Source organism: Rattus rattus, chromosome 6, assembly GCF_011064425.1.
Source record: "Rattus rattus isolate New Zealand chromosome 6, Rrattus_CSIRO_v1, whole genome shotgun sequence".
Taxonomy (NCBI): domain Eukaryota; kingdom Metazoa; phylum Chordata; class Mammalia; order Rodentia; family Muridae; genus Rattus; species Rattus rattus.
The window spans coordinates 120,864,498-121,008,676 of NC_046159.1; the positions used below are offsets into that span (position 1 = coordinate 120,864,498).

Below are 144,179 nucleotides of genomic sequence, written 5' to 3' on the forward strand. Positions count from 1 at the left end.
TTTATCTTAAGCTGAAGTTGCAACCATTTGTGATTGTTCTTACTCAGCTTAGAGAATTCAAGACACAGAGTCAAGGCTGAGGACTCCAAACAGGTCCTCCTGTTCTGCTATTTTTTTCTTTCCTGTTTCCTTGCCACTGAAACTAAAGTGTTTTTCTTTTATGACCCATTTCGTGGGATAGCTGTTCTCCATGAATTACCAGTCTACTGAGAAACACTAGTAGCTGCTGTGTGGATATTGTTGGTCGTCTTTCTTCCATAACAAAAAGGATTTCTTTTCAAAATTGTAAATAATCGGTGGAATTACAATTCATAAACTATGGCATCTTAGAGACAACTGTCAAGAAACAGAAAGATTCCTGGAGCTCACTGGCCTGCCAGCCTAGTCTAATTGCTGACTTTCTGGTTCAAAATGGACAGCAGACAGTATGAGAAACATCTGACATCTGCCTTCATCTTCACACACACACACACACACACACACACACACACACACGGGGGGAGTATTATCCAAAGAAAAAATGTCTATCCTACTTGATATCTAGTAAAAATAAGAATGGTCTGATACCATGTAAACCTAGGTTTAAGGTCCAGTATCCTTTGATACAGTCTCAAAAGAAAAAGTTCCTTTTCTCTTTTTTGCTATGTGTCTACTACCTGCATGTAGTACCTGCAGAAGCCAGTGATGATATTGGATCCTTTGGAACTAGATGGAGTTACAAAGAGCTGCTGGCCACTATGAGGGTTCAGGTAAATGATTTTAAATGCCTCCTTGCCTCCTTTGCCTTTTATCATTGTTGATTTTTTTATTAAAGAACTTATCACTCCTGATGTTTAATTATGGACTTATTTGTTTCTCTTGCTACACTGAAAACATTCTGAGATCAAGACTCTTACCTGATTTTCTCTTCTCCTGACTATATTGTGAAGATGAATTCTTTTTTTTTTTTTTTTATTAACTTGAGTATTTCTTATATACATTTCGAAAGTGTTATTCCTTTCCCAGTTTCCGGCAAACATCCCCCCCCCTCCCCTTCCTTATGGGTGTTCCCCTCCCCACCTCCCCCATTGCCGCCTCCCCCAACAGTCTAGTTCACTGGGGTTCAGTCTTAGCAGGACCCAGGGCTTCCCCTTCCCCCTGGTGCTCTTACTAGGATATTCATTGCTACCTATGAGGTCAGAGTCCAAGGTCAGTCCATGTATAGTCTTTAGGTAGTGGCTTAGTCCCTGGAAGCTCTGGTTGCTTGGTATTGTTGTACATATGGGGTCTCGAGCCCCTTGAAGATGAATTCTAATAATTAGAAATATGTTAAACAATTTTATGTCTCCAACACTAATAAATTTCAGAGAGGATTATGATTTTTTAAAATCACAGTGTTTTTTTTTTTAATTTCTGAAAAGTGAACCTAATGTACTCCTAAAGGACAGAACAGAACTACAAAATTGTCATAGCATTCATTTCAAAGGCAAATCTGCCACAAATTACAACAGCACTATTTGTCATGGTTAGAATGAGTGGCATTAGCTAATCACCACTAATGGCTGAGCCAAAGCCTAAAAGTTCACCGCAGGAATCAGGAAAAACCTGAACTGGGGTAGGATGTGTGCCTGGCATGCAACTGCTTATGTCCGCCGTCTTTCTCCAGTCTCCTGTCATCACTGAACCAAGCAGAACACTGTGGTCTTCAATGTTAAGTAGTTCTCTGATCTAGTCCACAGTAAGTAGTTTTCTGATGCATTCCAGGAAGTCCCCTTGGGCAATTCCCAAATATTTTCAGACAAAAACCTACTTACTAATTTCTTATCTGGCCAGAAATAAAACTTGTGATTTACCTGTAAATGAATCATAGTTGGTTCTCTGTTAAAGTTTCCATTAAAAAGATGAAATCTTTGGAAAGGGATGTATCCCTCTAATGTGGGTAAATCACACAGTAGAAATAAGGACCTCCCAGAGGTGAGAGGTCTTGGGCGGGGTGTTAAAACTTTTCCCAGTTAGATCTTACCCCTATATTTAGAGACAGAAAGCCATGGTTATCATACTTAGATAATTGTGGGACGTTTATATAAAATCTTTCTATATCTGAGTTTTCTCATTTAAAAAGCGAAGAACTAATATCACCTGGAGAGAAACTACTGCAGCATGAACTATATGAGCTAAAATGCTCAGAGAAGTATCCTAATGCAGGAGAGTGCTGCAGCTGTGATGCTATAGATGCTGTAGTAGTGCCTGAAAGTTTACTCCAGCCAGGTAGGTGGCCTTTGAAGAATACTTTAACTGCCTGTGCCTTACATTTCTTCTGTAAAACTTGTGTAGCAACTTCCAGGGACCAAGCCACTACCTAAAGACTATACATGGACTGACCCTGGACTCTGACCTCATAGGTAGCAATGAATATCCTAGTAAGAGCACCAGGGAAGGGGAAGCCCTGGTCCCTAAGACTGAACCCCAGTGAACTAGACTGTTGGGGGAGGCGGCAATGGGGGGAGGGGGAGGGAACACCCATAAGGAAGGGGAGGGGGGAGGGGATGTTTGCCCGAAACCGGAAAGGAATAACACTCGAAATGTATATAAGAAATACTCAAATTAATAAAGTATTTCTTCTGTAAAACTTGTGTAGGACTCTATGGGGCTAGCTAACTTAACATATATAAAACTCTTGGGCACTGACTAGAGAAAGCACTATAAAATGAAGATGATTGTTAATGTTGCTCAATTATTATTATCATTGTGAGTTTTGATTTAATAGAACATTTTGAAGCATTGCTTATTTGATAACTATTTCTTATGCCCCATTAGCACTCCATTTTCTCTGTTGTTTCTAAAAGGAATCATAGGTCAGCCCTCTGGCTCCCTAATTTCAACATCTTTTTTGCATTTTGTCTATTCTTATATCTAAGGAAGGTGAATTCTAAAATTCTAAAATTATATATATATCTCCATGACCAATTTTATTTAATTTCTTAAAATGATTAGCTTGAGGTCCAGTTTTAACCTGAAGGCATTGAAAAACTCCATTACAGCTTTTCACTATTTCTATTTTGGCTCCATAAAAAATGTACTCAAAACTTTTTTTCTCAAAATGAGAACTGTGGAATTAGTAATGCAAATCTCATGGTAGAATATTAAAGACAAAAATTTACTTCATTTACCATATGCATGGAGTTTCTATAACACAAAAAAGGCACCCTTCTAGAATTAGAGGTTGGTTTAAAAGTATAGAGAAGCTGATATCTGACATCAGGGAAGAAATAAACATAGCTGGACATGGTGGCCCAGGGCTGTAATCCCTGCAAATGGACGGAGAAGCAGAGAGATGGTGAGTTCCAAGGCAGCCTGAGAAACACAGTGAGTTCCAGGTCAGTTTGAACTACAGAGCAATAGCTTCAAAACACTAAATTTAAAAATGTAAACAAATTCAAGTCACTACAAAAGATTAAACAAATGACTGAGAAACTTTTGAAGACATTTGCTATCCTGAGCCACCAGAGAAATACAAAATAAAACTGCTTTGAAATTTCATCTTCCCTCAGTTAGAATGGCTATGATCAAAATCCTCCCAAAAATACTGGTATAACTATGAAGAAAGGACAACACATATTGAATGCTGGTAGAGAGAGCAAGCTGGTTCAGCCACTATGAAAATCTGTGTGGAGCTTTCTCAAAAAGCTATAAATAGATCTACCACATGATCCTGTTAGACCACTCTTGGTCATATACCCAAATGACTTCTATCCTACTACAGAGAAACCTGCTCATCCATATTTGTTGTTGCTCTAGTCATAATAGCCAAGAAATGAAAACAGCCTTGATATAGTCAATTGATTAATGAATAATGAAAACAGGATATATTTACATAATAGCTATTAAGAAAAATGAAATTCACAGGTAAGTAGATGGACCTGGAAACAAGTATTCTGTGAGGTAGACTAGACTCAGAAAGACAAACATCTTGTGTTTCCTCTCATTTGTGGATGTTAGCTGTGAATCTTTGGATATATATGTTCCATTTGGAATACTCACTGAGAGCAGAAACTTAGTAAAAACCTATGGGGGGAGGGGTTCAATAGAACCGAAGGGAGGAAGATGCAGTGGGATAAAGGCTTGAATGAAATTAAAGAAAGGATTAAATTGGAGTGTAGGGTGGGAGGGCAGGATAAAAAATTGAATGTAGGTAGCTAGAAATAAATAACACCAAAGACCATTGGAAAAATCCATATGGAAATGCACCTAATACTAGAGTGAGGCAGACAGGCAGGCAGACACACAGTGGGGGTGGGGGTATGTGCATGTGTCTGTGTCTGTGTGTTAAAACAGTTATCCTATAATGGGATTTTCAAAAACCTACTGGATACCACAGGCTAAATTAAAAAAAAAAAAAACATTGCAAAGGTGTTGACCAGTGAGGTCTCAAATGTAACAGATTTTGGCCAATCCTATTGGTTACCCTCTGAAACATAACAGCAAGACCGTATTGCTGAAGACAAAGACATGCTGTACTTCAGTCACAATTCATGGAGGTAACAGGCTGGTATGGTCCTGACCTAGAAGCTTCACTCCTACTAGCTGTCATTCTGGAAGATGTTCTACGTGCTACCAAAAAAGAAAAGACATTGTTAATATTTCACTGATGTGACCCATGCCAGTTACAATTATATTGGCTTGGCAATGCCCACTGCTGCAATAGTGGCATGAATATCATAGGCATAAACAACCACTGTCTGTTTAGATTTAAGTCCTATTCCATAAGATAAAACCCAATGGCATCAATGTCAGTTTAAGAATCTATGGTTAGGTAGGTTATAGGCCACAGGGGAGAACCCACTGTCGTTATTCTGCTAAATGGACATAATATTAACCAACTCTAAATTTTATACATAAATTAATATTTTCAACCCTCATCAGAGAAGCTTCTATTTGCAGTAGACAGTAATTAACACAATAGCCACAACTGACCAAGATGCAATTAAGAGACTATAGGATGCTTACCCCTACATGGGACATCCATAGCACATCCTCTTCTCCCAAAGCTAATGGATAATTACATAAGAGAAGGTGGAAAGACTGTAAGAGCCAGAGGTAGTAGAGGAATATAAGGAAACAGTGTCTCCATACACACAAAGCAGCTCATCATATAAACTCAGTGATTGTAACAGCATTCACAATCCCCATGTAAACTCAGACCAGATCAAAGCCCATCATAGAGATGGAAGTTTGGCATAAAGTCCAACCCCTAGCTGAAGAGCTATTGGTAGCTGATAGCTGCTGGGAGAGGGGAAGTCAGTTTCCTCTAACAGAATCATCAGCTCCTGGCCATTCGGCCAAGTTCCAAGAAGGACATACATTCTTGAGCATCATATTTTGGAACTGATATATCTGAGATCATAAACTGGAATTGATGGTTGAAAAAAGAAGAAACAAAAATGGTACAGGTTTGGGTGGGTAGGGAAATGGGGGGGAATCTGAAATGACTGGTAGGATGAATATGAACAAAACACACTATGAATGCTCCAAAGAATGAAATTTTTTAAGAAAAAGAAAAGACATAAGTTACAGTACATGACAGAAATAAATGTAAATAGATCCTAAGACATTGAAGAAGATAAAGATTAGTCTACAATGGCGGCTAAACTGGAGTATACATGCTAGGCTCAATTTATAGATGTTAACAAATCACAGAACATGTTACAAGTTGAGGAGCGAGAGTTACTTGAAGCAGATGAAGCAGAAGTGTAGAGCCTACTGAGGTCCTGAGCAACTAGTCGATAAGGACCAACACCATCTGAATACAGCATTGGCAAGGATAACATGAAAGTAGTACTTATCGAATAAATGGAAGGACCACAGCAGATGTGGAGACAGTCTGGAGAAAACAGCATAAAAAGTAATAATAATGCTAGTTAAAGTTGAAAGCATTGAAATTTGGTAACAAACTGAATGTGTCAGACAGTGGAAAAGAATACAGAGATATCTGCTAAAAGGCTAGACATTCTCCCTGGGAATCAGCTATTTCTCAAACTAACTCAATAGAAGATATTATTTATAATCAAATTAAAGGCTAACTTCAATAAATTATATATATATAACATATATAAGTTATGTACGAAACTTCTCTAAATAATCTAATAATAAAATATAAAGAACAAAATTACGTCAGTTACAGGAAAATGGAAGAACCTGGAGATGTTACTTAGCAAATTAAGCCAGTCTCAGAAAGATAATCATTTCATGTTTTATTTAGGAATTCTTGATTTTTATACAGACATAAAGTCATGTATAGATAGTAACAAGAAAATAGAAACAAAATTTTTTATCAGAATTAAGAGAATTATGGAGAAAGAATATGGTCAAAGGTTCATATCCCTATATGAACATGTCCTAATACAATGTATTATCAGTGTACAATGAAAAGCAGAGAACCTGAAAAGACGGAGGCATTTGATTGATTTTATAGTAAAATCTAGTATCACAGCAGACAAAAGTACACCCATCACATATTCCTCTCTTCACAAAACTGTAGCATCAGGCCTTTGTTTTGATCCAAATATGGCAAAGATTAGAATAAATTATGTTATCTCCTAAATAATATTATCCTAATTCCATTGACTTTATCTTGCAGCTTTGTCCAATCTCAGTTGGCCACAGTGTGCTTGCATGGTGATAACCCTAGGTCTATTTTCCTGTTCCATTAAGCTATACTATAAAGTCATGAATGCAAGGATAAATAGTCTTGAAATCGAGTAAAGTAATCCTCACTTTATTCTTCCTTTTCTCAGAATGTTCTCAAGTACTCTAGTTCATTTGCTTTTCCATATGTTTCAGAATAATATAATCTGTACTTACAAATTCTCTTGTTAAATAAATCCCAAAGCCTATATAAATTATTTATTTATATAAATAATTTTCAACTGATAAGCTTTCCTGAGTCCCTTCTTAAACATCCACCCACCTCTTTTAAAGCTTCTCTTGGCCATTTGGTTTTTAATTAATTTAGGGATATTCACCATATCTTCATATTTATCCTGCAATTTGCTACCGTCTTAGTAAATAACAACAGTAACTGTTTAAACAAAAAAAAAAAAACCTCAGTAAAAGGGATAGAGCATTTATAATACACACACATACACACAAGCTTTCAATACCTTAAAAATATTTTAGCATTCATGTAGTCATGAAGTTACATCCAGTATCATGGCCCACAAAAGTACACCCATCATAATCTCTTCACAAACATCCAGCTTCAGGCCTCTGTTTCTGTTCAGTTGATACAGTCTAGGTGTCTTAAGTTTGTTTTCTCTGCCATTTAAAGAATTAAAAGGCAGGGGGAAAAAAACCTGAAGCACAATAGGTAGCAGCAGAGAAATCTCAAGCACTGTAAACAGAACCAGCAGTTGAAGAAAAGTACTTATTGGGGGTTAGGAAACACACAGATGGCAGCAGACACAGAGAAAAAGTCCCTCTGCAAAGGGTGGTGGTGGTGGGCACTTCAAAGGGAGAAAGAGGCTAAATAAATTGTTAAAGGGCACACAGCTACAGCTAATAATTCTACCAGTAAAGAATCTAACTGATTTGATTCCAAGAATTAACCACGCTTATTTATTTGATTTGGGGGCACTAATAATCTTCAACAGTCTTATTTGGCCCTGTAGATACTCTCTCCCGGTTAAAATATGGCCTCCATTAGGTACCATGGTTTGTCTTTAATGCTGTGTCCTCTAAAGCCTAGTTCTGCACTGTAGGTGACTTTAGGTGAGTATGATTGTGGTGTGTGACTTTAAGCAGGTGACTCAGAGGTCAAGGCAAGAGAATCCAGAAAATATAGTATGCCTTTGCTGTATAGTAAACCTGAAACACACACACACACACTACAATTGTGGCAGGCTATACTTAATGATCCATATTTATTCAATTGATACATTTAGAAAGACTAGTCTTCCTGACTCCCCCAAACTATCTTTGAGAATCATTTTAGTGATTTCCTATAAAAACAAACAAATAAAAACATTCAAGTGAGTTCTCAGTGGTTCTCAACCTTCCTAATGCTGCAACACTTTAATAAAGTTCCTATATTATAACCCCCAACAAAAAATTATTTTGTTGCTACTTAACTGTAATTTTGCTACTGTTACGTGTCATAACATAAATATGTTTTCTGCTGATCTTAGGTGACCTGTGTGAAAAGGTTGCTTGACCTCACCAGAGGTTACAATCCACAGGTCGAGAACACTGTTGAAGCAAAAGTACATAAATAAATAATTAATTAAATAATTAAATAAATATCAAGAAAGAATGGTACCTGCCTAGTTTGCTTTTAAGACACTGAGATATTCTATTTTTTTTAACCAATCGACGTGTGTGTGTGTGTGTGTGTGTGTGTGTGTGTGTGTGTGTGTGTGTGTTTGTGTTCTGTCTAAGATAATAGGTGTGTCATCAACATTCTATCAATATGATATAGAAAAGTGGGACTGACCTTCAGCTGCCTTCACCTGAAGTTGTTGGTATTACTTGCTCTCTGGATATCTGAATCATCGTGTTCTTCCAAGGTTTCTGATTCTCTCTTCCCCCATATTCTCCTCTCATGAGTGACTTTTTGTACTAGGACATCTACGAGTTACAGCAGAAGAGTATTTTGAGAGTTGGGTTTCCAACTCTAAGCTGAGACCTCTGATGGCATGGAAGTCAAAGAATAGAAGCAAGAATGGGGTAATTACTCATCTCAGCCTTTTGGCAGCTTCTGGAAAGTCCCTGTGATATTCGTTCATGACATATTCTAGCAAAATTTCAAATAACAGTCCTTCTCACCCAGAAAACTGTTCATGGCGAGAAAAACTCAGCTGTACTTAGCTCCTTCGTGCATTCTTTGAAGTTCAAGAATGTAATTAAACTTTTTTTTTAAATGAAACAAAGTCCCTTAAAGCAATTGGAAGTATCATGGAGGAGCAGAGCGAAGCCATGGGCTTTCGTGAGGTGTGAGGCCATCAGGTTCCGGTGTGAAAGGCCAGCTCCTTCACATGCAGTAGGTAGGAGAAGGAAGGAAGTGGCAGTGAGCAGCTCTGCGCCTGCGCCAAAGGCCCCAGGCGCTTGCGCAAGGTCACCACTCTGGTAGTGCGCAGGCGCCCAAAGAACAGCTTTGGGACCATGGCGGCGGGCACGCTGAGGGGCTTGGCAGTGGCTGGTGGAGGCGAGAGCAGCGATAGTGAGGATGACGGCTGGGATATTGGGTATCTCGACCGGTCCTCTCAGGTAGTGGAAAAGGCAACTTCTGGACTGCACCCGTTTGGGGCCTCCCGTGGCTTTCGGAAGCTAGGCCCAGACGTGTGAACCCAGCTTTCCCCCTCGTGCCCAGCTCCCTAACTTTCTCCCAGAGTTTTGGATTCCGCGCGTTTCAGGTTATTAAGCAAACCAGCAAAATGCTCTGTTGTTTACGAACTGCGGTTTTCATCAGTTGCATCCTTTAGGCCGCAGATTTAGCTTCACCTGGATTTGGCTCATCGTTGCCCATTTTCTTTAAAGATAAATTTAGACACCTATTCGTCACGTACTTCATTTGCTGGCCAAAGCGGAACGACCCTATGTAGTTTTTTTTTTTTTTTTTTAATTAAAAAATGTTATTTCCTGATATAAATGAAAATATACATTAACGAGAAATTTAACTTCCTGTTCTTTTAGAAATTAAAAAGGTCTTTACCCGTTGAAGAGAAGAATGAAACATTCAAGAAAGCACTGACCACCGGAGATATTTCCTTAGTGAAGGAACTCCTGGATTCTGGTGAGAGTTAGAGAATCCAGTCAAGTGAATCGTTGATTAAGTTCATTAGAGCACCTTATTTTTTAAAGTTTGTGCCGTTTTTCCTAATGAATGTTAATATATCAGTGTGTTACTCATGTCTTAGTTGGCTTTTTGTGTTCCTGACCTCTTTTCTTCACCTACCTTCTCATTTGGAATGAGTCTAATAATTCCATTGGTTCTTGAACCTTTAAGAAGCCTGCCTCTGACTAATCTTACTCCCACCTTGATCATCTTTTTTAAATATTTACTTTTCTATAATATGCTTCTTAAGTCTTTCAGGTTCTATTTCCTTCTACATTGTGTTTTGGTGGACTAAGGCCTGAGTCGAATATTGGAATGGGTATCTGGATATTCTAGTTTCAGGGCCTGCTCGAGGAGGCCCATCCTGGAGGATGTTGTTTAAGCTTTCAGAATGTCAGTTCCTTTATGGAAAATACAGTTTTACCCTGAGTCCCATAATGCTTTCTAATAGATTAAGTAAAATTTATTTTTAAATTATATACACATATAAATTAAATTGTTGACTCTGATCATTGAAATTATCCAAGGGCTAACAAGTGTTACAGCTACAAGATACAAAATACACACACACACACACACACACACACACACACACACACACACACAAGGTTATGGAAAACAACTCTCTTCTATGCTAGAACAATATAGAGTTTAATGAAAATGCATCATTGCAAAACAGGATCAGGATTTGATTCCTAACCATGACATTTGATGGTTCTGTAATTTAAATAAGCTATTAAAGTTTAATAGCTTAAAGTTTTCAGTTTTCCCCTTTTTAAAAGGATAGCAGCACTATACTCAAGGTTGTTGAAACTAAAATAAGAAAAACATGTAAATGAAGGCTAAGAATAAAGTTTGTGTCAATATTAGCTTAAGATATATAAGCAATATGTAAGTCTTAGGTGTTATTTTTGTAACAAATGCAAAAGAAGAAGATCTGTCTCACTTCGTAAACAAATGCTGAACTTTGATATTCACCTGACAATGTTCAATAAGAGTTAAATAAGGAAATCTGAGGACTTGTAGTGAACATAATGATCATTAGGGAATAATAGGCAGACTTTTGATTCAGAAAAGAGAATTCATTCTCAGAGTAGTGGGACTAGGAATGTAATGGAGGAACGTGAAGTACTAGGGGTTAGTGCGAGGAGAGGTTTTCAGCCTCTTATAAAGAGTCAGCTGCTAAGTAAGTGGGTCAGCCATTTGAAATTTCTTTAATTATAATACATTTTAAAACTCATTTTAAAAAGCCAACTGTAAATGTATAGGTATAAGGAGAAAGGTCTTTTACTCTTTTGCTTCCACAAAGTAAGTATTAAATGTGATAATCAGTGAGAATTTTTGTACCAGAATTCAACATTTACTTCTCTTTTGTCATAAGTTTTACTTCTATCTTTGGTCACAGTTTTGCTAACAACTGCCAAAGAAAAGAAGACTAAGGAAATATGTTGTTCTAATCTCATCTTCTGATTATCACATCAGCTTACAGAGGAAAGATTGTTAGAAAAGACAAAACAGAAGCTCAAACATACAATTTAGTACTGCATTTCCCCAGTAATTACAATATACCTCATGACAGTTTAACTAAGACACATGGAAATTTGCCTGTATAGACTTCAGTGTGTTTAGTGCTTGAACAAGAAAAAAGTCAGCCCTTCAGAGCATTTCCTCAGTGACATGACTTATCATATCTACCACTTTGCTCTTGATATCATTAAAGGAAGCAGTTTATATGAATTTAATGGGTTTGGGTTCATTCTCTTATTGTATTTTTGTCCTTGTAACATAGCTTCTGTCCTTCTTAATCCTAGGTTAGCCCCCTTTTCTGTTTATTTTTCTGTTTGTGTTATATTGATAGGCCAGTATTTTTTGAGAAAATTCCTAATAATTCAAGGGATTTATAGCATCGATGAAAATTTGTATTGTCCTTTCTTGGCAGTTACTACCTGTCTCTGTCACATTCTAAACGTTATATCTATATAACTATCTGTATCTATATACAGATAATATATAATGTGTGTGGATGTTTTATCTGTCTGCATGTCTGTGTAGCACATGCATGCAGTCCCACAGAGGCTAGTAAAGGGTGTCACATTCCACAGAACTGGAGTTAAAGGCAGTTGTGAGCTGCTATATGGGTGCTAGGAATGGAACCAGGTAGGTTCTATGAAAGAGCAGAAGCCAGGGCTCATAACTCTTTAATCCCTCTCTCCAGCCCTGTCCCATCTAAAGAGCTAATTAAACTTTATTTTATATTCAAGGCCTGACATTTCATACCTCTCCTTATTCTAGCTCACTGCTTGTTACTCGTTCTTCTAAAGTAAAACTTGATGGTAATTTTCCGCTTGTTCTTTTTAATCACACCTCAAAGTAATTTTAAATTATGATAGTATCTTTGAATTTCCTTTTGTTTTCTTTCTGGTTCCTCTCTTATTAGTATTCTTGCTTTTATTTTTGTATTATATACTAATAGTTTCCTATTGGTTCCCTTGCCTTCTGTTTGGTTCTTAACAGTGGTATTTTGTGTTTATAATATAGATACAGGATCATATTGAACCTTGGATTACAAAGTGGAATCTGTATTTTTCAATAGAGCTTTATAGTCTAACCTAACTTCCAGTTTCATGATTTATTAGTTAGCCATGGGTTAAATTCCATGTTGGTAAGAAGTTAAGGATTCCTTGGAGGCACATGTAGCATTTGAAACCAGAGATGTGTGATATTTCCCAGGGATAATTTTGTCACTTAAAAGACATATGACCTCCACAAAATCTTCCCCAATACCACTATAGAAAATGATAGCATAGAAAATTCTTATATTACAGATGCTGTATTTATTATGTGGTAAATATTGATCATATTGGGTCTCATTGAACATAGTACCACCATGAAACTGAAAGTTGCAAATTGTATTAATTATCAATACATGTAGTTTTTGAAGCCTGTCTTAGGAAGAAACCTTGCTGAGACACCTATATGGTAGCTGAAAACCGTCTGTAACTCCACTGCAGTTCCTGAGTTCTGGTGCCCTCTTCCCACTCTGCACACCAGCGGTACATATACATTGATGCAGGCAAACAGACAAACATGTGTATTTAATTTATATATAATACACACACACAATTAAAAATAAGTATTTAAAACAAATGTTCTCTCCATCAACAGGCATTAATGTAGATTCCAGCTTCCGCTATGGATGGACCCCTCTTATGTATGCAGCTAGTGTGGCCAATGTAGAGCTGGTTCGGTTCCTTTTGGACAGGGGTGCTAATGCAAGCTTTGATAAGGGTAAGTAAGATGCTTGAGAAAATTTAACTGACAGTTTACTATGATTCTTTGATTTCCAAGCAACAATTATGCAAAGGAAAAAAATTTAAGCAAAAATATATGAGTTATATAGAGAGATGAAAACTCAAATTTAAATATACATGTTTTTAAAAACTACCTCTCCAAAAAATAGATTTGCAACCTCTATTTTTTGTTATCTTTATAGCAGGTTATATTAATATGTATTTTTTATTTTTGTTGGATATTTTATGTATTAACATTTCAAATGTTCTCCCCTTTGCCGATTTCCCTGTCTCTCTTCTCCCCTCCCCCTGCTTTCTATGAGGATGTCCCCCCCACCTCACTCCCAGTCATACCTCAACACCCTGGCATTCCCCTACACTGGGGAAACAAGCCTTCACAGGACCAAGGCTTCTCCTTCTATTGATGCCAGACAATGCCATCCTCTGCTACATATGCAGCTGGCGCCTGGGTCCCTCCATGTGTACTCATTGGTTCTTGGTTTGGTCCCTGGGAGCTCTGGGGAGGTCTGGTTGGTTGATATTGTTGTTCTTCCTATGGGGTTGCAAACCCCTTCAGCTCCTTCAGTTCTTTCTCTAGCTCCTCCTTTGGGGTCCCCATGCTCAGTCTGATGGTTAGCTACAAGCATCCTCATCTTGTAAGGAACTGGCAGAGCCTCTCAGGAGACACCCATATCAGGCTCCTGTCATCAGCAAGTACTTCTTGGCATCAGCAATAGTGACTGGGTTTTGTGGCTGCATATGGGATGGATCCCCAGGTGGGGCAATCTCTGGATGGCCTTTTCTTCAGTCTCTGTTCTATTCTTTGTCCCTGTATTTCTCCCATGAGTTATTTTGTTTCACCTTCTAAGATGGACTGAAGTATCCACATTTTGGTCTTTCTTCTTCTTAAGCTTCAATTCATATGGTCTGTGAGTTGTATCTTGGGTATTCTGAGCATTTGGGCTAATATCCGCTTATCAGTGAGTGCATACCATATGTGTTCTTTGGGGACTGGGTTAACTCACTCAGGATGATATTTTCTAGTTCCATCCATTTGCCTAAGAATTTCATCAAGTCATTGTTTTGAATAGCTGATTAGTTCTTCATTGTAGAAATGTACCACATTTTCTGTATCCATTCCTCTCTTGAAAGGTTCTTTCTAGCTTATGGCTGTTATAAATAAGGCTGCTATGAACATAGTGGAGCATGTGTCCTTGTTATGTGTTGAAGCATCTTTTGGGTATATGGCCAGGAGTGATATAGCTGGTAGCACACTATGTCCAATTTGCTGAGGTATCACCAGACTGATTTACAGAATGGTTGTACCAGCTTGCAATCCCACCAACAATGGAGAAGTGTTCCTCTTTCTTCACATCCTCTCCAGCATCTGCTGTCACCTGAGTTTTTGAACTTAGCCATTCTCACTGGTGTGAGGTGAAATCTCAGGGTTGTTTTGATTTGCATTTCCCTGATGACTAAAGATGTTAAACATTTCTTTAGGTGCTTGTCAGCCATTCGGTAGTCCTCAGTTGAGAATTCTTTGTTTAGCTTTGTACCCCATTTTTATTTGATTCTCTGAGTCTAACTTCCTGAGTTCTTTGTATATTTTGGATATAAGCCCTCTATAGGATGTAGGGTTGGTAAAGATCTTTTCCCAAACTATTGGTTCTCATTTTGTCCTATTGACAGTGTCCTTTGCCTTTCAAAAACTTTATGCTAGATGGTTTTTTTGTTTGTTTTTAAAGGAAAGGTCACTGGAAGCAATAGCAAAAAGCCAGTAACTTTGTGAAAAACTATTTGAAACTTGCTTTGTATACTTGAAAACAATGATATTGAATTTTTATAGATGGTTTATTAAGTTCTGTTTTTTCTTAATCAACAACTTCCACTTAGTTCTGTGAGTCCATTCTAAAAGGCAATGGTATGTATGTAAATTCATTTTCTTACATGGAAGCAGTGGTGACACTTCACTAAAATGTTTCTAATAGATTTGAATTCACTTCATTCATCATTTTGTTTAAGAATGAATTTTCACATTTGTAATCTGCATAAATGAAATACTTATAAAACTATTACTACAATGTTCTATATATTTTATAGACATTCATTCCTTAATTTCATGGTTAGATTTTGCTTTTTATTTTGTCACTTGAAAACATCACTTAATGAAAGCCATATTTATGAAGGAGAGTTTTGGAAGTATGTAAAATACTCTGTTCAAAAACAATCATGGTTTCCTTTTTTATTTAAAATCAACAGGGTTGGGCATTTAGCTCAGTGGTAGAGCGCTTGCCTAGCAAGCGCAAGGCCCTGGGTTCGGTCCCCAGCTCGGAAAAAAAAAAAAATCAGAGAAACACCTTTGTTGTATTTTCACAGGAGATACACAAATTTCTCTGAGTCTGTAAGATTCCCATTGGGTAGTGAGGCCTGGTATTAGTTTCATGTCTATAAATAACAAAATATTAAGGCATTATGGTAGTCACACTGTCTGTGATAAAACTATGTCTAGGATAATTTTGGTTTATTTGTATTGAGCCATTAGTGAAAATCATGGCTGTGATGTCCTATTTTATATTCCTGATACTTGAAAAGTTTGTATGCATGTGTGGTTTTATTTGTTTGTTTGTTTTGTCTTTAATTAGTCAATTAGTGATTTCCACCACTTTTAGAAAACAGGGTGAATGCACAGAGTAAAAATGACAAAAAATTCCACCCCCCTCCAAAAATAAATCCCATCCAAACAAAAAAAAAAAAGAACACACAGGGAGTGGAGGGACCAGAAAGGTGGCTCATAAGCAAAAGCCCTTGTTGCCAAGCCAAACCTGCTTGTGTGGGTTTAATCCCTGGAACACACATAATGGAAGAAGAGAACCAATTTCTAGGAGTTGTTTTCTGACCTCTGCATTATTACAATTTACAAGCAAAGTTCCTTGATTGTTAGAAGTGAAGTGAAACCAGAGATTATATCATTTTCTAAGCATAAATTCAGCAAGGCAAAATTTTATCTATAAAATCTTCACACGCATGCAATGTGGATGTCCAAATTTGTCATTGTGCCAAATCCCTTTCTATTCTCCTGAAGAAATGCCAGTGGATGAGAAAGTTACAATAGGAATTGAGCATTTAGAGGTACAAAAGCCCCTTTACCATGATGGTGAAATGTGCTGGGAGTGGTAGAGATGGGAGGAGACCGAGGATTTAAGAGTGCAGTACAGGCTTAGAATGGTGAAGAAGGCACTAGAGGAACTTCCTAATGTGTGGGGATTCTTTGCTTTTCCACTCATACAGACAAGTTAACCGTTTTGATAACTGCTTGCTCTGCTCGTGGCTCAGAGGAACAAGTCTTGAAGTGTGTAGAGTTACTACTTTCACGAAATGCGGATCCTAATGTTGCTTGTAGGTAAGAGCCTCTCCGTTTAAAATACTCTATCAACCTGTTAGACATTTGATAAAATGAATTTTTAAAGATCAGTAACATTGTTTGCTTTGTCAATCAGTGAATGAAATACGTCATAAAGTCGTAGTTTCATTGTATATGATTATCAAAAGGAGATAACATGAGGGTAAACTTCTGGTAAATTTGAAATTACAAAGAAACAGAACAGTAAACCTATTTCCTGTGAATCATAGTCTCACAAGAACATGGTATTGAGTGATAGTACAATAGTAATGTTTGTCAAGTGTTTTTCTCTATGTGAGTATTAAGAATTTGGGTCTGGCAAGATGGTTTGGAAATTAAGAGATGTATGTACCACAGCTCACAGAAACCTGGATCTTTAGTTCCAGGGAACTCTTTTCTGGACATTTTAGACACTTGCACTCACATCCACACCCACACACAATATGTATACGCATAACTAAAAACAATTTCTTAAGAAATTGTTATGTAAAAAAAAGAAATTGTTATGTATATACATAACTAAAAACAATAAAGTATTTCTTAAGAGAACTAAGTTTTATTTATACAAATACTAAGAAATACATAGAAGTATTTCTCTTTTCCTACACTCTGTCCATTGGTTAGGTGATTGTATGTATGAGATAGCACTATATACAAAGAGTAACTGGCTTCATTTTCTAGTCAGTTTTCCTACTAAATCTCTTTTTGTTTTAGCTAATCTTAAAAATGAAGAAAGTAGGAATTAGTATGCATAAAATAAATGACTAGTATCGATAGAACCATTCGTGGATTATTATTACAAATAGATACTATCCATTGCCTCAGATGGTGAGACAGTTATGCTAAACTCTGAAGTTCTCTTCCTAGTTTAGTTTGCTACCTCTGAGATAAAAGCAGCAGCCTCAGAAAGTACTGGCATGGCATTTCTAGATCTTTACTAAAACAGAAGGATTTTATCTCTTTGCAGTACTTCTCAAGCAAGATCTATTTTGCTTTCCATACCACCTTGGCAATCTCTAAAGATAGTTTTTATTGTTATATCTCAAAGATACTGTTAACATTTAATAGCTAGAAGTCAGGGATATCCAGTCAAATATCCTATAATTCATAGGTTATCACCACCAAGCAAAGGATTGCTAACCCCAAAATGTAAACAATAGTAATGTTAAAAACCTGATCTAGTGTTAAAAAGGTTAAGCCTTATCAACAGTAGTGGTGGGGGGGGGGGGTCGGTAGGGACATTCTCTTGGAGACAGGGGTGGGAGGGTGGGGATTTGGTTGGGGGAAGTTATGGGATGAGGAACTGGTAGGGCAGACCAGGAGGGTGGTAATGACTGAACTGTAAAAAAATAAAAGTAATAAAAAAAGTAAAGATTAAAAGAGTAGATATTAAACTATCTGCAAATATTTAGCACACCGCTTCATAGGAATATTTTTACTGTTTTAGAATATAACTCCTAAGTGTGCATTTTGGATCTGGTTGTACCTTGAAATTGAAACAAATGATTAAGACATGTAGTTGAATCAAATTCATGGGTGCTGTCATTTAGATTTGTACCTTTGGAAATGGCCTAAATGAGATTTACCTCTCTGGATTCACTGGAACACTGATTTTGCTATGTGTTCTTCAGTTTTTCTTTTTTGCTTTTTCATTTTTACTACTTTTTCACAAGAAATTATAGGTAGTAGCCAGGACATGGCAGTGCATCCCTGTCAGTCTTAGCTTGGTAGACTGTGAAGCAGGGGGACGATGAGTTCGTGGGTTACAGAAAGACTGTACCAACAGTAAGTGGGGAAGCTTTGTCCCCTACTGCCTAGCTTATAAGCATAACAAAGGAGGTGACAAGCCAGCAGGTGTGTGGACTCTTCTAGTCTACCTCTTTAAGAATTAGACGTCATCTTTCAAATATATAGGATAGACCTGAAATGACGTGTGTCATGTAAAAGGAAAACAGTCCCAGAACACAGGATAAATAGTGAGATATGGAGGGAACTGGACAGGAAAATCATTAACAATAAGGAAAAATTAAACCTATTTGAATATCAGAAGTTGTAGTTTCTTTGTAATATATACAAAATATACCAGAGACAAATGCATTAAGGAATTATTATTCAGATGTCCTAGAGAAAAACAAACATTTAGATGAATTTGCTTCAGTCTGATGACATATTCTCTTGATGAGCAGTTCTTCTGCTCATAAAAATTACTTCTTAGAACAATTAGAAGAGTTATACATAAAGCTGATAAATGACTAATTTTATTAAAGCTAAATAATCACCCAGATGCTTATTTTCTAGAAAGATTTCCCTTAAACAAAAATGAGATCTGTAGTCTTCTTTCATGAATAAAAGAAACCGCAAAGCCTTATGGGTCAGACTGTGAACAAAAGACTGAGCTGTCTGCTTTGATGTCTGAAGTGGCTTGGATGCCTGTACATTCTATGGAGACATCTCAAAATACAGTCTTAATTTGTTTATAAAATGGGGGGAGGGCCTGAAGAAAATAGGGAATTGAGTCATTTGTTAAAAGATTTTAGAGGTTTTGTAGACTTTTATAATAAAAAAGAATGACTTGAATCAATTCACTTGGTTAGTTTTGCTAAAGATAAGCAGAAAGCATAAAAATTAAGAGTAAAGGTTGAGTTTCCTACACTTTTATTTGCTAGAAGGAATTTCTGTAATATTTTTTAATTATGTAAAATTCACATGCAATAAATTATTTACATTTTAGTGTGTAATTGACTGACTGAAGCAGTAAGTGTTTTCGAAACTCTAAATCAGACATTTCTATTATTCCATAAAGTTTACTTGTACCTTTTCCTGTTAAAGTCCCTTCTTTTAGTAGCTAATGTGTCATCTGCTACTGTTTTCTACACCTATAATCATTTTATTCTATAAATGTTATATAAATAGAGTTGTATGATATTTTGTGTGACTTATTTCTTACCAAAGATAATGAATATTGCAGTTTCTGTGTTGTATATGTCAGTGATTTATTACTTGATATTCCATCCTATGAATATTTATATAATAATTTTTAAAAAGAATCATGATCTCTTTGTATTGTGGTTGTTTGTGGTGTGGTTGTTTGAATCATAAATGCCACCATAGTCTTGAGCATTTGAGTACTTGGCTTCCAGTTGGTGGCATTGCCTGTGGAGGCTTGGGAAGTGTAGCTTTGTTAGAGGAAGTAAGAGTGGACATAGAAAGGTTAAAGACTGGTGCCATTCCATTAGCTCTCTCTGCTTTGGGCAGTTCAAAGGTCTGAGACCTCAACTTCAGCTCTAGTCTCCATGCCAACTGCTCATTACCATTCTTCCTTGCCATGCCAAGCGTTCATCCCTTTGGAACCCTAAGCCAATTAAACCCTTCCTTCAATGAGTTAGTTGTTTTAGTCATTTGTTTTACTACTGCAATAGAAAAGAAACTTGCTGTAGAAAATATTTAATCTCAATTAAGGGATTTTGCCCTGCCTTTGTTCATTCAGTTCCCAGATAAAAGACACACAAGTTTTATTGTTATAATAAGCCTTAATCAACACTAGAGCTAGGCCGATATTGACACTCTGTGCTATTAGGATCTACTTCCCCATCAATAACTTGGAATTATAACTTGGTATGTTCTCTTTGAGCTGCTCTTAACTGCAGTTGGCCAGCCCTCATTGACATATATTCATAACTCACCCATGACTGCTACCTCTACTGTCCTCCTTTTCCTCCCCCTCTTATCTCCCCAGAGTCCAAGCCCAGGAACCTGAGAACCCTGTCTGTCTTTCTTCTGCCCAGCTATTGGCTATGGGTATCATTATTCACCAATCGGGTAACTTGGGCAGGGTTACATAGTGTCACTTGAGTATGTCATTTGGGTATTGTAGACTCTCCCTGGGAGCAACCAGGCCTTGGGGGCTAGTATTTAGCATAACCAATACAAGCAAAAGACCAAACTTCAACAGAAACTAATGCACTGGGAAAAATAGGTAATATAATAAAAATTTCTTGACTTAGAAATCGAAAGGGCAAAATATATATTAAATTACTATAAAGTTTTTTGCTGACTTTGAAAAGTGGGATTTAAAGCATTTTGAGACCAAGCTTGGGGGCATGGGCGATAAGAGCATTGCTGCCAGCATCGCATCTTTCTCCACCCCTACCTACGTGTAGACAAGAACCTTGGATGCTTCCTTTGGGTAGCACTGACTTATGCACACCTATATTTAACCTGCCTGCTTCTTAGGAGATCGTATGTGGTGCTCGTGGTTGCTGTGTGTACTACTGTAGAACGACTTGGTGTGCGTGCTAAGAGTTGTTACCACCAAGTGTTTGTGTTTGTTTTCATCTTCCTCTTCTGAAGCTAATATGGCTCATTGCTGCATTTCCTCTCCCTTCCTTTTCTCCCTCCTTCCTTCCTCTCTCACTCCCTCCTTTCTCCCCTCCTTTCTGTAGGATTCATTTTTTTAGACTATTTACAAAAAAAAAACCTTTGTATTATTTGATAAAGTTGAAATCAAGTTGATGATATGTAGTGAATAGAGCTCTTGTGGGTGACACGAAATTGAAGTGTTCTCCCTTCATTGTCTGCTGGAACTCTTTCTACTTTCAGGTATGTTCTGGGCACCAAGGGAGGGCTCTTAGGAACCTGGACTACCCCTCTCAGCGTCTCCTCTGTTTCATACATCCATGGACTCTAACCTGTTTCCAAAGTCGCATCCTCACTCGTTTGTTGCCCTGAGCTCTGATGCTTTCTTCACTCACCTGTTCAGTTGACATGGGAGAAAATTTTCCAACAGTTCTCTTACAAAGAAGCTAAAATTCAAAACAAGTATACCCTAGCCTTGTAGTGGGCCTTTTATTTTTTATCTAAAAACTGAAAATTTTATCACTTACAGGTAAACTTTTAATATCCAGGAATTTCTTGAGACAGGGTTTTACCATATAGCCCTGGCTGGCTAGAACTTGCTTTGTGAACCAGGCTAGCCTCAGCGTCACCGTGCCTCTGTAGTGCTAGTATGAAAGGCGTGTGTCGCCATGCCCGGCTGTAGTACAGTTCTTAATTGCTCCAATATTTTTGCCGCTGCTCCTTCTGCTGAATTTTTATGTAAGTAAATAACTAAGTGTTCAAATCTGGAGCTGGTAAGATGGCTGAACAGGTAGAAGTGCTTGCTCTGCAAACCTAATGACTGCTCCAGGAACCCACATAATGGTGGAAGGAGAGACTGTACCATTGCCACATGCCTGTTATTGGTACAGGCTTATCCACACTCAGGCACATATACACATTGCGTTAGTTCACCAAATCCCATTGACCTCAGTCCATTACTAAAATGGGAATTAATCAGATTTACTTTTCTGGTTTCCTTTTAAAATTGCAGTGCCACATTTTATAACTTATTATTCCCTGAAAATATTTCAAAGTCAAAATGTCTTTACTATGGTAAATATGGCACCTAGATGGATCACCACCATTGTATGTGCTTTGTGAGCTTTTCTCTGTTGGGGACATTTCTCGTGCCTCTTCTTAATGACCAGGTTACCAGTACAGATTTTAAAACTTACTGTGTGAATGATATGAGGTGTTCAATCATGTCAGTGAAAATGTGCTTATTCTAAAAGGTGCCTGGGACATTATCAGTTCTGGAATAATGGCATCTTAAATTTAGATTTTGGACTTCCTGGACCATTTTGGAGGTATGGATGTGAAGATTTGTTTTTCAACCTAGAAGAATCCATCCCTTGAATGCCAGCTTAATTTGTCTTAAGTATGATTTATCAATCCCTTTACCGCGTATATCCCAGGACAGTTAACTTAATTTTGATATTCAAAGCCATTTTCCCATTGACGTCTGTGAACTGGTAAAAGTCCTCAGCAAAAGCAAATACAAATGTCATCACTGGTGTTTGCTCTCTGGATCTCTGTTGAGTGATTCCTTGCTATCTTCGCTTTTAAGAAATTTAATTTTTTTAATACAGCCTTCATAGCTTTGGTACAAATTATTTAGCCTACCATGTCTACAAGGAGAAATTAACATCTTCTGATTTTAATTTGTTTTTATACTAATGACTATTTTAGTATTTATTCTCTTTTTCTCTATTTTCTTCATAAATTTCTTTTATACTTTTTCTCAAAAATATGAATTTAACATTTCATAAGGTTTCCATGTTGGTATAAAGAAATCTTCATTCTTTAATTACTTCCTCCATTTTTTTTTTTTTTTTTTGCCTTTCTTTTTTTGGGATTAATGGCGAAGAATTGACAACTTGAAAGTAATTTTTAAAATTAATGCTCTAAGACAGAAACCACAATTATGTTTTCCTTAAATGTTGTTGATTTAAATGCTTAGCAGGCAAAGATTTTCTCCCACTCTGTCGGCATTTTTCTCGCTGCTGATAGTTCCTGTGCTGTGCAAATACTTTGTCATTTCCTGGGTCCCACAGGCCTGCACAGCCTAGGCCTTTAACCACTTAGCCACCTTATCAGACATGTCACTTTTAAAGGAAATACCTTAACATTTGCTGCCTTTCAAGCACTGTGTTAACTGCTTTTAAATATATTGTCTAAATAATGCCTATAAGTCAGTGGTAAATAGAGCTGACGCTTTTATTGAAGTAAAAGCATGGTTTTTGTTTTTAGAATTTGTAAGATTCCCCCTAGTTTGCTGACCTATTTTCATATGTGTGTGTGTGTGTGTGTATGCGTCATATGTGTACATTTATATAAAATATATATATGTGTGTACATATTTCATGTATATATGTATGTGTATATATGATATATATGTATGTGCTTTTATTTATACACATATATTATTTGTAATATATACCATATATACATATGTTATACTATGTAATATATAATTCTGAATATAATTGATAATTGAAAATGTATATTTTATATATGAAATATGTATATATACATATATTTATATGTGTGGTATATATTTAGATGGTATTTTCTGACAAGATTTCTAAGCCAGGAGATAATAGTTTTATAAACTTATGTGGCATCAGTAGATGTTTTATTACCATTGGTAAATAAGGACACATTAACCAATGTTCAAGGTTTTGACGTAATCATTGTGTGTTTATTAACTTGTTGATTATAATTGCCTACTGAGAAAAAAAGAAGAAGAAACCCTGGGAAAATTTTTACCTTCTTTCTCAGAGTATAAAATGAGTTATAAATGTCATTGGAGAAGCTTGATAAACTATAATATGGGCTCTCAATGAGAGCATGCTTCTACTTTAAATAAACGTCCGGCCCAACTTACTATTGATAACACAGGCAGACGGAATGGCAGTATTCCTCCAGAAGCAGTTTTAAAATTGCTAGCTTAGAAAACATTACTGGAAATGACCATTTACTTTCTCATGTTTCCTTTTAAACCTGCGTATAAATATTTGACACATCTTGTTGTGAATATTTAAATAACAGATAGCTTCATGAGGTAAGCACAAGTGCTCCAGGACTGAAGAAATCTGTTCTGTTCTTTCAGAGATAGTAGCTAAATAGTTTAATGAAGATCTGCCATCCTTGCAAAATCAGAAATGTATTTACATGCACATGTCTATGTACACAATGTTCTGTTCACTCAAAAAAAGTACGGGATCTTTCTGTCAATACTTAATAACTTTATCTTCGTTCGAAAACTCTTTACATTGCAAGTACACTGCCTGTACTTAACATTACCATGCTGATGCAGCATTGGGTTGTGTGTAATGACATTCTTAGATCATATATCATACCTCAAGAGACAGACTTCTAAGGTTTAAGTGTCCACTTTATGTTTTTCTAACTTAATAATTTCACTTATATTTTCAGCTTTGTTTTTATAATAAAAGCATTACATCCTGAAGATGTGTTTCTGTTTTGAGCTATTCCTTGACAGAGAGTGAGGCCCAAATGTTTCCCAAACAAGTATATGCATATTAGTGCTGTGAAAGACTTCCAGAAGTAGATTACTTTAAAAGTTAATACATTTAAAATGGATAAAGAATCCTCAAAAAAAAAAAAAAACCCTGTTTGCCAATTCATACCATTAAGTCCTCTGAAAGAACATCCCCTTCACATCCTTGCCAGTGTATACATATGCTATGTCCATGTGCGCATTGCTAAACCTCACTCCTGTTTGCTTTCACTTAGGATAAGAAAGGTAGCTTTCCCTTTAAGTACACATTGAAATATTTATTTATTTTTTGATACTTAGTCCATTAACATTATCTGATGTATCTATCATTTATTGGCTGCATGTTTTTCTAATTTTGATTGAGAATTCATTTTTTTATTATTATCCCACTCCTGATCTTGTCAGTTATTTGTTCTGTCGTTGTTCTTTGGGTGGCTACCCTAGAAATTACAACACCAGTTCTTTACTTATTAAAGTCTACTATAAATTAGTGTTTTTATCAATTCATGGATAGGAATCTTAAAATGTTTTAATTGTTCTTTTGTGTATATTGTCATGTATTTAAATTTTTATTTATTGGACAATCACAATTCATTATTATTATTATTTGAGTGTGCTAGCAGTTATACTGTTAACTCTTAATTTCCCTACACACTTATCTTCTTTGGCATTCTTCATTCTGCCCTATATTTTGTGTCAGCCAGGGATCATTTCCCTTTTAGACATATGTGTGCCTATATATACACGGATATATGTAAGTAACAGTAACCACTGAAGAAGGGCCATGAATTTGAAAGTTAACTTTAATACTTGTGAAGACTTTCTGTGGTTGGACGTCTTTTCTTTTCTTTTTTTTTTTTTTTTTGAAAAGGCAGCTATTCTTATTTTAATTTTAATCCTTTGAGGATACTGTGTTTTTATTCTTTGTTGTTTTAGTTTTCTTTGTTTTTTTTCTTTTTTTAGGGGGTGCTGGGATTACAGCTGTGCACTGTATTCCATTTCTACTGGCCTTTGTAAAGTAGCTAGCTATTTTATCCATAGTTACAGTTTTCTTTGTTTTTTTTTTTAATTTTTTCCAATCTTACCATATTTAATCTGGTTTTTAAAAATAATAACTTACAAGTTCCATTTTGTTGTATTTCCTTGTTATGTATTAGTTTTGTATGAGACATTATATACATATACAATGCTCTGTGTGTACACACAGGCACACTAACACATTTTCTAGAAAACACAAACTCAGTTCTACAGCTGACCTCATTACCTCTGGTAATTATTATTATTATGTTTCTTTGCATGTCTAGATCTGTAATTACAGCAGCTGAAATTACACTTTTGCCTTCTAAAATTTGTGCATAAGTTTCCTTTTTTCGGTATAGGTAACATCTCAAATATAAAAGTTTCTGATTTGAGAAAATAAAGAGTACATATTTGGAATAAGAAAGATTCCATTTTCGGTACATACCCCTGTCATGTTTAGACCTGAAGTACAATATAATTAACCTTGCCTTTGCATCTTCATTACAAGGTCAAAGATTAAAAAATAACAACCTGAACTTGAGACCCTAAAGGCAATGGTTCTATGCTAATTTCCTGAGCATTCTTTTTAAAATGTATTATGTGTATGTATACGTTATCTCTACTTGAGTAGGTACATGTCACAGCATCCCTGTGGAGGTCAGAGGACAACGTTTTGTCTCCAGTTCTCTTCCTCCACCCTTACTTGTGTTCTTACATCACACAGCAGCAGGTGCCTTTATGCACAGACATGTCTTACCAGCACTATGCATACTTAATATATTTTATAAACCCGAGTCTCATTCCATACCTGTGTTAACTGCTGCTTTCTTAAAACTATTTCTTGCTTCCTGGCCTCTGCTGTTTTCTATTGAAAAGTCAGCTGTAGGGTTGTGGATTTAGCTCAGTGGTAGAGCGCTTGCCTAGCAAGTGCAAGGCCCTGGGTTCGGTCCTCAGCTCCGGGGGGCGGGGGGGGGGAGTCAGCTGTTCATCTTATCATTGATCTTTGAAGGTTTTCTTCCTAAAGCTAGGTCCTTGGTGCCTGAATCTGGGGGGGGGCTCGATTCTTGCCACAAGATACTATTTTCCCATCCTCCCCCCACTCCTCCTCCAGGAGAGAAAAAGTATCCTCTTAAAAGAGGTGGTTTTGAACAGTGCAGTGCAGCACTTTCATTTATGAATTGTAGACTTTTCTAAGTCTTCTATTAGTTTTAGAAATTTATTAGTTGGTAAGATATTGTCTTTATCTCATTCTCTTCTCTGTGATTGGAATTTAGACCATCACCTCATATCCCATTTGCTTACTAACACTCTTTACTTTTTGATACATCCTTTTTTCTCTTCCACATTTTACAGTGGATGTTCTCTCCTGCTGTATTTTCCTTGTCACTAAATCTGTGCTGTTAGTGATTCTACTATTAAGTTTATCTAATAACTTCTTATATTTTTAGTTTTATAATTTTAGTACATTTTGTTACTAAATATTCATGTTTCTAATTCATTTCTTCTTTTAGTTTCTTTTATTGAAGAATTTCAACATACACTGAATTTGATCATGTTTTCTCTTTCCCCAACTCCTCCCTAAGTCCTACCTACTTCCCTACCCACCCAACTTTGTTATTCACATTCTCTCTCTCTGTCTCTCCCTTTCTCACTCCTTCTCTTCTCTCTTTCCCTCCCCTCCTCCTTCATCCCTTCCTCCCCTTCTCCTTCTTTCTTTCAAAGCCAAACAAAACTAAGAACAACAACAGCAAACCCCCACAAAAATGAAAAACAAACAAGCAAAAGACAAATGTTGCTTTCTCTTCTTTATTGTTTGAGGGGACAGAAGATATCAAGACAGGGTTTTTCTCTGTAACCCTGACTTTCCTGGAATGCACTCTGTAGACCAGGCTGGCCTCAAACTCAGAGATCCACTTGCCTCTGGCTACTTTTTTCTTAAACATAATAATTAGTGCTCTGGGGAGGTAGCTCAGTTGGTAAGTGCTTAAGTGCTTTCCGTTTAAAGTACAGAGATCTGAATTCAATCTCCAGCACTCTTGTTCAGTGCTAGGTATGGTAGCCTGGGACTGACTCCCACCAGCACTGAGGAAGTGGACACGCAGTTGCCTGGGACTTACTGGCTACCTATTGTATCATACTTGGGGCCCCAAATTTCAGTCAGAGCATGCCTCCTAAAACAAGGGAGATGGTTCCTGAAAAACAATACCTCTGTACTTTGCACATGCATGTGTACACACACACACACACACACACACACACACACACACACACACACACCAATCAAAATTATTCTAAAGTTTATTTCTCATTTTTTTGAAAGACTATTTTGTTGTGTGGGGTTTTGCCTACTTGATTCTGTCTCTTAGAGGTTCTAGAAATTTTTGCTAGATATGTTTCCTATAAGTATTTGTACTAGTCTTCCAGAAAACAGTTTCTTCTAACTCACATAGTTAATAGTTTTCTTAGAAGAAGGAGAGATTGTTTTAATGAAATTGGGTGTCGAGGGGACTCAGAGCTGGGTTTCAGGATTACACCTACTACTTATCTTTACTAGTGTCACCTCAAGCCTGGGTAGCATACCTGAGTCATTCTCTCCTTAGGAATAACAGATGACAGATGTATGAGAATGCAAAAAATCCTCTTAACATCTGGTTCTATTTTACTCTGAAGTCCCCTCGAAATGCACATGTTGCTCAAATTTAGGAAACAGAAAAATAAAAGGCCAAATAGACAACTTTACATATTCTGGGTTGCATTTCTTTTATTGTACTATTTCCAGGTTTGGTTTTTAACCACTGCTTTTTATTTACTATTTCCACATTATTTTAGACCACTGTATTTTATTTATCAGTGAAGCTTTTGGATTAGCATACAAAATGATTGCTTTCATTATAGCATTTTTATACATATGTATAAAATTGCATGCTGTCCTTACCCATCACTATCCCCCCTACCCACAGCTCACTGCTCTTCCTTCCCTGAATAGTCTCTCGGCTGCTGTCCCGTGAGGGGACACCTTCGCTTTCTGGTCGTGGTGTTTCACCATTTTAACAGAAACCCTAAGTAAGATAGTGCTATTCTCATTTTCCTACTTGATTTATTTGATGACCAGTCTCATCAACCAGTAGTGTATTGTTCAATTTCCGTAAGTTTATGTGTATTTAATAGTTTCTTTACTGCTTTTTCTAGTTTTAGTCCATTGTCAGATATAACATAATAAATTATTTCAGTTTTCCCATACTTACTGAAACTTGATCAATATCCTACTACAGGATAATTTTTATTTCCAAAGGCTACTAAGAAAAATATGGTGTTTTGATGGAATGTTCTATAGATGCTTTTCTTTCTCTCTCTTTTTTAATTGAATATTTTTTATTTACATTTCAAATGTTATTTCCTTTCCCAGTTTCCCATCCATGCCCCTATCCTCTCCCCTCTCCTCCTTCTTATGTGATGGTGTCCCCCTCCCTAACCACCCCCCTTCCAGCCCTGACATTTTCCTACACTCACAATCCAGCCTTGGCAGGACCAAGGGCTTCTCCTCCCATTGGTGCCCAACAAGGCCAACCTCTGCTACATATGCAGATGGAGCCGTGGGTCTGTCCCTGTGTACTCTTTGGGTAGTGGTTTAGTCCTGGAAGCTCTGGTTGGTTGGCATTGTTGTTCTTAAGGAGTCACAAGCCCCTTCAGCTCTTTCAGTCCTTTCTCTAATTCCTCCAATGGTGTCCCATTCTCAGTTCAGTTGCTTGCTGCTAGCATTTGCCTCTGTATTTGTCATGCTCTGGCTGAGCCTCTCAGGAGACAGCTGTATCAGGCTCCTGTCAGCATGCACTTCTTGGCTTCATCAATATTGTCTAGTTTTGGTGGCTGTATGTATATGGGCTGGATCCCCAGGTGGGGAAGGCTCTGAATGGCCTTTCCTTCTGTCTGTGCTCCAAACTCTGCTACATATCTCCTCCTATGAATATTTTTATTCCTCCTCTTAAGAAGGACTGAAGCATCCCTGCTTTGGTCATCCTTCTTGAGCTTCATGTGGTCTGTGGATTGTATCTTGGGTAATTTGAGCTTTTGGGCTAATATCCACTTATCAGTGAGTGCATACCATGGTGTGTTTTTTTGTGATTGGTTTACCTCACTCGTGATGACATTTTCTAATTCCATCCATTTGCCTAAGAATTTCATGAAGTCATTGTTTTTAGCGGAGTAGTATTCCATTGTGTAGATGCACCACATTTTCTGTATCCATTCCTCTATTGAAGGGCATCTGGGTTTTTCCCAGCCTCTGGCTATGATAAATAAGGCTGCTATGAACATAGTAGAGCATGTGTCTTTGTTATATGTTGGGGCATCTTTTGGGTATATGCCCAGGACTGATATAGCTGAGTCCTCAGGAAGTACTATATCCACTTTTCTGAGGTTCCTCCAGACTGATTTCCAGAGTAGTTGTACCAACTTGCAATCCCACCAACAATGGAGGAGTGTTCCTCTTTCTTCACATCCTCAACTGTATCTGTTGTCACCTGAGTTTTTGATCTTAGCCATTCTGACTGGTGTGAGGTGGAATCCAAGGGTTGTTTTGATTTGCATTTCCCTAATGACTAAGGATGTTGAACATTTCTTTAGGTACTTCTCAGCCATTCAATATTCCTCAGCTGAGAATTCCTTGTTTAGCTCTGTACCCCATTTTTAATAGGGTTATTTGACTGTCTGGAGTCTAACTTCTTGAATTCCATTTCTTAAATCCTGGATGGTTTTTTCACCCATTTGGTTGTGTTTTCCTGTAATTCTTTAAGGGATTTTGTGTTTCCTCTTTAAGGGCTTCTACTTGTTTACCTGTACTGCCCTGTATTTCTTGAAGGGAGTTATTTATGTCCTTCTTAAAGTCCTCTATTATTATCATAAGATGTGACTTTAAATCCAGATCTTGCTTTTCCATTGTGTTTGGATATTCAGTATTTGCTTTGGTGGAGAACTGGGCTCTGATGATGCCAAGTAGTCTTGGTTTCTGTTGCTTAGCTTCCTGACCTTGACTCTCGCCATCAGGTGGTCTCTGGTGTTAGCTTGTCTTGCTGTCTCTGACAGTGGCTTGACCCTCTTGTAAGCCTGTGTGTTATCACTCCTGTAGATTTGTTTTCTTACAGCTGGATCTGGGTACAGAGAGCTGTGGGACTAGTTCAGCTCTGGGCTCAGAAGGAAACCAGAAGGATCTTGTTCCAGGTCACTCAGAGCAGAAGAGTTAGTCTTACCTCTGCTCTCAGATGTGTCAGTGTTCCTTGGCAACTGGCTTTCAGCTCTGGGCGCAGGCAGAAATCTCAAATACACTGGATCTATTGCATTATTTAATTCAGCTGTTTTATGCTTAATTTTTTCATTGTGATCTGTTTATTATTGAAAGGGAGATATTCAAACCACTACTACTATTGTCTTAGAGTTAATCTATGTTTTTATATCCTGTAATGTTTGTATTATGAAATTTGATGCTGTGTGTGTGTGTGTGTGTGTGTGTGTGTGTGTGTGTGTGTGTGTGTGTGTGTGTGTGTAAAATTATAACAACCTTTTCTGAATAATTTTTGGCTTGAAGTCTTATATTTTCCAATATTATAACAGTAATGTCTGCTTTCTTCATATTCCATTTGCTTTGAATAATTTCTTTCCAACTTCTGCCTAAGATTATTTCTCTTTGATGGTGAGGTGTTTCTTTAGAAAAGGTTAATGAGACATTAATACCTAAATTTGTTATTGAAAGGACTTTATTAATGTCTGCCATTTAGTTTATTTTGTAACTCTTGGTATTTTCCCATTCCTCATTGACCAAATTTCTGTTCTAAAGTCAGATTGTTTTCCTAAAATCTCAGGCATTTGTTTTTTTTTTTTTTTTAATTTTCATTGAAAAGGATTCCTTTGAATGGAGAGGTGTGTGTGTGTGTGTGTATTTTACTGCTGATTTAACAGCAGTGAATTCCTTTAGTTTGTGCTTATCATGGAAATTTTCTTCCTTCAGCTTTAACACATGGCAGAGTCTGGGCTGGCCCTTCAATGCTTGGGATGCATTCATATTTTCCTGGCTCTTAGGGTTCTTCTTTGGATCTACTGTAATTCTGCTGTGTTCACCTCTGTCTGTAACTGTCTGACCTGTTTGGCAGTGTGATGCCTCCTGAGTCCTGGATACTCAGCTCATTCTCTTGTTCTAACTTTTCTTTTGTGATGTTTATTAAATATATTATTTATGCCTCTAATCTGATGTTCTCTTTGTTCATCCCTATGATTCATAAGATTTTTCTTTTAATGGTGTCTCATTGAGTTCATATATTATTTTGTAGATTTTTATTTTATCTTGATAAACGTTTCAAAATTCTAATCCATCATGTCTTGTTCTCCGTGACTGATACTCTGTCTCCCAAGTGACTCCCTCACGGTAAGAGAAGCATTCAATTGTGGGTTTAGGGGATTTTTGTTTGCCTTTGGTTGTTGTTGTTTGTTTTTGTCTGTGGCTGTCTTAGTTACTTTTCTGTTTCTTTAAAGAGGCACCATGACAGAGACAATTTATACAAGGAAGAGCCAACAGTTGTCAGAGGAGTCTGGTACCAGCATGGTGGGAGCATGGCAGCAGGCAGGGTGGCCTGGAGCTTATATCTGATCCACAAGCACAATTCAGAGAGAGGAGATGGGAGCGAGAGAGAGATGGCTAACTGGAATGGCATCAGGCTTTTGAAACTTCCGTGCCCATCCCCCATGGCATACCATTCTTCCCAAACAGTTACACCAGCTGAGGACCAGCACTCTAGTATTTGAGACTGTGAGGGGCATTCTCATTGAAATCAACATACTGTCTTAAGGATGTTTGCTTTTCTAAAAGTTCAGTTTTATTTTTTCCAAAATTTTGTCTTGTCTCTTTTGAATTCCTCTTTCATATCCCATATTGGCTTCCTCCTTTCACTCAGCTCTTGAATTAATTTAAGAAGTTACTTGTATCATCTATGACTTTGCTACGCAGTCTTCTAACTATCCCTTCGACCTCTTGTACGGGACTTCATCTTATCTGCTTCATTGAATTTACAACTATGGATGGAATCAGTATTTTTAGAGGCATTATACTTTCTTGATTTTTTTCATGTTTTATGTTTTGGGGTTTTATGCATTTGGAGTTATTTAATTGGTCTGACTTTTGTATCCGTTTCATTCTCTCAGTTGAAGTATTTGTAATATTCAAGTGGGACTAGATGTAGTACAGTTAAGGAGCATAGTGCAGAAGCTAGACCGTTAGTCTGTGTGTTCAGGAACTGGATGTGATCCCCTACTCTACTCTTACACTAGTATATTACCTGCAGAGCCAACTGCAATATAAAACTAAAACAAGACCTTTAGGTGATATTTATGCACAGGTGAAGTTAAAATAATTAAAACTAACATACAAAGACAAAGTGAAATTAAAAGTACAGTAGATTTTAAAGTGTGATCACATCAGACAATGTTCGTCCTCCAGGATGGGTTTTGGATTCTTTCCCTCCATGTTGTTTCATGGAGTACACGATAGATACTGAGCAGGGGAGGTACAGTGTGCAATTGAGGTTCAAACATGAAAGCAGATTTGTGAGTATGCAGAGAATTTAAGCAGATTGTCTTTGAGTTCGGCTTCTGGCACAACTCAGATGAGCAGTGTACTTCTCAGTTCTTATGCTGTTCTCCATGTAAGCAATGAGGTGCCCTTCAGGGTGCCCTGCAAGCCACACTTCAGCTGCCAAAACCTGTGCTGATCAGCACCCAGCACCCACAATGTGCAGCCCTCTGTCCATGCCTCCACAGATCCTGGTTCCAGTTATACCCACCAGGTGTGTGGTGGGGGAGAGAGTGGAGTTCATGCTGATGACCCCTACTGACCTCAGAAGAGGTACATATGAGTATCATTCCTCAACTGCAGGCTCCATAGCCTACACTGGCCGCCTACCTTTCTGTCCACGGTATATTCAGACCTTGGAAGCACCTCTGTGATTGTCCTTTCTCTGGCTGTTCAAGCAAGGAGGTAAAGAGGGAGCAGGGTTTCTGGCAGTAACCCAAGCTAGAATATCTTGTTTAGGTTCTTTAGCCTTGAGCCACCCAGATGGCATTGACCTTGCATCTCATTGCCAATAGAGAAGGTGGGGTCCAACCCTTGGTCTGTTCCAGTGGGAAGAAGGCATGGGAAGGACGGACAAACTGCCCTCACAAAATCTCATCAGATCTGAGTGCAGCTCAGGCTCCTCCTCCCTCCTTCTGTAGCTCCTGCTTCCCTGTAGAGCTACCCTCTACCATAATAAATTTGTTTTCAGATGTTGTCTTGGGGGAATGGAAACTATTGTTTATTCTCTAGTTTTTCACCAAGTCTCACTGATGGGACTTAAATCCATCATCTTACTAGGGAAGTACTCAAGCCCAGATTCTTGCTTCTTGAAATTCCTAGTACTTTACCAACTCAAAACTTCAAGTTTTGTGGGTTACACCATAAGAATACTGACCAATACTGCTATCTACCAGTGCCTCCCAGGAATTAGGAATGGCCTCAGAGAAAACCTTTGGGAGGGAATAGTACTCAGTTCAACACGAGGGCCTTTGCCTTCCATGGTCTGGAAGCCTTAGTTTCCTTCTCTGCCTCCACATGGATCAGGCAGATTTCTTATGAATATGCAGGAAGTATGTTCGTGTACATGTTTCAGAAATCCTAGCTTCTGACAGCTTTCCCCTCCCTGGAGTTCAGCTCTCTAAGTTAATATTTGCTTTTTCCTAGAACATTATCTATCTGATGTATTGTTATGAGTCTCACACATATACAGGTTTGAAGATGTGACAACTCCATAATAGTTTAGTTCTGTAAGGCTCTATGTAGTTAATGACAAGCAGAGATGGAGGAATGTCACGTGCCAGCAAAAATCTCATCTCATACTGGAAGCCAGTGCATGAATATGGCCAGGCTCAGGGTTTATAACAGTCTCCATGAAACTTAACATGATTCTCATGAGAATACCCTGATCATCTTCAAGGACTTTCCCCAGTTAACCAGAGGACTTCTCACAATGTCTCCCTACTGAAGGTTCCACACCATCTTGCAACACTTGAATGTTTTAGTGAACATTCAAACTACATCCAGACTACAACAACCTTCCAACATATTTGTCACACACACACACACACACACACACACACACACACACACACACACACACACACACATATACACACACCCTTCAGTGCTGCTCTGAAACTACTCTCTTCCTGGAAGTACATGTCAAATTCCTGGCACTTTATCGTTGCCCAAATCATGCTCGTTTCATTAGTCTTCTGGCTATACTTGTAAATGCATATTTTAAAAGTAAATATACTTAAATGTTCATAAAATATGTACCTGAAGATGAACCAGTCATTTAATTTGTAGTACACAGTAGTAGGTACATCATCGGGAATGAATATTCCCATAAAGTTGAGTTTTGTTGCCCTCTAGTGGAAGTTTTATTGAAATGAAATAGCCAGAAAGGCAGACTATCAAGTTTCAGAAAAATGATTTATGATACAGTGCACACTGGCTGACTTTACTGCTTATACTCTAATTCTGAAGTTGTCTGACCTCCAGAGCTATATTAGAACTCTTAATTCTAATGTCCTTCCACAGAACAACTCTTTATGTATCATCTGTGGCAATGTTCAGCCTATAATCGCAATTGAAGGCTACAACATGGCACATGTATGTGTGCTCAAAAGATTAAGGGATTTTCTCTGTTGTCATCATAGAAAAGTAGTGATCTCTGACCTAAGCCATTAAACTTGGCTGCTTCTAGTAAAGCAATTAGCCATTTGTTTTCAGTTATGAAGGGGTTAACAAAATTATAATATTAAGATTATATTAGGTTTACACTTGATAAATCCAAAACAGTCAGCTCATAAATAATAGAATAAATAACAATCATTAGAAATAATAGAAATAAAATGATATTTTTAATGCTAATGTGCAAAATTCAGGTGATTTCCAGTTTACAAACTATCTTGAAAGTACAGTGGTGTCATAGATCCCACTCTTAAGAGCAGACACAAATGTCTAGAGATAAAGGTAAAAGAAACTGAAGGACCTAAGTAAAGGCAGCTCTAAGTTACATTGCTAAGACTGAGTAAATTGACCCATTTCTTTGCTGAGATGAGAGCACTTACAAGGGATATATAATTTTGTAAAATTAAATAGTCTATTCAAAGGATCAAGGGAATTGCATCAACCTTATAAAAAAATTCTACAATTTCTAGAAGAAAGATTAATGCCAGTAATTTGGGCAAAAATAGATTTATGACCTTAACATACTAAGGTGAGAATATACCTTGAGATTGCAGAGAAAATTTAAACATCAAATAACTAAAATATTTTGATAATCTATTTAAAACAATAAATAAAAAATGCAAAGTTCTATTTAAAACAAGGAGTGTTTGTGGCCTGTAAAAGGCATATCTCTGAAGAAGGATGGGAAGCAACACTAAAATCTGCCTTACTGACGTACAAGGGCGAGGCATCTGCCGTGAATGTCACATAGCCACTACACAAAACAAAACACAAAAAGAAGAGCAGTAGCCCAAGTGTAGACATGGACAGCAAATCTAAGAAGAGTGACTTAGACTAGAAAAGGGACAACTAGGAAACCATGAAAACGGCCTTATCGCTCTGGGGAGTGAAAGAAGGATGTGCTGCCACAGAATAGCAAATAAGCTTTGTGAGACAGCTCAACAAAGCACTGACATGGCTGTCTGTACAAATTATAGCTGCACAATGTTAAGTCAGCCACTGCTGAGAGTAGCTAAGTGGGTTTGAGGGTAGATGTGAAGAAGAAGTCCAGAGTATAACAAACAGCTAATAGAAAGGGAATCTGTAAAGAAAATATTCAGACCATGAAGAACATTGTCAAAAGTTCTACTGTCTAATGACCTTCCAGAAAGCTGAGGTTTGAACTCAGGAAAGACCAAGGTTGTATCTAGAGAAAAGATAGAAGGCAGATGTGCTGCCCTTGAAGCACTAATGACCAGGAAGAGTCACATGCATTACTAAATACTAAAGGGCTCTTTGCTTCCGTGAGAAAATGTTTATGCCATACATATTTCTAAAGGTGATGATGGTTAATATTGATTGTCAAGATGACAGGATTGTATAATGGGGTTCTATCTCAGGTGAGCTGAGATGTGAGGACATACCCTAACCAGATGACACAGTTCCATGACGGGAAATCCCAGAACCAAGTGAAAAGGAAAGAGGGAACTAAACATTAGCATTCTTTTTTGCTATTCTGAGGATGTGATGGGACTAGATACCTCAAGGGCCTATCACTATACCTTCACTCCACAAAGGATTCCCTTGAACTGTAAGCCAGAACAAACCCTTCCCACCTGCTTCTGTCACAGCAGCAAGAATAGTAAACTAAACAGGTAACATGTTCGTTTTAATTAAGAATTAAAATACATAGGTATATCACAGCTTCAAAATATCTTAAAGAAATTTAGAGCTTATTAAGGAAATTTCATATCAAAACACTTCCTATGCGAAAGTGAATATTATTATTTGACAATTTAACAACTGTATTTGGAAGAAGACAAATGGTCTGAGCATTGCATTTTGAATCTGAAGTTATGTATCTAGTCTTTCATCATCTAAGAATGAAGATAAAATACTTTGATGCATATATGAGAACTCAAAACTATTTTCCTCGTCAGGGACACTGCTGACATTTAAAGTGAGATCCTCACAGGACACCATGTCTGGTCCAGGTCCTCATCCATTTAGTTCAAACTGATTCCCTCCAGTGGTTATATTGACCACTAGAGGGAACCAGCAGACCTATTGCATAATGTGCTCAATGTTCATAATATGCATGATTTCTACATTAAAACTCTTTCAACAATGAGACGATGCCTAGAGACAAAATAGGGAATAATAATTAACCAAATCTGGGTAAAGAATTGACAGAGTTTTCATGGTATACAAACTAGCTAAAGGAGAATAGCAAAAACTGCTTTTAAAATCGTGATAACATAAGAACATCTGAGTATCACAAAGAAAATAATGCCTCCCAGAACTTAAAAATGTAACATTTGAATTCAAAATCTAGAGAAGAAAAAGAGACGAGGGTCAGTGGTTTTGCTAAAATCATTGGTATGGAAAAGTCACATTCAGGACATACCTCTGGCTAGTAAACCTTATATACAGAGATCCTGTTTGTTGATAAAATAAGTAATGTGAATAAAAACACTAACTTAAGGTCAAAATGTGGGATTCATAGATCATTGCATATGTTATTCATCTCTGACGTTTTCATACAGAAGTCAGATAATGTGGGTGACTCCAAAGCAGTGGGCCCAGAATGTCAGATCTCCCTTCAGACAGCTTATATGTATGCTCTACCCATATACAGCAAGTAGAAATATTCTATCTCCTTTGAACGGCCCCAGAAACTAAATTCCAGGAGTAGATGGATTGAATCTCTAACATGAGGAAGTGATAAGTTATAGAGAAACCACTAATATCTCCCAGAAAACACTCAAGAAGACTTGGCAAATGAATGGTTTGATCTCTTTGTGGATTAGAGTCCATTCTCACTCAAAATAAAATGCCATCCAAAACTGAAATAGAGTGATACTAGACTAGATTAAGGCCTGAGGAGAGCCAGTGAGTTGGGGATTGTCTTCCATCTCTAGATCTCCAGCATAAGCAAAATGGGTTCTCTGATTAAATTCTAGTAGGAGGTGTAAGTTTTTTACTCATATTAGAAAGTAGGGATTACTCAAATACATGTGTGCATTTCTTCACTATAACATATGGTGTAAGTATTCAGTGCTTATTTACTACGGGTTAAATTTTTTAATTTTAAAATATTTTACATATTCTTTTCTCCTCTAACTCCAAGATCCTCCCCATCCAACTTTATGCTTTATTTTCTCTTTCAATCTCAATCTCTCTCTTCCCCCTTCCCGTCTCTCTCTCCCCCCCTTCTTCCCCCCTCCCCTCTCTTTCTCTCCCTTCCTCCCCCACCTCTAGAACAAAACCAAAGGTCAAAATAAACATTGTCAATGAGACAAAATATCAAAACAGAAGGTACACACAAAAAATAGAATTGAATTTGTATTGGCTATCTGGTCTGGATTGTGTTTGATAGACCTGTGACATTCAATTATGTTTTTGAAAATTGCTTGCTACATTAAAAGCTCTTACTGCCTTCTCTTTTCTCTTAAAACATTGTCAATGATATTTTTTGTGTGCATGTGCCTATGAAATTGAATGGCTGCTAGTGGTAACATGAAGACATGTGTCTCTTTCCTCTTCCTCTGTAGGAGACTTATGACTCCAATCATGTATGCTGCCCGAGATGGTCATACTCAGGTCGTTGCTCTGCTTGTTGCTCATGGAGCAGAAGTCAACGCCCAGGATGAGAATGGTTATACTGTGAGAAATGCTTTTCAGTGCTGACTTCTATTTCTGAGACATTGACACTTTGCTAGACTATCGAGCATCTACACAAATGGCTAGTTTGGTTTGGTTGATGCTTACTGTCAAAGAGTTAAGAAAAGTTGTAGAAGGCTTGGGCTGGGTGAGAACACTGATGGGCAGAGCTTACAGAAGGAAAAGTCTCTTTGACCTTTGATAAAAGAGGCTGTAACACACAGCAAAACCAGGCCTCAGGAGAACGCACACATATTCTTTCGTAGAAAGCATCTGTAGTGGCAGATAAGTTCTTTATTCCACGACATACTTAGCTGTGCACAACAGCGTTTGGTTTAGTCACATCTAAGTACAGCTGGGCGTATGTTTACATTATATTGTGCAATGAGGAGATTGCGTCACTCTGCTAATTAGCTAAGCTCTCCTTTTTACTGTGCCATAAATACCGGTGAAAATATTTCTTATCTGTCTCACATGAAGCCCTTTTTAAACAGTCTTCTTTCCCACACTTACAGGCCTTAACATGGGCAGCACGGCAGGGTCATAAAAATGTAATTCTGAAGTTGCTTGAACTCGGAGCTAATAAAATGCTACAGACCAAAGATGGCAGGACACCAAGTGAGATTGCAAAAAGAAATAAACATCTTGAGGTATTCACCTGTGAACTTTCTGGGTCATCTTTTTTTCATGTAGGATTTTCATGTTGTCACAGTTCCTAATGTATTTGGGCAACTATCAATTAATTGAGTTTTTATTCTCCAAGCAGGTAATAAAACTTTGTTTTTCTAGAATAGTCATCTTTTAAGTCAAATCATTGATATTATAGTCATTTAAGTAATAAAAAAAGACAGTAAAGCTTTATTGTGTCCCTAGAAGTGACTCTGTAATAGGCATAGACTGGTTTGAGATGCACACTTAGGGTCTGTGCGTGTGATACACTCATGCTGACTACTTCCAGAGCACAGACTGCCTTCTGTTTATAAATAATTGTCTAAACGGCTTTATATCATCTTGAAATATTAATTACTATCCTTGATATTTGAATTTCTGAATTGGTGTATGTCATTATTATTTTAGGTTAAGGAAGCATTTACTTGATTTCACAAAAGGCTTTTTCAGGATAAAGAGTTATAAATCTCGGAACCACTCGCCTTGTTAGAATTTTCCTTATAGATAGAAAAACTAGTATCTTCACTCTCTTCTCAGTGTAAGGGTAGTAATAATGTTAACTGTATTTGAATGACTTGGAACTGTTTTCAGATCTTCAACTTTCTTTCTCTGACCCTAAATCCACTGGAAGGAAAACTCCAGCAGCTAACCAAAGAAGAGACTATTTGTAAACTGTTGGCCACAGACTCTGATAAAGAAAAAGATCACATATTTAGGTAATATACTTGAGCTTAGCAGAATGCATATAAAATACATGTTTTATTACTTATAGTACATTTGGCAAGTTATATAAGATATGTGGTATTTTAAACTTTAATAAGCATTTTAAAATGCCTTTTGGAAATGTCTGGATTTTAGATGCCTTGCTCTTCAGAGTTTAGAAGAGTTTTATTTAGTTATTTACTTAACTCTGACTCTAATATACATTTTTAGTAAAATAAAAAATTTTACTTTAAAGAGACTCAAGATTGTATTTGTATTCTAACTTGTTTGTGTTAGACCTTATTTTCTAGTTATTTTCAGTCATCTCTGGTTTTGAAAGAAGAAATCCCTGAACTCTGTTGCTCAACACGTGGCTACACACCGGTCTCTAGTTGCCACCTATCTTACGTTTACTGAGTCGAAAGACATTAATATGTGCAACATTGCATGATAAATACATACTGATGAATATTTCAATCCTAGGACAGATGAGCTGGATAGTACCATCCATCTTTTCCCTTTCTTTGCAAAAAACTTTGTTTTGGGTTGGGAATGTGGTTCACTCCTTAGATTATGTGAAGCCATGAGTTTAATTTTTCAGCTTTAGGAGGGAGGGGGAGAAAGAAAGAGGAAGTAGGAGGAGGGACAGAGAAGGGGACAGAGAACCTAGTTTGTTCCTCTGATGCAGGATTTAAATGTTCTGTGTAAACGTACAAATGATTGTGCCTGGATTGTTCTTGCTCCTTTCCATGACTGCTCTGAGTAGACATGCACATAAGTTACTGTGTACGCATAGTCTGTTCTGACACTGACCTTGCTGTGATGCCTTACAGTCCATATACAGCGTTTGGAGATCTGGAGATATTTTTACATGGCCTGGGACTGGAACATATGACAGACTTATTAAAGGTAAGGTTGCATGTGAAGCAGAGTGAGTTTTATATATGCACGTGTTTATATTTAGCATAACATGTTATATTTGAATAAAATTAAGCTTTATTCACAAGCATGCCATTTATTCCTCCTTCATTTTAGACTACCCTATTTTAAATTTATAATACACACGTCAAAATTTTATTGACCTAGAAATGTATATAAATTAGATCTGTCTGGATTTCACAATTTCTATCTTATAAATCAGTACCCATTTAAGCCCTGTTTACAGTTGTTGCTTTTTGTGTGTGAAACACTAGAAGCATGGTTTTGAACCAGACACTCCTGTGCCAGATATTTGATCGGCTAACTGAAATATGCTACTTAAATATCGGGGTTTTTTCCTATAAGAACAAGTATAGGTTGTCCTGAAGATTAGATTAGATTATATACTGAACTGTGTGTGTTTTCAGCATGCATGGTGGGGTTTGAGTAGATGACAGTTGTTACAATATAGATAAGGACACTGAAGCAAAGGACTTAAGACAAATTCTCCTAGGAATATGAACACTGGTGCGGATAGCTCAGAGTTGGGTTCATTATACAGCTCTGAAACTTCTACTGAGGAAATCTTTGGTCAAAACTCATGTTATTGATAGTTTAGTCTGATGCCATCTGAAATTTAAATATTCATAAAATATAATTTTTGTCAAGTTTCCAAAACATTCTCTTTTTATCTAAGCAGACATGGATGCTAGCCATGTTCTATGATTCTGGGAACCTAGGTACTGCATGCTTTTGTAAGCTTAAACTGCATACTCTTTGAACACCCGGAAGGTATTGAGAAAGCAGTTCAGTGACAGTTTCCTTTCCTGCTTTGCTGTGAGTTGTTCACGCTGCATGGTGGTGGGCTTTTTGTCTTTTATGCAGGAAAGGGATATAACTTTAAGACACCTTCTGACCATGAAGAAAGACGAGCTTACAAAGGTTAGTATCACTTATAAAATGCCAGGTAGATTACTTGATGTTTTTAAACTTGCACGTTCTTTTGTTTTCTATTTTTAAAATTCTATGGCTTTGTAGACTGATCTTTTGTAGGTTCTTGGTTAGAAACAACAATGAATTACTAGCTTTATATTGTACCTCAGTATTAAGTTGCTTAAAACACATTTACAGACTTAGAGCATGGGGCTTCCTAGTACTGTTCTTATATCTTAACTGCTGCTCATTTGCAGATGGGAAGTGGATTAATAAAACAGGTTAATACGAAGTAAAAGGTGACTTTTAATGCACTCAGAGACATCATATTCTAATTAGCACTGACTGTGTTATCACAGTCATCATTAATCATTCAGTTAGGTGTGGGACGTTTTAGAGGAACTGTGATGAGAGGATATCTTAAGGTAATGATTTTGTTGTGTGAATACATGAGATACCTGAATCCATACTATCACTGAAAACCAAAACAGCATACTTCTAACTAAATCCAGGAAAGACGTTCACTTTAACATTGAAGGGAAAATATAGGTTAAAAAAAGTAATTCTCACTTCTCATTAATAACACCCAAAACAATATTTTGGAGGCAAGACTATGTTTTAGAATGATATATTTTAAATTATAATTAAAAATAGCACTTTGAGTTAACCACAGTTATTTTATGTTGCCAAAAAATAACTATAGTTGATTATAAACCTATCTATCACTTAATGCCGTAATTTTGTTAAGGTACAAGCAAATAATATATTTAAGTACATTATTTTCCAGTATTTGTCTGTTTTACAAGATAGAGATTCATCTAGAAAATGGCATTAGTATTCTCAAATATGAAATTACCCAAGTATAACTATCTTACTGAACCTTAAAATTATTTCTCCTTAGAATGGAATTACAAGTAAAGATCAACAGAAAATTTTGGCTGCTCTTAAGGAACTAGAAGTAGAAGAGATAAATTTTGGAAAATTACCTGAAGTGGCAAAGTTGGAAATTAGGTAAAATTGTCAGTTTACATTAAAATTATTTACAACTAAGTATTCTTCTTTACTGAGTATTTGATTTAATGCTACTATTTTCCCAGGAAAATGAGATATACAATGGTCTGAACCAGATGCACTTTATAAAGTTAATGTTTATAAATTTATTTTACAAAGAAGCAAAACAGTGCATCTTGTTAACTTGCCTAGAGACAGTTTATACTTCTTTTATCCTTACATCTTGCTAAATAAGATCGTGGAAATGATCCATTTCCCTAGCTTAGTTCTCAGTCCCTTAAATCATGTTAGATGTCAATCTAAAAAGTATGGAACTGGAATCATGCTCCAACTGGTAAAGGGCTTTCCATGCAAACACGAGGCCCTGATTCAGTCCCTAAACAAGCCAGGCTTCCCAAGACAAGCCAGGCATGTGATCCCAGTGCTGGGGAGGCAGAGGTAGGCAGAGCCTTGGCACTCTCTGCCATAGCCTACACAGTGAGTCCCAGGCCAGCAAGATACCCTGTCTTAAAAGAACAAGATGAGCCTTCCCTAAAGAACAGTGTCTGAGGTTGGCCTCTGGGTTCCATGTGAAGTGCATGTACTCATGCATATGCAAACGGACATTCACACATATAAACCGGAGAAAAGAAAATGTGGTACGACTTTCACAACACCCACAAAGAAAATACTTCTCTTAGGTTCATCTTCATCTCAGCTGCATTATGTAAGACTTGCTTCTAAGTTCACAAGAGGGATGACTGAGTTTTTCTTGGTGCTTCACCTAGTTTTGGTGTTAGGGTGACAGCATTACAAAATGATTAAGGAATTGTTATTCTCATCTCTTTCCTGGACAAGGTTATAGAGACTAGTGAAGTTTTCCTTTAACCATTTATGTAGATTTCTCCACTGAAACAGTTTCGCCTGGGGTCACCTTAGGGTATGTTCTTCATCACAGTTGTATCCTCCTCAAGAGTTACAGAACTATTGAAGCTGTAGCGATTTTAGTTTGCATTCGTTTTTCTCATTTGTGGTTTTCAGAGACGTTTTCCATTACTGAGTGGTTGAATTCACAGGCATACAGGGTTGGTGCTGCCCCCTGCTATCCTTTAGATACCTGCATACTCTATTACACTGCCTCTTTTCATTACCAATACTGATACCCCCCCATTTTTATCTCTATTAGTCTTGCTAGATGTTTATTCGTTTTTAGACAGACACTCCTTTTAGTTTTCTCATAGGAGTAGGTTTGTGTGTGGCACATGTGGATGTGGGAGCAGAGGACATCTTATGGAAATCAGTCTTCTCTATCACTGTGTAGGTCCTCACATGTAGTTTGAACTCAAGTCGTCAGGCTTGGTGACCTGTGCTTTACCCACTGTGCCATCTCACCAGCCTCTAGGACCTTCTTTTTGTTTCATTACTGTTTTTTATTTCATTGGCTTCTGATGTTATTCTTACATTTCCTTCCTTCTGCCTGCTTTGAATTTATTTTTATGTATTAATGAGTTACAGGTCTAGCATTTCTCCTTTACTCCCTTCCTTTCTTTTAGGGACAGGATCTTCTGTACCCTAGTCTAGCCTCTGACCCTCAGTCTTCTGCTTAGCTTCCCAAGTGCAGGACTGCAGGTTAGGCCTCCTTTTGTTATCTAAGCACATGACCATTTGCATTGTCCTCTCAATATGGATGCAGTTGAATGTCACAAAACATTACACTGAGGGACCATTTTCATAGACTTTTATGTGTACTGTTTTTCCTTCAAGACTTCCTGTCACATATTGTCTAACAGTACATCCTTTGATTTATATGTGTTTAGAAACTTTCCTATTGATTTCTAGCTTGATTCAGCATAGTAACTGAGCAATAGTTAAATATATAAATATATAAATTTAAATATATGCTAGAAAACCTGACAGGCTTTTGCCTTTTAAAGTATATGATTAGTTCATTTTGTAAATAATTTGTATCCAATATTTCCTGCATTTAAGATTAAACACATAAATTTTTGAAATCCTAAATAATACATAATAATTGTTTTCCTCCCAAAGGCTTGGTAATTTTGAACTCTGTTTAGCCCTTCCATCAAATAACCATGCTGGGAGGCTTTATGGGTCATACAAGAACACTTGCCAACCCCGCTGCCATCGCTTATGGAGCTTTCTACATCTCACGGTGTAGCTGGGACTCAAACAATTTTCTGTATTATCTTAGAAATTCCTTCCAAGAAACTGTTTATGTGATCCTGACTTCTTAAACACTATTTATTAAATGGTCCACCTTATAAATACTCTTCCCATCCATTGCCTTGCTTCCATCTAAAAGGAAGGTCTTAAGTTTTGGCGTAGTCAGTTTTAGGCAAAACCATAGCACCTAAATATTTAAATGCATGGTGGAGGATCTTAGTAGTGGTGTTTTTAATTTGCAACTTTTCTTAAATATTTCTGTTGATTCGTCATTGATTCTACTTAACAATATTCCAGGTTCTAGGTAACTAACTTGCAAATTGGAATCATCATAGTTACCTATTTTTATGGTAATGGAATTGCCAATATGTATATATTTGTAGACCTTAATAATCCTAGAGAGTGTAGAATCATGAATGGCTCACTTATTAAAACTGTTGAATCTTTTTAAAAAATAAAAATGTCAGGCACCTATTCCAGGAATTTGACCTTGTTATTAAATCACAGTCTGTGTTTATATGATTGTAAAGACAAGGTTTTGCTTCCCATTTGTTCAAAGTCATCCTTTAGAGAAGAAATTAGTCATGAAGTCATAAGAAAACTAACAGCAGAAAAAGTTAAATTGATTGATTATAATCTCCTGATAATTTTATTTCAACAATTAATCCTCTGATTTATTTTAAGATGCTTCTTGGGTGTGTGTCAAATTTCTAAAATAATCTGTTACAAGAATCCACATATACTGTTCATTTACTTTTTATCCCTTAACATGTTTGTAGCATTTAAAATTTAAATTTAAACAATGGTTTTGAGCAAACTAATAAGCATTCATCAGTTTCTCCTCAGATGTTTTCTTTGAGCTCCGAGCTACCTAAAATTCACTTGGATGTGTTAAAGTGTCTCAGAATTAAGTTCATCAAGAAATTACTATATCTCAAAAATCTACATAGATCTGATGTTTTATGTAAAATACACTGTTCATGTCTGTTATTTCTAAACATTTTTAAGTTGAAATTTCTGAATAGCTAACAACAAAGAAATGGTTGGCTTAGATTGCATAAACATGATTTTTCCATTATTAACATTATTTTGAAACTTAATGTCATGGGAAATGTTTACAATACATTAAAGGCACAGTGTAAACTGTTATACTAAATATAATATTAGTTGTAGAAATACTGGAAGAAACTATTAAAAAAATATCCTGGCAGAAAATAGTGCCATTTATTGTAGTTAGTTTGTTTTCAAACTACAAGTATGTGGTGCTCTGTTTATAATCTATTGACCATAGATTAAATTTTATATTAATACTAGACTTCAAAAGTTTAAGATACAGCATATCCTCCTTATAAATGTTAAACATCAGCCACAGGGATATGGGCTTCCTGGTCATTCTTATCATTGAAAAGTTGCAATGGCTTTCTTCATTCTTGTTCTGAGAGCAGACTAGAGGAACTGCTCTGAACTAGGACATGCTCCTTCATGTCAAGAGAGGAAAAGTGCCATGCCAACCAGCAGAGACAGTCGGTGGCTCCCTGAGTTCAGAGGAATAGGAAGTTTGCTGTGAGAGCATGTCTCCTAGGAATGTCAGAAGCCATACCCATAAAGTCTCAAGACTGCCCATGAGCATGAGCTAAATAAGGATGACACCAATATGCACACAATGTAGACAGGGGAAGGTTCCTGAGGTCTCATCCGCCAAGAGAAGTAGAGGCAACTGTGAATGCTGAGAGGAAGAGAAACAACCTTCCTAATTTGTTATCCAGCACCAAATGGTCACCACTAAAAACATGTGCAATACTGAGCAGGTTGTATGTAATTAGTTTGAAATAAATATGTATAACAATGCTTAATGAACAAAAAGGACTAAATTTGAGAGAAAGCAAGAAAGGGTATATTAGAGGGGTTAGAAGAGGAAAAGGAAGGGGAAATTTTGCAATTACATTATAATCTTCAAAAAAGTTGCACAGTCTTAGGTACAAAGTAGGTCATTTTATCAATCCTGTGTCGCTGGGAAATAAAGTATTCTCTGAAAAGGAGAACATAGTTCTCTCTCTCACTCCCTCCATATCTCTCTCTCTCTCTCTCTCTCTCTCTCTCTCTCTCTCTCTCTCTCCTTTTCTCTCTCTCTCTTACACACACACACACACACACACACACACACCACATTTGATCAAATAATTCATTTTACCATTCCTTTGTCATATTGCTTCTTTAAATTCTTTAAATACAAACAAATTGCTAGGGGTGCATGCAAAATTCTATAGGTTATATATTGTCTGGCAGTGATAGGAGATCCACATATATACTATGATACTCACTAGACCTGTGATTTTATATAACTTACCTATTGCTGTTCAGTGACTTGAAAAATTATATGTTAAAATAAAGGCTTATGTTTTCTTCTCATTTACTATCTTATTTACTTTAATATCGCTATGATAAGAACACTGAGTTTAAATAGAAATGCCCCTATAGGATCATGTATTTGAATGCTTAGTCGCCATGGAATAGAACTGTTCGAAAGGATTGTAAGTGTGTCACTGGGGTGCACTTTGAGGTTTCTAAAGCCCACACCAGGCCCACTGCCTCTCCCTTTGCCTATGGATCAGGAAGTAGAACTTTCCAGCTCCTTCTCCAGAGCCATGTCTGCCTGTGGGCCACCATGCTCCTTTACCATGATAATGGACTAACCTCTGAGACATGTGCAAGTGCCCAAATGAAATGCTCTCTTCAATGAGAGTTGCCTTGGTCATGATATCTCTTTACAGTAATAGGATAGTGACTAAGATAGACACCATGACCAAGGCAACTTAAAAAGGAAAACGTTTAACTTGGGCTTATGGTTTCAGGCAGTCCTTGAGGGCAGGACAAAGACATGAAGGTAGCAACAGCTGAGAGCTTACATCTTCATCCTGAGTAGGAGTGGCACTAGTCTTCTGAAACCTCAAAGCCTTCTCCAGCAATACTCCTCTAACAAGGCCACATCTCTTTAGTCTTCCAAGATCTAACATTCCCATGCAAATTCCCACATTTAATAAGACTTTGCAAGTGATACTGTCTTATTTTAACTAAGTTCCTTACTGTCTTCAGAATAAGTGCTGATAAATTTATATTAGATAGCCTGTGTAGTTATACACCTGTTATCACTTGATATTTTGGATAATAATTCTCAATGAATATTAATGTTCTTGAGCTTGTTATGTTAAATATGTATGGCATTGATGAATCACCTGTTCAGTACTTACTGACAGTAAACAGAATCCAAGTATCAAAAGAGCACTGAACTCGAAATCAAATGTGTATTGTCTACAACTATCATATAGACAAAAATCAGCACAAGTAATTGCTCTTTTTTTTTTAATTAACTTGAGTATTTCTTATATACATTTCGAATGTTATTCCCTTTCCCAGTTTCCGAGCAAACATCCCCCTCCCCCCTCCCCTTCTTTATGGGTGTTCCCCTCCCTATCCTCCCCCTCTTGCCGCCCTCCACCCAACAATCTAGTTCACTGGGGGTTCAGTCTTAACAGGACCCAGGGCTTCCCCCTTCCACTGGTGCTCTTACTAGGATATTCATTGCTACCTATGAGGTCAGAGTCCAGGGTCAGTCCATGTATAGTCTTTAGGTAGTGGCTTAGTCCTGGAAGCTCTGGTTGCTTGGCATTGTTGTACATATGGGGTCTCAAGCCCTTCAAGCTCTTCCAGTTCTTTCTCTGATTCCTTCAACGGGGTCCTATTCTCAATTCAGTGGTTTGCTGCTGGCATACGCCTCTGTGTTTTCTGTATTCTGGCTGTGTCTCTCGGGAGAGATCTACATCCGGCTCCTGTAGGCCTGCACTTCTTTGCTTCATCCATCTTGTCTAATTGGATGGCTGTATATGCATGGGCCACATGTGGGGCAGGCTCTGAATGGGTGTTCCTTCTGTCTCTGTTTTAATCTTTGCCTCTATTCCTTGCCAAGGTATTCTTGTTCCCCTTTTAAAGAAGGAGGAAACATTCACATTTTGATCATCCGTCTTGAGTTTCATTTGTTCTAGGCATCTAGGGTAATTCAAGCATTTGGGCTAATAGCCACTTATCAATGAGTGCATACCATGTGTGTTTTTCTGTGATTGGGTTACCTCACTCAGGATGATATTTTCGAGTTCCGACCATTTGCCTACGAATTTCATAAAGTCATTGTTTTTGATAGCTGAGTAATATTCCATTGTGTAGATGTACCACATTTTCTGTATCCATTCCTCTGTTGAAGGGCATCTGGGTTCTTTCCAGCTTCTGGCTATTATAAATAAGGCTGCGATGAACATAGTGGAGCACGTGTCTTTTTTATATGGTGGGGCATCTTTTGGGTATATGCCAAAGAGGTATAGCTGGATCCTCAGGCAGTTCAATGTCCAATTTTCTGAGGAACCTCCAGACTGATTTCCAGAATGGTTGTGCAGTCTGCAATCCCACCAACAATGGAGGAGTGTTCCTCTTTCTCCGCATCCTCGCCAGCATCTGCTGTCACCTGAGTTTTTGATCTTAGCCATTCTCACTGGTGTGAGGTGAAATCTCAGGTTATTTTGATTTGCATTTCCCTTATGACTAAAGATGTTGAACATTTCTTTAGGTGTTTCTCAGCCATTCGGCATTCCTCAGCTGTGAATTCTTTGTTTAGCTCTGAACCCCATTTTTTAATAGGGTTATTTGTCTCCCTGCGGTCTAACTTCTTGAGTTCTTTGTATATTTTGGATATAAGGCCTCTATCTGTTGTAGGATTGGTAAAAATATTTTCCCAATCTGTTGGTTGCCGTTTTGTCCTAACCACAGTGTCCTTTGCCTTACAGAAGCTTTGCAGTTTTATGAGATCCCATTTGTCGATTCTCGATCTTAGAGCATAAGCCATTGGTGTTTTGTTCAGGAAATTTTTTCCAGTGCCCATGTGACAAGTAATCGCTCTTGTTGCTCTCCCTGTATTCTCTTTTTTTTCTAGAGTAAAAATCAGGTAAAACTCAAGACACATGATGAAGAAAAATGTATATTGTGATAACACTTTTATAAGTACTGTTTTTATTTGGTAAATAAAGCAGTAAGTCCTTAGAAATACGTATTTTCACTTTGGTTTTGAAAGGAACTAAAAAGATGGGGTGGACCAAGCCTATATAATCCCTGTGTACTTGGGAGGTAGGCACAGGAAGTCAGGAGTTTCCACATATCCTCAGCTACACAGTGAGTTCAGGCTATGCTAGTCTCCAGGAAACCAAACACAAATGAGAAAAGAAGGAACCATGAACTTGGGTGCCTGGATAGATAGAGTTAGTGCTCTGAGGTTTGTTTTTCAGCCTAATACCAACAAGCTTCCTTTAAATGAAAATGCTGTATTTTCACTTAACTAGTAAGGCGCTGTAGAGAAACTGTCCATTCTTAGTTTCATTGGAAGCCAACACTGTTTTCTTATGTGTGTGTTTTGGTTTGGTTTGGGTTTGGGTAGGTTTTTTGAGACAAGGTTTCTCTGCTGTCTTGTAGACTAGGCTGGTCTTGAACTCAGAGATCCACCTGCCTCTGCTTCCCAAGCACTGTGATTAAGGGCATGTGCCACCACTGCCTGGCAACAGCACTGATTTCTAATAGACTTTTATCCTAGTATGTAAAACTGTATAGAATTTGCCCAAAGATTATATATAAGAATGTTGTTTGGAATTAAATGTACTATTTTGTCCCATAGTTGAGGATATTTTCTTTTACATTTTTTATTTTAGTAGATACTGTTGACACACTATACAGATATTTATTTTTCCCATTTTTCTAGACTTGTAGCATTCTGTGGTAATGTGTTCCCATTCTATCCATTCAACTTTGCCATTTCTCTGAATGAGTTACGTAACATGCTGGTTATCTGTTCTGTCATTCCCAGAGTGTCTCTAATTCCCACTGTAAACTGGCATGTCCGTCCTGAGCCATCCTAGTACTCCTGTCACCTGTCTGCCTTAATAGTGGTCCTCTCCTTCCCTTCCCTGCTTCCTCTGCTTCCTTTCTTTCCCTGAACACTGAGTTTACTGCTCTCAGTCCTCTTCTCTTAATGTATCTTATTCTGTCTGGTCTTCAGGATCATAGTTTTGAAACTACAGTTACCCTCCTTGGTCTTTGCTCACATTCATGCTAGAAGGAAAACTAATCTAGTTAGACAATGGTAGATATAAAATAAAATTGTTCTTATTGATGTTCCCTCACTGTCTCTAAATTATATCAAGTCACTTGGGTGTACAGGTATCAGGATAAATATGATGATAAGGTTTACACTTTTTAAAATATCATTCAGTTTTCTTTTTTAAAGATTTATTTATTTTATTTATGAGTACACTATAGCTGTCTTCAGACACACAAGAAAAGGGTATAAGATCCTATTAACAGATGGTTGTGAGCCACCATGTGGTTGCTGGGAATTGAACTCAGGACCTCTGGAAGAATAGTCAGTGCTCTTAACCACTGAGCCATCTTGCAGCCCCCAAGACTTACACTTTCTACTGTTTACTTATTGTTACCACCTGTGTATCTCATATCATTGAAGTTACACCAGAATTTAGCTAACTTGAATGCCAGCCGTTTGCTAGACAAGATAGTGAATGTTTATATTGTCTCCTTTTGTCCTTCTGAAAATTGTGTCGAGAGTTAGAAATATTTGATATGAAATTACACTTGCCCCAGATCTGAAAGTTTCCTACATGTGGACTTCAAGTCCAAACTCAGGTCAGCACAACTCAAAAGTGTGCTCTTACTTTGACTGTAGTGGGTTTTGTTCATCTTCTAGTCTGCTCCCCATCCATCCCCAGAGTCAGTTGCTTGTTCAGTGATATGCTCTTCTAGTGAACCGAGAAAAAGAAAACCACCCTAGATTATTATTTTACATGCATTCTATTTCTTTTTCCCCAGTTCTCCTTCCATTTATGTTACTTTAATCCACAACAAATCACCAAGTAAAATTTGCACCTGGGTTTTACTTTCTCCCTTCCTAATTGGACTCCTTTAGTTACCTTTCATTATGAAAAATACAAAATCCTTTAGAAAGTGTTATATTCAGCCAATTGCTACTACTTCCTCATGAGTTTACTTTAGTTGTGCCTTAGCTGGTCCTTTCCTTTTATACTTTTATACTTTTAACCTACCAAGTCTTTCTGGTCAGAACGTCTTCCTTTCAATACCTAGATGAAAAGCTTATTTGGCTTCAAGTTTATCCAAGTATAATTTCTGTTAACTGCTTCTAAATCCTTATTCCCACCATAGTGTGTAGCACTAAATTAACTTTCTGTTTTAGATAGCTCACCTGTTAACAAGTGTTGGTCACCTCAGACACTGATGAGAAATAAAACAAATAACTCATGTAAAAATAATAAATTCTTTATCCTCCTTGATTGCTACTCTAATATTGGTTCTTTAATCTTCCTTTTTTGTGTATACCTCCAAATAATATCTAGGTGTCTATATCTCATCTTGAAATTTGAGATTCTTGGAGCAAGGACCTTAACTCAATGACAGATGTCATCCAGCAAGTGCCAAGTCCAGGGTTCAATTTTCATACCACAAAAACTATGTAATAAATAGGGAGTAGTAAAGGAATTCAACATTCTTGGGACTAAAGACTTGGTTTTCTCTTATACCTAATGCATATTTTAGTTCCAAATACATGTTAGATAGTAAATTTTTAAATATCTTTAAATTTATAGGCAAATTGGTAGAATGGCATAAATTACTATTAACTGGTTCCTGTTGTTTCCTTTCTGTAGTGGCGATGAGTTCCTCAACTTTCTTTTGAAATTAAATAAGCAGTGTGGCCATTTAATCACAGCTGTGCAGAATATCATTACCGAGTTACCCGTGAATTCTCACAAGGTATTTAAGTAAGAGTTGCTCTGTGGAAAATGGGAGTGTGGAAGACTAGATAAACTCATGATAAGCAGTTCTGATCTGATGAAGTTCTATTGGTGATGCAGCATGAAATCTAAAGTGGTACATTTAAATATTCTCTTCTACATGTAATTCACCATAGAACCTCCAACCCTCATCCTCAAGCAAAGGGGGAGTGAGACAAGCCAAAATCTCAACTGATCTCTATTAAACTTGTCATTTTTCTTAATGATGATTTAATTGATTAAAATAAAAACTGTTAGGAGATCCAAGTCAAAGATGAAACAAAATAGCATGTTGAATGTTGATTTAAAATTATATTGATATATAGTTTTTCTTAAGGAAATTTTAAATAGATACTGACTTACAAAAGCAGACTTTTTGAGTTTTGTCAGTTTGTCTATTCTAGAAACTCTATAATGAAAATTTTAAACAACTTTATTTTCCTATGATTAATGTACCACTATGATTATAGTACCACTCTGAGAATCATGTCATTTTTGGTTTTCACTTTTTTAAAATTTATTTATTTATTATATATAACTACACTGTAGCTGTCTTCAGTCACACCAGAAGAGGACATCAGATCTATTACAGATGGTTGTGAGCCACCATGTGGTTGCTGGGATTTGAACTCACAACCACTGGAAGAGCAGTCGGCGCTATTAGCCTCTGAGCCATCTCTCCAGCCCCCGGAATCATGTCATTTTTAAATTTTTTAAAAATTATTTATTGACCACAAATATTACTAATATTAATTTCTACACATAAACATGTATTTTGGAAATTTGTATAGCAAGCTAATTCAACTATTTGTATAAAATTACTGACCTACTTTTGTTACTAAGATTTATTCTGAAAAAAAAAGTCAATTATATAATTTAATCTTTTAGAGTGTCTGATAATCTTTTTGCATATAAATTGTGAAAGGCTAGTTCCACTTTTTTTATATAACTTTTGGAAATATCAACAGATAGTACTGGAGTGGGCTTCACCCAGAAATTTTACTTCAGTTTGTGAAGAACTGGTTAGTAATGTTGAAGATTTGAATGAAGAGGTCTGCAGACTGAAGGAGTTGATTCAGAAGGTATATGTATACAGTTAACATTAACAAGCTTGGAAACGGGGAGTTGGGGGGGGCAGCTTTCACAGTTAGATGATGGAAAGAGAAGCAATTTAACAAAGACAGCCAGTAGGACACATGGAGGATTGGTAAGAGGACAGTTTCCCAAGGGAGAAGGGTACATAAGGAATAGTTAGGCATTAGAGAAGGATATGCTGAAAGGGCATGTGCTTCTCATCCTTCTCCTTAGCAACCCCGACAGTCTTTTCTAGAGTTCACTAGCATAGCCTCATGGGAAAGCGCTTATATAGCCCCTTTCAAACAGTCTGGCCAGACGGCCATGGCCCATAGAATAGTGAGACCTGTGGTAAGAGTTTATTCCCAAACTGTGTGCCATAAGTATCCTATACTAGGCCAAGACTTTAATAATTGTGGTATGTTTATTTTCTATAATTCAGGCTATATTATATATTCTATAATTCAGGTTGGAGTATAAGTCAAAGGTAGAGTGTTTGCTTAGCATATGCCAGACCCTTAGTTCAATCCTCAGCACTGAAAAATAATGTGAACCCAGTGGAAAAATGATTGAAAACATTTATGCACTTAATAAAGGTAGAAATTATACTGTTGCTTATAACTTCATAAATGCAAAACAGGCAAACGAAATGCTGACTAGCTCTGCTAATGAGGTAATATTGGCAATGATGTATTATTCCTATTGGCCAGACTCTATATCATGTTTTTTAATTAACTGTTTGTAGAATGTGAACATTTTTACTGTCCTTATATTTATATAGGAGCAGCCTATGTCTGGATTGAAAGGCAGGTTGTTTTCCACTTTTAAAAATGTCTATACCGACATACAGACTAATCAGATAGCCTTATTGGAGCTAGAAAGTAAAGGGGAGATACTGAGTTTCCTTTAAACAATCACCCCTGAGTCTCTGTTGATTTACTAAATAAATTTGTTGTCTACAAAACTTTTGTGACACATCTGATTTTTATAGTTTCAGCCTAAGGTTCATTTAATATTTTCACCAATATTTTATCAAAAGAATTTAAGAGCAAACTTTATGTTCAAGGTAATTTGTCATCTCCCTTAAAATATATTTAATCAGCAGAAGTCATTTAATCCTTGGACACAGTTGTGAAGCAAACTCTGTATTAGTGGAAGGAGGCTGCTTGAAACTGGAAAAGAAGTGGCGCATTTCAGGGTCAGGAGCAAATCAGCTCTTTGAGTGGAAGAGCTGCTGTAGGAGTTGTGTCTGAGTGACGCTCATTCATTCACGAGATACTGAGGCTGCTCCACAAGCTAGGCATTGCCTGAACTTGCTGACTGCACAGATGTTAGAGAGCAGCATCCACCCCACTTCCTCCATCACAGCCAGAACTGAAGGGAAGTGGAAGTGATGCTACTCAGCATGGCATTCTTGAGAATTTAAGGAAAAGGAGAACATATGTGTATACAGACTTCTTTAAAAGTATCTCCTGAAGTGTAGGGAATTCCTAAAAGCATACTTGCGGCAGGAATGGGTACTTACTTCATTTTTCAAACTAAAACCTGGGTGTAGTATGGCAGTGAGATATAGAGAGAGAGACCCCAAAGTACACTGTGTCAGATAAAATTAACAAGCATTGTTTTAAAACTTCCTGAACCTAAAACATGATTTGATTAGCTATCATAATATTTCATAAGTATTGTATAACTGTGAAAAGAACCATCATCTTTTTTTTCTGTGGCCCTTCTCAACGAATAATTTAAACTTTCTATGTAAAAACTAGCCTGGAAATATGTTGATTGGCCTATAACAATAACAAGTATAAGGTCTTTTTTTTTTTTTTTTGAGCAAGTGAATAGACTGATTTTTCTAAATTAGTTGTACATGAACAGTTTTGTTGTAGTAAGATTTTACTCAGAAAATCTGGAAGGCTTCTATTTTGGGGACTATATTGTCATGCTTATTTGATAGTTTAAAATTTACTAATAGGAACTTTGCAAAGAAATATACAAGGTATCACAGATAAGCATTGAGGTAACAAAGCGAGGATAGGAGAGGTCAAGGCTGCCTTTAACACCACATCATTCTCTTTCAAACCAACACGCCGCCGACAACGCTTGTCAGGAGGGGTCATTGTTTAATAAGGCAATGGCTCTCAGGATTCCGTAAATGGAGCATCAGTGTCAAAACAGAATCTGTTGCTGAATGAAGCCATTTGGAAGTTAAACCAGGATTACAGTCTTAATGAGATTAGCATCAGAATCCATTTTTGTACTATAAATTTGAAATTAATTTTGCAGACTTCTAAAATTAAATATTTACACAGTAGAATTTCAAAGGCATTATTCCTACTATTGTTGAAAATATTTCTGTCGTCACTCCAGCTCAGGATGTTTCTAGTAAATATCACTCTATGAATGTGTCCAGTTCTTTTTATCTTTTAAGGATCTCTTTGCTTTCTGCTTATTCTCCCTCTCTTGACCCGCTACAGCAGCTATCTCTCACCTCTTCCTCCCCACCCCCGCTGACACTCACACTGGTGGGAGGCTTCTTCACATGCTTCTGGGAATTTAGAGGCCGTCTAGGAAGTCGCCTTTAGACATATTTGTTGCTGCAGTTACAACGCACTGTCTTCTGATTTTTTGCTAACCTTCCGTTGTAGACTTGCTATAAGAATGGCTCAGTCTTTTATGGTATACTAATTAAATCTAATTCAAAAGGAAATAAATGCCTATTGTTAAACCTTATAGATGAAATAGAAACTTTAAATTGAAATGAAAGGAACATTGTCTCATGACAATTAAAAACACCATTTTTAAATGTGATCATCTAAAAAATTACTATTAATGTAAAGTAATAATTCTGTGAAAGACTCTGGTGAAGGCATGTATGTTCACTTTAAAGCTGTCATGAGGTTTTCAGTTTCTTCCATATAAAACTAGTGAATTACTATGAACTATTTTTTTTTCAAAACAAATGTCTTCATTTCAGTACGTTTTCTACTAACTCTTGTTTTCAATTCTAAAAATTAGATGCAGAATGAACGGGAAAATGATCCAACTCACATCCCACTAGTAGAAGAGGTGTCTCCATGGAAGACTCGGATTTTGAAGAGGTCAGCAGTTACAGTATGTGGATTCGGACTGCTGCTTTTCATCTGCAAGCTAACTTTCCAGAGAAAATGATACTAATATTTATTTAAGTTATACATGTACATCTTATTCAAAGTGTCCTAGCATTGCTTTTAATCATTTGTGGTACAACATAGCTTTATTTCCTTGCCTATACTCCATAGGAAAAATTATGATAACATAAAATACAGTTTTTCTTTAGAAAGTGACTTCAGTTTGAATTATATAGTTTATTACATTTTTATGTTCATTTCAATCAAGAAATAAATTATGGCTAATTCTTTCATTTAAACTGACTAAATCACATGCAAAATAAATGTTTGCTATTCTTTACATTCAGAGAAAGTGTTCTCATTTGTCATTTAAAGAAAAGCTTAGAGAATTTATGAGGAGTTAATAAATTGATATTTCTTTTAGGCCTTACTCCCTTCCATTATTATATAATAAAGATCATCTTACATTTTATTTATATGACTTAGCTTGGAAAATTACTAATTAGTAATTTTGAAAGTGCTAGAGAAAGCAAAGTGTTACAGAAAACAATAGTAAAATATGAAAATCTTTATAAGTACTTTGAAAAAGTATTTTAAATGCAGAATAAAAAGAAAATTAAATAATATATAAGTCACAAAATATATTAGCACTTTATGTATTTTGCTAAATATTCTATATATAATATTTTACAGATAAGTAACTGGCATTTGGTATATAATTTCTCATCTATAAGACTAAATTTTATCTTTTGAACTGAAATACTGATATTCAAATTTTAAAAGTTGAGATTAAATATCAAGTAGTTCCCATTTAGCAGGCAGCATGGTATTCAAGTCTTGGCTGACTTGGTGCTGTACTGAAAGCAGCAGTTGTCTATAGTTAAAAGCCAACAGCAGACAAAGGGGAAGATGTGCAGGACGGGAGAGAAGCACAGGGGCTATAATGAGTAGCAGCCTCTGCCTGTTCATCCCAGAGCTGCAGGACTCAGACCGCCATTCCAGAGGTGCTCATTCAGGGACCATTGGAACACAGGGAAGGCGGGCTAACATGTCAACAACTGGTACAGCAAAGCACACTTTTTTGTGCTGTCTCCTACTTAAGCAAGCTCAAGACAGATAGAAAATGGGAGTTTGTTTTAGCACACACTTAGACAAGAAGTCATTTGCTACATGTTATTTTTATTTTCCCTTTCCAAAGTAAACTGAAAAGAGGAAGATAGGCATCTACCTGATTAACCACTTGGTCTTTTACTTCAGTGCACTTGAAAGAGATGCTCTCTCTTTGGTTGTGTGGGTTACTACTCTTCTTACTTAACAAAGTCAAGCTCAGTATTCAGCTATCACATGTGAAAATTTTATGTTACTTGCTTTCCACAAGGGTTTGTCATGGAGTTTTTTACAATACCGCACAACTCTGCCCCATGTTCTCCAAATGTGAGGAAATTAATACTACACGTTTAGCTGCAGCTATGTCTTCTGAAAGCATTATTCCTGCATTGGCCTGTCTCACAGTTTGATTTCCAGATACAGACTGAAAATAATTTAGGCATTCCGTATGTATACAAATTATTCCTCTGGGTAAAGTATCAATACAATTAATAAGGATTTCTTTATGATGTAAAATCAGTTGGTATCTAGAATGTAGTCCCTTCCCACTCTGATTAGTTGACCTTATTGTGAACTTGTGGGAGTGGAAATCATCGGAATAGGTAACTCGAATGCCTCTTTCCATCACAGAGGTAGGTGTTGTCATAGGTGTTATTATTTTAATTCATCTGAGTCAGGAGGTATTCCTGCCTCTGAAGCCATTGTAGCGTCCTGCTGAAATCAAGTATCTGTAAAGGAAGTATACTGCCCCTCAGTTTGGGTTTCTGCTGCTATGATAAAACACCATGACCCAAAGCAACTTGGGAACAGTTTATTTCCACTTACAGCTCTCAGGTCACAGTCCCTCACTGAGAGAAGTCAGAGCAAGAACTCAGAAGTCATGGAGGCAGGAACCGAGGCAGAAACCATGGATGACTATTGCGTGCTGGCTTGCTTCCCATGGGTTTCTCAGCCTGCTTTCTTACAGCACCCAGGGCCACCAGTCTAGGAGTGGTACCGCCCATGGTGAGCTGTGCCCTCCCACATCCTTCAACCAGAAAATGCAGCACAGCTTTACACACAGGCCGATCTATCAGGGCCATTTTCTCAAATGAAGTTTCTTTCAAAATGTCAGAATGATTCTGGCTTGCGTCAAGTTGATACAAAACTAGCCAACACTCTTGCATCTACTGTAGTCCCACCATGTTAAAGAGGAAGATGTTGTCCTAAGCACATACTGGGTCGTTTCTGCTCTCTGGCTGCCATAAACAGTAGTGTCACTCTGCATTTAGTGTCTGGTGTTGTACCTTGCCACAGGCTTAAAGCAATGGAGCCACACCTCTGGAACTTTTGGCCCAAAAGTGTTTTGCCCTTTAATGGCTTTGCTCAGTGTTTGTCATACTCATAGGGAAATGGGCTTAGACTTTCTAAACCTACTTTAGTAAGGGTTCGCAAATGCTTCGACCCCGCCTCCATCTAGCCCATGGTACAAAGGTAGGGGAGAAAAAGATGGTAAATGGGGCGATTCCAGTCAGGTGTCAGGATGCCAGCAGTCCAGTTCAGTAGTGTCAGGATAGCAGATACGAATCAGCAGCAGTGGCACAATGTAGCAGAATCGCAGGCCTCCATGGATTGGCATGAGTCAGCAGGACCAGCCAGGACCAGCCAGGATGCCAGGAGAAGTTCTCTGCTATCCTCTCTCAATGAAGTGAAGATCGGCGAAGGTGAAGGCTTGAGGCCAGTGAAGCACTGCAAAATTAGCCATGCAAGCACACCATCACTGTCCATTGAATCCTGCTTATACTTTCTCCAAACATCACGTATCCTCCCATGGGTCTTGCTGCAACAAAACACCATGTGAGTTTGCCACACCACGTGAGTCTGTAGCACCTGACATATCCAGAAACTTCTACTTAAGGGAATTTACTTCAGGAGCAAAAGTATTGGAATTGGATTTACACTGTATCTGACTATGTGAAATTCAGAGACTTTGGAAGTAACTTAGGGAAGTTCAGAGAACCTAGCTAGAAAACCCTTAGAATGCTATGAACAAAGCTGAGCTGACAGTTTGGTGGGAGACCGTAAGACCGGATTTGCCAGTAAGCATGAAGATAGTAAAGGCTTTGCTTATCAAGTTCCATATAGCAATGGAACCTCTATAGTAGACTGGCATTTGTATTATATCTTACCATATACTAAAGACTGATGCTGAATTTAATCATAGTCTACTCAGTCTGAATGAAGAAATTTCAAGGTCACAATATTTAACCTGTGGTATGGTATAGCTACCTGCTTTTAGCTTAAATTTACTATGAAAATTGTAAACAGAAAGCAGAGGAGGAAGAGTAGAGAAAGTTGTAAGTTAGCCAAAAAGGGGTATGTAAAGTTGGAGCCAAAGAACACATAGTTGCTGAGAGATTGATGTCACCTCAGAAACCAGCACAATAAGAAGAGGAGGCATCACAGGTCTCCAGAGAAATGGCCAGACGCACCATCATAGACTCATGTGGAAAAGTATCTAAAAACTCATTGGAAAGAATTTGCTTTGAGAGTGCAGCACACGGGTACCACCTGAGGTGGTGTGAGGCGGACCTTGGTATCATCCACAGCTGTGGGAACTTCCTGTCAGATTTCAGAAGAAATCTTGGGCGACCAAACACTGTGTGCCAGGGTCAGAGTACCTACAGGAAACACGGGAGAACCGTATGTAAAGTTATCTGCAAGGGGAGACAGCACAAAATTAGGAATCCAAGAAAGATCTAGCTACATTATCTACCAAGGAAACTCTAGACACCTAGAAGAGCTAGCACAAGGGAGGTCCCACATGGACCACAGTGAGCAAAGACCACTAAATCTCCCTGGTCACCAGCAACAACATTTTTTCAGAAGTTTGCTAGTATTCTAATTACCCTCTTTCTTACGTTCCTTTGCCTAAGGTTGGTAAACATCCTCTTTCCTTTCTGATCTTAACACCATGTTTTCTCCCTGCTCTGGGTATAACAGTTTCTCTACTGTTAATTTTTTGAAAGAGCGAACTTCGGGTCATATCATTTTTTTTCTGTTCTTGTATTTAATTTTATTTTATCTCCTTGGTTTTGCTTTAGCCCTTGTTGTATCCATGCTTCTGCTTGCTTTGTTCTTCTGCTTGGTTTGCCTTTAATTTGCTCTCTTTTTTCCAGCACCTTTCAGTGGAAACTTGGTGTTGATTTGGTATAACCGAAAGCTTTTAGCATTGGTGTTTACAAATCTCCCGGTACGTACTTAGATTTGTGTTAGGTATTCATATGTTGTAGCTTCATTTTTATCATTAAAAGCATTTTCTAAACCTATCCTGAAAAAATATTTTTAAAATCCCAGCACAGAGTTCCTTCCTGCCTTTGACCATTTCTGTTCCTGATGGAAGACACACACACACACACACACACACACACACACACACAGCCTTATATTTTTAAATATACCTTAAGCAGCACAATAGCTTGACAACTGCCTACCCTGATTCTGTTAGAATCCACTTTCCTACTGATAGCCCCAAATGATCACTTACTAGTTACTCTGTTCTATCTTGGCTGTTCTTAACCCAATTAGGCCATCTTCTAAGCCACGTTCTCTTGGTCCAGAAGCCATGGCAGCTCTTCTTACTTCTCTATCCCATACCCCTGCCTTCTCCGTTTTCCTACTCCCCACCCCACCCCCAGTACGGTCAATGTCCCTTCTCCCTAGCTATTAGCTGCTGGCATCGTTATTCACCAATTAGAGTTAACTGCAGGGCCACTCCCAAAGGCTACCTGTGGACTCCAAATCTTGAAGGCCAGTACATAGCATTACAATAAACATTAAAGCCCAAACCTCAACATATTAAAACTATAGCTGAATATTCTTATGTAAGGTTTGTGTGTGATAAGACAGTGAAAACTCTAAGACTACCTAAAGTTACTCAGTTTTAGCATATGTATGTATATATGTTAAAGAGAATATATGAGACTTAGGTAAAAAGTGATGGACAAAGTAAAACTCAATTGTAAAGACTTCCCTATGAAAAGTATTTCAATTCAATTCTAATTTAAATAAATTAAATCATTTATGAATTAATGTGCTAAATAAGGTATTTAAAAGTTGAAAAGGGTATTGCCCCAAAACAAAGTCAGTCAGACCTTCAAATTAAAATTCATGGGAAATTTTTATAGGGCTAGAATTTATTTGATCTTAACACTACAATGACAGTTAATCTTTAAGAACCTCGATAACCATAATGACTTCTGTTTTGCACTCCAAGTCCCTCTGTCACTGCTTAATAAATAATAACTTGTGACTCGGGAGGGAGTGGAAATAGGGTGGAGACTTTCTTGTTGGCATGTCCACTAGTGAGTAATGCATTCACTTCAAATGCCAACAAAAATGGTATACTGGACTTATGAGATACATTTGTTAGCTATTAGAGAAACCAACTCTAAACTTTTGAGCAGTCTCTATTTCTCAGCCTGTAAATGCAGACTGCCTTATCAGTATCCTAAATAGAACAAAGCTGCTTTTAGTGTATGTGGGGGGGGGTGGTATTTCTAAAAAGACATTTTAGGAGTGGCACCATCTCTGGGCTCTGCCCGCTAGCTAATGTTTGCATTATTTTCTTTCCAGTGGACCTTTCATGATCAGTACATGAATTGTCTTCCTGTTTTTTCTTTGTTTCCCTCTAACATTCTAGTCTTTTCCTTTCTTCAGACTCTATCTGTTGTTGCATGCTCTTCCACAAACTCTAATCTGCTGCTGGCCTCTGTATTAACGGGGGCAGTCAGAAAGCGCCTGGGTCTCAGCTCCATTGGGCACGGTAGTGAACACTGGAGTTTCTGGGTCCCGGTTTCCCTGTATTTAAGATAGTCTCCCAAACTCAGTGGTCCAGAGTAGCATCATCCTGACAAACACAGTTAGTCATGAATTCTGAAATCCGAATAGAACCTGTAGATTTAATGTTTGCTGAATCGAACCCTTCACAAGTGGTCGTCCTTGTTGTTGTTGTTGTTATTGTTGTAGAGGTACTACATGAGAGATTTATTGTTAATTACTTGGTTGTTTCCAGTATTTTACAAGCTGTAGTAGCATTTCAACTCCTTAAACAATTAGTGTTCAGTATGTATACTATGGCTACATACATTATATATTTCATTAAGTTATCATGTCGAACTACTGTTGCTGGTAAGAGAAACAGGTAAGTGTCAAGAATGTAAACTTAAAAAAAATGTAAGGCTTACAGGAGAGAATTGGGTTTTTTATTTTGTTTCTTGTTTGTTTTGTTGTTTTGGTTTAGGTTTTTGTCTTGTACTAATTTTCCACAGTGTGGCAATAAATTCTCTTATCTTTCTTCCTGGCAGTAGTCTCAGCCTACAACTCTCCTATAGAGTCATTCTGCAAAAGCAGCTTAAGCAAAGGAGAAATTGGCAAAGGTCCTCATATGTGAAAACTTTTAGAGGAGAAACTTAGTAGGCCGAATTGAAAGGTGAATTCTTATCACAGAGTTAATATTTATTTCGTTAAACCAACCGGTGGGACTGCATGTGCACAGCTTTCCCTTCTGCCAATATAAGGATAATTAAAATAAGACAGCAAGAATTCTCAGTGGTGAGATACATAAATGCCATGTAGCTAACAATATTATAATGAGCGACCATTAAAGTGGTAATAATACTGTTAGCACTCAGAGTCTTCTGTAGCAGGAAATAAATGGTATTTATTGTTCTTGGTGAAGCATCCTGAGGTTTCTTCAAAATGTGCCTCCAATTCATCCTTTAGGAATAAAAGGCAATTCTTCCGTATCAGCCAATACTTTGAAAGTTTCCTCTGCCAAAGGGAGCTGTGTTTCCAAAGCGGGTTATATTTCCAGGGGTAGAAAGGTTTTATGAAAGGAGTAGGGCTAAGGACATGGCTCAGAAGGTCTGTTGGAGTAGCCAACTGACCACATTTTTTTAAGTGGATTTAAGGCCCTCTTCACGGGATGAAACCTATACCTGACACTAGACAGGCAGTGGCTCCTAGGAGAAACGCTACAATGATTGTTTTTCTAAATGAAATTAGCAATGAAATGATTCCTGAGAGATCAGTGCATTGTTCAGCTCTCATCGGAGAAGCTGCTCTCAGTGGGTGGTGATTAGCCGAGACACATAACTAACTGGACAGTGTGCACAGAGGGAGACTTCCCAGTGCTCAGCCTGAATAGGATGTCTGCATTATACCCCTTCCCTCCCTCCGGGCTCTGTGAGAATAGGGGACAAAACATTTGTAAGAGCCGGAGTTGGTGGACAACTTTAAAGAAAACAGAATTTTCCACACACAAAAGGAAAAATTAAAATAAACCAGAAGGTGGAAAAGCAGTTGAGGGAGACTTGTAATGTCCAGCTTTGTCTGTCACATGCACACTCCTGCACCCCACACACACCACACACATGACGAATAGCAGCCAACAAAGATTGTTACCGCTAGTTGAGAATTTAGCTTCTATCAGTGACTCGGCTAATTTAATAAAAACCTCTACTTGAATAAATAACATTTAATGAAACCAGGATTATAAAATTTAAGTAGATTAAGAACTTTTTAACAGTACCTGGAATATGATAGACACTGAATAAGTAAATGGTGGTGTGTGTACTTTCTATTCTATTAATTCTAATAAAACATATTATAATGCTTTATGTGAAGACATTATATTCCACATGAGAAGGCAAAATTGTCAAGTTGTCAGTGACATGTTAAAAATATTTAAAGTCTCTTCTCTTCTTCGCCTCTTCTTTGTCTTTCTCTCTCCTCTCCCCCACGTGCTAGAAATCAAACCCCAGGCCTTGCCGGATGCCAGGCAAGTGCCAGCCTTAAAAAGACTTAATGCCCGAAACTGACACTAATATATCAGAGTCCACAAGGCAGCATTCAAAGCTCAGGTGAAGACCAAATTACCTGATAAAGTATTTCCTGTTTCTCCTCTCCCTTCCAACCGTGTGAACTCAAGAGGCAGAGATTCGCCATCAATTGCAGATCAGAGACAGCAAGCACTTCTCTATAAAATCTAAGCCATCTGTGCTCTTGGAGCCGGCAAGATGTACCATAGGTCGTCACACGTCGACCTCACTCCATTTTACCTGCCTATTGCCCATGAATAGTGATACATTTTCTCTATCATCTCAACAGACCTGTTCTCTACACCCCTTGCATACATCTGCATGAGCAAGTGACAGTTTCTTTTCTGCACAGATAACTAACAAGTGTTTGTTAGCAGGTATCGTAATGGTTCTCTCCAGAGGCTCTCTGTCCCTGCACCACCCTGAGGGGTCACAAACATGGACCACCCTTCACCTGTTGGTTAGATTCAGCCAATGAGGAAGCCCAGCAAAATAGCTGGGGGACGTGTGATCTGGCCATTTATTTGTTCACCTGGCTTCCTTGCTACAAGATTTCCATGCTGTCTGTGTCCCTTCACTGACAGGCTCGGCTCTTCTCTTGACAAAGTCTGTAAGATTTGCTCCCTTTGGCCCCCAGGCCCTCCATTCCTTCCCTTTGCCCCTTTGGGTCTGGGAGTGGTAACAGCTCCTTGGCTCACACCTTCTTAAAATGTCTTTGTAAATCAAACCATCTTGAATTATCCCACCATCTGTTTCCAGGTGAGAGTTTGACAGCATTCCTGCTATATGGGTCTTAGAGTACCTCACATTAATTTACAGGCTTACTAGCAATATGTGTGTCCGTTCCCCTCACAGCAGGCCAACTGTTAATATCAATGGACTTGAATTTTATCCTGTCTGTGGCAGTCAGTGAACGTGGTTTTGCGTTTTTTTCTGCTTACTAGTGACATGAAGCCTCTCTTGTGTCCACAAGCCATTTTCCTACACGTTGCATATTTACTTCCACTTCGGTTTCTTCTGAACTGTCTTCCAGTATCTGAAATGCATATCCCTCAACAGTTACACTTAGAGAATCTTATCTACTGCACCCCTGTATGAGAGAGGACCTCGCTGTATTGCCCAAGCTGCTCTCAGATGCCTCAGGATCCTGCCTGCCTCCGTAGCTCGAACCCCAATGTGGCTACCACACCCACTCACTGCTGTGTCTGTGATATTCTTCGTTGTCCAAACCTTTAAACTATCTGCCTATATTGTTTTTAATTATACTTTTAATATTTGTGGGCTTAGTATGTTTTAATATCTTGTAGCATGAAATGCCAATTTAGTTGCATCGATTTCCCACTGTGAGTTGGTTTTCACATCAAATTTGTAATAATTTTGTCTGTTAATACTTGAAGGTTTTCTACGTAGATGCTCATGGTGGAAAATAAAAATTTTACCTGTTTCCATTTCTTATGCTTATTGTCTTAGAAATTTTAGCATTTGGTTCCCATAGTTAATAATGGTAGGTCTAATGGATGTCTTCGTTTGATCCTTTGAAGACTGCGTTTGTATTTCATCACTGAACATGATGTTCTTTTCAACTAGCTAAAATGGTTTCTCCTACTGGATGCATGTAAGGCATTTTATATTAATATATACATGCATAGTTTATGTAAATGCTGAGTATAATCAAGTATTTATTCTGTTTATTTTGAGGTAATCAAATTTTCCCTTTGCTGTGTTTATAGATTGAATTGCGTTGACTTTTTTAGATGTTGCAGTATTCTTGACTTCCTGATTAAGATTTATACATATCTTTTAATAATTTGTACCTACTATCTGTAATAAAAGCTACTGCATCATATTTGTCTAGTTTCATTGTTACAGTGGCAGTACTTTAGTAAAGTAAGTTGAGTTTTCTAGTTTCTAAACCTTATAGAATTTGCAGTTATTTTCAAAAAACTGCATTCGATACAGATTGAATGCTTTTTTCTTTTTTTTCTTTTCTTTTTTTTCAGAGCTGGGGACCGAACCCAGGGCCTTGCGCTTGCTAGGCAAGTGCTCTACCCCTGAGCCAAATCCCCAACCCCACTTTTTTCTTTTGTTGTTTTTTTACTAGTTCTTTCTTACAGAAACTTGTATTATTTGCTAATATCCCAAGGAACATTAGTTTTGTTGATTTTCATAATTCATCTATGTTTTTCATTTTATTAATATATTATTATGTTATTATATTTTTCTGGTGTCCTAAAGTTATTGTTATTCATTTTCTAACCTGAGGGAAGATGTACAACTCACTATTCTACAGTTGTTTTCTTTTCCAAAAAAAAAAGATTTAGAGCTAAAGTTTTCAATTAATTTTCTTATACTGTTTTATTAGTAATCCATTTAAAATGTTAGGATTCCTATTCTGTTTTCATTAAAGATATATTTAGAAACATTTTAATGTCTCTTACCATGCTTTTCAAAAGGTGGTCTTGCAAAAGAATTATCTAGTAACTCATTCCTGGTCTGACTAGGTTTTGAGATGAAATGGGCTTTGTAAAAGAACAATTCTCAATTGGATACAATGCTGTGTGTCTGCAGAACCAGCACTGTCTTGCAAGGCAGAAGCCAGAGGCTCCCAGTGCAAGCACAACCTTTGCTATATAGCAAGGTCATGCCTGGGAAAAGCAAGACAGTTGTTTCAACGGTGTGCTGAGTATTTTTACATACCTTAGTGCATAAACAACTTCTAAATACATCATGACAACTGTTTAAATGTTAGTGTTTTTTAGTTGTGAAGAACATGTCTCACGCACACTGGTTATGTTATTTCTTCTTCAAGTCTTTTCATAGCCTTACTAATACATTTTTGTTTCCATGCTTCCCCAATATGTAAATTATAAGAAGTGATCACAAAATCTCCTTCCCCTGCTCCATGCCCTTGCAGAATGACGGCAGATAAAGGTCTTTCAAGTTTTGTACCAAGGTAGGCCAAGTGTATTTCTAGAATTTTTCTGTCAGTGGGAGATTAACAAATACGACCTGAATAAAAGCTTAACAGTTGTTTGTAGCTTTCGGTTTACTCTCCTGCTGCCTTTGATATATTTTGCCACATGAACAAGTTCCAGTAACTTAATAGATAATAAACAACTATCACCAAGCTGTCTCTCAGAGGCGTGTGAGACCATCAGACATCCACGTTCCGGTTTACTCCAGAAGGAGAATAGTCCACTCAGACCTCGTTTGAATTTCTGACCCACGAAAACAATGAGCTTACAAATGAGAGCTCTCTTTTAAGCACCTCAATTTCAGGGTTGTGTGTTATGGGCAAAAGAAGAGGAAGGAGGAAGAGGAGGAGGAAGAGGAAGAGGAAGGAGGAGGAAGAGGAGGAGGAGGAGGAACAAGAAACTAATTAGTGCAAGAAATTGGCTGGGCTAGACTCTAGGATTACGCACTTGTCCTACCAAATTTTGCTGTGATAATTTAGACTGTGATACTGGTAATTTTATATTATTATTTCCATCTAGGTGAAAAATACCGTTTGTCACTATGTGAGTCATCTTTCTATCTCAATATTTTGCTTTAAAATCAAATTTGATTCTAATAGTTAAGCTTTAATACTCTCTTTGTCCTTGAGCTTTAACATTTTATTTAAATAACATGTAAGGGGTTTAGGAGGAAGTGCATCTGCCATTCTCTGACATTACACAGAGAAAGTTTAGTTCATTTACATTTATTGTGATTATTGATGCATAATGATATATATAATTTATTTTTGCTAACCCTTTCTTTAAAAGGCTTTTCTCTTTTTCTACCTTCTTGCCTGTCAGTTTGTGGCAGTTTTGTTGTTCCTTCTCTTTTGTCCCTGCTTTGGTGTAAATTTTTATTTTCGTGTGATTATCCTTAAATTTTTAACACAATACCAAATAAGTCTAAAAGGAGGCAGTCCCTCTATCTTTCCCTTAAGATTACAGGTGAGGAAGTCCTAGCTTTTGTCACTCTCCTCTGGTTCTGGTACCCCCTGGTGTTTTAGGAACCAACAACTATTTCAGTATCTTTCTTTGTGGAGTTCCTATTCAAGTCTGTTGGCCATGTTTCAATTAGAGTGCCTTTCTCTTTGTGCCCCACAAGCTTTTTCAAAGATTGTGATAAACATCTTTATTAATATACTATTATTAACAAGTCCGAGTATCAAATCTTCTTTCTAATTACAGTTTTATAGGAAGTAAGCTTCCTATCCCTAAAGTAAATGTTCCAAATTGTTTGTTGTTTTCTTTGCAAGTATCTAAGCCTATTGTACTTGCAAGTATATTTTAGAATTAGCAGCTCAGGGATTTCTTCTCCACATTAAAAGCATTTAAATAATAAGGTTCTGAACATCAAGCAATTATAATATTAGAATAAGGTTTTGGTGGGCACAAGAGAGAGTTTGTTTAACTTGTGGAAAGAATGTGAATGGTTGTGCCAAAGGGAACACTGGGAAGGGTGGGATTTTCTAGAGATAGTGCCATAATATCTTCTATTGTTATTTTCCTATCAAAACGTAGATGGCATTTCTTGCCCTCTTAAATCTAGACAGGTCCTGTGCCTGCTTTGATGGGATCCAAATGCAGTTCCTAACCAGCTTGCCAACACTTACACCCTCTAACTTAGTCTTGTGCCAGCCTGTAAGACATCCGTAAGAGCTTGTAGAGGGTCACAGAACTGCTAGATATATAAACATAAAAGCCACACAGGCCCTCTAATTTAGTCAAGCTCAGGTGAATCTAATCCCAGCTGCAACTACATGGAGGACCCCATGAATAAATCATGAAGGCAAGTCTAGTCCACAGAGCTCTGGAAAGTGTGTTTACATTTGGAAGCACTGAGCTTAGAAATAATTTGTCAGAAGCAATAAGAAACTGAAACATATTTTTTCATTAATTATCTAGGTTATTATATTATGTATTTCTGACTTATTAAAATATAGTTAAATGTTGCTTCACAGTAATACAGTTTTACTCAGAACAAACGCTTCCTAATCTCCCTTGAGACTTCTCCTTTAACCTAGAGATCTTTACAGAATATTGTTTAGTTTTCAAGACCAAGAGGTCTTTCTTACTGTAGCTCTTAGTGAGTTTTCATATAATTCTGTTATAATCATGCAACAACCTATGAAGGATTGACTCTTAACTTGTTAATGCTTTAGTCACCCAATGTAGAGTATGTCAATGGCTAGTTCACATGTAGTTCACATGAAGGAGCGTGTGTGCCGCTGTCGCAGACTCAAGTACTATATTGTTGTCTGCCAGATTCAATTGGTTGCCGGTGCTAATGAATTCTCTACAACTTGAGTTCTCCGTGACTTGTACTATCAGTTACTGAAATAAGAGTGTTGACATCTCCGATTGTAACTGTGAGTTAGTGTGCTTTCTTTCACTTTTGTTAATTATGCTATGTTGAAGAACTGTTGTTTAGTGTATGAACATTTGGGATTTACTTATTGGTGAATAAGTTGATATGTAGTCAGTCCATTATAGTCTCACTATTCTGGGTAACTTTTCATATATACCTATTTACTTTAATAGTGAAAGGTCAAATTATCCTTTCTTTAAATTAGATTTATGTCATTTATCTTTTGCTAGCCTCCATTTCCCTACCTACATAATGTTTAGAAAGAATGTGTTGCAGAGAGCTTGTAGATGGACATTGTGTGTGTGTGTGTGTGTGTGTGTGTGTTTGTGTTTGTGTTTGTGTGTTTTCTTTTATTGGATATTTTTTATTTTTATTTCAAATGTTATTCCCTTTCCAGATTTCCCGGACAAAAGCTCCCTACCCCTCCCCTTCTTCTATGAGGGTGTTTCCCACCCCATCTACCTCCCTTCCTACCCCACCCCACGACCCCAACATTCCCCTACACTGGGGGGGGGGTCCAGCCTTGGCAGGACCAAGGGCTTCTCCTTCGATTGGTGCCCAACAAGGCCAACCTCTGCTACATATGCAGCTGGAGCCATGGGTTTTTAACTACTTTTTAACAATGTTGCTTGTGAACTACATGTTTTAGTTAGTTCCTACAATGTCAGTCCTTAATTCCCTCCCTCTTTAAATTACTCTATTTTATGTGTTACCTCTACACACAACATAAATCCAATTTGACAATTTTATAAATTGGACTTCAAACTGTCAACATAATGATTAACTGAATGAATGAATGATATTGGAGTGCAAACATGTGCTGTGGCACATGTGTAGAGATTATACGTGTGCTGTGGCACATGTGTAGAGGTCACAAGGACAACTTTCCAGAGTTGATTCTTGGCTTCACCTTGCTTTTGAGGCAGGGTTTCTCTTCTTTGGGCTACTCCCTCCCGTCTCACTGTAGGAGGGCTGAGATTACAGATGCATGACATCAGGCCTTTTAAGTGGGTTCCAGGAATCAACCTCAGGTCATCGATCTTATACAGCTAGGACTTTGTACTGGCCAAGCATTTCTTTTTTTCTCATATAGAATGTGCATGCATGTGCATGCATGCGTGCATACGTGTGTTTATACATACATTCTTGAGCACCTACCTGCCCATGCACATTGCATTTACACAAGTGAACAGGTAAAGGCCAGACTGCAAGGGATGGATCTGATGCTCTGCTTAGAATCTGCGTGTGAATGCTGAAGGTTCTCTTCAAAAATTGGTTTTTGATAGATCAATAAATATGCTAATGGACAATGACTGGGTAGAAGAAGTGAGACTTCCAGGTTCCCAAAGGCAGGCTAGGAGATGTAGGAGGAGGAAAGGACATTCGCCATGCTTCGGAGGGAGAGGGCCACCAGTCACTTGAGATCTCAGACGGAGTGACCATTGGCTGCTTCTCCTGATTCAGCCTGGGGAAGCAGGCAGGAGATTAGGGTGCTGAGCAAGGAGAAAGTAACTGGGAAACTAAGTTAAGGGCAGATTTTAAAATGTTGAGCTAGGAGTGAAGGTAAGGGCATGTTAGCGGCGGGAGGCTTAGAAGTGCCCAACCATTGAGCTAAAAAAGCATATTAAATGTAAGCTAGTGTGTGCGTGTGAGTGTGTGTGTCTTTCATCCATAGACCCAGCGTGCTGGTAGAACGATCTGCCTGGAGCTTAGCGCCAGGAAGTAGAAGCTGCATGCTACATATTCTACACCAGACCTGATGTTGAAAATGTCTTCATGAATGACAGTCCACCTTATTTTTTCGATAAGATCCCTCACTGAATATGAAACTCGCCAACTCTGCTAGGCTGGTGGGCCAACAAGTCCCAGGGACCATAATTACATATCTGGCTACCTTTTCTGGTTTTGAGTGGGTGCTGAGATATTTGCACAGCAAGCACTTTACCGACTAAGCCACCTCCTGGCTCACTTCAGGGTCTTTTCTCAAAAGCTATCTTCTACTTGAAGAAGCACATTGGCAATTGTTCTCTCATAGGTTTCTAACAGTGGATCCTCTTTGCTTTCCTTTATCTGAGTACATAGGTATTTGACTTTTACATGTCATGAATATGCTGACTGATTATAGAATTCTAGCCTGATGCTTCTCATTATGCTATACAATGTTCGTCCTATATCCTCGTCCATAAGGAATCTGCAGTCCTTTGCACTGTCATTTTTTAAAAGATTTATTTATTTATATGAGTACACTGTAACTGTCTTCAGACACACCAGAAGAGGGCATCAGATCCCATTACAGAGGGTTGTGAGCCACCATGTGGCTGCTGGGAATTGAACTCAGGACCTCTAGGAAGAGCAGTCAGTGCTCTTAACCGTTGAGCCATCTCTGTCATTCTTACTTTCTCTTCATAACAATAAGGATAATGAGATACTTGTCATTACCAGTTATAAGGATTTTTCTTTGCATAATATTTTTATCGACCCATCTTCTGGTTTCTTCTGTCTTCTCAGTTTTGTGATTTGCCCATGTTGTGATTCTAGCTGGAATCTTCTATGGTCCATTTGTCCTTTGGTTAAGAGATGGTTGTAGGGGACTAGAGATGTGGTTCAGTGGTTACAAGTACTTGATGCTCTATCATCCCCTGCTCAAGTTTGACATTCCACCTTGCCAGTTTAGACTGTGGCTCCAACTCTTCTCTCCTTTAATGGAGAAAATAGACTGACTCGTTTGGTTAAAATGCCATACAGGACTTATAGGCAAACTAACATTAATCTTTTTTTAAACGTTGGGAGGATGGGTTCTGTATATTGTAGTAAATTTTATGATCAATTCTGAGATTTTTTTATTGAAGAAATCCTGGATTTCTTGTGTTTTATTTTGCAATGCTACCACCCTCAAATGGGGGCTGGTCTTCAACAGAAAAAAAAAATGTGAAACATAGGTACCTCATAGCCTTTGCCCAACTCTATACTCCATAAAATCTCTCTTGGGCTTACAAGTATATGTCTTTTAGCATCAATTCATTGAAATATATGCTGAGATTTAAATGACTTTTCCTTTGGTTAAGAGATGGTTATAAGGGGCTGGAGAAATGGTTCATTGGTTACAAGTACTTGATGCTCTTCCAAAAGACTAGAGTCTGTTCCCAGCACAAATGTCAGGTGGCTCACAACTGTAACTCCAGCTCCAGGGGATCTGAAAACTCTGGCCCCTGGGGGTCCCTACAGGCATGTACACATACCCACATGCAAGCACAGACACACACACACACACACACACACACACACACTTTAAAATAATAAAAATAAAATAGTAAATCTTTTTAAAAATAGTTATATATTGCCTAAAGAAGAAACTAACTCAGACTGAAAGACAAATGACCATGTAGTTGAAGAAGTAACTTCATTTTTAAAGGGTGGAGATAGTCTGGTAGTAAATTAGTTCTCTTCTCTGCCCTGGGAGATTAGACAAACAATGGATCTAACTAAGAAAATAGACTGACTCATTTGGCTAAAATGCCATACTGAAGTTATAAGCAAACTAACATTAATCTTTTTTTTAAGTTGGGGTGGGGGCAGCTGGGTCCTGTATATTGTAGTAAATTTTATGGTCAATTCTGAAATTTCTTATTGAAGAAATATGAGACTCAAACATTGAATTGGTGGATGTAAAGCCCTCTGAATCCGGCCTTTTCTTCCCTCTGCTATAACCGGAGTGATGTGTGAACCTGTGCCCCGCTGTTCATTTATTAACTCTTCTTTGCTGTGGTCATTTCTGATGAGAAAAGAAAGGCTCGCCTTTCTGCCTGCTTGCCTTGAACATTTTCCCACTACCTGTCCCAGGCCATTTAGATGCATGCGAGCCGAGAGGCTGGAGCCTCCGGATAGGAAGAGCTGCTGTATGGGACTATGTAATGGGTCATCAGTGACTCCGGGTGGAGCAGGGAGAGAAGTAGAATCACAGATCTGGAAGAGACCAGTCATCTGGTCCAGACTGCCTCCAGACAGGTCAGAAGGGGTGTTTGGGTGGGCCTTTTTGCACATCTGGGTTTAGCCTTTCTTGAACTTTTGTAGCCTTTTGCCTTTGACCAAAACTGATCTGTACTCGGCAAGGCATGTGGCGCTTCCTCGTGAAGCTCTTCGGGGAGGATTTAATTGGCTCTAAGGATGGTCCATCCCTTTTCTAGGAGGCCTGTTTCAGGTTTAGGTCATTCCATTGGCCTCACCATCGACTGAAGGGCAAGTCTCCTGGCCATATAATTCCCTGGGCGGAGAGGAAGGGATCTTAAACGATGGCCACACTCTATGTGTTTCTAACAGCCCCTGGGCTGAGAGGACACGATGTGCTGAGATGGGTGGGACTTGTGAGCTGGAGTTTCAAAAGTGGTTAACATTTTCACTGTCCATGGAAGCATGCAACCTGCCTAAACCCCCCCATCCCCCGCCCCCCAAATCGCGTCTATTGCCTGGTTTCATTTACAGCTACAAGTGAAACCTCAGGACTTCAACAAACTTAGAATGGCGGGCGAAGATAAATTTTAGCTCGTTCCTCTGCTTCCTTCAGGAAGAAACTGGTGACCATAAATTGAGGTGCACGAGGTAATGCTGTTGGGAGCGATCCCGGCCCTCCCCTGTCAGCATGCACTCCTTCTCAGAGCCCAGTTCACCCCCTCCCTCGCCCAGCGAAGACGAAGCAGAACTTCCCCTGGGTCGCAGCCCAGTGATATGGAGCAGCTCTGGCGCGGAGCCCTGCTCTTCCCGAGTCGTGGGTGGCGCGGTGCTTGTTTCCCTCTCCTCCCTTTCCGGACCCAAAAGGGGATGTATCTGGGTCAGCCTGGGAGGGGCCGGACCTGCCACGGACAGCGAGGGGGAAGGGGGTGGCGATGACAGCATCTTTCAGGTTTTTGGCATCTCTGGACTGTGCCTCGTCCAGCCTCTCACCGCTTGCTCGGCGCTGGGCGATAGCTGACGTTCTAGCGAATCCTGGCCCAAGAGGTGGAAGATACGGGTGGGGTGGGGAGTACCATTATCCTTCCTATCCGCACGCCTGCTCTATATACAATGACCATACAACCCCTTCATACTCCACATTCCCCCGGGCACGCTCCTGGGTGGTGGTGCCCCCCCCCGCCCCAGGAAAAGAGCAATGGAACAGTTCAAGGTCGCTGTAAGTTCCTGGTCTTTCCTTTCCGGTGATAAACCTCGAGGCTTCAAGCCAGTTGCTGTTCAAGATGCTCCACCCTCGGGGCCCAAGCCCCATATCTACTCTATAGGGACCCAAGTCCCAAGTCCCGTGTCACTGTACTTTCACTGTACTTCGGCCAGGCGCACAGGTTGGACAGCCTGGCTGGAGAGATGCAGTCCATGTCAGGGAGCAGATACCTGCCTGACTGCTTAGAAGCCCCTCTGTGATCTATTGCACTCCCTCAACAGCGTTAGGGGGAGCTGGGTGTGCGTAAAAGCCGCACCTTCCCAAGGGCGCTTAGACTGAAACTGTTCCTTGAGATCTCCTGGGTCCCAGCCCCTCTTCCTCATTCCCTTCATGTATGGAAAACAGGAATCGGGGCCATAGGTCTTCATTTCCGAGGCCTAGGCTAACCTTCTCAACCTGGTCAGAAACTGAGTGATCAGACACTTCAGAGCCCAATTCCCATGAGTATCTCCCAGTGCTGAAAGCAATGGGTTGGAAATCATTTTTGGTTTCGTGTATCCTATGGGCAATTATCTCCTCACCCACCCACCCCCCCAAACCCTCGCCACGATATTGCTCGATCAGGGACTTCAATTTACCAGAAACTGCTAGCCTTGGCAGCCTACGTTCGGGTGGTGGCACTAGCCCACTAAGACTTTCTGGCTAGGAACTTCCCAAAAAGGTGCTTTTGCCTCTCTATGATGCTCCGGGCCACTCCGAGGTTAGTCAACCTCCTTTGCCCCTCCTCACCCGGAGATATCTCTTGCCATCCTTTCTTCCACTCCTCTATAAAACCCAGTGCCCCCCACGCCCCCGCCCGGCGCAGGCGCCCCCTTCTTTGACTGCGCCTGGCGGGGAACCGAAAGGACAGGGTGCGCGGGAGGCACGCAGAGCTCGGGGCTGCCTGCGCTCGCAGCGCCTGGGGAATTGGCTGTGGGCGAGGCGGCCCCGGCTGCCCTTTATCGCTCGCTGGGCTCGTCTTTTGAAACTTTATCAGTGAGTCTCACCACTAGCCGCAGACGCGAGCGGCGGGGGGGCGGGGGCGCAGAGGCGCCGGCAGCCGTGACGAGGCGCTCCCGGAGCTGAGCGCTTCTGCTCCGGGCACGCATGGCGCCCGCACACGGAGTCTGACCTGATGTAGACGCAAGGGGGTTAATATGAACGTCCCTCTCGGTGGAATCTGGCTCTGGCTCCCTCTGCTCTTGACCTGGCTCACCCCTGAGGTCAGCTCTTCATGGTGGTAAGTCCCCGCATATGGGCGCGGTGCTGATGGATTTTTGGAGATGGGAGTGGGAACCCTACTGGTCGTAGAGACCCTCCCTGGCTGTTTCCTAGTCCTGGCAGTTGTGGATTCTGGAACAACTCTGTCTTGTCACCGCATCCTAAGCCGAACCCCTCTGCTTTTCTCAAAAACCCATCTTAGCTTTGACAACTCCAAAACAATTCACATGCCCCACAAATGAGAGGTTTAATGTTTGGGTGTTTGGAGTCAGCTGAGTGACAGCAAAAGCAGCCAATACCTTATTCCACTGAGAAATGTGCTATCCTGAGCTGTACTTCTAGCAGCGGAGTGTGTGTGTGTGTGTGTGTGTGTGTGTGTGTGTGTGTGTGTGTGTGTGTGTGTGTGTGAATTCACCTTGAAAACAACAACTGCCACCCCCATTCCCAGGACCTCAAGAGAAATCAACCCAGGCTGTTGGAGTTGTAAAAACTGGAGCCTCTGGTTTTGCACTATTTCTCTTGTCCTTCCCTTCCGCATGCCTGGTGCTTCACCCCAATGAAGCGGCCTCCAGGTAGAGACTATTGTCTGGATGTAAAACTACGGGGCCTGGGGTACCCATTATACTACCCTGCTCAAAACTGTCTTCCTAAGGTTAACTGCTGCCACTGTCTCTGTACACTGATGTATGATTTACTTAGTGCGTACTCTGCCTCTCTAGAAATCACCTTCATCTATCAACTTCCTGACCTTGGAAAGAGATGGGAGTTCCAAACTCTGAAACTTTCTTGTACATAAACTTCCAGAGCAGATATTAAAGTATTCTGATAGCGATTCAGAAATACTGGCCACACACACACACACACACACACACACACACACACACACACACACACACATTCTTTCTTTCTTTTTTTTTTTTTTTTTTTTTTTTTGTGACAACGTGCGACTCTCAGCCAAATGGAGTACAGGACAAAATCAGTGGACTATGTAGATCCCAGAGTGCCTGAGAGAAACAGCAAAGCCCCGATGGTAAGGAGGGCTCAGCGACTTCCTAAGCTTGGTGAGCAGGAAAGGCCTTTAGGCTTGACCTTGCTGACACAGGATCAAAGATTGATTTATCAGACTGACCATTTTTTCAATAAAATGATTATTTCTGTTTCTTTGTGTGTATAAACATTATTTACTGCTGGGCATTTTGTCACACTGTCTCTCAGCTGTCACTTAAACATATATTTTTGTAAGTCACAGCTGCAATGATGTTATGACCATATCAAATAATGGAAAAACAAAAAGAGATACTCTCCTTGTTTGGTCACTTTCAAAAGATACCTATGGCAACTTGGATTGTGTCAAAGGTACCTTTCTATACACTTTACACGAATGGAGAACATCTGCAAAGAGATAATGCTGTAATTTTTTTTTTTTTTGGTTCAAGTTTCCTTTCAAAAAATACTTTATGGAGCTATAATGCTGATTTTTCCAAATATTTAGTGCTCGTGATAGCAGCAGATTTTTTTTTAATCCCCAAAAATTTCTATACATGACAAAAAGAGCCAGAAAAGGAAACCATTTTGAGGATTCTTTAGTATGGAAAGAATAGCATGTTTGTAAGAAGAATGTAGCATTAGATCCCAGCAGGTGCTAATAGGACACACGCTGGCAGATTTGCAGACATCTAGGATCAACAAATGGGAATCAGGAACTTCTAAAGGTCAGCTTCCTCCAAAGCCAAAGGCAGACATATGGCATCACTGAAAGCAATCTCCTTTGAAATTCTCTCTGTGTTCTCCCAAACGCACTTGCCCCACCCCCTTCGGGCCCCCATCTTCACAATGCTACTTACTGCCTCTGCCTCCCTGTCCTCCTTGTCATTTGGTGGCCACAGCTTTGGGAGATAATCATCACCGTATTTGGAGTAGCTTTGACCAGGTCATTGGCCGTGCTTCCCTTGCCTGCTTCTGCACTGAATGACAGTCAAATAACCCCTGCCTTCTCATGTTTCCAGGGACTAAGCAATTCATCCTCAAGTAGCTTTAGGGCTAGTCTCCTGGGGGAACACCAAGCCTGGCCCATCTATTAACATCAACTTTGCCTTTCTGTCCATCCCTCCCAGGTACATGAGAGCGACAGGTGGTTCCTCCAGGGTGATGTGTGACAATGTGCCAGGTCTGGTGAGCCGCCAGCGTCAGCTGTGCCACCGACACCCAGACGTGATGCGCGCCATTGGCCTGGGCGTGGCTGAGTGGACAGCAGAGTGCCAGCATCAGTTCCGCCAGCATCGCTGGAACTGCAACACCCTGGACAGAGACCACAGCCTCTTTGGCCGGGTCCTCCTCCGAAGTGAGTCTCCTGCTCCTGGCTCTCCCTGCACCTGTACTCAAAGCACCCCCACCCCTACCCTCCCCCACCCCCGCCCCAACTCATCCTTAATGGCATTTTGTCCAGAATTTTCCATAGAATGTAAATTCCACAAGGGCAGGGACTAGCCTGTACTACTGGCACTCTGATTGGAACCTGTGTGTCCCAGGTCCCATCCAATTGTTACAGAGAATAGACTTGTCGTGAGAACCTATTGCTTTTTCAAACTACATTTTAGGCAGTAAACGTATTTATGAAAGAGGACTAATGACTTTAAGTACAGAAATTTCTTTTTCTCTTGGAGACTTAAAATTTTCCTAATTAGGTAGTAAGAGTCATTAAGTGTCCGAATATGGGATATTGAAAGAAACTCAAAGTTAGTGATCTATTTGCATGTAATCAGAGAAAATGAATTAAATTGAATTAAAATCAATTTTTACTTTCAAATAATACTCATCACGAAACCGGTGAGAGTAGCCTTCTTCAAGAAATAACTGCCCATTTGTTAGTGGGAAATTTGACTAGAAATACAACAGTTTATGTGCAAAGACAGAGACAGAGAACTTTACACTTGTTTTTGCCCACCCAACTCCCTCCCATTCCCAAGAAAATCATCCAGGCTGTGCACTTGGTAATGCTTAACAGAGGGTGTTTCTGTCATGTCATCCGCGTAGCCCTAGGGTTTTATGAGGCCAAATGCATAAATGAATGTCTCTAAAATCCCCCAAGGGCGTAGCCCTCTCACTCCTAGAGTCTCCCTAAAGTTAATTTGTGTGATATTCTGCAATTTATTTCCCTCATTTAAGAACTATACTCTTATGCATTCCTTTTAGAGTTTCGATATGACATCGCAAATTTTTGAAAGGGTAACAGCAAATGTCAGCCTCGTGGAATTTTAAGACTTCTCCTAGGGTAGTTCACCAGTAAATCAATTAGTGCTGGACCTTGTCAATGTAAATTTGCAAATGTCCGTGGCAATTCACCATAGACTGTATTGTTTGTAGGTTTTTTCTCATTAAAATAGATCAAGACTTTCAAGTTATTTTAAATTTGAAGAGCTTCTCATTTAGACAATGTTAACCTGTAGGTCCATGAAGTCCTTTGCTTATGGAGGGTTGAAAAAAACAACCTTGAAATCCCAGAGGAAAGGAAGCAATATAAATTTTGTAAAACGTGTTATTATTACTAAGCAGGGATGGGGCATGTGGAAGCGAGGAGACAGGGTTCGGGATTTGGTTCTCTCTTTTCACTGATGGTTCCAGAGAGTCAACTCAGCCCTTTTTTTTTTGTGAGCCATGCCACTGACCTAAAAGGAAACAGCTTCAATAAGTGATCCAAAAGACGGCATCTCTTTCAAAGCTGAGGGTTCATTCATAGAATACTTCTCAGAGTTACTAAGAGAGAAGAGATGGTAACATAAGAAAACTAAACCAACCGACTTAGTCTGAGGCCTCAGGTGAATAAGAGGTTCCAGCTGGTACTTCCTACAGCTGATGCTGAGCCGCTCGAAACTTAAAACGCTCACGCCACGTGACTTCTTTCCACCCTTCACAGACGGCCAACTTCTTCCCAGACATCTCTGCAGATCCCAGAGACTGTCAGTGATGATTCTCTATTGGTTTGCAGAGGGGCTGAATTTGGGCTACCAGCCTGGAAATAATCATGAAATTCCAATGAAGTGATCCAAAGACTTCTTACAGTTAATTACTCAGAGGGAAACTACAATCTAGGGTTGTGAAGAATTCACTGTTAGAAACCTAGACGTACCTTTTGATGATCAGGGAAGATAAGACGAAGGGTAGATTGCTGGAGGGAGGTCATTATTGCTACTGAAAGCCCCGTGATTACAGGGAAGTGGAAAACACTGGCCATGTATGCTCTACAGTCCCAGAGTAAAACAGAATGCCTTTTTAAAACATGTGGAATTTACTCTTTCACAGGTAGAGGAAAAACCCAAACAGTCTTTTAAGTAGATACCTCTGAAATTCTAAAATGGGTTTAAAAACAAAAGGAGATTAGGGTTCATCCTTGTAAGGTTCAAGACGAAAAGAAAAAGGAAGAAAAGACAGTGGATAGAAGATAAGTGTGGTTTGTTTGTTTGTTTGTTTGTTTCCTAAGAGTTGGGCAATTCATGACCCTCAAGAAATTGTAGCTCAGGGTTTTACCTTCCCAGGTAAAATCCTCCCAAATGAAACACCCCCTGCCTGCCCACCCAGTTGACATCTTGACATTGTGGATTCATCTCCATCCTAAAAGGACAGAAGCTTCATTGGTAGCGCACCCAGAAGCATCAGCATTGAGATTAGGATATAATTTCAGTTGTGATGACCCGAAAAAGAATCAGCTTTTCTAAGAAGCCCATGATCAAATTTTGTTTTGTTATGAAGCCAGATCTTGCAATGTGCTACTATTTCACACATAACACTTTAGTGACTCATCTAAAGCAGTTAATGGAAAACATCTCAAGTCCAAATCTGCATGTCACCGAAACATCTGGAGGCAAAACAAAGACAGTCATGTGCAACGTTTTTATTTAAGTAAATGGTATTAATGAATGTGTTTGACTGATGACAAATAATAACATTTCCTTTGGAAATTTCTTTAGAATTTTTTGTTTGTTTTTTTTGTTGTTGTTGTTGTTGTTCTTTTTTGGTTGAGTCAACAAGACAATGTGATTGTTTACCAGCTGCATACGGATGATTTTTGTACCTCACAAACCTCTTTAGTGCTTTCAAAACACTGTGTGCCCCTAACATGCTATGATCCATGTCTCCCATGCATTTCCTCACTTACAAAGTGTCTCACTCCAACTATAAGATTAGTGCTAAATACATTAAGTACACACCATTACTTCTCATCTATAGTGTCTGTAAATATGGATACCGGATTCCAAATCCAGAGCTTGACTTTCAATGGTAATACAGACAACTCTCAACAAAGAATATTTCAAAGCTATAAAAAATTGAATATGTAAAGGAGGTGTTGTTAATCTAAAAACCAGCAGGTAAAATTAAGCCAGATTGGTCACTACCTTTCAGTATTCCTTTTTTACCAATGTGTGAGCCTTACCGTGTTAGCTGGGGCTTTTGAAACAGTTCCCATGAGCCCACAGACCTTAAGAACAGAATCTCACCAGCATGGCTTGCTACCTGAGGCAAATGTCCATCTAAGTGATTATCCCTAGAAATAATCGTTTCCCTTTTTGATAACTAGAGTTTTGGAGGGAGATATGCCTGAACGGCTGAGGTAAGTGCCACTTAATATTGTGTAGACTTGCAATAATGGTTTTTAATAGTGAGACTAGCAAGGCAGACTTTGCAAGGGATGCACAGTAAGCTCTAGCCATGAGTGACACATGGAAACGAGCAAGGCTTCGATTCGGAAAAAAGTAGGCTGTTCTCCCAGCTGCGTGGTTCAAAAAGTCACACTGGTCCTGACAGATTGAATCGCCAAACGCTTCTCTGCTTTCTGCCTTGTCTTGGCCTTAGCTAGTCCGGCTTCTATTTTGATTGTTAATATATTCGCTGCAGCAACCATTAATAAAAGGCCATGCTGGTAACAATGAAATACAGTTCCACTTGAAAAATGAGGTGCACCCGGACCCTAAAGAGCCTTATATCTGTCACTCCACCACAACACCGTGTTATGAGTTACTACAGATTATTAAAATAATTTAATGTAGTTATTGCACTGAAATATGTTCCTCTCAGCCTGTAAGGGAAAGTAGGCTGCTCTCTAATAAAGAACAAGTCTAAGAAAGCCCCCAAAGGGTTCTTGCCCAAGTCTAATTAGAGGCGGTAAATTTGTTTCCTTCCAGAAGAACCAAAGCAAAAGCTTTTCACTGTCTCTGACCCGGTACCAACGACTAGTGCAGGTGTTCCAGTGAAAGGGAAATCACCTCAGTGGTTAGTCACAGTATGCAGCTCAAGGATATTGCATATCACCTTCAGCAATCTTTCAATTACTCCCGAAAACTGATGGCAAACCAGTTGTCCCATGTGAAAGCCAGGGGCTGGCAGCTGACTGAATTCTCTCCCCATCCTAGCCCCAATATTTCCTTGAATTCAGTACTTTACTGCCCGTATGTTAAATTTGCCCTACTGTCCTCAGTAATGCCTAGAGGCTTGGGAGTCTATTTGTTTGTTCTGGCCTTCAACTCTTGGGTTTAGGAAGTCTTTCACCCCATCCTTTGGAGTAGCCAAGACTACAATCACACCCACTAGTGTCTATCTTGGCAGGCTTTTTCCAAGCTGTGATGTCATGACTTCCAAACCTTACAATAGAACGAATGCTAGCACTGTAGAATTCAGGTAGTTTTACACATGGAGAAACTAAGGTGACTCAGCTCTCCTCTTCTGGGACATCTGTAGTTTGGGGGTAAATATGGTTTGCTGAAGCTAGGAGCAAAGCTATCTTTTATCTTTTCTACTCTGTATTAAGGAAGCGTTGGCCAATAGGTATTTATATGGACCAAATCCTCCACTAAATAAAGGGATTCATATTAAGGAAATCACCTGGGATCTAGAAAAGAACGGTAGGAGACGGAACACCAAGCAATTCACCATGTGAAAGCCATGTAGAACACTTGCAGAGACGCTCTCTGACCACTTTTAAGAAAAGCGTTTTTGTTTCAGGTAGCCGGGAATCGGCCTTTGTTTACGCCATCTCCTCAGCTGGCGTTGTATTTGCCATCACCAGGGCCTGTAGCCAAGGAGAATTAAAGTCCTGTTCCTGCGATCCGAAGAAGAAAGGGAGTGGCAAGGACAGCAAAGGCACCTTCGACTGGGGCGGCTGTAGTGACAACATTGACTACGGGATCAAATTCGCCCGTGCATTTGTAGATGCCAAGGAAAGGAAAGGCAAGGATGCTAGAGCCCTGATGAATCTTCACAACAACAGAGCTGGAAGGAAGGTATGGCCTGCTACCCTGCTCCGCTGAGGACCCTGTGGCCTTGGGACTCACGGAGACAGATCTTAAGATTTCCTAGTTGATTATATCAGAGCCGTCCCATCGAGTCCCTGGCCCAGGGCCACTTGTTCGAAAGTGTACCATCAATTGGGTTGAGACACCCACCCATGCCCCACCTTCTTTCCCACAGCTGAACTCAAGAAGTCCACCACTGCTTAGAGCAGTGTAGTGATTCCAGTATTTTATGGTCCTTCTAGACGGTGTAGCATCCAGGCAACAGGTATTAACTGCCAGTTCGTTCTTCATCCCCTATAGCAATAGCATCTAGAATACTTGTATGGAGCATTGGCACCCAGTTCGTCTTCTCCCAAACACTCCATGAAAACAATTCACCGGGCATGATGGGTTGGATCTCCTAAATTCAGGGGTACTCTCTTTTGGAGCATTAGCTATAAAGCCTCCTCTTTTGGTTTTGTTCTGGCTGAGTAAGAGAACTAAAGAGCCACCCTATCCTTTCATCCTGATGAACCTCATAGTCTGCAGGAATCCCGTCTGCCATCACCTTCAAACACCCATGTGGTGGATGAGGGAACTGAAGTTCCATGAGGCACTCACTAAGAGTTGGTACAGAGCTCAGGGTTAGATCGCAGTCCAAGACCAGGATACTTCACCCTAGGACTAAACTGCTTCAATGTCTAGGTTCAGAGGCATGAATGAGGCAGGATTGTTTAGGGGGCAGTCTGAAAGGAATAACAGGAGAACGAGAATGTTATCTGTGTCTTTGAGCAGGAAGAGGAAACTGGATGAGATAAACAAATATTTGGTCTGAACCACTATAAGATAATCTAATTGCCAAAGGAAACAGAGAGCCCAAGTTGTCTTTTGTCAATAAACCGTTAAATAAGTCTGATATTAATTTGTAAAGAAAGATCAGCATAAAATTCAAAGTTGCGGAGGAGGGACTGATAGGAAAAGGATAGGACAAGAAGACAGATCAATTTGGGTGAATTCCTTTGACTGGGCTCCCAAAAAGAGCAAATCTCACGTAAAAAGAAATTGGAGGGAAGGGACTTTTCCTTAGTACATAAAAGAGAACATGTGATCTGAGTTATTTACAAATAGTACTTTTGAACTTGAATATTCACAATCTTTATTTGCATGGAGTCGGGAACTTATCATGACCACTGCCAAGAATATAGACATTGGTTATGCAATCCTACAATTAGTAACTGTGTTTGTGCGATGATTCAGATAAGAGTAATATATATTGATCTTCGTTTTGTCATCGATAGAGTGCATGTAAGTTATGGAGTGTGATGTCTTTGATAAGAATGCCCTGCTTAATTATTTGAATGGGATATTTTAACTTGATTCCTCTATTAGGAAAGATAGACTATATGACACTACATCGTGTCCAAAAGAATGTTCTTATAAGATGTCATTAGACATTGAATAGCTCTAATCTTCAAAGTAATAGGTCTTAGCTATTATACGCTAGGTCCTACATAAACAAGTGTTTTAATATAAATCACATGATGGTTCACTACCTAGAGGTGAACAGCTGTCAGGCCTCAGATATTCTCCTGCCTACTCCCCAAAACTTCGGAGGCTACTTCTGATTAGGATAAAAGTGCACACACTGACTTTTAAAAATGTGGCTTTAATTAATGGTGGGTGGGCAGACTTTCTCAAGGAGAGGTGTGATGTCAGCGAATATAAACTTTAATGAGAGCAAATGCATTGAGATCAACATGCGTCTCTAATTCTCTTCTTGCGGTCATTAGACCCCCAGTCCCTACTCCCTCTCCTTACCAGCAGAAGATCTGTGGAATCAAAACGAGAACAGGCTGGTCAGTCCTCCTCAGCAAAGTTTCCAACTGGCCCAGCTCTAGAAAGTCCCAGTCTCCCAGGGCTGACAGCAACATCAACTCCGTCTTTTCCCTCTGTTGGACTTTAGCCTTTCCCAGACTGTCTGAAATGAGCACCAGCTACCTTTAAAAACTGAGGATAATGGTGGGGGTGGGGAGGATGGCAAATCTTATTTGAAAGAAAAGTCATTCGTCCCAAGACATATCTGTTTAGGCAATGCTAAGTCACATCCCAGTACTGCCGTCCACATTTCCCCCAATTTCCGTCTCAATTTCCCGTAATAACTAAAGCTTAATTAATTTATTTTGACAGCTGGACAGAGCACCCTCACGTGTTTCGAGTTTGCAATACCATCTAAATTTGCATTATCATTCATGCTAACCGTTTCTGAGATTTTATCGCTAATATTTTTTTTCTTTCACATTCACTTGAGATTTGCTCTTCATTGAGTCTAGTTCTCTGGTTCCAAAGAGAGCTAGAAATTACGTTCATTGGGTATAAGGCTTTTCTCTCACAGTTTCCCCAGCAACTCTTTGTAGGTCTAAAGAAGATACACTAGGAAGAGCTGCCAGTTCTAAGATAAGTTTTAGTGAACGACCAGCAAACGACACCTGGTAAAGAGGTGCCATTTGTTTTCTTTCCTGAGCTTTCGAAGGCCTTTTAAATTATTATTTTTCTTTTCTAAGAAGAAATAATCACAAGTTCATTAAACTTCACTAAGTGAATCTAAGTCAGAATATCTACCTAATCAAATACTGCCCTTCAATTTCTCTAGAAATTTCCATAAGAATATTTCTATAGCAAGAAGTCTTTAAACATGCTTCCAAAACATGTCTCTTGTTATGGTGAAAGTAGAAAGGACATGGAACTCAATATGAGACCCACCTGAGGATTCATCTTGCAATTACAGTGGCTTTGCTCACTGGTTTAGTCAGACGAGATGGTAAATGAAATAAATACGCAGCGTACAGGCAAACAGCCCAGTCTCTCACACACTGTAGGTGCTCAGCAAAAGTCTTTTGCACATCAGTGGAGTTAAAGTTGTTTATAACCCAGGTAAGAGAAGCTGCTCAAAGCCCAACTCAAACCGTTACTTAGGATTTAATTTGTTACTCTGCCTACAATCTAATGCCCTAACAAAACAGGCGAACTTTTGCTAATTTAAAAGGTCTTTTGAAGGTTTTATAATAGGGTCTTTCCAAATCTTAATAGACATAAAGAGTAGCATGAGTATTTCTAATTTTCAGGTGAAATCGTTGCCCTCAAGGGGCTAAGGTGACAGCTGTGTCTACCTATAAGCACTGTCCAGAGCTTCATATTGTCTGAATTTCTGAATTCTCTAGAAAGACAAACAGTATTTCTATATTTCTTTTAAAAACTAGAAAGCACAAGAAACAGCAGTTTCTGCCCTTGGAATGTGGCTTTGCTGATGACATTGTCCCTTGTTATAGCTTTATCTCAGAAACGTTCTACAGGGACCATGAGGCTAGTTGTTTTTGGTCAAGTTTTTTACTTTTAAATTTTTTTTATACAATCTATTTTGTTCCTAAATTCCAATCCTCCAATTCCTTCTCCACCCCACCCACCCAACTTTGTTCTTTGTCTCCTTTAAAAGAACAAAAATAAATCAAAAAAAAAAAACAAAAACCGCCAACAGCAACAACAAAAAAATCAAACATAGAGACCATTTTGTATCTGTCAACAATTCCTGAGAACGAGGCTTTCCCTGGAGTGCTGTTGATATGCCCAGTGTCACTACATCAAAGAAAACTGATTTTCCCTCTCCCAGGAGGTAGCAATTGCAAACACCTTCTTAGCTAGAGGTGAGACTTGGTGCTTACCCTTGTTGGGTCTCTCACATTCTGAACTTCAAGTTTACCTCAAAGTTATAGCAATAAAAACCAATATGGTGTTGAAATAAACTACTACAATATGTATCATAATAAAAAACACAAGTGTTGGTGAATGGACATAACCCCACACACCTATGGACATCTACTTTTTAACAAAGAAGGCTCCTGGGGAACAGTTGTTTTTACCAGGGGAATGGTGTCTGTATATTGAAAATGTGCCATGAGTCATTCTGGACTCAGCTTAAGCAAGTTGATCTCATTTGAGAGATTCACAGCATTTTTCAACAAATCACCCTGCAGGTCTGAAAGCAATACCAGTGACTGGGTTGATCTTAGTTCAAAAGGGAACTTGTCAAACTCCCTGGGGAAACACATTTGGGAGTACTGAGTCAGATAAGAAAACGAATATGGAAAAAAGAAAAGGTGCGTGACCACGGGAAACTAACTTTTAGTTAGAAAGATGGTGGTGCCTAAGGGCAAGACCAGCTGCACCAAGTGGCACACCAGAGTGAGGTCTGTAAGCTGGGGAGATAAATATCTCTCTCTCTCTCTCTCTCTCTCTCTCTCTCTCTCTCTCTCTCTCTCTCGCTGTGAAACCTACAAGGTAGAGATAAGAGATTTCCCATAAAGAAATGCTGCAGAGCCACTGACAGATTTAATGGGAGCAAAAGTTGGACACGTATTTTGCCACATCAAGAGATACTTAAGTACTACACTAAGACATTTGGATGTCTCTAGAAAGACACTCAATACTTGAGTTCAATCTTTATACATTTTTTCAAGTCCTTTTAAGTTTGCTTCAAAAGAGTAATAAGTATCAAAGTTCAAAGCTTTTATAATATATTTGAATTGATAATTAAAAGTAGATTAGGAAAATTGCAGAATTTCTTCTAGCTCCTTGAATTTATGATTAGTTTTAAGTGTAAATGTCAGGACTGTTAGAGTTTGCTTTCTGATATTAATGAATTATAAAACAGAACATGTGGCAACTGTGCTATGTTGATATTTGTAATGATAAAGGTTAATATTGTCTATGAGGAATTCCTAGCTATAAATGTCAGCTTGACTGGGGCAATATGCAAGCAAGATTCTCTAATCCTTGAACATGGCTTTGGACAGGCATTGCCATAGAAAACAAGAAGCTCATGCATATGCACCAGGTGTCAAGAAAGCCAAATAGTTAGGTACTTTACGTATGAGGAGACATAAATATAATTGGTAGTCAGAATCAGCACACAAATTCACTGTATTTGCTAACTGAAGTCATCTGAAGATGCTACTTCGGTTGGTGCCCTGCATTTTGTAGGGTAGGGCCTTCTGGAGTGAAGGACTCCAGCACTCTGCTCAAACAAGTCCCAGTCAAAGACTGACAAGAGAGAGGACCAAGGCCCTGCACATGGCCCACTGGAGAGCTGGAGCCCAGCAAACTCTAAGTGCATCCACAGGAAATGCCTCTAAAGCAAACAAAATCCATGTGGTATAACTCGTAAGCAGGACCTTAAGGCAAAAAATCTAAGTTCTAATAAAGATATCAAAAAAAATACCCCCCCCATTAGCACTTGAAATAGGTAATAAAAATTAATGGATCTGACTTCAGAGAGCTGGAATAGGAGGGAAAGGAAACCCCACCCTTTAAAAGTAAGGAATATCAACAGACAAGGCAGGAATGGAACCAAACTGTGCTCACCTCCCCTTCATCCTGCCCTTCTCACCAACGACCCTGTGCATCTTTATAGGGCACAGAGTTCGCTTAGCAGATCTGTGCCTTCCGGTTGCCCTCCTCAGTTCATAACATTCAAAGCTCAGATCTTGAGAACTCGCATAAGCAAGCCAGCCTCTGCCTCACTAAGTCCCAAGTTAGTACGCATTCGCTAGGCTAGATGCCTACCTTCTATAGTGTGAACCTAAACCCGGCCAAACTTAAAGCTCTCACACAGCGGGCAACTCATAACAGACTTGTTTCCAGCTCCACGAAGGGTCCATTATTAGAAAATGTGTGTTAGGGCCGCATCATTTGTCAACTAGAATTATTGTGTATGTGGTAATGCTTAGGCCCATAAATACAAATCGCACACCTTATATTTTCTAGCTGAGCAAGCCCACCCTACAGTCACTGTTTTTAGTAGATGACAGAACTGAAGAAATCACAGTGCCTTACTGAGCTTAATAAATGTTTGCATAAGCTAACCAAGTGCACCTCTTCTAATAAACATCTCTTGCTTCCCTCGTTCCAGCACATGAGCGGTTGAAGGATATAAATTGTTTCAGTGTTCAGTAACTCCTATCTTAGAGATGTGGGTCTGTCCAAAGGATTTAATTGGTAATAAATGCACTTGGCTCCGAGCCAATCTGGAAATTAAATAATGTGTTTTTAATGTGTGTTTCCTCAGGAAAACTGATAGGACCCAAAATATGTTAGCTGCTTTGTGGAATAGAACTAACTAAAAACTGTAGCGTTGACATGTCTTCAAGTGCTTTCGTTCGTAAGCACTCGGCAAGCAGAGACCAGAAACAAATTATGTATTTGATTTCTAAGGCAAGGCCAATTGATCATTGGCAAATGTTTTATATGGCATAAAGTAGATGACTTCTCCTTTCTAGATTGGAAAATAATTAATATGACACAATCCAGAGTCCATACGCTTGGCAAAATACATGCTAAAAAAAATCTTATATTCTTTATATAAAAAGAATTTGATAAAGTCACCCTAACAGTTCCTTCTGCTCAGTTTTCATAAAGGCTGATGTAGAAAACCTTCTCCTTAAGAGAAGTTTGTTTTATGTTTGGCGACGTAATTCTTTTCAGAACATATTTAACGATGCAGATGCTACATATCAAAAAAGCATAGGACTCACTAAACCCAGGAAACATGTACACAGGGCTTCACACATCCCAGATGAGAAGAGTGGAAAGGGCTTAGTGTGAGGTATCATGGACGGCCTCCCTGACGGGCTCTGCCTCTAGGGGTTCAGCATCCCTTTCTGTAGTAGAGCAATAATCATATGCCTTATATGCTCGTGTTGAGTAAAATAGCTACTCTAAAATGCTTAACATGGTCTGACACAAAAGAAGAAACTAATGAATATTACGCCTCTTCTCTATATTCTGGTAGCAGGCTGGGCAAAGAAATAGAAACTGGACTCCTACATAATTCAAGCTTAGCCTTCTACAGTTCTTTCTTTCAGCATTTAGAGTTTGTCTCTGTCGTGTAGATTGCTAACATCTATAATTCTTTTTTAAAAAAGGAAGTTTAAAATGTTAAATTCTAAAAGTAGGAAATAAGACTCCAAGTTAAAAAATAAAACTTTAAAATGCTCAAAACCAAATATGTAACGGTTTCATAAAGGTGTGTTAAGTAAGATCCTCACCATTGCAACCTACTGAAGAATGTTAGAGAAAGTGAAATAATAATGCTCCTTGTACTAGAGCCACTAACAAAGTGTGGCTGTCCTTGAGAGTTTTCTCCATCTGACTTTCTTAACCGAGCACCTGAGCAGGCTTGTAGTGACGGGGTACCACAAGGGAAAAATCAGAAGCAATTCGGACATGCAGAGGGAGTCATCAGGAATCATGCTGTCGAGTTCTGTGATATAAGGATGCGTGAGAACTGTGTGATTGACCAGAAATACCCTACATGGGATTGTCCCAGTGACCTTCAGTAAGGTTCAGAGGAAGGAAGAGAACAGGAGAGCTTCTAGGAGAGATTTCAAGAGACAACAGAGAAATTGAGACCTAACTTAGGGCGGTGTGCATCTGAGGTTGTGAATGAGGTCGTAGTCTCACGATGGAGAAAGAAAAAATATTGCAAAAGTAGAAAATACTGTATTTAGAGAGTTACAAAAATGCCAATGTGGGCACTGGAAAGTATGGGCATTGAGATGGAAATGGCTCCCGAATTAAAATCAGTAATTCGGGCTGGAGAGATGGCTCAGTGGTTAAGAGCACTGACTGTTCTTCCAGAGGTCCTGAGTTCAATTCCCAGCAACCACATGGTGGCTCACAACCATCTGTAATGGGATCTGATGCCCTCTTCTGGTGTGTCTAAAGACAGCTACCGTGTACTTACATATAATAAATAAATAAATCTTTAAAAAAAAAATCAGTAACTCAGGGATGGGAGGAGACATTTTACAAAGCCTGATCAGTCTTCTCAAAGCTTCCGAGGAAACAGTGGCATCTGTAAATAAAAGCGGAGACTTGAAATTCTGCTGAAAGGGGACAAGAAATTGGAAGGGGAAACTAAAGAAATCTTCCAAGAGTAAAGCGAAAGCCCCAGGAGATAAATGGAGTTTAAGGAGGTCCACAAACAATTCCCCGTTCCTCACGGGGTTTGAAACCAGGTACTAAATGAACAGATAGATGAAAGAAACACTTCCGTTTCACTGATGGCTGGGAAAAGCCTGCACCAAGCGATAAGCCTTGTGCAGCACAGTGCTTCCAAATGGACCCCTGAATGTGGTCGCTCTGTGCCTTTCAAAGACCAGGCATGGAAGGCCAGTCAGGAGGTCACTGGGTTGGTCATAGTGTTTCCTTCATAGGCTAGAAGGAAGGAAAAGTCTTTAGTCCTCCCTTCAAACTCATCAGTTGGACACGTCAGTTTTCCCAACTAGGGAGGAAAGAACAAGGGTCAGGAAGAAACAGAAATGTTACCTGAATGCAGGGTTTTTTTCCCCCTCAATAAGCCAGGAAGAAAGGTCTTTGGAAAAAAAATCCCTGAAAATTAAAAAGGCATAGAGGTTGGATTTTCAAGGTCCATGAATGAGTTGGAACGTCATAAAGTCTGTGTGAGGTAGAGAAAGGCAGATATGCAAGTGAATATTTCAGCATTAGAGTCTACCAGTCTAGGTTGAAAAAGAGGCTGATGACTGTCGGTGAGGGTTAATGGGGAAAACAAATACCTAAGGTGTGATATTTCAGAACACCAAGAATATGAGAAGGATTTGAAAAGTTTTTATGCAAAAAAATGAAACAAAAGACAAAACATTTATAAAAACATTTTAAAAGAACCAGTGAGATGCCACAGTTCCCATCTGCAACACAGGAGACAAAAAGCCTGCAGGGTTACACCTTTAAACTTGAGAGAAAACTATTTCCAATCCAGAATTCTATACCCAGCCAAGCTATTAATCAAATGTGAAGGCTGAAGTAAGACCTTTTAGACATGCAAGAATTCAGAAAATGCATCCTCTGTGCACCTTAAAGGAGTTAAGGATGTACTATGAGAAGAGAATGATCAGACCAAGGGAAGCCGTGGCACCTAGGAAAGAGTGTGTGTGGACTAGGAGGACCTGACGCTAGGTCTCAGCCGTGGAGTTAATCCTTCATTCCAAGGGAATCCTTCACCACAGAAAGGCGTGACATTCGGTAACAGATAATAAAATCCAACCCTGGGACATCACCAAACTTGACTGTACTGCTAACAGTCCTTATCAATACCATTGCCCCTTGCTTATACAGACAATTGATTTCTGGATTGCCTGAGGATATATTCAGATCTGAGATGCTTAACTTCCTAACACAAAATAGTGTAATATTTGCACATCATATACATATACTGACACCCTCCGCCGTTGGCTTTGGGTCTGACCACTGGGTACCACCATCTTTCATCTTCCCCAGAGCAGCCAACGCAAAGATTGTGGAAATGTTTCCTTAGTAATTCAGACACCCTAGAAACACAGAGTGGGGAACAACTGTAATTAGGTAACTAGATTTCCCTGTCCATAGAAATGCAGCGCCCGCTCCCACCGCAGGCAGCTGTTGATGCTCCGCCCCCCACCGGCCCCCAGACTGCTGTAGAGGAGCAGGAGCTCCTTAGCCTCTCTCCTGCAGTCCCGGGACAGCATGCTCAGCACAAGCTTCGAATGAGAATTACCTGAAGAACTCTAAGTCCTGTCAGGGCCTGGGCCCCATGCCTGCCCCACCCCCTCAAGGCTCTGATTTACTCAGCCTGGGAAGGGGCTGCAAATGATCCCCAGGTGATTTTAATGTGCAGCCAGAAACGAGAACCACTGCTCTGCTCTCCGGTTGCCAGGGAACAATCCCCGGATTCCTGAAACTTTACTACACAGAGTAGATGGAGTCTTCCTTTCTCCTGCCAGACTCTGCATTTCCTCAGACCACAGCCGGATTGTAAAAGAACATTTTCCCTTCCTCTTCTGTGTGGACACGTACGCAGAGATTTAAAAAGTAGCACAAAAGGTCTTCTGCGTTTTGCTCGCGTCGTGTGACTTGCTTTCATGCGTAAGAGCTGCCTCCTCATTTAAAGAGCCTCAAAATACCAACATTCACCAGGCTCCAGAATTTGCATACCCATTTTCCCACTGATGTCATCTGGGTCTCTCCTCATAGTTAGTTATGGCTAATAGTATAAAGTGAATTTTGGATTGCCCCTAAGGAGCAGAGGGGAAAGGGGGGGACAGTGTGTATAGTTCAACATTTCAGGAAGATCCAAATGTGATTTAGGCTTTTGTACATTTGTTTAGGAAATGTACAAAATTTAGGAAATTTCCCACAGACCTGGGAATTCTGCCTCTATTTAGCTGATGGCTGAAAATTGTACTGGCCATACTGGGCCTTGATTTGCAGAACTGTGGGATAGGAGTACTTACTTTCTGTGCTTAACTGTGATGTGTACATGATAATAGATCTAAACCATCATGGGTAGAGCCTGGTTAAGTCTGGTTAATTTCTCAATAAATGGTTGCAGTAGTTAATAAGGTTACTGTAGGACTACAGCTGTTATTCAGTTGGTAAAGTGCTTGCACAAGGCTGAGTTCAATCCCCAGGACCCTGTTAAGAAGTGGGTATGCTGGCACGCACCTGTCGTCCTGTGGAAACAGAGATTAGAAGTTCATTCTTGGCTACATGGTGAATTAGGGGCCAGCCTGGACTACATAAAACCCTATCTTAAAAAGTAATGGTGTTATAACAGGGAGCTATTGGAACTCAAGACCTTCATGGTATGTCCCCATGCTTTATTCTCACCATACGTAAAACTCAGCAAAACTTCAAAGTATAGATCCCCTTCTTGGACATCTCTGCTCGAGTTGGGCTTCGCTGTATTCAAGGTTTTAAAGTCTATAAATCCTTCAAATAGAGGTAGAGGTGACTCCTAAGTGCAAACGTTGAGCCTGCTGTATATTAACTGGAGGGAGGTGTGGTTCGAAGCCTGTGTTGCAGTAAGTATTTGGGGGTTTCTACATCTCCTTAGATCATATAATTCCCAAATAAAAGACGCAGAGCTTTATATTTATAATAAGCCAGAAAAGCACTAGAACTGAGTAGACATCAACCCTCTATGCTATTTTGTCTACTTCCCTGTCAATAACCCCAAGATATCACTTGCCATGTTCTGCCTGGACTGCTACATCAGGCCAGCCCTCGTGGCCATGTGTTCACAATCATTCTACCCCATGGCCAAGTCTTACTTTTTCCTCCTCTCTCCTCTTCCTCCTGGTGGTCCCTGAAGCCCCACCAACCTCTCTTCTTCCCAGTTACAAACTGTAGGAATCTTTCTTAACCAATCACAGACAACTTGGGGATCAAGGCTTATACAACAAAAGCTGGTGTATGTGAGGATCTGCTCCTCTTGGGGCAACTAGATCCTACAGTACTGATATTAGCATTGCATACAAGCAGCATCAGAGGATCCCACTACAGCTAGTAGAAGAGTGAGCTGTCAGCTGAGGTCTGTCACTAATCCACACCAAGAACTAACTTTGGTACTGTCATGTTCCCAAGGGCAGCCCCTCCCCCCAGGGAGGGGACCTAAATAATGAGGAGAACTTGCTATCTTGGATCACAAGAAGTCTGGATACTGGGAAAGTCCCAGTTGGGCTTCCTGAGCAACCCCACAACAGTCTTTAGAGCCCAGGGCCTCACATCCATCAAGACTGTGTGTACTGTTTCATATATGTTCTTACTGCCGCTCTCCTGTCCTTTGTGTCATACCGTTTTAAGAAAATCATCTAGAGACAGAAAAAGCATTTCTCTCCTATCTCTTTAAAGAGTGAAGGAGATTTCAAGTCCAACACTCATCTATCCTTAAATCCCATTGATACAAACTGAATCATCACCACTTTCTAAATGCTAAGAAAAGTCAGTGCGTTAGCAGTGAAATGCCCCATCAGGATTTAGGACACTGCTGGATCAGAGAGGTCCTGGCAAGCCCTGGAGCACACAGCTTCTGAGCTCCTGAATAAAGTAGGTACGAAGTGTCTACACAGATCAACAGCATCTCATCTGGCCCTGCCACTGGGTTCATAAGAATTGCTTAAAGTGTATTTTTAAGATCCAAACTTAATATGCAAATCTTCCCAGTAATCATATAAAAATATCAGCTCTGAAGTTTGTCACCTGGAAACTTAGCATAACAAAGGCAGGGCAATGATGTCTCCTGTTATTTTTAGAACTAGGAGTGCGGCTTACAAGTGAATAGCCTAGCTGCAGATGGAATTCAGGAGGAACACAAAGTGCTTGGCATGCGTAATGCTATCCGATCTTAGGAGGGAAGCCTTTAGATAAGTTCGAGAGCCTAGAAGATAACCCTGAGATCATTTATGGCAAAGTCTACAACTGGATGGTCCAGTGACCCTAATGCCTAACACTGGGAATATAAAAGGCATTAGAGAGAAAGATCTCATTATAATGTCCTTTACAGGATGCTCAGGTCCCCATAATGTGGAGAATCCAGTCCTTTGCCTTGACCTTCCATACTGGTTCATAATCAGAACGACCACTCCCAGGTATACAGGGCACATTCCACTGCGCCTGGCAAAGTGGGGACCACTGCGTGGGGGGTCAATGCTCCACATTGGAAGACAGCGATCAAGCCACACAACCAAACAACCTAGGGCTATTGTGATACCTTGCCTGGAATTGTTGTTCCCTTAGCAGCCCTTGAGTGCTTTTGACACATGTCTAGGCTAATGAATAAATTGAGGCTGACTCCTGGAATGAAAATCCTCTCTGCTCATCCGAGTCTACCATTTCTTGGTCAGGTAGCAAGCCTGTACAAGAAACAAAGCCCTGTCAAGCATTAGGGCAAAAGACCATGGTGAGGTCTTTAGAGAGAGGCAGCTGGAAACTGTGTACCCGGGAGAGGCAGTGGGTGGTGGTTGAGACTTGCGCTTCAAGCAGCATAGTTCAGCTACCTTTCTCTCAACTGCCTCTACACTTCATGTCGAGTCAATATAGCAGAACCTTGGAAGAATGCAGAGCAGAGTCGAAACTCCCACCTTCCATTTCTTAGAAAGAGAGATTCTAAGAATTTTCCTCAGCACTTTGGAGAATATCAGTAAGGGTCTCACTGTTCCCTTTTCCTAGGCACATCCTAGGCACCCCCTAATTTGGGGATTCAGACTGATTGGCAGACATGCTCCACTGGGCTGTTTCTGCATGAGGACCAAATCTAGGGACTGGTGAATCCCCATAGCTTCTGGTCTCCTAAACTGCCCTTCTTGGCGTCTTTGGCTTTGAATTTCCAATATTCACAACCCATTAGCACCACTGTCATATTAAGAGACCTTTGAAAAACAATGATTGAAAGGTGAGAAAAAACGTAGCAGAGTAAAAAAAAAACAGGGTCAGTTCTTGGAATATGAATCTCATGAAAGAGAACCGGGGGAGGATATTCACCAGGAACATGATACGAGGAGACATTTTGAAATCTATATGCACTGTTGATCCAGGAGATTTTAGCAACTGGCTTTGTTCACAGCCATTCTACATGCATCCCTGTAGACGTATCCCACTGTCTCCTTGAGCCCTGGTTTGCCATCCATACAATGGGAAGGATAGCAGCTTGAGGTTTTTCTGCAGACCTTGAGCATCTTGTTACGCTCTCTTAGACATGTTGAAGGGCAATGAAGCAAGACAGGAAGAACTCACTGAGTCTCCGCAAATGGTGCCACATGGCAAACTCATCCCAACACCAAAGCAGAAATGTATTTGGATATTTCTATGGTCTACCTGCCCTTCCCTGACACTACAACCCTCATATCCATGGGAGATGAGTCTGAATGCCAGGAGCCTGCCCACACAGGCTTGTCCCAGTCTCTCTTGCCTCCTAGCAAGAAACAGCATGAGCACAGCTGGATCATTTAAGCTGTGTAAGTTGGCCAGAGCTGTGGCATAACCATGAATTTAGGGTCAGTCTCAATGCAATATGGTTTAGCCCTCACTACTAGCTGTGTTCCTTAGACTAGCGCATTAATGTCTCTAGGATTTGCTCTTCTGCCTCCTAAGGTTAAAATGGTAGTGTAGGTCTGATGCAGTATGTAAGGGCATTGAGAGAGAGAGCACTCTGCAACCCTACCTGCCCGCTGTATGGCAAGAATCCCACATGTAGCCACTTACTCGGGTAAGTGAATTGTCAGCCAATTGTTGGGTCACTGAAAGATGAGATTTAGTAATTGCTTTATCTATTTGGTTTGGGTATAAGTTGGACATCCCTCCCCTAACAATCTAAAATTAAAAAAGTTCCCAAATGTGGCATATTTTTTATAATGGCATAACGGTGTAAAGGAAAAACCTTCTACCTGGTTGCATAAGGCAGCTTGTAGTCAGAACACAAGCAATTCAAAATACAGTCTAAAACTACCTTCTGGCTATGTGTCCAAAACATAGACATAAATGAATTTCTAGTTGACTCTGAGATTTCATCTCAAAGACATCCCGTGTTATATATGCAAATATTCCCAAATTCCAAAAATTCCAAAATCCCTAACACTTCTGGTTTTAATCATTTCAGATAAAGGATACTTAACATTGTAGTAATATACATTTTTGAGGTAAAGATGCTATTGTGTATTAGAAAATGCTACATTTCCTCTGACTTTAAATTATGAGAGAGAGAGAGAGAGAGAGAGAGAGAGAGAGAGAGAGAGAGAGGGAGAGAGAGAGAAGAGAGAAGAGAGAGAAGGAAGAGAGAGAATGTGACAGGAGAGGAAGGAGTTAGGAAAGGGGACAGAATATTATCAAAATATACTGTATGAAAATGCTTTAAATTAGAAATAAAAAACAAATAAGCTGCTATGTATCCTATAAAATAGTGAGTGTTGGTTACATAGATAGTAAATAGGTTGGGGTTCAGAACTGGAGTCCCCTTCATTTCTCAACCTATCCCCCAATGGCTGCAGTTACCAACAGTCTACCCAAGGTGACCAGAAAATGGCGAGAGATGCTCCAGGACCCCATGATCCAGCCTTCTCAGAGCTACTTCCCTGAGGTAGCACTGAGGTAGGGAAACTCATAGCTGGGTCCTGTGCTTAGACTGCCCTACTGAGCTTGCCTCTCTCTGCCTTTTCCTGCAGGCTGTAAAGCGCTTCCTGAAACAAGAATGCAAGTGTCATGGTGTGAGCGGTTCCTGTACTCTGAGGACATGCTGGCTGGCCATGGCTGACTTCAGGAAAACAGGCGACTATCTCTGGAGGAAGTACAACGGGGCCATCCAGGTGGTCATGAACCAGGATGGCACTGGCTTCACTGTAGCCAATAAGAAGTTTAAGAAGCCAACGAAAAATGACCTTGTGTATTTTGAGAATTCTCCAGACTACTGTATCAGGGACCGAGAGGCAGGTAAGTTAAGAGAATTCCTTTAGACAGTAATGTTCTACAACCTAACTGAATGCCTATATTTTTCCGCAGGCCATTTGTGTAATTGCAGATGCCTCTCCTCGGGTTCCAGGCTTGTGCTCTGTCTAATTCACATTGAGACTGCACAGAAAATTCACACAAGCAGTTAGAGAAACAGGTTGATAGTGTGCAGATTCTGAGGAAATATGAACTAACAAGAACGTATGTGGCAAAAAGTCAAAATATGCAGATCAGCAGAATTCTTGCTTGCACAGAATTCTAGCTAAGGGGATAGATAAGCATTCCGTGCACTCACCCAGCATCTTCTCTATGATCACAGGCTGAGTAGGGTACAGTTTTGTAATAATCTTCCCCCATGACAAATCCCCCAAGTCTGCTCTATTTCACAATCCCTTGCTCTTTTCAATATGGTTAAAATTGTCAAACACATTTTGTCTCTTATTAAACTATTTTGAAACTCTTATTTAAAACAGCAAGAATCTATCCCCACATTTTTTGACCATAGGTGGGTTTTATATAAGGGGTGGATTTAATAGGTCTCATTTATTAAAGCCACACCCTTCCATCCCAAATAATGCTCTTTCCATCCTGTACCGCAAGCGAAGCTTCTTCCAGCCTGGACATAGCAACTGTCCTCACTGGTCTACTTTTATAAATATACGCTCTCTACCTCTTACCCTCAAGGTCAATATTAGGCTACAAAGATTCCTCCACAAAGACCCTAGCAAAATAAGCATCACCGAAAGAGTCTTGGTGGACAGGAGGTAACGGTAGCCACAGCCCTCGTTGGCTCAAGTTATGTGCTTAGCGGGAAGCAATGCCATTAACTATCAGGAAAAAAATATCCTTCGGTTTAGATTCTAAGTTTGTTTTCCATTCTGAAGTAATTGCAACAGAGCCAGTAAAACAGTACAGATGCGGCCAGCTGCTGAAGCTAGATTAACTGATAGACACGATGATCAGGAAGCATCGTAAGAAGCCCAGAGCCCTTTCCTGGCCCCTGGGTTGTTGAAGTTCCACTGTCGTTTGATGACTTAGCTGTCTGCAGCCTGTGAGCATGTTTGTGCATGCAGCACATGAATTCAAGACTGCTGAGCATAAGGACGTAATGCTGTGCCCCTCTGCATTCTAGACATGCTTTGGGCCTGCTACCAAGTTATCTTACCTGTCAGACAACAGGCTTGATGAAACCTGTTGCTTTCACATAAATCAACCCAGTGGACTGTGTTCCTTCTGTCCTTAACTAGTTATTTGACTCTGAGCTGGCCGTGGGCATGGAGTCACCTTAGTCATTTTAGATGCCAGAGGCAGACACTTACATAGAGAGCGCTGTCCTAAGACCTTTGCATATCCATCTGCTCTTGTTGAATCTGTGAAGCACCCCTAAGACACCAGTCCATTGTGCATTTTCACCTGGGGAAAGAAGGCACAAAATAGTGGATGCTTCTTAAGAATCCACCAACCAAACTCTCACTCTAGCTTACAGAATCAGATAAACAGCCCTGGATATCACTGTCCACGTTGGACATCATATATGAAAGAGGATGCATGTCTGTCCCCATGTTTGGCCGAAGCTTTATCCCTAAGAGGACATATTTGAATTACCTATTTCCTAAGCACGATGGCAAAAAGACCTTAAGACCAAAACCTCCTCTCAGATCTAGAAAATGTGCTGTCCTACAGGGGTTTTTCTGGTACTTTGTTTTGAAATAATTTATGTACTGAAGGAAATAATCCTACCTGATGAATATTGTCTTCGATGGTGGTACTCAGGGAACTAAAGACCATACTTTCTTGTCATAGGAAGGGGATTCTGAATGCAATCCCTGCTTCCCTTTTAAGCTATTCAATTGATCATTCTTACATACTTTATTCTTCTCTCTCTCTCTCTCTCTCTCTCTCTCTCTCTCTCTCTGTGTGTGTGTGTGTGTGTGTGTGTGTGTGAAGTACGTGTCAGTGTTGATACCCGTCAGAGGCCAGGAATGTTGAATCTTCTGGAGCTGGAGTTACAGGTAGTTGCACACTGGGGTTCAGAGCTGGACCCCCTGCAACAGCAGTAGGCACTATTAAAATCTGAAAGCCTGAATGTCTGCCCCTTGATCATAAAGCCATAGGTACATATGCTATGCCCACTGCACGCCTTGGCTTGGTCAGTGTGCCTCACCAGCTCTCAGCCTCCTGTTTTAGAGGAGTAGAAACTAAAGCTCTAAGAAGTTAAGAACTTTTAGGACTGTCTGTCCTTTCCGTCATTTTACTCTGCCTCCAGCAGCCCTATACACATGGACATGTAGTTAAAGGAGTGGCTTCCATAGTAAGAAACATAATTTAATTTCTTATTTCTATACTTTCTTAGAAATATTTTGACTTATCTAATTTAAAATCCAGTCAATATTTTGGTTCTTGAGTTGTGTTGATCAAATAATAGCCATCCTAGTCTTTTAAGTACCCAGTTCCAATACAACAGATCACATTTCCAATAGGCTTACCATATTATTTGTACCTTTCTGAAATATACCGAAACGATGCCAAAGCCACCCATGTGACCTGCAATGTTTCTTTTGTAATTTTGGTAACTATATGTGATTTATTTTTATAAAGACAAGACTCAGAATGCTTTATATGACATAGGTAAAAGTTCAGGACATTAAGAGAATATTTTTATAGCTAATGTTTGGATTGTGCAAATAGTCACAGGTGTGAGGTGCAAGGACGTTTGCTTCACCCACACACTGGTTAGATCTTGCCCTTTGTCATGTGACTGGTGGCTGTCTTCAGATGAGGGTCTCCCTGACTGGGATAACCTTCTGTGGTGTGTTCTTTACTAAGTTGGTCCACACCACACTGAACATTTCTGGGTATGGAATCTTCCTGGAGCAGCCTCTACCCTGTGTTTGCAGAGATAGAGAGATGTGAAAGATAATTCTGAGACCCATGAGAATGAAGCCTTCCTGCATTTAAGGGGGTGCAGAAGCCTCCCTTGTGAAACAAAAGTATTAGGTCTTTCAGTCTACACAAAGGATTCGGCCAGCATGAGTCTGTAACAGAATGAACACAGACTGTGCTAAAATCATCTTACAGACTAGACAAGCTCCAAGATAGACCAAAACTTTGTAACCACATTTAATTCAGAACATGCATTCCTCTTGTTTCTTTCTTGTTAGTTTTCTTTATTCACATTCATAGCCACTCTTCCCTAAATTTAATCTTCCTTTTCTAAATGGTTGATTTTGAGTCATGAACACTAATATTCAATTTACTGGGCACCTTCTTCTTGAGAGCATCGCAAGAGCAAGAAGGGTGATCAGCTGGGGCATTGGTAGATGGGTGAGTGGTGTTTGAACTGCTTGGCTATGCTGTTCTCTGTCTGTGCATCCTGTTCAGAATAACAGTGCACAGGACAGATCTGGAGTGTTTTCCAGTTGGGTTTGCAAGTGCATTTCATTATTCTCCATAATTCTCCATTCTTCCTCAGAGACCTGCTGGGTCAGAATCAGGAAATCCTCATACTTTTCAAACTTAACAATAAGGTTTAGAAAATCAATGATTTGGTGGTCCATGGTCTTGGTTTACCCCTATCATCAGAGAAGAGGATATCCAAGGAGACTTTGTTCTTTAAGTCTCTGATCCTTAGAGATGGTGAAAAGTATTCTTATTTGTAGATTGATAGACATTACCCAAAAAAGTACTTCAACATGGCTCATGTGGCATAAAATATGCTTGTAGAAACTCTACTGCAAGTAACTTGTTTAAATGATTTCAACCATTAAGACTTCTGCTGCAGTTAGCTTGACATCTTGGTTATCAATTCATCCTCATCCATGACACAATGATACCACGATGAGTGAGTTTTGGTGAGAAGAACCACAAAGTGGCTAGCTTGAGTGATCCTGGTGAGAACAGATCTCACTCAGTATGGATGCTAGGAGCCCTGGTTGAGTTCCTGACATGTCACATCTGTTCTACATCCCTTACATACCCATTTATACCCTAACTCTTGACAGTAATCCCCCTCATTTTCAGATCAAGAAAGTGAAATCCCAAAGTTTTGTAATTTGTTCAAGATTTCATTGCTTGGAACTAGTTAACAAGTAACAGGGATAGATAAAAAATCAAAACCAAAATCCATACTTTTCTCATGATCTCACTTTTGTCATGTTTGGATTCTGTGGAAAGTGTATATGTTTGTGGGGGGGCTTGTCTTCTATAATAAAAATACAGTATGAAGATATGAGACTTTAATTTGGGGGTTCCCACAAAGCTGCATTTAGATTATATGGAAGCCCTTTTCGATTAGAATCTTTCCAAGATTTTTTTCTTTTCCTTTTTTCTTTTGTGTAGTGTGAGTGCATAAATGAGTACATTACTGTGTACACACATGAGGAAGCCATAGAAGATATTGTCTTCCTCATTCTCATAAGGCAGGATCTCATACTGAACATAAAACTTGCCATTTTAGCTAGATTGACCGGCCAGAGAGCTTCCTGGATCCATTAATTTCGTATGGTCACAGGCACATACAAGCCATGTCTGTCTTTTATCTGCATTCTGAAGATTTGAACTCAGCCTCTCCTGCTTGCACTGCAAGCACTTTTTTGCACTGAGCCATCTCCCCAGTGACCACTTCACATTTTTAAGGGAACATCTTTAATTGTTTTTAATAAATGGTAAGAAAAAAAAACTTGAAGAAGAAATTGTGGAAACAGTCACTAAACATGTCCCCTTGTTTTCTGATGATCAACTATAAATACCTCCATTTGAAGCACATTCTGCTGGAGTACTAGCAACTGCAAGAGGTTGGGTATGTGATATTTTGCAGGCCAGATTGGAGGCCACATCTTAAGAGAGGAACTTTCTGAGATGAGCACTGGTGGCTCTGGAGTTATCTAGTCTGGCGATTGCCCCGAGGCATCAGTAAATCAAAGCAACCCTTCAGTTAGAGATAGGTCCATCTGTAATGAGGGAATGCTGCCCTCCCCTGCAGAGGTGTCTGCACCTAATCACAGACCACTTTCACTACGAATGATATAAAACCCTGACCTGAGCTAGAGGTCATCCCGAGGTCTCTTCTTCAACCAGAGGAAACAAGTAAGCCTCCACCTCTTCCCCAGTCAAGTTCAAAGCAAATGGAATTCTTGGCTAACCTGTTGTCCAGTAGAAACCCAAAGCTCGACAGGCAGTTGTTCTTGGTGTCAGCATTTGTGCTTCTCTTATGAACTATACTTGACAAAGAATTCCTTGAATCCCATGGCAACCCAGTTCCTAAAATCATTGTGTTCAGAGACTCATATTCTAGATAAGTGTTGTGTTGTGGCCTTGCTTGCAGACAATCATGAATACTGACTAGATCCTGAGTGTTATTAAAAACAATGAAATAAGATTTTAACACATAGGTGAAATCTACCTAAATATTAATAATGCGCAACCCATACCAGGATATTTTAAGTCCTTCATTTCTTTACTGAACAAATATTAACTGAGATTGTTCTAGGTGCCAGACACATAAACACTGGCAATGCAAAGGCAATGAAGGCAAAGTTGCTTGGTCCTTGTCCTCAAGGCTTCGTCCACCACGTGACCATCATAGGTTGTCCAAGCTGCAGCCAGGCAACATTGCACAATCTAGGTGACAGGGAACCTTAGTCTCAGACGAGTGAGAAACAATGTGTCGTAGCCTTGGTCTTTGCTCCATTGCTATGTACAAGGACTTACTGTGTATTAATTGGGTACTACCTTGACAACATAACAAAGTCGTTCATTGCTTTATTCTCTGACACAGAAATTAACGAATTAATCTCTAAAGGGTACCAGGAGAATCAAGCCAAGACTATATTGAAATGTTCTAGTGAGGCTTCTAAACAATAATTTTCACAGAAAATTATTAATGCTGTATAATTAATATTAATCACTCTAGTAATCTATCTTTTAAAATGTGTAAGCAGTATTTATATAATACATACATTAACCTTTTCAACCTTAAAACATTTGTTAGTCTTGACTGTGTACTCCTGACTCTCCTGTCTCCTGTCCTGTCCTATTAACACATCTTACTCCATTTCAGTGAATAGTTTGTTCCCTTCTACTTTGCTGTTTTGTGGTTTTATTTTTTATTTATTTTATTTTTCCCTCAGGATCTTCATTTCTCTTTCCATATTTTCTTCATGGTTTGATCTTCTCCATTCTTACAGCTTTCAATATCTCTAGCCATACGTTTGTTCTCTTGCCGTATTCAATTCCCTGCCTAATTGATTCATACTATATCCACTGGCTTCATTCAGAATTGAACTGATCTGTCCCACTCAAAACTAATTGTCCTTAAAAGAAAAATCATTGGATATCATTGATATCCAAGAGGCCCAAGAAGAGCTCAGTTTCTCCATTTATAGACTGTGCAGTGTTTAATTCGCAGTTACCTCTCTGTCTCACCAGGCTCCACAGGAAAAACCTGTGTTGGTAGGAACTGTCTCTCTTACTTATATCCCCAAGATCCAGCAAGTAAATGTGGTGAATTCAGCTGAATGGCAAGTTATATACCATATAGAATTCTGTTCATTAACTAGCTGAATTCTATAGATTTATAGCTTAAAGATGGCTTGGCCTCCATGCAGAGAATTACAAAGCATGTTTTTTTGTTTTCTTTTGTTTTTACACTGGTTATAGTGCACAACCTGCAATTTTTTTCCATTTAACCTTGAGTGTTAAGTAGAACTTTTGCATTAGTAGATATCTTCCAAGGGTCATGACTATGTTATACTGCTTGTTGGCCCTGTCTCTGGGTAAGAGTAAAGATGCAAAATAAACACAGCAACAGGCTGCAGCTCTGGCTTTCATTGCCCAGATACTCAGCTCTTTTACTTATCATTTGCTGCTGGTCACCTCATCTGATTCTATTGATAACTAAAGCAATGTGCTGTTTTGATTTTAATCTAATGGAGTTTAGTGTGTGTGTGTGTGTGTGTGTGTGTGTGTGTGTGTGTGTGTGTGTGTGATATAATATAGTATAAATACCCCAGTGCATTTATTCTACAAATATGACTTCAAAGTATAAACATAGGTTATACTAAAATTCTAAACTGACACTGGCAATCAGAATGAATGTAAAATGTGGCAAACAAATTTCAAGTCATTTTGTATATCCAATTCTTTGACATTATTTGAACAATTAACAAATTAATTATCAAACAGGTGGATTGTCTTTTCTGGGGTGGGGTAGGTGGGGGAAATGACAAAACTCATTTCTAATTGCTATATTAATTGTTGCAGACAAAGTGGTCTTTTTAAAAGTACACTAAAATAATAAATTTAGTTACTTTCTTTTAACCTTCCCAATGAAATCCACTTTACAATGGTAAATCTCTTCTTCCAACGTATGGAAATTTCAGTGTTAGGGAGCTCTCAAGCCTACCTTATGGAATAGGCATCTCTAGGACTACAAATTGCTCTTAACTATTGTTTCTACTGATTGGGAAGTCATGAAGACATCCACGTCTCTACTTCTCTTAAGATATGTTTCACCTTGTAATCTCTAGGGTTCTTCTGACTTGACAACTGAAGAAAGTGTTCATTTGACTCTGGTTTGTAGTTCAAAACCTTCACCTGGTGCCATAAACTCACTTAAGTTATCAATATGAATTTCTACCATTTCAATATCAGCCATACTCTGATATGGGAGCACACTTATATAACATCAGCTCTCGGCATAGTCAACCTGAGCTACTACGTTGAGACCATACCATCCAGAAAAAGAAAAAGATCCTGAATTAAAAAAAATAAGATTGTGCTACATTTCTTGCATGTACTCTCTGGATACTAAGTGAAATTGTTTAAAGAGGGGCAGGCTTAACTGACAATGTGTACCTGCTCCCGATGCGTACCTGCTCCCGATGTGTACCTGCAAATTTGCAAATGCTTTGTTGAAAAGTGTGTCCTCACCAGAAAATGGGAAGGCTATTCTTGCTTTTTAAGAAATTGATCTTAATCGAGTATTTAATGAACAAGCAAATCTACATTGGCACCTGATTACTATATAGTGTACAGAGGAAAGGTCAAGACCAAACCTCTGTCCCAAAGAAGGTGGAAGCTGACATTACGAAATATGGAACCAGTTTCAGGAAGTGTATTATAGGCCTTCGATAGGTCAATGGAACTTGTACAGACTGGGTGCACTTCAAAGAAGGCATTAATGAAGGCTTGGATCTTGAAAATGTGAACAGATTACACTTGAAATGAAGGAGAGGACAGCTTACAAATGGGGGCAAATCTGCAAAAGAACAGTCTACATGGCTTCAATAATGCCAGAAAATCACTTAGGTCAGTAGGGAGAAGAGAGCCTATTTGGAGAGTATGGGGGTGAGAGGAGTTCAAGGAACAAGAGGTGGGGTTAGGTGGAGGTGAAGAGCAGGAGAATAGGAAATAACTTTGGCCCGGCTAGATAGATCAGGTATGGAAAGTCTTGTAGAGTCCAGCCATAACAGTGTTAATTCCATTGTCGGATTTGCCAGCTTAACGGGACATGGCTTTCCTGTGCCAGTCAAACCTTCAAGCTAGGAAAATGAATAAAAATGAGTCAAATCATCTGAACTAAGTACAGATATTGCCTTTCCTAAGTAGCATTAGCGTTGCAATCCTTCTTGTGAGGACGGGGGAAGGCCTGCAAGTAGATGAATGTGCGGTCTCCAACATTTGCTCTGTAACATTCTTTTGTTCCCCCAATAAATCTGTGTCATTAATGACAACGTGTAAGTCAAGCAGAGGAGAAACAGCCTATTGGATGACAGGCTTAAGTGAATCTTGCTTTATGCCCTAATGGTCAACATATGGGCCTCTGTTGGCCTGAGTGGCAGGAATTTCTGAAGATACAGGCAGAGGGAGAGAGGGAAGAGGGGCAGAGAGAAGCAGAGGGGGAGGGGGAGGGGAAGGGAATAGGGAGGGGAGGGGGAACATGCAGCGCCCTTCCTCCAGGTTCCAGAGGTATGAGTCTGGGAACTATTAGCCAAAGCCCCTCTGTTCCTCCTCTGCTGTCAGGAAGATGCATGTTGGTGGAGACAGAAATGTTTTTACACTGGGAACCCTGACTCCATTATTAATTTTATAGCTCTGGGGATGGGATGCTTGATTCTGTAAGTTCCCTTGATATTGCCCCACCAAATATGATATGTGGTCCCAAACACATGCGATTTAGAAACTTCCACTCTTTGCCTGTTTTCCCATGCATATGCGAGTTCTCATTGTGAGCTGGGATGGGGACATAATATAGGGGAAGCAAAAAGGTACATTTAGCCAGAAGCAGCACCTTACACCTTCCCATGACATATGGCCTCCCTGTCTGCAGAGACTGCCTGCTTATTGATGGACATGGAGGTGAGGCAGCCAATCTGAACCACTGTTTGGGATTAAGATGACAGGAAAGCTGGAGTCGGAGCCAACAGTATTCTACGTCATGGGACTGAGCACTGTCACCAGGCTGGCAACACATCTGGGCACACTTCACAACCAAAGCAAAAGAACATGTGAACCACATAAATCAAAGCGAAACAAGAGAACGCTATAAAGCAGCGTGACTTTTTAAAAAATAGGTGTGTTAATTAAAAAGCACCCACGTTTGCCCTTATAAGACGACAATTTGGGAGGCCTGGGTGAGAGGACCATTAGCTGAAGCTATTTTTCAAATGTTTAGTTGGTATTTTTAAACTACTACCTATGCTAAATGAGAGCTTGAGTTTGGATCCACAGAACCAACATAAAAACCAGACACAGTAGTGATTGTATCTGTTATCACACTGGAAGTTTAGGGGCCAGCTAGCCTGATAGAATGGAGAAATCCACAAGTGTGACCCTTTTTCAAACAAGGTAGAAAGCAATGCCCATCACCCAAGGCTGTCCTTTGACTTCTACACACACTACACTTGCACTCTCTCTCATAAAGACATACACATGCACATGTAACACATACACTTTTTTAGTATATAAAAGAGAGAGAGTATCAATTCTGGGGAAATGCAGCCTAAACCTCGTGTTAACCAGCCCTTTTTATTTTTCTCACAAAACCTTAAGTGACTAACTAGCCTACAACATAAAAGGCCCTCCTTCTCAGTCCCCTCAAAGGCTATAAATCAGATTCTCGTGTAAGTTCTTTGGAGGAGGGTAGGGATAGAGTGTGAAGTATTGAGGATCAAACCTATGACCTCGCCTGTGCTAGGCAAGCACTGGAACACTGAGCTACATCCTCGCACTTGGGTTTGGGGATATTGTCTCACTATCTAGCCCAGGATAGCCTAGAACTCATGATCTTCCTGTTTCAGCCTTCCTAATGCTGGGATTTTAGATGTTTTCAACTGCATGCAGCTTATAAGTTCATTTGATAAAAAAAAAATTAAGGGACAGAAGAGGGAAGATTCCTAACTGTTATTCATACCCCGTTCTAAGGGTACCCACCATTTGTTAGCTGTGTAATTCTGAGCAAGTTACTGCCCCTCCATGACCTCTGTTTCTCCATTTACAGATCGATGATGGTAACAATATCTGTCTTACAAGTTTGTGGGAATTTCATCACTTATCACAGGGGCTCAACTCTATAAATATTCTATAAATTTATATCTCTGGTTATAAACAAAAATGCAGGAGGGGTATAAAAATAATCTAGAAGATAAAGAAGGAAAAAGAGACTAAATGGATAAAAGGGGAAGAGGAGAAAGTCTGAATAATCTTCACCTCTGTTAAGTCTTATGTGAAACCTGCCTAAGACTTAGGGCAAAAAGGTTCAGCTGAGTCTTTGTCAGTCATGGATTCTGCAATGGGCCAAGCAGAAGTGAATGACTCATTAATTACCCTATTGGTGCTTCTGCCAAAAATATGTAAAACTAAGGAAGCAGACAGATGATAAAATCCAGCAAGCCACTTTAGTGAACACACGTGTGGGTACATAAGCTTCATTCTTGTCTTTAATTCTAAGCATAATCGTGTCACTCTATTTCAGAAAGATTGGTGGTAGGTCGTTACAATAGCACAGTTCCATCGCTCTGAGTCTTAACAAGCATTCAAGATTCCATTAAAGGGAAGCAACAGTGAACAATTTCACAGAGAGCCTTTACCTGGCTTTGAGGAAAGAGCTCTATCCTTGGCTCTAATGGCAATTGCCTGAACTGCCCTTCTGCCCTACGCTCTAGAATTACATCTAGTTAAAGCTTTATCCCGAAGAGGGACCAATTTGTACACCTTCCCTAAGCATCCTCATCCTCTCCTACTTCATAGACTGCTCTGTGTCGCCCTGTTGGCCCATTTCCTGTATCCCCAGTACCTCAAGGGGCCCCATTACAGCTCTAAGCCACGATCCCACTACTGTTCTGATATCAGGGGCTCTCAGTCTTCAAAAGCTCTTTTTTATCTTCCTTCTTCTTGGCATCATTAAGCCTCATTTGGGAAGCAGTGGTGAGTAGCATATTGTCATTACTTCTGGTTTTGAGCATTTTATAGTTGAACAACGAACAGATACACTTGGTTGCATGTTTTTGTTTCACATACCAAAGCCACCTTTTGTCTTTCTCTCATGTTTTGGGTTTTCTTTTCAGTAGGGAGTAAAGTCAGGGTCTTTTACATTCTAGGCAACACTCTCCAGTGAGCTATAACCTCAGCTCTCTTTTTTCACAGTTTAATTTGAGACAGGGTCTTATTAAGTTGCTCAGGCTGACCTTGAACTCATTCCATGGCCCAGGTGTGCCTAAATTCACTATCATTCTAGCCCAGTCTTAGGCCACTAGGCCTGACTCTGAAACCATATTTAGATGAAAAATTTCCAATGACCATTGTCTTACCTTGCCTTTTCTCCATGAGTTTGGATGGTGTGGATTCGATTTGACAAACAATCCTTGGTTCAGAGGAAGTGCTCAGTTCTGCATTTGAGAAAACAAAAACTCTTAGATGTCTTTAAGCTTCAGGTCACTGGGGAAAAGACCATTGGGTTTTTATATAGGATCCACAGTCTGACCTAAGAAGAAGACAGATAACTTCCCCATTCCAGCCTTCTCAGATTGACAGTCTAGGGAAAGCAAAAAGAATTCAAACATGTCATAGTATTGACAGAGTTTAACAACTATGGTTTGGTGAGATGAAAGTATGTTTATTGGTATACAAGACTTAAGAACAAAACACAAAACAATACAAAGTGAGTCACCACTGGAGTAGCAGGGTCTTACTCACAGACCTTTAGCCTCGGTCCCTACCTCCTGAAAATGATGACCAAGCCCATGAACCTCATTCCAACTTGTTTCCTGAATCCATGGTATCTTTAAAAACATTTTCCTAGTCACAGCAAACTCAAAATGCTAAGAACTAAATTGGTACTTAAAGTCTTCCCCTCCCAGGCATTTTTCTCCTTGGGGAATTGCTAGTAGCAATATGACTGCTCAGACCCAAACCTTAAATCCCCTCTCAACCCTACTTGTCCCTTTCCCATCCATCCATCACTTACCATATCTGCTGGTCCTGTCTCTTCAACTAACCTCTCTCTTTCTCACCATCAATGTCTTAATCCAGGCCATCTTGTGGCTGGCTCCTAGTTCTGGATGGGCCTCTAACTTATCTCTGTGCCCTTATTTTGACTTGCTTCAAGCTATTCAGTCCCTGCACATTGCTTTGCCTTCACAAACACACATTAAACCATATTGATCTTTGCATGAAGACCTTCAATAGAAATCTGTGGCTCACACAGTAAAATTTAAACCCCCTGTCCTGTTATCTAAAGCCACTGACAGTGCAGCTTTTACTAACATCCTCAGCTCTTTTGCTCGCCCCTTGAACACTGAATCATAGCTATGTGGAATGCCCTGCTGCTCCTTGCATAGAGCTTGTGTGGCCTCCTCCTCTTTACTTCCGCCTTGCTCATTTTCTTCCAAGTAGCATAAATAACACGTGTGGGAAAGGTCAACTAACACTAGCTGCATTCACTATAGCCATAATATAGGGAGCTTTCTCAATTAAACACGTCCATACAACTTGTGTCCAGTTTATGACATGAAAGAGGCCTGGTATTCTAGAGGCTTCCTCGTGTCCTTTGTCCTCCTCACCTATGAGAAATATCACTACCTCAATTTCAAACATCCATGTCTAGTTTATCCCAATTCTATACTTTGTCTAAATAAAGGCTAGGGAAGCCTGTGTCAGCATTCTGTTGATGTGCAATGATTCACCCAAACACTTAAGGCCTGAGATGAGCTAGAAGTCCTAGCTCTATCTATCTCATATATCCCATCTGTCTTTTAAGTCTCCTTCACCATCATGCTCCTTGAGGACTTGACTGTCTTCCACACAGCCTTTCCTTCCACTTTCCCTTTCACCTCTAACATTATCCCAAGTGTATGCTTCTCTCCTCACCATGGAGCACGTTTTGGTCATTTCCTACTTGACCCTTCCACCTCCATCTCGTACTTCAATAGTTAGCCAAATGCTCGTGGCTTGCCCTCTAAGGCCTCTCATCCATTGTGCTTCTGTCTCTCCTCATGGACTCTTGCCTAGACTCTTCTCAGAGCTCATGTTTAGCCTCCTTCCTCATAGTCATTCTAATAGACCTGGGTATGTTTTTCTTGGATTAAAATCCATACTGGTTTTACATCCACCATAGACTAAGATAAAAGCTCTATCAAGATAAAGGACTCTTTAACCTGTTGTTTCTGTCTTCTTTTCTATGGTTTTTGTAGAATAGACACCCTGTTCTTCAGTCTTACAGAATCTGTATTCTCATAAACCTGTCTGAAGTATTTCTGCTAGGAGCTTCTTGTGCCTAGAAATGTCTCTCATCCCATTATTCCTTGAACATCAACTTATCCTTTCCATTGTCTCTCTAGTGCCACCTTCTTGTTAAAACCATGTAGTTGAAGATGCTTTACATGGTCCTGTCCCCTACTATTAGAATTCATACTAAGAAATATCATTATGATATTCATAGAAGTCCCTCAGGACTGCATCTTTATTTTGTTCACGGATTAGGTCTCAATAAACATTTGCTAAGTAATGAATAGATGTTTTAAAACAGGTTGAGCATTTATTCTGGTAGACACTTAGAGATCTAATTTTATTCCATTCTCACTGAAGCCCTGTGAAGAATGCCAGCTTTGCAAGAGAGGAAAGGGAAACTTGCATTACTTGCCACAACCATACAGTTGACACATGGCAACACTACAAGCAAACCCTTGATTGCCCATACCCTAAAGTTCTTGTCTGCCATGATACCCTGCATGCATGCAGCTCTATTGTGGTTTCCAGTAGGTCATTAGCAGATGAAATACTGATTTGGAGGCTGTGGTACACACATTTGTCTCTTCACTACACTGCAAGTCGGCTGAGGAGTAGGAGATGGGTCTTATTCATTTCATGTTTCCCCTGCCTCCTAAACCCCAAGCAGCCAACACAGCATCTTATACATATTTATGTCCGCTAAATGTCAATCAAATGAAATAATGGGTGTGATGTTAAAAGGCAGCATTTGGCAATGTGTGTCCTTTTGCATAATCAGTGAATTTTTTTTTTTTTTTTTTTTTTTTTTTAGGAAACTGTCCTGATAGTTGCCCTGAATTCAGGCCCAGCTGTTGCCTCTTCTAACCCTTTGCTTCTTCAGCATGATGTAGGCTCAGGGCCATCCCTGGCTGACCCACCCTCCACCCCGACCCGGCCCTCTGCCATCCTTCCTGTCCTCAGGAAACTCCTCTGTCTGTCTTCCTGCTTTCAGCAGCTGATCACGCACAGCAAGTCTGGCCCACCCTCTGCTTTTCTTGACCTCATACCCTGCCTGAACCCTGCTGTTTCCCTGGACATTCTGCACAAGCAGAGCAACATGACACTCACGCAGATAAATTCCATACAGAGCAGATAGTGGTAAACAGTGTCACGAGGCAGAAGTGAACAAATTAATTCATTATCTTTTTCTCCCTGTATTTTTCTTCTGCAGGTTTGCCAGTTATTTAGCATTGTCGATTACAATAAAAACAAGAACAGCTATTAAGCTAAAAGGGGGCAGTTAGTAGAAGGATCTCAAGCTTTAGCTGAGATTGGAGCTCAGTGGCAGACTGCTCGCCTCATATACACTCAAGACACAGTGTTCAAACCACTTTTAAGGAAAAGTCCCAGTGCCTCTAGGTCTTCCAAAGTTGATGTATGGCCAGGCCTCCAGACGAGATGGAAACAGAACCAAACAATAGTCTAGTCTATCAGGTCTCCTTTTCCGGGTCTGGCCGTCACTGTCCCTGGACTTGTGCTTTATTCATGTTTTCCTGTGGCTCTCTGCCTATCCACAGAACTCAACTTAGAGCACAGGGGCTGGGGCTACTGAGCTTATGTATGGCAACATTCTCCTGGGAACTTACCTTATTGGTGCCTACCCTCAGTCCAGTGAAGAGGGTGATGGTATAAACTTGGCAACCAATGGCTTATCTTACTAGGAAAGATCAATGTAGAAAAATTCATTGCAAGCTGAAAAGAACTCTCCAAAATTGTCCATTCCCCTTGATTATGCATCTGATAAAGTGGTCAAGAGCTTTACTATCCTGGGGACAGAGTAAATAAAAGGCTTTACATCTTTGAAATTCTTACTTCTCTGTTTGAGATAGGGGATCATGATATGTCCTGGAGTGCCCTGGAACTCAGTATATATACCAGGTTGGTCACGAACTTTGCAGTAATTGTTTGCATTATAGATGTGAGCCACCATGCCCAACTCTGTCTTGGAAGTTACTTTTTAAGCAGCAGATACATAAATATAGACTCCGTTTAACAACTATAACATTGATTAACTAATATGACATTGCTATAATGCCACATTTGTTCTTCAAAGGGCAGGATTTAAGGCCTCAAATAGATACTTTGCATACCTCCTGTGGTCTGCTAAACTGCAAGAGGGAAAAGAATGATAGCTAAGGCCAGGTTATTTCCTCAATCCTCACACGAATGAGGCTCTCTCCCCACCAGCTACAGTTTAGGCTCTCTGTCTACTAAATCAGTGTAAGCAGGTCTAGGGAGAAGGACTCCTCTCCTCTTCAAGATTCAATACCTCCTACACTTGGAGAAAGCTGACCTTGGCCTCAGCTTCCTTTTTGTGATGTGAGGTTGGAAGAGGAAGAACTCAGATAAGTCCTTTCTCCTTTCTTATGTAGCCATGCTTACCCAATAGCCCTTCCATGTAAGGCCCAGTAAGGGTAATATGGAAAGTCAATCCAACTAAAAGTAAAAGCTCTAGATTCAGATTACCAAAAGAAAACCCAAAGTTTCTGGTCCACTTCTCCATGGTCACCTCTCAGCTGCATAAAGAGACAACGTGGGCTGCTATCCACAGATTCAGTGAGCTAAGAGGAAGTGAGGCTAGGCTCTGTTCTCAAGGATGAGCCTCGTGCCTCTTCTGTCAAAGCCTATTGTATTCTGCCCAGATGTTTCCAGTGACATCTCTCTGGCTTGTCTTCCAGGCTCACTGGGTACAGCAGGCCGTGTGTGCAACTTGACTTCCCGAGGCATGGACAGCTGCGAAGTTATGTGTTGTGGGAGAGGCTATGACACATCCCATGTCACCCGGATGACCAAGTGTGAGTGTAAATTCCACTGGTGCTGTGCCGTGCGCTGTCAGGACTGCCTGGAAGCCCTGGACGTGCACACATGCAAGGCCCCCAAGAGTGCCGACTGGACAACTCCTACATGACCTCAGCAGAGGTCATATTCTCCCTTCCGTCCCTCAAGGACTCCAATTACATCTGCAAGGACGCTGGACCTCTGGGTGGTTTTCAGGGGGCTGTTTCTTGAGGCATGTAGCCTGCATCTCAACAGAAGCCCCTTTTCCTTCTCTGGGGGCCCCAGGACTGGGGAACACATACTGCACATAAGTATCCCCTACTCTGTCTATCTTGGGCATTCTGAGGTAACCTCTTTTCCTGCTGATTTCTTTTTGGAAATGGCATGACAGGCTGTTAGAGGAGGAGGGCCATGGCCCTCACCACTGTCACCTAGACATTTCCTCTTTCCTCTTTGACTAAGGAGAGAAACAATATCATGTAACAAAGGAGCTTTCTCCGCGACTTCCCAGCAATTCTAACAGTTCAGAGAGTTCATGCTTCCCTCTGGGGGTCAGGGTAGGTATGGGAAGTAGCATCAACTGACACCAAAATTTCCTCATACTTTTTTTAAAAAGACGAAGCAAGGGCTTTAACTAAGTGGTCGCTGTTGCTACCATCCTTGGTGATTGCCTAGAGAAGGATGGCCTCTAAACATCAGGTTAAAACATATACGTTTTCAAAGAATTTATTGGATATCAAGCCCAGATATAATAGGGTGAGAATGTTTGTCCTTTTAGTCACTTTTTTTTTTGAACTTTCCTGTCAGCCAACACCTCAAAAAGTGATTGTTGTTCTTCAGTGTCCCATCAATGTAAGCACTCTTAAGAGACCAGACTTCTCAGTGTGCTCCGGGGAGAATCTGAAGGGGGAATGGATGAACTAGCAGAATTATTTAACTACTGGGTAAATAAGGTTAAAAAAAAAAGAATAGTCATAGTAACGCTGTGAGTGGAATATCAGCAATGTGCTGTATGACAAGAAAAAAAGAAAGAAAAAAATGAGAGAAGAAAGCAGTAAAATCCCAGTGGAATTTTTGACTAAGGCTACTTTGCGCATGCCCACTTTGAAAACCAGTGTAGTGCTGACAGAGAGGTCTTCAGAGCCTAGGGCCCACTCTCCCATACTCAGATGCCCATGAGAGCTATCGTATGCTGAGGAACATTGGCTAGGATTCACCAGCCTTAAGGCCTGACACTCCTGGGTTTGTTTAATGCTTACAGGATGTGATAGTGCAGCCTGGAGAAAAACAGCACATTACTTCACCTTTAAAGTTGGTAACACTACTGTGTCACGTCGCAAGCAGTCTGTAACTTGGAGACCATATTTCAATACTACAGCTGTAGTTACGGAAATATCAATGTGGTAATAGGGATTGACTTCTGCCAGGAGAGGACATTCAGAGAAAATGGAGCGGGGCCCCAATTTGTGCCTTTAATGTTGGATGGAAGAAAGTGAAGTTGATAAGTCTACTTCTCATCGTGCTGTATAATATGGCTCTTCTGCATATAGTTTCTTCTTAGAGCTGTATTAACTAACAGGATGTCTCGCAATATACAGCCAGCATCAACTGGTGTTTTCTTCACTCTGGCCTTCATTTTACAATCCTTGTCCAAATCCCTCAGCCTGAAGTTCATGGAAAGCAAATAGCTGGAGTTCTTGTCAGATCTAGTATTAATTAGCCTCTTACCCTTCTTGAAATGACTGAGCTCCTTCTCTCCTTCCTCTCTTCCTCCCCTTCTAGTGATAGGGGTCACACCAGGGTCTTGTCCTAGCCAGATGAGTGCCTCCTCCCCTGAGCCACATCTACATCTGTTCTCTTTGCATATCATGAATTCGGTAAACAGGAATGATGAGCAGGGAAGTGGCAACTCAGGGTTAGCATGGGGAAGACCTGGCTGGGTCACAGCCCCCAGTATCCTGGATACTGGGAAAGCTTTCATGAGGGTCCCAAAACCACCATCACTTCTTGCTACTAAACGAATGGGGAAATCTTAAACCCATGGATATCTTTAGGGTGGGGAAGATTTCTACAGGATAGCAGCTCCTTTCAGTTCAGACAAACCAAACTCAAGAGACCTGAAGGAATTCCTACAAACATCAACTGGAACCCCAGTGTCCACATAAGTAGGACCACACTAGAACTTGAAAAAGGTTACTTTGTCCATTCAAAAGAATGAGTTCCCCTCATATGAACTGAGCAGAGACTATGGAATTTTAGCCTCCAGTGGATATTTATCTTTTTTATTATTATTATTATTGCTGAGATGTTAAATTCCGGAATTTCTTTTTATGCTGAGATATGTCCCCCTGATAGGCATCAAGGAAGCAAGACGTATCCACATGAAGCCCGTAGACTTTGCTCTAGCTTATGAGGACATGGTACTACAAGTCCCTGAAGAGGCCAGTGGATCTTCACTGGGGGATTTGGGTGGGAGCAGAAGAAGCAAATGAAATGTTCTCATCTGTTTCTATTTCCAAAAGGAGGACATTTATATTTGAAAAGAATGAAAACAGTTAACTTCAAACTTACTTTCTTTAGGGCTCAGTAGAAGATTGCTATTCTGGAAGTCTGAAATACACTAAGTCCTTGATTATTTTGGATTGTTAAGGAAAGTCTATCACACTTTATTATCAAAACAAAATAAGGAGGAAGACCATCAGGTCAGCCCCCCACCAAGTAAAAGTCTTAATATAAATTAGTTCCTTAGGCCTTGGTTAACTTAATTCATTCACTGCACTATCTGTATGTATTTCAATACATCTTGACTAGTTTACTAGGGTTTCTATGAAATAATCATAACATAACCCTAAGACCTAGCCTATGGATAGCTTTTTTTCAACAGATTTTTTTTAACTAAACTTGTTTGTATTACTAACGTGACACTTGCTCTGTGAAATAACTTTCCAATAATAGTACCCTCCCACAACCCCTTCTACTCTGAAATCAATGTCCTATCTCAAGAGTTCAGTACTCTCAAGTGTCTTTAGCCTGAGCAGGAAAGGACCAGAACCATAAGCATGCTTAGTTCCCAGTGTGCTCCTTCACTGCCTGACAGATTTCTGAGGGCAGAGGGAGAGAGGGGCATAAGGCTCTGTAGAACATTTCCTATAGGATGTCACCATGTTGAAACAGACACCTGCGAGGTAAAGCTATTCCATTTGAGTGATGCCGTGAGGAACCAGGTATGAAGAAAAATACCTGCCCGCTTTGGCCAGCTTTGGCCAAATGGCTGGTCAAGCTCTGTAATCATGGGGTGTGGCATTTTCCATTCTTGTTGATCATGCCTGCTCTATCTGCTGTTGTTGCTTCCTTCCCACCAAGCACCTTCTTCCTGAAAGTCAAGGGTCCTGACCAGAACTCAAGTTCCTTACCACTGGATAGCTCTTTGTACTTGAAATTGTCAACATTCATTGCAAGATGATTTTTAAATTGTCACTGCTAAATTCTTTCATCTTAGAATTATTGCTATTAAAACAAAACAAACTCAAGTGCTGGGTTGTTTTTTCAAAGAAGATATCTTTAAAGTTGGAATCCTGAGCTTCCCAATGACTATCCTAGATACAGTAATTTGGAGAAGATCCTCGCCATCTGTGGTAGAGCTACAGCAGACTATCTGACAGTTCGTGACTGTGCTTGAACACCACTGGACCATATTCTTGGCTTTTAGAGGTTGGCCTGGGACTTGTGTCTCACACACTTGAAATACCATTCACCCCTTTCTTGCAACACATACCTCTTGCATGACTTCAAAATTAAAGCTCAGAGTAGTGTCCAGTGGACCAGAACCCTCTTTTGTGACTAGTTTCTATATTTTGATCTGGGCTTCCTTATCTTAAGAGCAACAATTGTACTCAATAAACAGACCTCGATAATCCTAAAACTGGTACATAACCTGACAGGCATGGGTTAAACTTCTGGAAAGAAATGCTTGGCTGTGAGCTGACAGGTGAAGCAAGGTGACTTTACCCTTCTCCTCCAGAAGCACAGACAAGTTTCACTCACCCCTGAGGATGGACTTTACATATTTCTGGGGATCAACAAAGTGACAAGTAGTTTGCAAAATCCAACATGATCATTATTTTTCTAAACTATAGTTATTCCAGCCCTAGCCATTTCGTTTTGTTTTTCCTTTCTCCCCAGTATTCCCATAGATTCCTATTTGGTTATTTAACCAAACCTCCCACTTCCATAAGCTAGTAAAAGTGTCACGTAGGTTGTTATAAAGAACTATTGTTATTTACAAGTCGGCATTTTCTGTGAAATCAAAACATAATAAAGTGAAATTTTGGTGTTAACTTTGTTATTTTAGACTCTTGGTAGTCTTGCCAAAACTCTGCTAAGAAATATCTCTATGTTGTGTGAACTATTCCCTCATCTTTTCTCAAGAGCAGCCTTCCAACAACCCGATCAAGAGATATCTTTCATGCTTATAGAGAGTATCAGAGAAAACAACTGACTTACTTTACTGATGACTGTGCACTTGAGGGAATAGAGAAGAGTTACATTTTGTTCTCTTTCACTATGGCTGTAATGCAGTGATTGGCTCCTCTGGGTGCTAGCATGCTCTAGATAACCCTAGTTATAAATACAATGTCTCTTTGTACACTCTAATGCATTCTCATCAACCTCCCTGAATTATTGCTTTTCCTGTAGACTAAAATGTCATTTTCTCAGCTTGCATAGAAAGATGAGATCACATGACCTTCCATTTCAATTTGCACCTGCAGAATGTGTGGGCTAGTTATTTCAAGCAGTAAAAGTTCATTGAATGGGCACAAACTCTCCCCCTAGAAAAGGGCATCCATTCCAAGGGTGACAGAATTTGGCAAGGCTATCCCTAAACTTTAAGCATCTCAAAAAAATCCCATACTAGAGATGCTCACTGGCCTTCTAGGATTACATTGTCTCTTACAGAAATTTCTGCAACTACTTAGATTATCTGAAATGGAGGTGATTTGCATAAGGGCATTTCAACAAAGTATTTTAAGCCAGAAATCACCAATAGAATTTCCCTATTCTTAACCCTTTGTGTAAGGGAGCTGACATAAAAAGAGTTAGGATCTTCACAAAATAGTCTGGTTTATAACTAGTAGATTCCAGAAGCAAGTTCTTTCTAATTGTTGTCTTCTAATTGTGACAACCAAATACATTCAGACACTATCAAAATGTCCCCTAGTGGAAGAGGAAGGGATGAGGTGATATAAAGGGTCCTTAGTCAAGTGCCAGTGGTCTAACATTTTAAACCAGGCTTCTTGAAATTTCAGTTAGGAGTGCTTTTCTCCCTCCCCTTCCCTCTGCCCCTAAGATCCTCAACATTGGTGACCTAGACGGGCTCGGAAAGAATCCCTGTGAAAAGGGCAGTCAACGAGCCTTCAGCCCATCACCACATTCAGAAAAGGGGCCAAGTATTAAAGCTCACCCAGGCCTATGCTACAGGTCCCAGGGCTCTGGAAATCATGAAGCTTCTTGGTTTTAGAGGCAGGATGCATAATTCTTAGGATTTCCTCAATTTTATAATGCTTAATCAATTTGTTCGTTGGGGTTTTTTGTTGTTGTTGTCCGTTCTTTGTTTTTAATAACAATAACAACAATCTACAAGATGTGTTTTGGAAGGCAGGGGAGTAAAAGCATTAGAACTCAGCATCAGCTGGGTGAGTCATTCTGAGTTCCTCTGTGCAACCATAGGGGAGCCTAAGAACAAACTGCAAAATAATAATGGTCTGAATTTCAAATAAAGAAAAGCTAAGTTTTAAGTCAATGTCAGTTTTTCTACTGCAGTAGAGGCAGGGAGTCCGGTGTACAAGGGGCGTAGTTAACCAGTGTTAAAGCATTAATATTGGTTACTTCATCCTGATTGTGACCAAAATGCCTAGCACAAATAACTCAGAGGAAGATAATTTATTGTAAGCTTATGGCTTGAGAACACTGAATTCATGGTGACTTGGCTTCAGAAGTTGATTGGAACGTAGAAGTGTGAGCATGTGACCTAGGAAGCTGTTGATTACCTAGCAGCCAGGAAGCAGAGGGCAAAGGTCATAGAAAGGGGCCAGGACAAGATACAGCCCCAAGATGCACACCCAGGAATAGACTCTCTCCAACGAGGCTGCTCTTACCCTTTACCACCTTCTTCCAATGATTCCAGGACATTATGATTCCATCAAGGGTTTTAACATTTACTAGGTAAGAATCCTTGTGACCCAGTTCCCTCTGGAAACACTACCACAGAGATTTCTAGCGATAGGCTTTACACTTGACCTGACATTTTTGATTCAATTAAGTTGACAATCAAAATTAAACCATCATTGCACTTTAAAATACAATTAAATTGCTGTTGCTGTTAATGAGAAGTCAGCTTTATAAGTGGGCCATTGAATGTTTCTTTAGATAAGATGTTGGGGGCTCAGGCTACTTGACTCCCTGACAGCTCTCGGACCATTCCTCGGTACCTTTGCTGCATTGCTAGAACTGTTAATCAATAGTTAGACCTCTTTGGGCCAGCACTGGCTAACTTGAGTAAGCTACAGGTACCTTGAGGAAGCTACATGTCAACCATTGCTGCCTGCCACTGAAACTTGACTGTAGCTCCTAAAGGCACTGTCCCAGACATGAGTATTTAAAAACAATGTACATTGGATTTTCGTCATCACAAGGGTCAGTGTATTAAATGACTCTGCTTCCTCTGTAGCATTTTTAGCCAGGCTGAGAGAGAGAGAAAAGATAGTTCCAGGAAAAGGTCTGGGATTGGTACAGGCCATAATTGGGGGTCTGCCATAGTTGGTGCAGATAATTTTGCTACATCCTCCCTTTGGCCACCCAAAAAAGATATTGACTCCTTTTGTGAGCCAGCTGGGAGGCAGCCTCCTCCTCTTGAGTGGTCTTTTTCTGTCTACCTTTTACTTTGATCATGACTAGAGCAAGCTAAAGTGATGACACAGTGACCAAAATGGCAGTGCGACAGCAGCTATGGAGCAGTAGCAGCAGCAGCAGCAATGACAAAGAGCAGCAACGAGAAGGTTCCAGTGAGGATGGAGGCATACTCCACAAAGACAATGGATACTGTGAGAACCTAAAGGGTAAACATCTAGTGACCATAGTTGAGAAGCATTCTAGAGTCACCAAGTCTTAGATGTCAAAGAAATAAGCTAGAGCCACCCTTTACAGCAGCTATAACACTATGTGAAGTGTTTTAACGTTAGATGTTGTAAGGAGCTGGGGATTCTAAAGACGCTGCAGACCACAGCTGTAGTGCTTGTTCTGTGGAAAGTTCTAGGACTGGAGACCAAGCAAGAGCTGTAAGAATAGATAGAAGACACCACCTGCTGCTATTTGCTGTCTCCTGCTGCCACCACCTACTGCTATTGCTAGCTGAGGATTAATAGCTGCCAAGGGTTGAGGCCCACAGGGTTTTAAAGCTCAGAACAAGAAGCCCCCAACCTGAGTTGCTGGAGCCTGAAGTCTCTGGCTTCTAAGGCCTAGAGAAATAGGCCCTGAGCTCTCGGGGGTTGCAGTTAAATTTCTCTCTTACATCTGAGGTGTTCTAAGATCCAGGATTTCTAGCATAAAAACAGCTTCCCTTCTCCTACCCATAATTCCTACTCAAGTAGTGCAAAAAGCCTTCAGATAGCTAGGTGATAATTGGTGACCCTAGCCTCATCTTCGTGATATTTAGGAGGGAAGATGTCAAGATGCAGCATGATTAAATGGCACAGGGAAGATGAGGTATGATGAGGAAGAAAAGCTTGGTGATAAATGACTCAATGGCTAGCCCCTTGAACTAGAGAACTTGGGGCAGATGGTAACTGGTTCATGGGGAGAATCTGAAAGCCTTTCTTTTTGACTTGATCATTTTTCATGGACCAATTAAATTTCTATTTAATGCTGCCTAAAAAATTAATGAACAGTAAGAACCACTTCCATCAACAAATAGTTCACAGTCCGTTCCCTCAAGTTATTATCTAGTTCTTGATTATAGCATAATTAAACTCTGATCAAAATCTGAAAGAAGTAAAGAAAGAGAGTCCATGGGTTTGAGAGAAAATAGGGCAGGGATGTACATGGGAAGGGTTGTAGGGAGGAAAAAAAGGGAGAAAATGATGTAATTATGTTTTAATTTGAAAAAAAATTTAAAGAACGATTTTTTAAAAATCTGAGCAATGTGATCAATTTAACATTTGGACTCCACTTGATTTTGTATTTTTGAGTACCAATTGGCCCTGTGAAAGCCCTTGTAATTGAATTACGGTCTCTGGATTTCCCCAGACAGTCCACCCATTCCTATTTTAATAGCATCATGGGCTTTCTTAAGTTCTCAGAGGAATCACATTACTGTCTGTAAACCCAATTCACATAATCAAATGACAAGGATGCCTCTGGTATCCATCCACTCAGCCAATTGCTCACAACAGACCCTTTAGCAGAACCTCACAAGCCAATGTGTAAACATTTGGGGACCGGGTCACAGGTGGAGTTCATCTGCCAACCAAATTGCTATCCGGCAAAATTGACAAATCTACACCCAAAAGTCTACCCATCCACATAGGCTTTGGCACCTGCCCCTTGCTCAACTATTCTCCAACAGTAAGGAAAGCCTCGAACTCTGAGTCGTTATTTTGGAATCATGATTAATCAAGACAGATACTTCTGGCCAAAGAGTAAAACTAGACAGAAAAGGGAGTGTGGGTTTCATTTTCCTATACATTGCTGTAACTATAAACAATGCCTTATCTCTTCAACAACTCGCAGGACATACTAAGCATTGGTGTTTTTAAAAAACATTTACACCAGCCCTCAGAGATTTTCTTAGAATCGTGATTCACAGATGAGAAATTTTCCCCTTCTACAGGCTTTAGTAATTGGCACAGGAGCCACTCAATAGACCGTCTGTACAAATGAAGTTGGATGGTCCTTCTGTTAATTACTCATTAACAAATTTCTTTTAATTTTTCAAACTCACTGGATGATGGAGCCAAGATGATGTCTACTTCACGTATTGTAAACTGGTAATTCAATGTTCCCTGAAAATTGGGTGGTTCTAGCATGTAGATGACATGCTCAGTAATGCAATGATATCACATGGTATTTTCAGGATCCAGAAAGAGTGAGGATTCCCAGGGTCACAGAATATCCCATTTGTAAGGAACTTTGTAGATCATTTATTCCAACCTTTACATTTTATTAATGTGAAAACAAAAGAAACTCCATGGTTTGGACTAGGATGTTAGCAAGAGACTATGAATCATCTTTTAGAAGGAACATTTGTTAATCGCTCAGTGAGTCCGTATTGAGCATCCCCTGTGAGTCAGCCAATGTGTTACATTCTAAGGACACAGCAGGGAGTGAGTCGGATATGCACTTGCTCATACTCAGAAAGGACAATTTATTATTTACTCAGTGATTCTTTATTGAGCATCCCCTGTGAGTCAGTCTATGTGCATCCTACTACAGATTCATCAGAGTCTGAGGCAGACATAGCCATGTCTGGGGGAACTGACACCTAGAACTTATTATTGTATAAATTTGTTCAAGGCCATGATTGGATTCAGTACTTGGAACCATTCTTAGATCTGGATATGATTATAGTAATTTTTGAGCTGAGACAAATTTCAGAAAGATTTAGTAATTGGCTTAAGAGCATAAAGGATTCATAAAGACTTGGAAACAAGGGGATAACCAAAGGATCACTATGATGTTTTAAAATTTAATTTATATGGCAACAAAATCCTTTGCAGAGCCATAGTTAACAAAGGTCTACCAGGAAGCAGGTGACATTTCATTATAATCTATTTTAAAAGGGTTTTTTTTTCTTTTTTTTTTTTGTCCAAACACAAATAGCTTTGAGGTACTTCTAAAAAAAAAAAAAAACACCTGACATTACAGCCAGGAGGAATCTACTTTGATGTGGAGATTCAATCTACAGATGCAGATATTTCTAAAATATCACTTATCAACATAAAAATAGTCTAAGTCTCATGATTTATTTAAAATCTTCCTAAACTTGGGGTTGGGGATTTAGCTCAGCAGTAGAGTGCTTGCCTAACAAGCGCAAGGCCCTGGGTTCAGTCCCCAGCTCTGAAAAAAAGAAAAAGAAATCTTCCTAAACTCTTTTCTAATGTTGGGTGGGCTTGATGAAGTGAACATGCTAATATGTGTATATGTATATATATATGTATATGTATATTATGAAATCTTGTGTGGTAGTCTCTTGCTCCTTGCATAAAAGGAAGAGGGACAGAATTTTCTTAGCAACAATGCCCAAGAAATACTTTTCAGAATTGTATTCAAATGTAATGGTGTGTTTTGAAATTTTTTAAAGGCACAAAGTGCATATAAGTATTTGGCATTCATTTGCAATAATATTTTTTCTTTGCTTGACATACAGTGTGGGTGTTCTTTATCTCCATACAGAGAACTTGGAAGACACTTATAATCCCAGGTGATTGGACAGGAGTTCTGTGAATGACAGGTTTCCCTGCCCCCTTTTTATCTCAAAGAGTCTAGCAAGATAGGAAGAATAGTGCAGGTTTGCAGCAGTGACCTTTAGTTTACCCTTAGATGACTGTTCTCTCTCACCTGGGATTATTCTGATGGTGGCCAAATTCCTTAGACCTAAGTCCCCTCAGAAACTGAGAAAGCCTGGGGCAAGTCCTGACATGAATATTTGAATACAGTGAGAGCCAGAGAAAGAATCCTGCCTAAGTGGAATCTTAAATGAAGGGTCAAGGGAGAGGGTGGAGAACTTTTATTACAGTTTTTCCAAAAGTATATGGAACAAATTGATACTCATGTTTATTTATAATGTAGAAAAACCATCCTCAGACATGCATTTTGGTTTGTGAGAAAACTGCTAAGAAGTGTGAGATCATGAAAAAGATAATACTACAGATATAAGATAGAGAGATAGATACATAGATAGATACATATCTGATAGATAAATGATGGATGATAGATAGATAGATTGATAGACAGACAGACAGACAGACAGGTAGGTAGACAGATAGGGAGTAAATTCTGCTTAGAACGTGATTCACTGTTTTGGAGCAGTAAGCAGAGTGAAATGATATCCTAAAGGAATTTTCCCTCTTATGGGCACATCAGCAGCTTTCCTTATAACTGTAACAGAGTCAGAGTCTTGCATAGGTTATATTGACACCCATGAGGAACAACTCACCCCAAGTGTCATTTTATTTAATTATTCACTTCTGTATTTTTAACACATTTTTTGTATGTCAATTTTTTTCCATCTTTATTAAATTGGGTATTTCTTATTTACATTTCAAATGTTATTCCCTTTCCCTGTTTCCAGATCAACGTCCCCCTCCCCTTCTGTATAGGTGTTCCCCTCCCCATCCTCCCCCCATTACCGCCCTCCCCCCAACAATCACATTCACTGGGGGTTCAGTCTTGGCAGGACCAAGGGCCTCTCCTTCCACTGGTGCTCTTACTACGCTATTCATTCCTACCTATGCAGTTGGAGCCCAGGGTCAGTCCATGTATAGTCTTTGGGTAGTGGCTTAGTCCCTGGAAGCTCTGGTTGCTTGGCATTGTTGTTCATAAGGGGTCTCGAGCCCCTTCAAGCTTTTCCAGTCCTTTCTCTGATTCCTTCAACAGGGGTCCTGTTCTCAGTTCAGTGATTTAATGATGGCATTCACCTATGTATTTGCTGTATTCTGGCTGTGTCTCTCAGGAGGGATCTACATCCGGTTCCTGTCAGCCTGCACTTCTTTTCTTCATCCATCTTATCTAGTTTGGTGGCTGTATATGTTTGGGCCACATGTGGGGCAGGCTCTGAATGGGCGTTCCTTCAGCCTCTGTTCTAAACTTTGCCTCCTTATCCCCTCCTAAGGATATTCTTGTTCCCCTTTTAAAGAAGGAGTGAAGCATTTGCATTTTGGTCATCCTTCTTGAGTTTCATGTGTTCTGTGCATCTAGAGTAATTTGAGCATTTGAGCTAATATCCACTTATCAATGAGTGCATACCATGTGTGTTTTTCTGTGATTGGGTTACCTCACTCAGGATGATATTTTCCAGTTCCATCCATTTGCCTATGAATTTCATAAAGTCATTGTTTATAATAGCAGAGTAGTATTCCATTGTGTAGATGTACCACACTTTCTGTATCCATTCTTCTGTTGAAGGGCATCTGGGTTCTTTCCAGCTTCTGGCTATTATAAATAAGGCTGCTATGAACATAGTGGAGCATGTGTCTTTGTTATATGTTGGGGCCTCTTTTGGGTATATGCCCAAGAAGGTTATAGCTGGGTCCTCAGGTAGTGCAATGTCCAATTTTCTGAGGAACCTCCAGACTGATTTCCAGAATGGTTGTACCAGTCTGCAATCCCACCAACAATGGAGGAGTTAACACATTTTTTATTAAGACAGAAACATCTCACTTTCCCTTTCTGTTCTCTTCCTTAACCCCTCCCAGGTCCACTCTCTTCAATCTCTTCATATCCACCACCCCCCATGCCCACTCTTATTCTTTGATTATGATTTTATGGTTTTTAGGGTTTCTTAAGGGGTTTGTGTGCGTTTATATGTATGTGTGTTTCTGATTTCTTTTCTTCATTGTGGTTTGTGTTTTTAGGTTTGTATTTGTTTGAGATGGGAAGGATCTTGTTGGAGTTGGGGAAGAGGAAATAATGATCAGCATATATTATATAGAAATTTTTTCAATTAAAAAATAATTTCACCCTTAACAAAACTGCCTGGTCTTAAGACACTGTTTGCTAAAATTTCTTTAGAAAATGCATGAATTGTATGTTTATTTATATTATGTTTTGCCACATAATAAGCCCAAGGCTGTGAAACCCAACAGTCCCAGACCAACCTTAGATTCTTTAATAAATACTCAGTCAACATCCCCCGGTTTACTGTCTGCCCACAATTTTCTCTAGTTTTTGAGATATATCATTGAATGAGATAAATAATTTCTACCACTGTGGCAAACTGAATGTTCTTTCCCTGCCCCCTGACAATCATTTTTGCTACAAAATGTCCATGATTCAGGGGAAATAAGTGTCCTTTAAAATTGTGTGGGAACTCTATCAATATTCACCATCAAACACTGGGACGTTTCTCTGGCCAGAGAAAGAAGGAATTGAAAACTCAAGCTTGGGAGTGGTTGTTCTCTAAATTTTTTCCTCAGAATTTGAGGTTTTAAAGATCATGTTGATGCAGGAAGGAAAGTCGTTATCTTTTGTGTTGTAGAAGAATAGAGATTAGGAGGCAACATGCATAAAGTCAGTACCTTCAAAAGGCTATACATTAATAAAGGAAAATTCTGGACAGCAGCAGAAGGAATCAGCAAGGAGCTGGTTAAGCACTGCTTAACCATGGAAATCCATTCTGAAAACACATCACTGGCAACTCTGTCATCGTGCCAACATCATGTAGTGTAATTAACACAAGCTAAGCTAGCTACAATGCCATTGACTCATCTAATTCTATGAGATCATTGTCCCACATATGATTCATCATCCATCAAAATATCATAGAGTGTATGAGTCGTTTGCTGTGAAATGGGATTGTGGTAGGGAAATTTGCCTGCTGACCATTTACAGACAGCATCCTCTTCTCATCTTAATTTAATGTTGGAATTTGTATAATTTGTATGTCTCAGGAATTGTCTAGACAAGAAATTGACTCTAAGGGAACACTTTTAGACTGAAGTGTCTAGCTGGTGTAAAGCTTCTTTGAAGGTGACACTTTCCACCAAACACAAGAGAATTCTCACATACCAAACTGCACCAAACCTGAGTTCATAATCCAGAATTGCAAAACACGGTGCAATATAAGCCACCATAATTATAAGACAAGACTACACTTCCCAAAATATCAAATATTACAGTCTCACTACTCTTTGTTAAAAATTTGGACAAGAGATTCAGGCACCAAACATTCTAGTCCTTGAATTTGTTCCATATCCCACCAGGTCACAGCAGATGCATCAGAAATAAAGGCTATGCACAGCAGAAAAATAGTGAAGTGGAAAAATGATCCTGAAAGAGATACTCAAGAGGCGTCCAGTGAACACGCACTCTTGACCATCTATTTAAATTAATACAGACATTTCGAGAAACTGTGATAATTCTTTAAAATTTTTAAAATCAGACTTATCCCAGAGTTCTCCTTCTTCATATATACATAAAGAAATCAAATCAGCATGTCGAAGATATGCCTGCATTCCTACATTCTTTTCAGCATTTCTCAGAATTGTCAAAATATAGAATACGTCTAAGCATTCATCAACAGATAAATGGATTTCAGAAATAGTCGTCTATTTACTGATAAGGTCCCACGGTTTACACTTGTTTCATTGTGGTGTAAAAATAATAAAAATTCAATAGAAACCAGACTACAAGGTCTTATTTGATAGCATTCTGGCTTAGCAATACAAAGAAAAAGATTCTCTTTCACGTGATGCTGGGCAGCATGCCACAAACGTAGCCCCCAGTCGTACATGTGAACAAAAGGAAGAGCAGCCATGCTTACTCTGCAAGAGATAGTGCCGCCAAGCTGTTTGGTATGTGGAATATTGTAAATGATTCTGAGCTACAATATTTTCATATTTTGATTGTTTTGTCAAAACCTATCCCGTAGTATGTTAAGGGCTTAAATGTTCTTACCACAAAGAGTTAATAAATCCTGGAGGTTATGGTATGCTAATTAATATGATTTGAGCATTACATAATGTATACATTTATTGAACATCACCTTGCATCATATATATATACACACACACACACAGACACACAGACACACATACACACACACACACAACACACACACACAAGGCACGTGTTATGGCATTAGGAAGACCCTGAAGGCTGTGACATAAGAGCTGATTTTTAGGAATACAGGAACAGAGAACTGATGGAGAGTATTACTGGCCAAAGCAGTGGCAGTAAGTGGCAGAGCTTCTGCAGCTTTTGATACTCATAACTGCATAGATGTGGGAGTTTGAATGAGAATGATCCCCATGCATTTGAGTGCTTGGTCACCAGAGGAATGACACTATTTGAAAGGATTAGGAAGTGTAGTCTTGCTGAAGGAAGTGTGTCATTTTGGTTGCAGGAAGGGAGAGTTGAGACTTTTAGAAGCCCAAGCCAGACCCGGTACCTCTCTCCCTCTTCCTGCTGTCTACAGGTTCAGATATAGACGTCTCAGCTACTTCTCTAGCACCATGTCTGATTACGTGCCTCCGTGCTCTCCCTCAGGAAGATAATGGACTAAACACCTGAAATTATAAGCAAGCCCCAATTAAATGATTTCTTTTATAAGAGTTGAGAAGGTCATAGTGTCTTCTCACAGCAACAGAACAGTGACTTGGACAGAAGTTGGTACCAGGGAGCAGAGTAGTGTTTTTACAGACCTTACCTTGTTGACAGAATATGTTATATGGTTATTAGTAGCCACTCCTGTAAAGATCTATCTTGAAAAGGTACAGGCTGAGCAAAGAAAAAGTACAAAATGAGGGTAGTAGAGGCAGAGAAAGGCAGAGAGAGTGTGTGTAGGTTAAGTGGGGTCCCATGTCCACTCTGCCAAAGGGCTGGGGCCGCTTGTGGAGACAGGACAAGGGAAGTTTGGCCTCCCTTGGACACTGCTCTGGGGTTGGGGAAGTAAAGTCTGAGCGCAGAACATAGCCGGAGCTGGCTAGGGGTCCCTGGGCCTGAAGGAGGCTGGAGCTATCTGGTTCTCAGGTTCTTGAGCATCCAGGCACGGCTGTGATGCCGTGGAAGAGCTGAGAATAGAGTGGGGCCTGTGGGCTGAATCTAGCCTGGGATTGTGGGAGGAAAGAAGGAAAGCTCCCCCTATGTCTGCTGGGGTAAGTCTTCAGCTGGATGGTGGTGGTGGCCTTGGGCTTAGTCCTGGCCACTGCTGGGAGCACAGAGAGTCCTTCTTTGGGAGATTAGACAGCAGCTTTGTAGGCGAAGGCCTTCTCTGTGGCTTTCCATGGAAGATCCCAGTAAAAGAGGCAGTTCATGGTTTCAAGGCGTTTATTGTCAGGGCAGAAAGTGGATGAGTAAAACTGTACCCACTTCTCAGGGTGGGCCTGAGATTAAATACCTCTTACAGAGAGGAGTGTCTGGGAAGGAAAGGTTATTGGCTAAGCCTACAGGCCTGTAGGTACCTCATTATAATGGAGATCTGTCTTGAGCCTACATGTCCTGTGGTCATGTCCTATACCTGGGAAGGGACTTGGGGTGTTGTCCTTATGTGACTGATGGTCACAAATCTATGGAGGGCTGAGGGCTAGTCACCAGCCTGGTTTCCTGGAAGTTGGGCAAAAACCCTACCATTTCTTCAGGGTCTCTAGGGTTTCAAACCTACTCAACCGGGAACCAGGATCCCTTTCACTGTCCCACAAAAAAGATCAGAGAAATAGAGAAGTAGAGGCCAGCTATGAGCATGTGAAGAGAGAGGGGAGAGGGGAATAGGAAGACAGAGCAGGGACAGGAAGGCAAGAGCAAAAGAGTAAGTGGTTTGAGGAGAAAAGGAACACCAGGAAGTGTAGTGGAACTAAGTCCTGTGTTCAAGGAGATAAAAGTTTAAAGAAAAGCCTGATTCTAAATGGAATCAAGGGAGTGGTGACCTCAGGGCAGGAGCCCAACCAGCCAAACTTCCAAGTTGTGAAAAAGAATTAAAGAAAACCCTAAGCAATGAAGAAAACCATCCAATCCATAAAGCTGGCGAAATATGTTTGAACAGGGTTGGGGGTGGAGTGGGCAAGTTCCAGCCCCAGGAAGAAGCAGAACTTACAGATTCAGCCTTGTGGCTCTGGCTTTACAGTCAAGAATGCATGAGAGGGGTTGTGGAATCTCCCTCTACAGCTGAGGGAAGCCATTGAGGCCAGACAAGTGTCAAGGATGCTCCTACATGGAGGCCTACAAAGACCATTCCATGAAGCTGTGAAGGTGAAGCCTGACTTGTGTTGGAGACTACAAGATGTTGGAGATGCCAAAGTCATGGGCTGTCTGCCAAGGAGAAACACTGACAGGGAGGGTATGAAACCAGCCCCTGAGAGAGGGGTATGTTGCAGTCAACAAAGCTAAAAGGAGTTAGAGATCTGAAGAGCACTTTGACTTCCAACATGGAGATGTGGAGTTTTGAGTTTGCCCAGCTGGTTTTCAGTCTTGCATTTCCTCAATGTGCTTGCTTCTTCCACTTTGGAATGGTAATGTATGTCCTGTTCCATTTGTTTTCTGGGAGTATGTGACCTGATTTGTTTGTCCGTTTGTTTGTTTGTCTGTTTGTTTGTTTGTTTTAAAAGTATAGGATGGAGTTTATTCAGAGCATGGGGAGGGAAGTCAAGAGGGTAGTAGAGGCAGAGAAAGGCAGGGAGAGAGAGACAGAGAGACAGAGAGACAGAGACAGAGAGACAGAGACAGAGAGACAGAGACAGAGAGACAGAGACAGAGAGACAGAGAAATAGAAGTAGAGGCTGGCCATGAGCATGTGGAAAGAGGGGGGGAGGGGAATGGGAGGACAGAGAGAGCAGGGGCAGGAAGGCAAGAGAAAGAGAGCAAGAGTGATTGTTTTGTTTTTTGTTTTTTAATTTTGATTTTACAGAAACTACAGTTAGAGATTACCTGGAGTCTCAGAAGAGACTTTGAACTTTGGACTTTTAAACAGTGTTGAGGCTGTAGTAGGCTATGGGTACTTTAGTTGGACTAACTGAATTTTGCATTATGATCTGGGTACAAGCATATGGGAGCCAGGTAATGAAATATGGTGGTTTGGTTGAGAAAATGGCACCCATAGGTTTATACATTTGGATTCTGGATCGCCAGGGAGTGGCACTACTTGAAAGGATTAGGAAGTGTGGCCTTGCTGGAGGAAGTGTGTCACTGCAGTGCTTTCGTGTTTAGAGGCCCAAACCAGTGACTGACTCTCTCTCTCTCTCTCTCTCTCTCTCTCTCTCTCTCTCTCTCTCTCTCTCTCCCTGCTGCCTATGATTCAGATCTAGAAGTCTCAGCTACTTCTCTAGCACCACATCTACTAACATGCCACCATGCTTCTCCACATGATGATAACGGAATAAGCCTCTGAAACCGTAAGCCAGTCCCAATAAAATTATTTATAATGCCATGGTCATGGTGTCTCCTCACAGCAGTAGCACACTGACTAAGAGTCTAGATAAAATGGCATTCACACACACACACACACACACACACACACACACACACACACACACAGAGAGAGAGAGAGAGAGAGAGAGAGAGAGAGAGAGAGAGAGAGAGAGAGAGAGAGTTATGAGTGAACATTACTATGGATAAGGAAACATCTTGCAAAACAAGAGATTGCCAGCATCTTATCCAGAACAAAATGATTCTGAAAACAGTAGTAGGTGTTGCAGGTTTATAGGGAATGTCCTCATTGATCATAGAAGAAACTACTCAGGATAACTCAGGAGACAACCATGCTGATGGTGGGGGTAAAAAAAACTGCAACGGATATAGTTTATTTCTCTGGTTTGTTTCTCTGTTGCTGTAACAAAACACTGACCAAAAGCAACTTGGGAGGAAACGGTTTACTTCCCCTTGCAACTCCCAAGTCATAGTCCATCACTATGGGAACTCATGGCAGGAACTTGGAGGCAGGAAATGAAGCAGAAACCATGAAGTAATGTTGCTTACTGGCTTGCCTCCCCTGGCTTGTTCGGATTCTTGTCTTACATGACTCAGGACATCTGCCCTGGGATAGCACAGCTCACAGTAGGTTTGGCCCTCCTATATCAGTTAGCAATTAAGAAAACGTTCCCAGAGACTTGCTGAGGTCAATCCGATGGAAGCAATTCCTCCACTGAGGTTTCCTTTTCCCTGATGGCTCTAGTTTATGTGAAACTAACAAAAATAAGCAGCACAATTGACCCTTGTCAACATGAGACACAAACGTGTCATTATTCAAACAACCTTTCCTTTCTTGTTTGTCCACAAGACCTCAAGTTAAAATCACATTATAAAACTCAGGCCAACTTTACAAGTCCCTGTCATTTAAAAAAAAAAATCACTTCACTTAAAAGTTCAATGTCTCTTTAAAATATCTTGTCTCTCAATAGTAGGTTCCTCTAAAATCAAAACAAATTAAAAAGGTCTTATTCCAAAATGAAAGCACCAGGGTATAATTATAATCAAATCAAAGTAAAACCAAAGTTTGAGCATGTAAATCACCGGATGTCTAGCACTCACAACCTTCTAGTCTTCAAAGGGCTTGGGGAACTCCTTATCTCTAGCTCAGCCATTCACAACTCACACATCCCATCTAATAGGCCCAGGCCAGCTCCACTTCCCAGCTGAGACTGTCCTTGGAGATTGTCCCTAAGCCCAGGCATCTCTGCTATCCGGAAGCCTTCACTGAAACTGAGGCTACCCCTTCACTAAAGGCTTCCTTGCCCATTTTCATGGACTCAGACCTTTTTGCATGGTGCCAAGCCTCAGCTCCTCTCAATGACCCCTTTACTCCTGGGGTTTTTCCATTGTAGTCAGGGCAGCATCTTGACCAATGGCCTCTACTGATCTCTCATTGTACCAAGCCTCATAGGCTTCCCGTGGCCCTTTCAATCTTCCTGTTGTCGTGCCATGAAGTCTAGTACCACATGGGAGACTCTTACACATTACTAAGTTTAGCCGGAAGCTTGAGCTGAACCCTTGGTCCCCTTTGGGGCCACAACTTCTATGTGCTGCCCCTGGGGAAATACTTCCCAGAAAAATCTCACCTCAATGAAGCTGCTCTCTTATTAATTACAGCATATTCTTCAGTTCCGTATAACCAACTTTGATTGTCTTAATAAAAGCACAGATTTCACTTCTACAGATTCCTAATTCAAATACTTCACACAAATAACCCTGATAGAATCTTTGCTTTCCTGTGAAATTTCTCAAACCAGGCCTCCAATTATCCACATGTCTCTCAACATTCTTCTCATCCAAGCTCCCACAATGGCCCATTAAGTTCTGAATAGTCAACGGTTTTTCCTGCCCAAAGTTCCGCAATCCCCAACCTCCCTCCCATTAAGCAATGTGGTCAGGTCCATCATCCACCATCCACCATCCACCATCCAACTCTTGGGTACCAATTTCTGTTCTAATTACTTTCTGCTGTTGTGATAAAACACTGACCAAAACAAACTTGAGGAGGAAGGAGTTAATTTGGCATATACATTCTGACCACAATCCTTCATTAAGGAAAGTCAGAGGAGGAATTCAAACAGAAATGAAGGGAGAAACCATGAAGAAAAGCTTGCTTCTCTGATTTGCTCAGCTACTTTTCTTATACAGATCAGGCCTTCCTGCCCTGAACTAGTACCACCCACAGTATGCTGGGCACGCCTATATTAACTACCACTTAATAAAAGGCCCATAGAATTGCCCATAGGCTAATCTGACAGAGGCAATTCCTTAATTGAGTGTTCTTTTTTCCTAGAGGAATATAGTTTTGTGTCAAGTTTGTAAAACTAACTAGCACAGTTATAATGAGTTTGACAATGGCGGAGTGATTTGTGTGAGAGAAACATCTATGGACTTTAGCAATCATGATAATCCCCAAATTCTTAACTTAGAAGAGGCGGAGACTGGAAAGGGAGAAGCTCTGATCCTTAGGGTGGGGAAGGCCAAACCACAAAGTAAAGCTGGCTGTGGTGATCTGGCATCAGTAGTAGCTATGGAAACAGTGGAATATTTGAATTACTTAGAAAAACAGTATGTATAGGAAGAGCAAGAAGAAAGCTGTAGATGATGAATTTTGATGGCCTCAGCCAACTACAGTGAGGGATTACCTTCCACAGGTAGTTCTCCAGAGCACACCTTCAGACCATAAAGCGAAGACCATTTGCAGCTAACGTATGGCACTTATTAAATGTATGGTATCCCAACAGAAGACCAATACAATTTTACTGTAAGAAACAATACTTTGAATGCATAGAAAGAATGTCTTGAGAAATAAAAAAATAACCCTTTCACTACCCTGCACTGTACCATCTGATAGGAGTCTTATCCAACAGTACAGCCTTGAAGGCTCCTGCTTGGAGTTAACGCTTAGCACTTACGAGACGGAAAGGAAGGAGAAAGTTAGATGGAAACCCGAGTAGCTGAGGCGGTCTGCTCCATCAGGAAGGATGCCGAGAGGATCAGGACCAGAGACTCGGACCTGCCTTTCTACAGTTGTGCCCCTGCCTCTGGGCAGTCTTCCTCTTATAGAGTATAGCTTGACCATCCTATACTCTAGGTGTGAATCTTATAGTAAAGACGTTGGTTTAGGTACAAATGGCCCTTTTAAATCATAAATCAACCACCTCTTCAAGGCTCAGGGCAGAGACTTCCAGGTCGAAATTATGCGAATTCAAAACACCCTACTGGGCTCTACAGGGAGCAGAGATGGTTCATTCTGTGATCTCTTTGGGCCACTAATAAACCAGTCCAGGCAAGTTCTCCTATGCCAACAGCCCTGTCTATTAGTACAACTGTCTGGGGCTACTAAAGAATGTATGTGAGGAAGCATTCAAATAGATAATCAGAAATGCTGACTTAGGGAAATGGAAACACTCTCGGTTTTGACCATTTCCTTCGCCTCATTCTCAGACACACCCTAAACTACCAAGCCTATCGCTCGCCACAGCCCACTCAGACCACCTGTGCTGGGAGAGAACTGGGTCCGAGGACTAATGGAATCAGACCCTGAAGCTGGGCCAAGAAGTGGTATATCTTGAAAGCTCCTTGGGTGACTGTGATGACTCCGGAAGGACGAGAATCACACACCATTCTGACCAGCCTTTCAGCCACACTAGGAAAATATTTGGATATAACAGCAGACTGGCTGGAGAATGTAGTTCTGATTTGCCATCTAATAACTGTCCTAACTTTATAGTCAGGAATAATATCAAAGATGACACAAAAGCATAGGGAGACCCATGCCATCTCAGGGTGTTGGGGAAACAGGGAAAACTCCCCGAGGGGTGTTTTTTTGTTGTTGTTGTTTTGTTTTTTTGTGTTTGTTTGTTTGGGTTTTTTGTTGTTGTTTTGTTTTGTTTTGTTATTTTTTTTTGTTTTCATTTTCGTTTTTTTAAGGCGGATCATTACTCCGCTAATTATCTATACTCCCAAACTTCAGAATTATTTTGTCACCCTTTTCACACAATAGCCATGCCTGAACTTTTCCATCTATTAATTCTTCAAAATCTCTCTTCTTTTCCTCTTTTTCCTTGCCACAATCCAAACCAAAGTCCTCATCAACCATTTCCAAGAGTCTGGAGCTGGTGTACTTGAGAGCTCGCTGAAACCACTCCCCTCTTTTCAGCCCGTTCTTTCCATAATTCACCCTAAACCATTTCACTGTAATCTTCCTGAGCACCACTGCGCCTCGCGTTCTAATGGGGCCAAATGCCCAGAGCCTCAGTTCTCTAGTCTGACCCACCCTGTGCATGGCCTTGCATCAAGCATGTACTCAGTACGCACTGTGTCTTTTAAGGTAGGAAGAGCTTTGAAATCAGACAATCCCGAGTTCAAATCTCATTCTGCCCGTGTGTGCCGGGTGAGGCTGGAGAGTTAACCTCTCTGATCGATAGGTGAAAAACCAGTGCTGATTTCCAAGTATGGCGAGGATTAAGGAATCATGGGTAGAAAAATACACAATAGAGAGTTCGCTTCGATGGATGGGGATCGGTGCTTCACAGAAAGGATTTCCCCTGCTTCAAGATACCCCATCTGGTTCCTTCCAATGCTCCTTATTGAGTTGGCCTCTCTTCCAAGCCACACCCCTGTGCTGGACTCTGCCTGCTGAGCAGAGACGTCAGCTCACAGAACTGTTTTGCCAGCTGCACTTGGTTGGGCTGTTTTTGGACTGCAAGGCTGGAGGGGGAGGGGAACAGAGAGGAGGAGGGGGAGGGGGAGTAAGAGTGAGAGGAGGAATAGCAACCCTGGCACCCCAGGTGTGGTTTGCAGTTCTCTACCATACTCCTTCCTAGCTCCTGAGGCTCTCAAGCTGCGCTAGCACCATCAGGCAGGACTTAGCCAAGCACTCCCGTTTCCATATCCCAGCACTCTCAGTCTTCCCCTTATCCCCTCCCACCCGCCCCCTCCCACCCTGATAGCTTCTTCCTGCATGGCCTATCTCTGTAATGCCACTATGTCCCCATTCTCCTTTTCCCCTACCAACTCTTTCCACCGACCGATCTCTCTTTATCATCATAATTGGCTTGCTGGGGTTCTGTCCCATGACTTCTCCATTCCAGGCAGAATATCTGTTAGGAGAAATCCTCCATGGCCTCCTACTCTGCGGACCAGCAGACTCTCACACTCACCCCAGAGCTGGGAGGAATCTTGAGAATATACTTCAAGTATGGTTCTCTTTTTTTGCAGTTGGAGACAATGAATGGCAGAGCATCAGAGGTGTGAGGTGGGCCCATGTCTCTCAGGCGCTGTGCCTGGACCCTGTATTTAATGCTCAATCATTTTAGGTCCAGTATCGTCTCCTCAGCTACTTTTTGGGGCTTTCGTTTGGCAGGTGCTGCTTGGCTTCACTTCAGGCGATTCGGGGACCTGACTGAGCTCTATGGCCAGATACTGAAAACATTGTGAATGTAGACACACAGAGAGAGAAGACTCAAAATAGAGTTTATGAATGAATGGTTCAATTAATCCAGAACTTTGAGTGTACCTGTTCTCATATCTTAGTCACTCTGGATTTCTGTTAGCAATGACCAACATCTGGATCCAATAGCAACTGTAAAGTGTCATTTTCTTGGTTCTATAGATGCTGAAAGTTCTCCTGAGCTGTTTGCTCCTTAAATGCAAGGAAACAGAAGCTTTCCCTGGACTTCCCAAGAATGCAAATTCTATGCATTGGACAGGAAGTGCATGTAAATTCACAGCACAGTTTTTTCAGGTAATGTTTCCACATTGACGGGATTCAGTCTTAAAAGTTACAAATAAAATCTTAGTGGAGCAAAACATTTTAGAGAGGTCGTCTATTTTCAAATTGCCTTCTGTAAATTAGGCCATAATAGAAAAACCCCAGATAATGTAAAGGGAGCCACTGACCTAATGAGCTTTTTCTCCCAGTAATTTTGAGGGTGACACATCGTAGTGACAGACTGTTGGAGGGAGAGTGTGGATCGTTCAGGAAGTGTGACCTGATTGTTTACACATTTCTCCACTTCTTCGAAGCCCCTCAGACTCTCTGTCCTGAATGTGGATTCTTCCGTGGGATAAATTAACAAAAACAAGCCACGTGAATGTGCCATTGCCCGAGAGGAAACTGAGGCTCAAGAAGGGTGCTGGGAAGAAGCAGCTCTCTCCCACCAAGGGCACAGCAAGCAGGGGCCAAGACAAGAGGGCTAGAATTTAACTGTAGCCCCTGCTGCCTAATTACATTTGCTCACTGTGAAATTTCACCGGAATTTGATTTGGGGCTTGCGTTAGTAAGAGCCTTAATTTCTTTCCATGTCCACACCCCTTGCTTCTGAATAGTTGCCAACTTTAAAATTTAGGGGTAAATCATCCAGCGGAAAAACTTTAGCAGAAGCACAAACCATGCACTATGGGCAGGACCCTGTGAGAAACAAACTCTCAGCCACCAAGGGCAAAGCTCTCCCAATTGTCCTGCATAAAAGACTCACCTGAGGACCATTGTTTACTTACATACATGGTGCCCAGGTTATACTCCATGCCAGTTAAATCAGAAAGCCCAAATGGAGTAGTGGTCTTTAAGGAGCTCCTGACTTTGACAAACCACAAAAACTCAATACCAGGATAGAAGCTAGAGAATACTTAAAAAACAAAACAACCAACCCCCCCCCCCAAAAAAAGCCCTCTCCTGAGTCTCTAGCTCACCAGCTAGTTCCTCTTACAGGAAAATGGTTCTCTGTCAGTTTCTCTCTTCTTCAACAGGACTATTATGCCTTATTCAAGAGTAATGGGGGAATACATTTTTAAGGAAATATTTATTTTTATTTTATGCGCACCAGTGTTTTGCCTGCACATATATGTGTCTGAGTTCCAGACAACTGTAAACTTCATGTGTGTGCTGGGAATTGAACCTGCGTCCCCTGCAAAGGCATGTAGTGCTTTGAACTGCTGAGCCATCTCTCCAGCGTGAGTTAGGAACTGTTAGGAGCAAGGAATGCAGCAGTTGTTAAGGAGGAGCTTTTATGCAGGCTGAAATGAAACTAGTGGATCACAGTCCAGTGCAGAGCCAATTAAGTACTAAAGGTAGTAAATAGTCTTAACCTATTCTCTGTTGCTCGTAGAGAGTAAAGGTTGACTTGACTTAGTCCTGCCACTGGGATGTCCATTTATCAGGGGGATACATGTGAGCTCCTTTGCTGGTAGAGATTCTGCTTGTCCCAAGTAAGGGCAGAACATGACACACTGACACAGATAACACGGAGACAGAGAATACACTAGCCCAGGGCTCTTACAAAATCACAGGAGCGTTGGATAAATGTCGACATGATGAGGTGAGACGTCCTGTCTTAAGCGATAGACTTCCTTTTTCATTCTGTAAACAGAATCAACACACATCTCTGTGCATGGAATTAGATGAAAGAAAGGGAACATTTCACAAATGTGTAGGCTATTTAAAAATACTGTGATGCTGGGGGCAGGGGGACTAGAGGGATGGTTCAGGGGTTGAGAGCACTGACTACTCTTCTGGAGGACCCAGGCTGAATTCCCAGCAGCCACATGGCAGCTCACAACTGTCTGCGACTCCAAGACGTGAACCTGAATTCAGACATATATGCAGGCAAAACACCAATGTTCATGAAATAAAAATAAATTATTAAAATATTACTATGGTAAGTATATACAATATGGAGTCTAACTTCTTGCCTTATAAGATATCTATCATACTATTGTTAATTATAAACACAATGTGGTAAAATAGGTCCATAGAACCCAATCACCATTACTGAAACCATATCACCATCTCTTTAGCCAGACCCTAGCAGGCATTAATTCAACTCGGCTTTTATGGTTTGACTACCTTAGAATCATGCTACAAATAGAACTACGTAGTACACATCTCTCTATGACACTGGTCTATTTCACTAAGTGTAATATTCTCAATATCTACCCATATCAGAGATGATGGCATGTCCTTGTTTATAAGACTAAATAATAATTCTTTGGGGTTTTTTTTTTAGTTTTCCTTAATTTTTAATTTTTAGATTTTTTATGCAATATATTTCAACTATGTTCTTTTCTTTCCCCATCTCTTCTCAGACCTACCCACTTCCTATTGTTTCTCTCTCCTTGAATAAAACAGCACAGTGATAACATATTAATACGGTCTGGAAACCGTTTGTCTTGGCCACCACTCCTGATCTTGGGACCTGCCCTGGAGTGTGGTTGATATGACCAGGGTCACTGCACTGAAGGCTGAGTAGCTTCGCGTTTAGGAGTGTGACTTCAAACCCACTTTTTCATCTCTGTGCTAGGATTTTGTCTGGCTAGAACCATCTCTCATAAGAAAACAAACAGGCTTGTAGGGGACAGTAACAAAATAAAATAAAATAAAATAAAATAAAATAAAATAAAATGTAATACAATAAAACAAAACCCATACACATTGGAACAGAATAAAACACACAGACAAAAGGAAACGAACCCAAGAAAAGACACAAGAAACAGACATAGATGCAGGGATCCACTCGCTCACACATTTAAGAATCTCATTAAAAAACAGAACACTGGAAGTCAGAATATATACACAAAGATCTGTAAGGTAAAATGAGAGGGACAATATGTAAAAATTGAGTAAAGTAAAATAAAATAAAAATAATATAAAATAAAAAAGAAAAGCCCTGACTTCCACAGTGGCATTGGATTTGTTTTCTGTTGGCCATCCGCTGGGCAAACAGCCTGCTCTTAAGAGTAGTGTTCTTCCTTGGTGAGACTCCGTTGAAGAAACGTACATTTTCATTCGCACATGGTTATCAACTGGAGATGGCTTCTGAGTTAGGGATGTGGTCATGCGTCCATTTCTTTCAGACGCCCCATCTGGTATAGACTCACGCGGGCCCTGTGCATCCTTCTCTCTCTGAGTTCATGTGTGCGTTGGTCCTGTTGATTTAGAGGGTCCCCATTCTCTTGGTGCCTTCCATCCCCCTCTGGGTCTTAAACCCTTTCTGTCTCCTCTTTTATGGGGTTTCCTTATCCCTGAGGAGAGGGATTTGATGGAGTTATCCCATTCAGACCCAAGTGTTCCAAGGTCTCTCACTCTCTGCATAACGTCTGGCTGTGGTTCTGAATTTGTGCCTGTCTGCTGCAGGAGGAAGCTTTTCTGATGATGGCTGAACATGACACTGATCAATGAGTTTGACAGGTTGTCATTAAGAGTCATTTAATTGCTATATTTTCTTGGGGCTTGGGGTTTATTTGTTTGTTTAGGATAGTAGTATTTAGCTTTACCTCAGGTCTCTGGGCTCTCTAGTCTCTGGTTCTTGGTTATTCAAGCAGTGTTGGTTATGAATTCCATCTTGTGGGGCAAGCCTTAAGTCTAGTCAAAGTTTTTGTGGGAGATTGTGCGAAGGGTTTGTGGCTGCTTCAGTGTTTACATTTCTCATTTGGTAACATGCAGAGTACCTTCATGTACCAAAGATGCTATAGTACCAAAGATAACTGCATCTAATGTAGGTCTGAAGGCTCTGTGTGGGCACCAGCTCAACTTCCCTATGTTCAATGAGTTGTATAGGCATTTTCTTCAGCACGGGCATTGCCATTGGTCTGTGGAGAGCAACCTATAGTTTTGGCAGCAAATCAGATGGTTTAGGCATTCCCATGGAATCCCCTTTGGCCAACAATTCAATTACATTCAACCCAATTCCAGTACTGGAAGCTTCATTTGGTGACAACTGATGGTCAGCTGGGGCTCTTTCTGTGCTGTTATTTGAAAATTTCATTGAGATTCCCTTTATATATGTGTATATTTTGTAAAATTTCTGCTGTATTAG

The 144,179-nt window shown here is 39.9% G+C and overlaps 2 protein-coding genes across 3 annotated transcripts; both read left to right on the forward strand.

The window, feature by feature from the left end:
- The first annotated feature begins 9,121 nt into the window (after window positions 1–9,121).
- Asz1 (ankyrin repeat, SAM and basic leucine zipper domain containing 1) lies at window positions 9,122–57,661 on the forward strand. Of its 2 annotated transcripts, none has more exons than XM_032905266.1 (13): window positions 9,122–9,240; window positions 9,667–9,766; window positions 12,974–13,096; window positions 16,387–16,498; window positions 38,745–38,856; window positions 39,369–39,503; window positions 40,114–40,238; window positions 41,058–41,133; window positions 42,028–42,084; window positions 42,977–43,086; window positions 53,016–53,121; window positions 54,110–54,223; window positions 57,231–57,661. In XM_032905266.1, exons 1-13 carry the CDS (start codon window positions 9,136–9,138, stop codon window positions 57,381–57,383), a joined length of 1,428 nt encoding a protein of 475 aa, XP_032761157.1. In that variant the 5' UTR covers window positions 9,122–9,135; the 3' UTR covers window positions 57,384–57,661. The 2 variants fall into 2 exon arrangements, with proteins under 2 accessions (XP_032761157.1, XP_032761158.1); XM_032905267.1 differs by having other exon boundaries at window positions 9,136–9,240; window positions 53,016–53,129; window positions 54,136–54,223; window positions 57,231–57,383.
- Window positions 57,662–76,850: 19,189 nt separating this feature from the next.
- Window positions 76,851–116,899, forward strand: Wnt2 (Wnt family member 2). The gene is made up of 5 exons (XM_032905268.1): window positions 76,851–77,078; window positions 79,174–79,400; window positions 84,053–84,330; window positions 99,366–99,630; window positions 116,091–116,899. The coding sequence occupies exons 1-5, from the start codon at window positions 76,996–76,998 to the stop codon at window positions 116,318–116,320; spliced, it is 1,083 nt and encodes a 360-aa protein (XP_032761159.1). The 5' UTR covers window positions 76,851–76,995; the 3' UTR covers window positions 116,321–116,899.
- Window positions 116,900–144,179: the final 27,280 nt, after the last annotated feature.

Coding starts and splice junctions, on each gene's coding strand:
- Asz1 (XM_032905266.1), top strand. CDS start 9,136: ATGGCGGCGGGCACGCTGAGGGGCTTGGCAGTGGCTGGTGGAGGCGAG. Junction 9,241..9,666: donor ATCTCGACCGGTCCTCTCAG/GTAGTGGAAAAG, acceptor CTGTTCTTTTAG/AAATTAAAAAGGTCTTTACC. Junction 42,085..42,976: donor AGAAAGACGAGCTTACAAAG/GTTAGTATCACT, acceptor ATTTCTCCTTAG/AATGGAATTACAAGTAAAGA.
- Wnt2 (XM_032905268.1), top strand. CDS start 76,996: ATGAACGTCCCTCTCGGTGGAATCTGGCTCTGGCTCCCTCTGCTCTTG. Junction 77,079..79,173: donor GAGGTCAGCTCTTCATGGTG/GTAAGTCCCCGC, acceptor CATCCCTCCCAG/GTACATGAGAGCGACAGGTG. Junction 79,401..84,052: donor TGGCCGGGTCCTCCTCCGAA/GTGAGTCTCCTG, acceptor TTTTTGTTTCAG/GTAGCCGGGAATCGGCCTTT.